Source organism: Podarcis cretensis (genome assembly GCF_951804945.1).
Source record: "Podarcis cretensis genome assembly, chromosome: 4".
Taxonomy (NCBI): Eukaryota; Metazoa; Chordata; class Lepidosauria; order Squamata; family Lacertidae; genus Podarcis; species Podarcis cretensis.
The window spans coordinates 22,529,862-22,674,040 of NC_137173.1; the positions used below are offsets into that span (position 1 = coordinate 22,529,862).

The following is a 144,179-nucleotide window of genomic DNA, read 5'->3' on the forward strand; positions in this document are numbered from 1 at the left end:
TGGAATGCCGGTTGATAAGGGGACGACTGCGAGAGTGCTGGAACCCAGCCAAAGTCAATCAGGCAGGATCAGAGAAGGAAGTAGTCTGTCAACCAGGAAGAGGTTAGAGCTGACCCAATCTCTCCTAAGGGGCAGGCTATTACATAGGAAACAAAACAAATGATGCAAGGTCCAAAGATTCAATATCTTCTGTAGAACCCAGAAACAGACTTCAGAAGGGTCATCTTGATTGATTATGCCAGAGGCTATGTTACAGGCTATCTGTTTGTTTTTGCAATAATTCCTCCTTTTTAATTAACGACACTTACTGTGCTATCAAGCCAGGAACTTGGACGCATAACAGTGGGTGTGACACGCAAATGCTCCCCATGCTCCTCCCAGGGCTGGAAAGGGGCTAGTTTGCTAGTAAAACGGAATTATTGTGTTGTGAAACAATGCATGTCTCAAAAGTTTGTCACCCACATGAAAAGTTTGGAAAGCTGTGCCCTAAACACTTAAAATATTTGAGTGCCCCCTGTGACGTTACCATATATGAGGGAGTTCTGGGAGTTAGTTCGTTGGGAGTTGTGGGTGGGTGGGTGGTTGGTTTGAGTGGGTTGGCTGGTTGGGAAAGGCAGTTGGTAATAGAGAGACAGTTAGGGCAGTTGGTCCTTGAGTGTGGGGTGGTAGCAGAGATAGAGAGAGGAACATCAGACTAAGAAAGTAAGGAGGAACACTGTTTGGAATGCTGTAATAGTTTTGTTTTAAGTCTGAAATAAAATACACTCTTCTTTATGAATTGAAAAGCTGACTGAGACTGAAGTGATTTTACCAGGGAGGACCTGGTTGGTGGCAGCAGATTAGTGGTGTACGGGTCAATAGTCTGTGAGATGACCGGGGGCTCCTTATGAATGCCACAAAATTGGTGGTGGTGCAGCGGTGGGATAACAACCGTACCTGCATTGTGATTCCCTGCTTGTCAGGGATTGGACTCAAGAGGGTGAGATGGAGGAGGAGTAGTGGTGGAGATCACACACGCACCTTTCTCCTGCAGCATCAGGAGAAGGGGAGGCAGCACTGAATTACAGCAGGGCTTTGAGGAGTCTGGGAAATCACAGCTCAGAGATAGACGAACAAAAGAGTTTTTTAAAAAAAAATATTTATTAAAAATTTTAAGGGTTACAAAAAACAAAAGCAAAAGTAATAACACCATATTAAACAAAAACAAAACAACACATCACAACAAGAAAAGAGAAAAAGAAAACAAACACAAAAACAAAAACAAAAAACACAACTAATCTTCCCAACTTATCTTTCATTTGCTTGTTTCCTTGACCTCCTCACACCTCCCTTTTTTGTATTCTAATTCGATTAACTATTTCAGCAAATCCTTTCCATCTTTTCCAATTTTTGTTCTGTATTTTATCTCAATATAATGTAACTTTACTTTCCCTCCTTTCACCAATTTTTTTAACCTTATTTTAACATTAATACTAAAATACTTATATATGCTTAACTCCTTATAACATTTCTGCTAAATCCATAAAATATCAATCCACCATTTTTCTATCACTCATTAATTTTGCGATATTTCTATATAAAAACTTTAAATTTTCCAATCTTCTTCCATCAACTCCTCTCCCTGGTTTCGGATTCTGCCAGTCCTTTCCGTCAATTCCATATAGTCCATCAACCTGGAGATCTTATGTCTGAGGCTCTTAACTCTTTTCCAAGTCCCTTCTGCAGATCTTCTTCATATTCTTTAATGCTAGAGAGTAAATCTCGAGAGAACTCCATCCTAACATTACTTTTATTCCTTCTGGACAGTTCAGCCAAATTTCCATAGTTGAAGCTAGAGTCTATACAGTGTTTCAGGACTTATTTCAAGATTCCTCCAAATCCAAAGGCCCCCAAAACTTCAATCTCCTTCAAATCCAAGTCCATGTCCCAAAAGTCAATTAATCCCTGGATAGAGAGATCTTTCCAACTTTCCTTCTTCAGTCCAAGCCGGGATCCAATCCTCAAAATCTGGCTTTTTCTAGATTCAATCATAAAAGGCCTCAATTTATAGTCCTCAATTTGCTTCTGTAGAACTAAGGATCCCGCTTGTGTTATTTTAGGTTCAAAAACAACGACTTTCTCCTTTTCCTCGACCATTTGTTCTGCCAAGGTAGGTTCCTGTGCCAGATCCTGAATTATTTCTGTGTTGGTGCTCGCTTTTTGTCTCATATTGGTCACTTTCTGTTCCAAATTATCAGTTTTAAAAGTCATGTCATCCATCTTTTTATGAATCTCTTCCAGCAAATAGTTTGTCTTACATAATGCAGTCAAAATAACTTCTCCTATCAACATTTTGAATAGTCCAAAGTCAATCTCTGGTTCTCAGAATCCTTATCTTGCAGCTGGAGACCTCCCAGTTACACTCCTATAACAATTTCAAAGGCTCCCTCTAGAGGGAAACAGTCTCTTTTTAAAAAAAAAATATTTATTATAGTTTCACAAATTATATAAAAACAAAACAATAATACAAACAATACACAATACACAAACAAAAAACAAGTATAATTTCAATCCCTTGTTTTCTTAAACTTACTTCCCCAACCTCCTCATGCCTCCCCTTTCTGTATCCCAATTTAATTATTAATTCAGCAAATCCTCTCCCTTAGTTTTCAATTAATTTCTAACCTTTCTTTTCTTTTTACATAACCATTTCAGCTGAAAACCGCTTAATTTCTAAACCAACGTCATTCTAACATTCATTAATTTTGCAATGTTTCCTAAGATAATCCTTAAATGTCTTTCAATCTTCTTCCGCCGTCTCTCTTCCCTGGTCTCGGATTCTGCCGGTCATTTCTGCCAGTCCCATATAGTCTATCACCTTCATCTACCATTCTTCCAAGGTGAGTAGATCTTGTGTCTTCCAATGCTTTGCGATGAGAATTCTTGCTGCTGTTGTAGCATACATAAAAAATGTTCTATCCTTCTTTGGCACCAATTGGCCGACCATGCCCAGGAGAAAGGCCTCTGGTTTCTTCAGGAAGGTATATTTAAATACCTTTTTCATTTCATTATATATCATTTCCCAGAAAGCCTTAATCCTTGGGCACGTCCACCAAAGGTGAAAGAATGTACCTTCATTTTCTTTACATTTCCAACATTTATTATCAGACAAGTGGTAAATTTTTGCAAGCTTGACTGGTGTCATGTACCACCTATAAATCATTTTCATGATATTCTCTCTTAGGGCATTACATGCCGTAAATTTCATACCGGTGGTCCACAACTGTTCCCAGTCAGCAAACATAATGTTATGACCAATATCTTGAGCCCACTTAATCATAGCTGATTTAACCGTTTCATCCTGCGTATTCCATTTCAACAGCAAGTTATACATTCTTGATAATATTTTAGCATTGGGTTCTAACAGTTCTGTTTCCAATTTTGATTTTTCCACCTGGAAGACAATTTTCCTGTCCAATTTGTAAGTCTCCATTATTTGGTGATAATGGAGCCAGTCTCGCACTTTATCTTTTAATTTCTCGAAACTCTGCAATTTCAATTTATCCCCTTCTTGTTCCAGTATTTCCCAATATTTCGGCCATTTGGACTCCATATTGAGTCTTTTCACTGCCTTCGCCTCCATTGGCGACAACCACCTTGGAGTTTTATTTTCCAGCAAATCTTTATATTTAATCCAGACATTATACAATGCTTTTCTGACAATATGATTTTTTAAAGCTTTGTGAGCTTTAACCTTGTCATACCATAAATATGCATGCCACCCAAAAATATTGTTAAAACCTTCTAAATCCAAAATGTCTGTGTTCTCAAGAAGCAGCCAATCTTTCAACCAGCAGAATGCTGCTGATTCATAGTAAAGTTTAAGGTCTGGCAGGGCAAATTCACCCCTTTCCTTTGCATCAGTTAATATCTTAAATTTTATTCTGGGCTTCTTGCCCTGCCAGACAAATTTAGAAATATCTTTCTGCCACTTCTTGAAACAGTCCATCTTGTCCACAATTTGCAATGTTTGAAACAAAAACAACATTCTAGGCAATACATTCATCTTTATAATAGAGGGGAACAGTCTCCACTTGTATCAGTTCTTTCAAGCACAACTCAAGCAATAAACATAGTTTCGATTTTCAGTTACTTTTTCCTCCATTTTAAATACAGAAGAGGACAATGGAAACAGTATCTTGCTCTTATTTTAGCTAGCTGTCAAATCCGTTCTGTCAATAAACTTTCCCCAAGCGACATCTGGCAGCCCTTTCCCAGGTTCAGAGCTGTGGTAATTTGATCTTCCCCTCACTCCTGCAGGCTTACTAAATTAAAAAAAAAATTCCCCTCTTCACCTGCTTCCAAGGGGGGTTTTGTATTTTTAACCGATGGAGATTTAATCCTTTATCAAAAGCTTTCAAAGACTTTAGCTTGTAACGTCTTTGCTTCAGTCTATTTACAAAAGCGGAAGGCGGACTTCCTGCTTATGACCTTCCCGCTTTCGGCGCCAAATTAAGGTACTTAAAGGTCCAATTTTCCGTTCTACTCACGGGTAGTTGTTTAAAATCCAATTGTCCACAGGAAAAAAGTCAGCGCTCTCCAGCAACGGCAATGCGGCTTCACTCCGTGAAAGAAGCAGTCGATTCAAAGCACCGCACCGCTCACCCCACGTCGCTCCGGATCCCCAAAACAGGGTTTCCCCGCGAGTAGGGGAGGCGCAAAAGGTGCCAGCCAAATCCAGGTTCACAGGCTTCTTCCGCCTGTGATTTCAGTGGGTCTCCGCCTTCGCCGTGGCGGTCAGACCCTATTTTCCACGGAGTAAGTTCCTCCCGATCGGAGGAGCTCAGCCATTGCCGGAGGCGCCAACCCAGAAGTCCGATAGATGAACAAAAGAGTTGGGCAGTGTTAGAAGAAGGGGTGGGGACTGTAGCAGGGCAGCCAGATGACATGCTGTCACTGGAGAGTATTTCTGATCCCCCTTCTCCCAGAACACAATGTTCGTTAAAAGTGCAGGAACAATGGAATCAGAGACATTTGACCACAAGTGGCCACAGTAAGGGAGGTGGGAGGAGGAGCCCAGTTTGGAGTAACTCCATATTGAGGCTTGTTGCTTTCTTTTGTCTCTTGCTATTAGGATTGACTAAAACTCATTTTAAAAGGACTCTACCTTCTTTCTTCTTTTTTTTTAAAAAAATAATTTTTATTAACTGGCCAATCACATCAAATTAAATCACATCATATAAATTCCGAATTACAAAGCCAAATTTTTAAATTTTGTTGGGGGAACCCATACTTCAAGATCCAAAGGGGAATTCAAATCATCTTCTTATTACTGCGTTAATGTCCAAATCAGTCCCAATCAGTCCAAACAAAGTTCATAATTCTATCCAGTCTTATCTTGGTGTTGCCACATCATATCTTGTTCGTATAATTTCTCTTTTTCCTTTACGATCTCTTCTGTTAGTCTCCTTAAGCCGATAGCAAGTATAATAATCCTGTGTGGATTTCCCGTTCCTCCACTAAGTCCAGATGGTTTCCATATATCTCCTTTGTAGATAACATCACTTTTTCCATCGTAAATTTTGGCATTTGTCGCTCTTAAGTCCCACCGAGGAGTTGATTCACGATATGTAAACAGCTCTATTTCTCTCTTTCTCCTCCCAGACCCAAGAGCTCCCACAATGCCTCACAAAATGGCGATGGTATTTTTTTCTAAGTGCGACACTCCAAAACTCTTAGCTTTCCAGCTTCATCTTGAAACATTGCTTTGGATCGAAAGTTTATCTCCACACAGCCTTAAATCCACAGCTTAAGTCCTTAATTTCTGACTCATTAGGGGAGGGGATTCTTGTTAAATCACATAAAAAGGTAGAGGCAGGTTTTCCCCCCCTCCCCCCTCAGTCATTTATCATACGGTATCTTCACGTTCTTCTCGTATTTTATTGTTGTCTTGTTATCAGAGATCTCTTCTGTCAGCAGTATTTACTCCCCATTTTCCTTGATGTATGTGCAATTAATCACGTCCGAATTGTTTCTTTTAAAGATCATTGCAACCAGCGGCGCGAATCGGGGACGGCGTCGAGGAGTGCCGAAAATCCCACAGGAGGGCTTTGTGCCTAGTGCCCCCACCCCCACAAATTCGGGGGTGGTATAGGGCACAGCAGGCAAGGGCCGCCCCCCCCCATAATCCTGGGGGGGGTTAAGGAGGCTAATTACCCCCATCATAGCCTCCAAATTACCTTGTGTGGGTCGGAGAGATGTTATTGTCAGCCATCTTCCGATGCGCCACCTAGTGGCCCCCCTACCTTCTTTCTTCTGCTCTTGTTGCAACCAGGGGAGGAATAGCTTTCCCGAAGTCTTGACAGAGCCATGACACTGCTTTCCACTCCCACAAAAAAACAAGCTCAGTTCTAGGCCCCCAAAAAAGAAACCCCAAAATGTCAATGTGGGGCTAAGGAACCCCTCTTGGTGCTAGACAAAAGCATTTTTATTTACCCAGGTTTTGGCTCTTGATTTGGAGGGTAACCAGTTATGCCTGTGGCCTCTTTTTGAGTCAAGTCTCGGGGCCAACAGAAAGGATTCAGACTGATTCAGCACACTTTGTTTGTTAATCAACACTTCCATAGTTGTGCCCCTTCTTGAATATTTTTCATTGCTTCTCATCCAGAAGTGATAGGTGTAGAATTCTGATCAAAAGAATCATGCACAATTCTGAAGACAATATTTAATTGTCGTTAACCTTCACGACTACCAAAAAGTAGCAGAGATACGCTATAAAGGGCGGAGGTACATTGGGTTCAATCACAGCAGAAGAACTTCACATCATTAAGTGCTGTGTCATCGCCCTTGCCTTGGAGACCCTCCACCTTTGTCTGGATCCCACAGATATAACCAGAGGAGCAGCGATTGCTCCATGGGCCAAAATTACCCCAGTTAAGTCCCTGGCCCATCAGCCCAGTTCCGTCTTGACAGGTGAACTGGATGTTGTTGGCGGCTGTATCGTCACCATTGCCCTGGTATCCTTCCACTCTCAGAGAGTAAGAGATCAGATTGCTTTGAGGGCAATACTGAATCCCTGTCCAGGTTCCCCACCTGCCAAAAAAGACACTGGTGTTAGTTAGTAACACATGGGGAGCCTTCTGCTTACACCTAAATGGATCAGCTCCATGTGAATATTCCAAGAGGATGCCCCCAATGTCTCAAGGGCTAGGGCTCTGCATTGTTGCATCCAAAGTTTCACAAAGCAATTGCCTCTGCCCCTCCTTTCTGCCCCAACACTCCCTTCTCCCAGTGAGGGCAGAAGCAGTTCTCCAGGAACCCAGAAGCAGGTATTGTTGCTGTCTGAGTCTGTGAAACAGTTAATTGTCACTTTAATGTATCATTTCCAATAAATACTGCTCAACACAGCCTAAGATCTTCTGGGCCGGAAATAGTCCAGAACAATTATTTGTTTACTGGAAAAGAGGAGAGAGTCTCAAAAAGCACACCATTATCCATTTATTGGGGCTCAACTTGTTTTGAGCTAGAGAGAACTCTTCTGAGGCATAGTGCCTTCCTGTTTTATTGGTTTTAGGTTTTGTTTTATGTTTTAAGGATATATTGTTTGGCGTTTTAGACTGTATACTGCTTAGAACTTTTTGAAATGTTGGGGATTGTAAATATTAAATAAACAAATATCTGGTCCCTCCCGACTGGAATATGGTGTTTTCTGAATAAAATACTTGTTTCTTTAACAGACTTGGAGTTTCCATTTATCTCTATTTGTTTCTTGGCTTCCATGAGGCAGAGACAGATCCAGGTTTAGTCTTGGGTAAAATGTTTGCCTTCTTAAGTCTCATCACTGCCCTCTCACTTAGCTGCTTCTCTGAGTCCAACACCTGTGGCAGACCAAGAGGGAGAGGGCAAGATAACCAGAGGATGCTGTTCCCTGTCCTTCCTCCTGTCCCTTGCTCAAAGAGATCCAGTGAACTTGTAAAGATAGCAAGAAGTACCGTATTTTTTGCACCATAACACTCACTCTTTTCCTCCTAGAAAGTAAAGGGAAATGTCTCTGTGTGTTATGGAGCAAATGCCTATGGATGGCAGGGGGATCTGCTGTAGTCGTGAGCAGAGGATCCATGGTTCCCCTTCCTTCCCTCCTCCATGGCTCACTTTGAAACAGCAAAATAGCAGAAGAGCCGCTGAGTGGGGAGGAGAGAGGGACTGAGAGCCCGCTTGCTTTAAAGGAGCAAAGCGGGAGAGGAGAGGAGCCGCTTACACGAGTGTAAGCAGCTCCTGTCCGGTTGGCTCCTTTAAAGCAAGCAGGCTCTCTGTCCCTCTCTCCTCCCCACTCAGCTCGCTACATAGCAGCAAAGTTTTTCAGTGACCCGGGGAGGAGGGAGAGAAGCAGAGCCTGCTTGCTTCTCCTCTTATACCCCTCTTCTGCATTATTAACAGCATCCTTCTCCACCCACCGCACGCGTGTTCCTTGTCCCTTGAGTGCTTTTCCTTCCCTCCTCACTTAAAACGTGGTTACAAAGCACGAATCCACATGGATCCTCAGGATTTTTGCACTAGGTCACCCCAAATTCACCATCAGATCACGTAGCATGTCCATGGCTACAGCTTGCACCAAAAACATCACGCACCCACTGTTTCGTTTAGAATATTTTTTTTCTTGTTTTCTTCCTCTAAAAACTATGTGCGTGTTATGGTCGGGTGCGTGTTATAGAGCAAAAAATACGGTAGTTGCAGCTAAATAAGAAAGCTTAAGGAATCTGTACTGGGTCCCCTATTGGGATACAGGGATTGGCAAGTGACCAACAGTGCCAACCTCTAAAACCAGGCCTGCTATCAATTTTGGGGTCCTGCAAAGTTGAGTTGGAAGCCAGCAAAAGGCTAGAGTTGGTGCCCTTTGAGAGGTCAGAAAAAGCAAGGCAAACCCTATGGTTTCTTTGTGCTGGTCTAACCTAGCAAAACAAATTTCAGTTCAGCCCCTCCCACCAACACCTTCCCAAAAATTGCAACCAAAAGGAAATGAAATCAAGAGAGATGCTCACGGCCCGCTTGCAGACTCAATTACTGAACTGTCAGTGCAGTGCAGACGAATTCCATTTAGGGCTGTATCATCATCCTTGACACCACCACCTTGGGGTGGCTCTACCTAGTGGGAAACGAGACGAAGAGGCTGAGTTAAATCTGAGGATAAACCAAGGATTGCAAAAATCAAAGTCAAAAGTAAATCATGAATTCAATGAGATCTAAGTTCAATTAACGTGACATGGATGCAACAGTTTTCAGCTAGAATTGTCCATTCTCTTAAGTCTCTTAAGACACAAGAGTCATCTAGTTCAACTGCCTGCAATGCAGCGATCATTTGCCCAACATGGGGCTTGAACCCACAACCCTGAGATTAAGAGCCTCATGCCCAACCAATTGAGCTATCACACCAGCCATACAGCCCCTGTGAAACTCAATTAAATTTCCTTGAAATTATCATCAACAAAAAAAAAATTAAGCATTCAGAATGTTGCAAGTTGCTGTCCTGAAGTATAAAACATACTTCAGGAAACTATGAAGACGTTTAAAAAAACCACACTGGAATTTAAATAGTTTAATTCATGTTTCATTCTCCTGGCAATTATGGGGATCACTTTCATGTGCAGATTTTTGCATTAACTCAATCAGCTTGGTTAAACCAAATTAGTTGATTCCAAGCACTGCCTTTCCCCCACAGCCAAAATTAGTTAAAGGTCCTGTGCTCTTCTTTACAACTTTTCCGCTGCTTGCCGGGGAACTCAGTCGGGATATCCTTCACCTTGAACAAGAATCATGCTAATAGATCTGAAAGATAAACGCACCATGCAAACCAAAACATGACATTGCTGCAAAACAATTGTTCTGTATGTGTGTGAGAGTATGTATTTCTTGTTGCTTATTTTTGAATTGCACAATGCAATTCTTTGTGGGTGGGCGATGAAACACACTGCATTCAGCCGTAATTATCAACCTTGAGTGATGTTTTTTTTGAAGACTGGCAATCACTTCCCATACTGCAGGCTTCCCAACTTTGATCCCTCTCAGATGTTTTGGATGATAACACCCATCATCCCAGACCATTTGTCATGCTGGCTGGGGTTGATGGGAGATGGAGTCCAACATATCTGGAGATATGTTGGACAACATCCTACATGTAAGCAGTCCCACCAAACAGAGCCGGCCCAGTCATTAGGCAGGGTGAGGCTGCTCCTTCAGGTGCCAGAAACCCCCCATGTAGCATGCCCAAGGGTGCCCCACCTCCCTTGCTGTCTCCACTATCAGCAGAGAAGCACCACAACCATTGGCACCAATTTTGAGCAAGACCACATACATTTGGGGCAAGATCTCACCCCAAATTGGCATAATCTTGCCCCCATAACACCAATGGCTGGGAGTACAGTGGCAGCAAAGCAGGCGGTGTTCGCTGGAGTAGTTAGGTCATGGTGGTAGTGACAGCAGAAGTTGGGCAAAGAGGATCTTCCCCTTTTGCCTCAAGCAGTGAAACAGGATGCACTGCCCTACCACCAAATAATCTGCCCGCATACCAGGGCTTTTTTTCAGCCAGAACGTGCCAGAACTCAGTTCCGGCAGCTCTCAAGTGGGCACTATTGCCATTCTAAGAGAAATAGACACCTTTTTCTAGAAAAACAGCACTGCTGCATAAGTTGCTAATATATTTCACTCGGCGGCCCAAATTACCATCTGGCTCCTCAACCTCTTATTGTCCATATTTTAGACAAGGCAGAGGACTATTGGACTTAAGAGTCTATCAGTTCCCTATTGTTTCCCCTTCTTCAGAAGGTGTTCAGAAAGAAGGGGAGGGAGGAACTTCAAAGTGAGCCGATGGTGACAGCAACCCTGGAGGAAACCTTACCTTCAGTGAGAAGCCATGAGCATATCCCTGAGGGCAAATCTGGATTACCCCCCAGGTCCCCCAAGATCCTCCATTTGTCACAGAAAGGACGGAATTAAAGTCTCGGGCTTCCACAAGCCCAAGGAGGCAGCAGAGGATCAAGAAGAACGCAGGTGAGGCAGTGAGATCCATGATATCTCTGCTCTGAAGCTAGTTGAAAGAAAGCAGCCTTGGGAATTTATAGCTCAGAGGTCTGAGCCGGATCATACCCTGAGACAATGAAATATTTTCAAAACTTGTAAAAGGTAAAAGAAGACCACCAGTAGGTGCATTTGCATTGAATGTGCATTACGTTTCAATAGTGACTACGGCATTAAGGAAGCAGTTTGATTCTGCTAAACCTCTTGGAGCTGCAAGGGTTTTTTTGGCTGGAACTGGTCTGAGGCAAAGTAAACCAGAAGAAAATGAATCATAGAATAGAATCATAGAATCATAGAGTTGGAAGAGACCACAAGGGCCATCGAGTCCAACCCCCTGCCAAGCAGGAAACACCATCAGAGCACTCCTGACATATGGTTGTCAAGCCGCTGCTTAAAGACCTCCAAAGAAGGAGACTCCACCACACTCCTTGGCAGCAAATTCCACTGTCAAACAGCTCTTACTGTCAGGAAGTTCTTCCTAATGTTTAGGTGGAATCTTTTTTCTTGTAGTTTGGAACCATTGCTCCGTGTCCGCTTCTCTGGAGCAGCAGAAAACAACCTTTCTCCCTCCTCTATGTGACATCCTTTTATATATTTGAACATGGCTATCATATCACCCCTTAACCTCCTCTTCTCCAGGCTAAACATGCCCAGCTCCCTTAGCCGTTCCTCATAAGGCATCGTTTCCAGGCCTTTGACCATTTTGGTTGCCCTCCTCTGGACACGTACCAGTTTGTCAGTGTCCTTCTTGAACTGTGGTGCCCAGAACTGGACACAGTACTCCAGGTGAGGTCTGACCAGAGCAGAATATAGTGGCACTATTACTTCCCTTGATCTAGATGCTATACTCCTATTGATGCAGCCCAGAATTGCATTAGCTTTTTTAGCTGCCGCGTCACACTGTTGGCTCATCTCAAGTTTGCGGTCAACCAAGACTCCTAGATCCTTTTCACATGTACTGCTCTCAAGCCAGGTGTCACCCATCTTGTATTTGTGCCTCTCATATATTTTTTTGCCCAAGTGCAATACTTTACATTTCTCCCTGTTAAAATTCATCTTGTTTGTTTTGGCCCAGTTCTCTAATCTGTCAAGGTCGTTTTGAAGTGTGATCCTGTCCTCTGGGGTGTTAGCCACCCCTCCCAGTTTGGTGTCATCTGCAAATTTGATCAGGATGCCCTTGAGTCCATCATCCAAGTCGTTGATAAAGATGTTGAATAAGACCGGGCCCAAGACAGAACCCTGTGGCACCCCACTAGTCACTCTTCTCCAGGATGAAGAGGAACCATTGATGAGCACCCTTTGGGTTCGGTCAGTCAGCCAGTTACAAATCCACTGAGTGGTAGCATAGTCAAGTCCACATTTTACCAGCTTCTTTACAAGAATATCATGGGGCACCTTGTCAAATGCCTTGCTGAAATCAAGGTAGACTACATCCACTGCGTTCCCTTCATCTACCAGGCTTGTAATTCTGTCAAAAAACGAGATCAGGTTAGTCTGACATGACTTATTTTTCAGAAATCCATGCTGACTATTGGTGATCACAGTATTCCTTTCTAGGTGCTCACAGACTGTTTGCTTAATGATCTGCTCCAGAATCTTCCCTGGTATTGATGTCAGACTGACTGGGCGGTAATTATTTGGGTCCTCTCTTTTCCCCTTTTTGAAAATAGGGACAACATTTGCCCTCCTCCAGTCTGCCGGGACTTCGCCTGTTCTCCAGGAATTCTCAAAGATGACTGCCAGTGGTTCTGAGATCACATCTGCCAGTTCTTTTAATACTCTTGGATGCAGTTCATCTGGCCCTGGAGACTTGAATACATCTAAACTAGCCAAGTATTCTTGTACTATCTCCTTAGTTATTCTGGGCTGTGTTTCCTCTGCTGAATCATTTGCTCCAAATTCTTCAGGTTGGGAATTGTTTTCTTTATCGGAGAAGACTGAGGCAAAGAAGGCATTGAGGAGTTCAGCCCTTTCTGTGTCCCCTGTTTGCATTTCACCATCTTCTCCTCTGAGTGACCCCACTGTTTCTTTGTTCTTCCTTTTGCTACGAACATACCCATAAAAGCCTTTTTTGTTGCTTTTAACCTCTCTAGCAAGCCTGAGTTCATTCTGTGCTTTAGCTTTTCTGACTTTGTGTCTACATGTGCTGGCTAATTGTTTGAATTCCTCTTTGGTGGTTTCCCCCCTTTTCCATTTTTTGTACACATCCTTTTTTAATCTTAACTCAGTTAAAAGTTCTTTAGATAGCCACCCTGGCTTCTTTAGGCACCTTCCATGTTTCCGTCTCATTGGTATTGCCTGAAGTTGTGCTTTTACTATCTCCCTCTTAACAAACTCCCAGCCATCATGAACTCCCTTTCCCTTTAGTATTACTGTCCATGGGATCTTACCCAGCACTTCCCTAAGTTTTATGAAGTTGGCTTTCTTAAAGTCAAGAAATTGAGTCCTAGTATGCTTGGCTGCTCCTTTCTGCTGTATAGTAAACTTCAGAAGAGCATGATCACTCGCACCTAATGATCCTTCCACTTCTACCCCACTAACCAGGTCATCAACATTGGTTAGGACCAGATCTAAAATGGCTGTTCCTCTTGTTGCTTCTCCCACTTTCTGGACAACAAAGTTGTCTGCAAGGCCAGTGAGGAATCTGTTTGACCTTATGCTCTTGGGTGAGTTTGACATCCAGCAAATATCCGGGTAATTGAAGTCCCCCATTACTACTATCTCCCTTCCTTTTGCATGCTTGGCCATCTGTTCCAGGAAGGCATCATCTATGTCCTCCGTTTGGCTTGGGGATCTATAGTAAACTCCCACAATGAGGTCCCTGTTATTCTTCTCTCCCTTAATTTTGACCCAAATGCTCTCACTTTGGCTTTGAGGTTCTAAATCTTGGATCTCTTCACAGGTATACACATCCCTGACATATAACGCCACTCCTCCTCCTTTCTTGTCTGGTCTGTTTCTCTGAAATAGATTGTATCCCTCCATTATTACATTCCAGTTGTGGGACTTATCCCACCAGGTTTCAGTGATGCCTATTATGTCATATTTAGTTTGCTGTACCAAGAGCTCAAGCTCATCTTGTTTATTTCCCATGCTTTGCGCATTAGTGTACAGACATTGAAGTCCATTAATCATTCCCCCGTGTCTCTTATTTAAGGATTTTTTCCTCCCACCACTAGGTCTGCGTGCTGTTTGCTCCATTTGGTCTATGACATTTGGATGATCATCTTCATCAATTGATAGACTCCTACCTTCAGGAGCACTGTCTCCCTCCCCCACATTAGTCGGTTTAAAGCCCTTCTGATGAGGTTTCTGAGATTTTTGGCAAAAACATTCCTCCCAACCGTTATGAGGTGCAGCCCATCGCTTGCCAGAAGTCCATGTTCAAGAAACTGCAGTCCGTGATCTAAGAATCCAAACCGTTCCTGTTTACACCATTTGCGAAGCCAGCTGTTCACTTCCACTATTTTTCCCTCTCTCCCTGGGCCACATCGTTCAACTGGGAGGACAGATGAGATGACAATTGTGCATTTAATTGCTTCAATTTCCTGCCCAGAGCCTCATAGTCTCTTTTGATCTTCTGGAGGCTATTGCTTGCAGTGTCATTGGTTCCCACATGAACCAAGAGGAAGGGGTATTTTTCTGTGGGTTTTATGATTCCTTGCAGTCGTTCAGTTACATCTTGGATCTTAGCCCCGGGGAGACAGCACACTTCCCAAGACATCTTGTCAGGCCCACATGACCTCTTGGTGGCATCGTGTTGCTCACTTGGGCATTATTATTCCGTAGAACTGCTATCAGAAGAATTTGGGGAAGTGAAAGGAGGAAGAAACTGTCACTAAAAGCTGAGGACAGGATGAGTGAAGCTCAAGCAGTGACTGCCGGACCTGGCCCTGTCGTAAACCATAGGTAAAAGGTAAAGGGACCCCTGACCATTAGGTCCAGTCGTGACTGACTCTGGGGTTGCGGCGCTCATCTCGCTTTATTGGCTGAGGGAGCTGGCGTACAGCTTCCAGGTCATGCAGCCAGCATGACTAAGCCGCTTCTGGAGAACCAGAGCAGCGCACGGAAACGCCGTTTACCTTCCCACCGGAGTGGTACCTATTTATCTACTTGCACTTTGACATGCTTTCGAACTGCTAGGCTGGCAGGAGCAGGGACCAAGCAACAGGAGCTCACCCCATCGCGGGGATTTGAACCGCGACCTTCTGATCGGCAAGTCCTAGGCTCTGGTTTAACCCACAGCGCCACCCGCGTCCCCTCATGAACCATACTGACCTACAATTCTTAGATGGAAGATGGTGAGGGTTAGGGTTAGGGTGAATCATGTGAATCATGTGCCACCCCACCCCACACCCCATCTGCTGCTCTCAAGGCCACCCTGTACCATCACCACTGCCATGGCCCTGACTGACTAAGCTGCTGTAGGACCACAAAGACTGTTGCTGGCCAGTGTGCCTCTGGAATCTGCTGTCTGCAATGTGGCCGCACAGCAGGCTCACTGACTCCAGTGGGCTGAGGTTTCTTTGCTTGAAGGGTGCCTGGCCCCCTCAGTGTCAGGAGACACTGCAGGTTTTGTGATGTCACACGCATCTCCCAATACCACGCAGGCTAGTGCAGTCTTCCAGTAGGCCACACCGGCATGCGCAATGTCGGGAGATGCTCCCCACTTTCTCCCTGATGCTTAGGTGTGTCATGTTTGTATGTGTAGGGATGTGTGTGTGTGTTTGCATGCATGCATGCACGTGCCTAAAGCTGGGATCTAACAAACAACAGAAATGTTTACACAATGTGAGTACACAAAGAGGGCATTGCTGCATACAATCAGCTACAAAAATGGAGTCCTGTTTATACTGAAAACAAAATACTTGCACCAAATGAAGGGAAATTGTGAATCTGACGTACGAAGCACTTTGTATTTACTCTTCCTTATAATTTTGAAGGAAAAATAACCAATCCACTTTAAATTATTTAATTGCAATGGTTCAGCAGCTGGTGGTTTTGTAGGGAACATGTGGAGTGTTTATTCCTTTGTTGTAAATTGTGCCTTATACATGTCTACTCAGAAGTAAGTCCCACCAAGTTCAATAGGGTAAGTTAGGATGAGCAGCTGTAATTTGCTCAAGTTGGCCATGCGAGCTTTATGGGAAAGCTGGGGTTCTTGGTTTAAGAGTTTCTTGGTATAAGAATTGGAAGGCTAAGAGCATGTAGAATTGCTTCCATATCATCACCTCCATCTCACTAAATTTCTTCCAACAGTTGGAGGCAGCCATGTTACCAAATACCAGTTGGTGGAAACCACAGAAGAGGAGTATGCTCTTGTGCTCATGTTTTGCTCCCTGGTTTCCCACAGGCATCTGGTTGGCCACTGTGAGAAGCAAATGCTGGACTAGATAGGCCATTGGCCTGATCCAACATACTATTCTTATATTTCTAAGTGGTGGCAGGGAATGGGGGATTCTGTAGCTCACCTCAAGTGCCAAAATGTATTAGTCTGGCCCTGAGAGGACAGTAAGGTGGCACAGTTGGGTTAGACCAGTAAGAGGTCCTTCTGAGTCACTGGGCCTTACAGCCATTGCCTGACCTAGTTGCCCTACCTGGAAGTATTTACAGTGTTAACTCGGGTTAAGAACTTAATTCGTTCCGGAGGTCCATTCTTAACCTGAAACTGTTCTTAACCTGAGGTACCGCTTTAGCTAATGGGGCCTCCCGCTGCCCCAGCACCGCTGCCGTGCGATTTCTGTTCTCATCCTGAAGCAAAGTTCTTAACCAGAGGTACTATTTCTGAGTTGGCGGAGTCTGTAACCTGAAGCATCTGTAACCTGAAGCATCTGTAACCTGAAGAACCTCTGTATATTTCGAAAGCTGGGTGATTAAAAAAAACTTGTAATAAATTGGTTATCAGGCTAGTTATACACTGCGTGTGGTTTTGCTCTCAGGATCCAGAGAAAAGGGGGTAAAGGTAGACAGCAAATAGTTTCTTAAGTAAATTTGGACTATTTGTAGTAGTTGTAGTAAAAGCAAACATAGCCTGTTTTTTTGTTAAGAAATTGCACATCCAACCGCTATAAATCTATCTATCTTTATTGAGTCCCCAAACCAGTTCCTGCCTTAGATGCCACAGTAAGCAGTAAACCATCCTCTGCAGGAGATCCAATAAGACCCTTCAGAGATATCATTGGAGCAAATAGCTCCTTGGGATCAGGTGTCTGATATAGGATATACAAAGTAAGTTGGATCTTCTGCAATAACAACTGTGAACACAACCACAGTTTTAAGAACCGTGTCGGTGGGGTGATATTGCCACCACCTTCTCATTAGTTACAATGGGAGGAAAATTCACTAGAGTTACATCTGCATCATACATTTAAAGCACACAGTGTTCTCTCAAAGACTACCAAATTTATTTTGGCATAAGTTTTCATGTACCAGAGTCTACTTTGTTCCGTTCATGAAGTGTTAGTCTCATTTATCAGATCTATAAACATGCAATAATAAAGGCTGCTGGTGTAATCATTGGGGTTAATGGCAATGAAATGGAAAAAGCACCATCTGTGACAATTCAAGTACACAGAATTATCACAGTAACCAGAAGCACCCTTCTCTTCTTGGTTTTATCTTTTCCTGGCACTGAAAATAAATTCAAGTTCTAAACGAGGGATAGGGAATGTGGCCTTCCAGATATTGCGGACTGCAACTCCCAACAGCCACAGCTGGCATGGTCAATGGTCAGAGGTGATAGGTACTGGAGACCAACAACATGTGGAGGGCTGCAGATTCTCCATCCCTGGTCTAGCCCTTCTCAGCTCTACTTCAGTGTGGAACCTTCCAAAGATGGAACCATACTCTGGAACCTTTTATCTAGCAGCAGTCTGTTTTGCAATGATTACATCCTTGAAATGGGTTTCAAAATGGATGCTATGTTGCACTTGCCAGGCCTATTCTAATTTTCTAATTCCTGATCTTCAGAAATCTCTCACCTTCTTTTTCTTGTATTTCAGTAGCGCATATATATATATATATATATATATATATATATATATATATCTTCATCTTGTTCTGTGTCACCATCACTCACTCATTCTCAGGTTGGCTGCACAGCACATAGATTTTGCTCTTAGCGTCTCTTCCCAATAACCTCAGTTCCATGATCCTTTCTGCTTCAGCGGGATCTCTGCTAGCACACCAAGTAGAAACCTGTAAATTCAGCCGGCATGACACATCTAATGACATCTGCTCTGCAGCTCCTGGCTGCCAGGGGGAAGGGTGTGGAGGAGAGAAAGTAGATGCTCTTTTTACAGAATCCACAGTACACCCAAATTGACTCCAGAATTGACCATTTTCATGCAATTTGTTCTTCTACTGCTAGAACTGCTGCCATGGCTGATGAAGGGCCAGTCTTCAATGTATCACTTTGGGAGAAGGCGTTCAACCTAGAGGTGAAGACTCAACTCCAGGGATTTCTGAATTATACTGGTTTTCAGTCCTGCAAACAGACTGAAATGGCCTTGGGGGATGATCTGCACCAGGAATGGTAGACAGTGCATGAGATCCCTGCCACTTCCACTGCACCACTCAGTGACCTTTAGATTTCATTAATTTTTTTGTGGGGAATAACACACACATTATAAAGAAGGGGAAAGAGTAGTCAAAAGGGCATTTGGCAGGGTTAGGAAGTGGAGTGAGCAAAGGCCAATTATTCGCACCTACTAGGTCATTCATCACGATATAACAAATTGGCTTAGCCAGCATCAATTCCTTTTGGTATCTGTACAGCTGACCACCTAAATTCCTCCAAGTATGCAAAACAAAACAAAAAATAGAAAGGGAAGTGTTTACCTGGTCCTGTTAATCTAGATTGTTTCTCACTAATATGTGTTTTGGAAGTCAGCCTTCTATGATAAGTGTCAGTTTTTCATCTTTTACTGGAAGTCACCAATTTCTTATGCGCGTGCTTTTTTATAATGCAATTTTTATTTTTTATTTTTTACGAATTGACTTCAAATTGAATAGTTACATTATTTCATATATTGACTTTCCACCCACAGTGTTTTTGCCCATACTGTTTTCTACTGCATTATATATTAAACTATTATCTATTACAGAAATCCATCTAATACTTGTCATTTTTCTACCACTACTCCTGTCTCGAATCCTGCCCGCGATTTCATTTGACTGTAGGGCTTTTTCAAATAGTCCAAAAAAAGTTCATTATTTTGATCTCTCATTATTTCTGTCAGTTTTGCCATTTCCACATAGTCCATAAGCCATTCCTCCTTCAATATCTTATTATGATAAGGCAGCTTTAGATGTACATACATATTTAAGAATTGTCTTGCTGAGCCAGAGATCAGGTTTGTCTAGCCTAGCAACCAATTTCTACCGGATTCCTGGTGTTTTATTGATGACCCTTAGCTGCGCAAGCTGCCTTGTAAATTCTCCATCAAAATTTTAAATCAAATAAATAAATCCTGAGAGTGACGGTGGTGGCAGCATAGGGAACTAGAGACCGGGAGAAAATCAATTCTGCTGACATTCAACAGGTGAACCTACCTGAATTGCATTTTCCAAAGCACTCCGAGAGCCACAATAGAACCATTCAAAATTCGCAGTTCTCAGAATTTTGCAATTAATGCAATGTGTCAAGGGATGTGCACGAAAATGCATATATCGGTGGAAATAGCATGCAGAAATGTCTTATATTTAGAGAAATAGCTGTATAAAAACATGCCTTTTAGGAGAAATTCACACTAAACTGCTGATGAATTTTCATGGGGACATTAAAAAAAAAATCTGAAATGTGGAGATCTGAACTTAACATTGGAAAAAGGAAAGGAAAGTAAAATGGACAGAATCACCTGCCTCTGTAGGGAACAGCTGAACACTTTCTGCACAACCTGGGGCTTCTCACATTACCTGAGCAGTGTGTAGGATGCCTGCACTGAAACATCTTCTGAATTGTAAAAGTAATGTGAGAAGGGGCCTGCGCTATCCAGTGCTGTCTGCCCTGCTATTTGCTAAAACTAACCTGACAGCAAATGATATCAGCGTTGCAATTAAATGTCACATTTAGCACTCCCTCTGCTATGCCATTAAGAATGTAAATGGTAATGGCATTAGAAACTCATGTATCGCATTGGAACACCAGCTGCCAGCTGTTTTGCTGCCACCTGCTTCCTCCTTTGTTTTCTGTGGTAAAGGGGCAGGGGGAGCTCTTATTTTACACGCAAATCACACCCTAGCAAAGTAAAAAACTGGACCTCTCTCTCCCATTTTGTTCCAGGAACTTAGAGAGACTGTGTCCAGTATGTAAGCTGAAAGACATCTCTTTTGAGGAATAAATAGGAGATTTAAATCTGATTCTGCAGCATCTTTGATAAGCCACATATTTTAACAAATGGCTGCTTTGAAAATAAAGATGTTAACTTAATTTCAGTGATATGCAAATTACACTGTGAAATGCTAGGTCTCTTCGGTGCTGCAGAAGCATCGCTTTCTGCAGTCAGCTGGAAGCAGAGCTAAATGCGGGCTCAACAAAAGATTTTGTATGGTGCTCTGTTAGCTTCATGACGAAGATCCTTTACTGAGATGCAAGTTCCCATTCAGCAAAGTTCCTCTGCAACTTTAATTAATTAATGTTCATAGGCATTCCATTATTGTCTCTGTTCACAATTTTGCACAATTTTGCAATTTTTCAAAATCCTGCAAACCCTCTTTGGCTAGACACCGTAAGCTTTGGCGATTTCACAAGGCTAGAGGTGAAATCTTTGCAACCTTGCTTGGAAAGACCCAAGACTCTTGAGATGCTGAATTCTGCATGCAGAAGAACATTCTGCACACTTTGTTGCTGTTCTGCCGCATAGTCCTCCATATGGGGGCTTCCACATAAGTCTTGGTGCATCGCTGAAAACATTGGTGCAATGTGTGATGAGATAAGGATGATACGAGGGAGGAGAATTTGAAACCTAGTAGCAGTGGGGAATCTGCGGCCCTCCAGATGTTGCTAGACACCAACTCCCATCAGCCCCAGCCAGCATGGTCAAGAGCATGGGAGCTGTAGTTCCACAATATATGAGGGGCAAAAGTTCTCAATCCCTGTGCTCATCTCATCCTCAGATATTCTAGAACAAACACAGAAACTATTAGGCTCTTCCTACCAGCTCCTGCCAACCTAGCAGTTTGAAGGCACATCAAAGTACAAGTAGATAAATAGGTACCGCTCCGGCGGGAAGGTAAACTGTGTTTCCGTGTGCTGCTCTGGTTCGCCAGAAGTGGCTTAGTCATGCTGGCCACATGACCTGGAAGCTGTACGCCGGCTCCCTCGGCCAATAAAGTGAGATGAGCGCCGCAACCCCAGAGTCGGCCACGACTGGACCTAATGGTCAGGGGTCCCTTTACCTTTACCTTACCAGCACATGAAACACTAATACATGGCACATCATAGGTTAAAAAAATTAAAAGCCAACTAGACAACGGTAATGGATAAAAATGTAAACTTTTCAAATCAGCATAAAATGCTGTCTTTAAAAAAAAATAATCATAAAAAATAACCACAGATTAAGGTTTAGTACATTTAACATTAGCAATTTCTATGTGAACCATGCCAGGGGAAAAAATAATAATATGCCAACTGAAACTGATAAATGTGCCAAAGAAATGCATTAGAAAATCGCTGGCGCTTGAAGGTTCTAATCTTGTCCATCTCCTTCAGCACAGCATGCTTAGATCTGGATTATGCAAAGCTCCTTCTTTTTTAAAAAAATACAAAAAACAGTTTTTCAGAAATGCATATGGAAAAGTCAAATTGCAGGATAACAGCAAAAATGTCTAGGTCTCACTACTCGCATTGGTTCCTCATAACAGAAACTTTAATAGTCGTTACTAGTGAGAGCAGTCCACAAATGCATATATAAAAACCTAAGTGGAATTAATATATTCGTCTAGTTCCGTCACTCAAGCCAAAATCAGGCATATTTCCATGTAGATTGCCTTGGAAATGAATATTAACGTGAAATATAGATGTTAATATTCATTTTCAAGGCAATCTAGATGGAAATACACCTGATTATAGTTTGAGTGACAACATGACTGAAATGTGAAAATTTTACTTTTATAATATTAAAGGCTTTCAAACTTATTCAGTCAAGGTGCTTGGGATTGGGCTGTGGCAATGCCCTGTGCAGAAGACCAGTCACTTCAGGAGGGTTAGGAGTAATCATTGCCAAAGAAGGTCCTAAGTGTGGCAGACTTAGGTGGGGGGGAGCGCAACTTTCTCATAGTATAAGGATTGCCAAGCTCCTTGAGCCCTGCAACCTATTCTATTGACTGCAAATTAATTTTTTAGTGTGGCAGCACTTAACAGACATTTTAGCTTATTGTTGATTTTAATTATTTTTGAATGCTTTATATATAAATTGTATATCCTCTATTTGACTGAGAAGTTGAGTAGCTTTGGCACACATAGACGGGTCCTTCACTTAACGTAGAATTAGATACAGTTAAAATCAGACATACTTAAATCATGACTAGCTCTCCACAGTTGTTCTTTAGTTAAAGGTTTGCCATTTTGAAAGAAATTTGCGATTCTAGGGAACTCTGTAAGCCTTCTCATGCGTGCCAATGCCCAATCCTAGCCCAGCAGTGTGACAAAGTGCCCCTGCTCCACAATCCAAACTGAGATCACACAAGGCACAAATAGCCAACATCAATGTAACTGTACCTAGGTGCTTCCATTTGCAAACAGTGTGTGTGTGTGTGTGTGTGTGAGAGAGAGAGAGAGAGAGAGAGAGAGAGAGAGAGAGAGTGTCTGTTGGGGGACTGTCTCGGATCATCCAGAGAATGGGATGTAGGCAAAGATTTCATTTGTGACCCCATACTCTCTCCTCCCATGGGACATTACCATAAAATGTAACTGTGCACTCAGTAACTGGGCAGTTTTTTCAGCTGAAGCAAGCAAATAGTGGTTGTTGCTGTTCTGGAGGGAATCTTCCTTTGCAAAGGAATCTGTGGTAAAGTAGGAGATTTTTAGTTCTTTCAGGAGCTGTTCGGCTCACTGCTAGCAGTTTAGAAATTGCCCCTGTGCTAGACACTATGTTTAAATGGGAACACCCAACAGTAGAGATCTCAACATCCTTCAAAGTCACTGTGTAGGGATGAAACACTTGTCTCTGCTTCAAGACCCCAATCAGATATCTTGGAAAACAACCACAGTTATCTCCTCATATTTGAGCTCCCTGAAATTGTGAAGTGTCCTAAACACTGAGTCCTTCAAGCAGTAACATTCAAAATAGATGATGGTACTTCAGGGGAGGTCATCAGAGTGAGATCGCTGGCCCAGGGCTCTATGTGCCCTTTCAAAATCGCCAAAGGAGAGAGAAATGTTCAGATCCAAGCCATTAAAACTCTAAAAAGATGGCCATGTCTACCCTTACTTTTCCTCTGGGACGCCCCCCCCCCCCCGTGCCATTCAAAAAATCTTCCTACGCTCATGGTTTGAATATTCCTCAAGCTTCAGTAACAGCGGTCACCGTTTTTAATAGCGCAAGCTCAGTCTGATTACCTATCACTAAGGTCTTACCCTCACTACCAGTTTTGTAATGCCTGCCAACTGAGTGATGAGTATCTGGAGTTCAGCCATCCAGTCACCCTGAAGAGCTTCCCTCATTTTTGCAACGTACTTGTTCTCAGTCAGAGCATTACTCAATTTCATGCCTCACAGTACCATAGAGGTGCCATGCACCATTTTGACAGCTTCCCCTCAACTGCCATCTTGGAGATATTGTTGTCAGTTTCGGGCTCTATATCGAGTCTTAGCAAACTTGCATGAGATTCTCAGGTCTGTTGAAGCATCACCTTAGTAAGCTTATATCATTATTTCTCAATTATTATTATTATTATTTATTAAATTTCTATACTGCCAGTCATCCGAGGATCACAGGGTGGTTTACAATATAGAAATAAAAAATACATAGCATAGAAAAGCACAGGATAGTTTCAGAAAGTCACTGCCCAGTGTGTTAAAGGCCCAGCGGCCTTCAGAAACCTAAAATCAGGCTGAATTCATGCATGAGCCATACCCCTAATCACAACTACCATTGCCTCACGCGCAACTTTTCATGAAAGCCTGTCACAAAATAACTCCTGTCTGGATGCCTGACGTGCTAACTTTTCTAAATGTTGCTTGTCTGCTTTGAACAGAATTGCCTAAATACGGTTCTGTCATTTGTAATGAGGTAATAGGCCTTAAAATTACTTGTGTGTCATCTCATTGCTTCTACATCTGATCCTCTACCAAAATTGCTGCCATTATCACAGCATTCTTTCTGTTAGAGCCTATTCTGTATAGAAATCAGTTTCCCAGAATATTTACAAGGTAATTCCTGAGGTGGCAGGTGGGAGTTTAAAATGAGTTTGGGATGGTTCCAGTCTTCAGCACTCAACTTCTGGTGGGGGTGGTGGACTCTTAGGGGTCAAATACGGCCTACAAGTTGTAGGTTAGCCTCCACTGCTATAGAGCCTTTGCTGATAAGATCACGAAGGTGCTGAGACTTAGTAATCTCACAATGTAGAAATATTCACCATCCTATTAACTATCCATGAGTACATACTCTCCAACATTTCTCTGATGAAAATGGGGACGTCCTATTCAACAACAACAATTTTATTGTTTATACTCCACTAATCTGACTTGGTTGCCCCAGCCACTCTGAGTGGCTTCCAACATATATAAAACCATAAAATAAAACATCAACAAACTTCCCTTATACATGGCTGCCTTCAGATGTCTTCTAGAGGTTGTATAGTTACTTATCTCCTTGGCTGAGGGGTTGCATAACTCCATGCCCTCTAATATTTCTCCGATGAAGATAGGGACATCCTAAGGAAAAGTGAGATATTCTAGGATGTGTGGGACACTTTACATCAGGTATTCCTGATGTGACGGGGATCAAGGACAAGCAATTATTTTGGCAGCATGACCAAGATGAAGTTAGACTCTGCACCGTCCAGCGCCTCCTCTGAAAATTACTTCTCAGTCAGATTATTTCCTTGGCGAAGCTTTTGCACTCAAGACAAAAGTAACCAGTAGGATGGAACTCCCGTTTGCTTTCCCTACAGACAGGGGGGACTTTTGAAGTAGCCAGTCCAACAATCTGTTTGTGGTTCTTCTATTTCTAGTCTAGCAACTTCCCAGCAAGACTAAAGAAGTCCCAGTGGTACCAACAGCGTATCCATGAAACAAGCCAGTTAAGGACCTTCCTAAGTCATATTTGGCCCCTTCATGGATCACTGCCTTGTCGTGGCGAAGGGGTTTGAATAACTCCAAGAAGCTCTTAGCTATGCCGTGCAGGGCCACCCACGACAGACAGGTCATAGCCGAGAGTTTAGACTAAATGTGATCCACCTGGAGAAGGAACTGGCAGACCATTCTAGTATTTTGCCAAGAAAACTCCATGGACATAAAAAAGGAGAAGCTTTGAGAAGAAAGTGAGAATTTCCAAGGCATGCTCTGGTTCATGGGGTCATGGAGAGTCTAAAGAAGAAGAAGAAGAAGAAGAAGAAGAAGAAGAAGAAGAAGAAGAAGAAGAAGAAGAAGTCATATTTGGGCACTCTGCTGAGATGGAGAAAAACTCCTTTGCTTTTTGTCTCCTATACTTTAACATGAGTATTTGAACATTTAGATTCATAAAACAATCCAGCCTGAAGACTGAGTGGATTATAGCAGATTAAGAAACTGATTTTTTAAAAAAAGACATAAAACCACAGTTAAAATAAGTATGACACAATGAGTGCTAACATTTTAAGTCCATTGGCAGAAGAAGAAAAAAACCTGAATCTATAAAGCCTGTCCAAATTAAAAGAACTTGCAAAGACTCAATAAGAAGCTCCTCTGATTTAAGTTTTGGTGTGAATGTTTTCCAGCAGCTAGAAAAATCAAATCAGGATTTTAGGATTATCAGCCAAAATGGAATTTAGCACTTATTCAAGCCATAACACATTTTCTTCCATGACCGGCAGCTGAGAGATATAACCAAGAATTGTATTCTCATGACTAAGTTCTCGTTGCTGCCATTTTCTGAAAAGAGGTTAATGGACCAGCCTCTTGCCATGCTTCTAAAAAAATACACTGTGTGATTATAGATACAGATTGTGGCGCTGTATGTCCTTCTGTGGAGCATTCTGGCGCTGCAAAGATGCATCTCAATATCTGTGTGCACAATCATGCTTTCTTTCATTTTGTTTATCATGCTTGGACATGGCCAAATCTCTGGTGTAGAGATGGGGAACCTCAGGGGACTAAATGTGGGGGGCCCAGCCATCTGTATTTGACCCTCAGGGCTCTCCCCACACCCACCCTGCAGGCCCCCATTCCTCACTGGCCCTGCCTTTTCTGCTCCATGAGTATTTTCACTTGCCTTGAATGTGCCTTTGAATACTGATCTTACTTCTTGTTTGCCTGGATAGAGGATTGAGAAGGATGTATGAGCATACGTACGACGCAGCTACATTAGGGGGAAAAAGCATTATAAATGTGTTATAACACTATGACACCAGATAGTGCTGTAGTGTTCGATTCTTCGGCAATGCGATTTTGCATTGAGCTTTACAAAGCGTTTTCCTAAAACATTTTTTTTTATGTGTCTAGATCCAGCCATAGACTCACCTATTACATAAACGTAAAATTCACACCAGTTGTTCCACCCACTTTTGCCCCTGGCCCCTGTCACTACTGGTATGTGGCCCCCTCAATGTAGTCCAACCTGAAAATGGGTCCCCAGCCCTTCTCTAGGGGAGGCCTTACTCCCTGGTTGACCTGACTTGGGGTAACAATTAAAATTAGAGGATAAGTCCTGCTGGTTCGGACCAAAGGTTTGTCTCAGGTGAGGGGAACCTTTGGCCCTCAATCTGTTGCTGAACGCCAACTCCCATCAACCCCAGCAAGCATGGCCAATGACTAGGGATGATGGGAGTGTGGGAACGTTTAGGGATGCGGGGGAGGATATATTGTCTAAGATATCCTATCCCAACTTGTCTTTACAAGTTCAACAAAATCAGCAGTTAACATTCCCCCCCCCCTTTTTTTAAACACACGCACAGCAGATAGCTTGCTCATACTCATTAGAGTCTCTGTAAATATTTCCTGGTATTTTCCCTGTTTAATCCCTCCTAAAATAAGACGCTACGCAGTCTTCTGTAAAGTATAAAACGTTTACTCACAAGTAATTATCTGTTCACACAAAGGTTCCCAGAAGGCAGACTTAAAAAGTTAGAACATCGTTTAAATGTGGTGACTATCTCATGGGAGAAAGCCCCTCTTTTCTTCTCTTGGCCTTGAGCCAAGAGTGCATTTTAGTAGTGCTGTTGTTAAGATGGCATTGATAGAGACAAGAGAGACAATATGGCCGCCAGCCTGTGGTTCTGGTTCTACTTCAGGAGAGGCTACGCCCATCTCAAGTTACACATAGGAAGTTTCGTCTCAATCCTGGAAAGCGGGAAGTTCCGGCTGGAGGACTGAGACAACCTTCATATCTTCTCTAGCAATGTTGTGTTTGACTGCACCTGATTCTTACATCCCACAGGGAGGTGTAGTTCAACAATAGCTGGAGGGCTGGAGGTTCTCCACACCTGGTTTATCTAGCCCATCATCCTGTTTCTATAGGGACCAACCAGGTGCCTATGGGAAGCCTTCAAACAGGAGATAAAGGCAATAGTCCTCTCCTGCTGCTGTCCCCCAGTATGTGATATTCAGAGGAATATTAGTAGCCATTGATAAGCCCCGTTTTAAAGCTGCTCAAGTTACCACATCTTTGAACAGCTAGCACCATGATTTAACTGTGTGCAGTGTGAAGAAGTATTTTATTTTGTCTGTCCCAAATCTTCCACCCTTCGGTTTGAGAGGAATTGGATTAGGAGGGCTGGGAGACACTTCAGGGGTGAAGTCAAACCGTTGGAGAGCTGCAGTGTCTGCTGTGGCTGTAGAGACCAATACGAGACATGTTTTGTTGCAGCTGGGGCAGATGAAGTCATCTGGTTGTGCTGTTGCAGATGCACCATGGCGTTTCTTCTTTTTTTCCTTTGGCATTATGAGAGGGGGAGGAAAACACCCCTCTTGCATCACTGGTGTTCTGACCACTTCGGGTTAAGAGGTAGAAATGAGCCATATGACCAGGTAGGAACAGCTGCTTGATTGAGAGTTAACGAAGATTTGGAAAGCTTCTGCCACAGCTTTTTCATGCATTACCATTATCAAAGTTCAGACAAAAGTAGGACTGAGAAGAGGGGGGGAAATCTCAGGCATAGAGTTTATAAGTGTTAATGTTCAACTGAAGGAAGAGGGAATTTACATGGCCTTCAGAATTGCAGGAGGAAAACATAGTTTGAAGCAGAGTGGGGAAATGCAAGAACAATGTAAGCTTTTTGCAATACCTGCCCTGTGACATTATTTGACCAGGAAGTCCTCAAGTACTTGGCTCAGTAAATAATCCCTTGTTTACATTTCTTAAAAAGGGAAAACACCACATCCTTCTCAGAACAAAGGAGGCATGGAGCAGCGGGAAGATAATTCAAGTCCAAACACCAGAACTCTCCAGACCAGTCTTTCCCAACTTTGCACCCTCCAATGTTTTGGACTACAACTCCCATCTGTGGCGTTCGTACGGAGCCCCCGGTCGTCTCACGGACTATTGACCCGTACACCACTAATCCGCTGCCACCAACCAGGTCCTCCCTGGTAAAATCACTTCAGTCTCAGTCAGCTTTTCAATTAATAAAGAAGAGTGTATTTTATTTCAGACATAAAACAAAACTTTTACAGCATTCCAAACGGTGTTGCTCTTTACTTTTAGTCTTATTTTCCTCTCTCCGTCTCTTCTACCTCCCCACACTCAAGAACCCACTGCCCTGTCTCTCTATTACCAACTGCCTTTCCCAACCAGCCAACCCACAAATCCAACCAACTACCCACCCACAACTCCCAACAAACTCCTCCCAGAACTAGTTTTATAGACCCACTTACTCCACCCCCTGGGTCCTGTCTGGGCAACCTATTTAACTATTTCCCCTCCAGCACTCTCTCATATATGTTAACGTCACACCATCATCTCTGCCCATTGGGCCATGCTAGCTGATGCTGATGGGAGTTGTAGTCCACAGCATTTGGCAGGCCACAGATTCCCCACCATTGATAGAGAAAAGTGATTTGAGTAAACGTGAGCAAGGCATGCTCATCACTTTAATACCTACAAAAATACTGGTGACTTATGTTGTAAGGGTTTAAACACACTCACTCGGTCACCCATAACCCCCCTAAGTATTAAAATCTACTTTTAGCTTTTCTTTTCTTTTCTTTTCTTTTCCTTTTTTGAAAGGGAGAACATTTGCTTTTCACACACAACTCAGCATCCAGTTGTATCCAGGGTCAAGATATATTTATTCATACAGGTGTCAGATGACAAGTTAAACAATCTGTTGCTTCTCTACTGTACAAAACATGGCTCCCTTGAGAAATAAAAGATACGAAGAAAAGATCAGAAAGCTCTTGAAAGAACAGTTGAGAAAACAGAAAGCTTCTTGAAGAAACAAAATAAAAAGTATAGCCAACATCTCATTATTTTATTCTTGTAAATCTCCCATGTTTCCTGGAAAAAACAGGAGGATTCCAATATTCCGAAAGAAGAATGCAGATTCTATTTTTACTGTTTAGTTTTACGTAAGAGTGGGTTTTCAAATTGTAGGTGTGTTTACCGCTAGGGACGCGGGTGGCGCTGTGGTGTAAACCACTGAGCCTTGGGCTTGCCAATCGGAAGGATGGGGTGAGCTCCCATTGCTCGGTCCCTGCTCCTGCCAACCTAGCAGTTCAAAAGCACATCAAAGTGCAAGTAGATAAATAGGTACCGCTCCAGCGGGAAGGTAAATGGCGTTTCCATGCACTGCTGTGGTTTCGCTAGAAGTGGCTTAGTCATGCTGGCCATATGACCCGGAAAAACTGTCTTGCGACAAAGGCCAGCTCCCTCGGCCTGTAAAGCGAGATGAGCAACCCCCGAGTCGTCCGCGACTGGACTTAACTGCCAGGGGTCCTTTACCTTTTTACTGCTACTCCCTGCCAACTTCAAGAAATCCAGAAATTCGCCTCTAGCTAGGGCTGCTTATATGCACACAGCAGCACATGAAAAAACTGGAGACGGTGGAGTGAGCAGAATGAAACGTCCTGAGCAGGTCAGTTTTCAGTGTGCATGTTTTACAGTGTAAGTTTCCAGTCCTCATGATGCAAATATACTGTGCAAGCTTGATGGAGCCTCAGAAACCAGGACCATAGGAAGCTGCCTTACACCAAGACAGACCATTGGTTTATCTAGCTCAGTATTGTTGACAGCGGCAACTTGCCAAAGTTTCAGGCGGAAGTCTTCCCTGGCCTCAACTGAGGACACTGGGGATTGAGCTTGCAACCTTCTGCAAGCACAGCATGTACCCATCACCTTCTCCCTCCCAGGAGCCATCATGGAGGGACTGGTCATGGAACAGCAGATGCAAAAAGAAGTTATGCAACTAGAAACTAGAAAGGAGAGCAACTAGGCTGCTCTGTCCCTAAAGTCTTTGGTGAAGCTGAGATTTTGCCTCAATCCCCATTCCATCCTATGACGTTAGCCCTGTGTTCAGAAGTGCCAGCCATATATTCAGGAAATAGGTATTTGACAAAGTTCTGAATTGCAGGTGCACTTGCTCCATTCAGACCTCCTGCCCAGTGTGTGGATACTTACATAGACACACACACACACACACTCAAAATTGAACCCAAGAAATCAGAAGTATTCGTAATTCTGAACTTTGAGCTCTTCAGACTGTCCCTTTCCTTCTTGTCAAACGTTCGCCTGCTCTAAAATCTACCTTTTCGCATATTGAGTCATTGACAGGTGTTTATAACCAGGTAAAAACATGTTTCAGCTGCCATTTTAGCTGCTGTATCTAAAGTTAGGATAGGATCATATTCACAGCATTGTGGGCTGTGGATTGGCATTTTGATTCACCGACAAACCTGCCAGCCAGAGTTCTCATCCCGTTTTCAAAGCTCTTCCTGTTTTAATCTAAAATTCTGGAAAGCTTTTTCAACTTCCCTCCTAGGATGACCGAAGCACAGAGGTGGGGAAAACAGGATCTCTCTCTGAAACACAAGGAATCCAAAGCTTCTGTCCCCAAGCTCCTATTGTTCTTCAGCTCCCAATTCTGATAAGTCCAAGTGATCATGGATTATCAGATTTTTGCAATCCAGCAACACGAGTTTAAGGATATATTGGAGTAACCCTTGTTCTTGTTTAGTCATTTAGTCGTGTCCGACTCTTCGTGACCCCATGGCCTTTGCCAAGCCGGCACCCTTCATATTATTTGGACTTCAATTTGCACATCAGCCATGTAGGTCAGGACTGATTGTAATTCACCCACCAATTAATTGAACCAGGACTGTAATGTGTTTATTTATTTGAGGCATCTGTAATACCTCCTTGACCCCACCCCACCCACCACCCACCCCCGGATAGCACAATAAACATTAAAAGGACGGTTAATGAAAATTTACAACAAAACAGGCAGGCAAAGCGAAAATAAAATATAATCATGCACTTCATTCTTCCCCATTCTTCTTTTGCTTGGGCAAAACGGCACATCTTTAACCTTTAACCAGGATGAAAACAATGTAGAGGATGATGCACTTTGGAAGGGAGACTATTCCAAAGCTCTGGGGTCACCACATAGAAAGCCCTTCTCCAGACCCCTGCATTGCAAATCTCGCTCCACAGGTGGCCACCAAGAGTGTTGTCTCTGCAGCTTGGTATGGGCGGTGGGCAACATTCTTTCAGATATTTGAGACCCAAGCTGTCTGAGGCACACACTCTGTGCTGTTATAGAAGTACCTTGAATTGGGCCTGAAGTATCACAGGCAGCCAATGAAACTTTTAAAGTTGGCATTATTTGCAAGTGACTAGGAGGAGCACCTGCCTTGGCTGCCACATCCTGCGCGAGTTGTAACCCCCAGGCAGTTTTCCAGAAATGCCCATTTACTCCTCAGTAATGCATTCTCTACTAGGTTGCCACTACAGACACTGAAGTCTCAATGCAGAAATTCAACGTGCTGCTGTCTGGGTCTGAAGAGAGAAATGCTACAAGAATCAGTATGTGCTGCGTATATGTACAGATCATGTGTGACAAGATGCAGTTATACGCCCCACAAAGGACTAATTTAATATAGAGTCAAAAGTCTGTGCAATTTCAGAATGAGAAGCCTATCCAAGTAAGACGCAAAGCCTCCGAAAGTGGAGGCCATAGCACAGTGGGAGAGCAGAGTTTGCAAGCAAGTGTAGGGTTCAAACATCAGCTTCTCCAGCTAAGGGGGGGGTGGGGTGCGAATCCAGCTGCAGGACTGGGAAAAGCATCTTTGCCAGAGAACTGCTGCTGGAGTATACAAGCATAGGTCTGCTTCAGGCAAGTCAGCTTAATGTGTTCTTTGAAAACCTTGAAATAAATTCCACGCCATCTCCCAAGGCACCAAGCATGCTATTTGCAGGAGCCTCTTACAAGCCCGATTGTGAAGGGAAGCGAGCTAACAATACTGCTTGCCTCCTTCAGTACTGCAAAAGGAGCCACAAAGACTATCATGGGAATAACGGCTGCAGTTCTTTTCCCTTGCATAGGACAACTAACACTGCAAATATCCAAGGAGCTGCCTCTTTTTGTCTGACCAGTTTCTGATACTTATCTTGGTCACTTAAAAAAGAAAAAAAAATCCCAGATTCTCTCCCTCAGGGGCAATGCTCTAGTTTCAGCTTTTCATTTCAGCTGGAAATTCCAGGGTTTTTAAATGACCGGGCCAAGCGACTCCCAGTATAGCATGACTTGGAAAGTTTATATTTGCTTTGGCTGGACTCTTGCCCCTTAACAGCAGCCAAGGCTCTCCTAGTCAAGTGCATACTTTAACATTCTCACCATATAAATGAAATGTATTTTGCATTGTCTAACAAAGCAAACAAAAGGAGATACCTTTCTCCTTTAACCTCTGGAGCCACCCAGTAAGCCAACGGGAAGACAGAAGTCAGATAGTTGGCAAACTTAATGCAAGTGGGTGTTGAACTGTATTTGAGCCCAGATGATCGTTTAATGCAGATACAGCCAAGGAGGGAGAATTTATAGTGTGCATGATGGAGTCCTGTGCTGAAAGTTTAGGCTTAGAATGGGGAGGAACCTCAAAGGTAATCTTGTACAACCCTGTTGATGCAAGAAATTCTGCACTATGACATCTCTGACAGGTGGTCACACAACTTCTCCTTATCCATTATGTTTTCCTCTTTCAATTTTTTTTATTGATTTTCCACATTTATAACAATTATAACATGTAAAAAACACAAAACAAATCATCTTACAATACTAAAAGGGAAAAAAAGTCATTACTTCTAGAATCCAAGTTAACTTTCATTGTAGTCAGACTTCCTTGATTCCCCCCTAACTGAATTTAATTGTAACACCTTTGTTACAGTTCTCCAAAATTCTCTTTCTAATACAACTCCAAAAACTTCAACATCTTCATCTGCCATTCTTCTACCGTTGGTATTTCTTGGGACTTCCAATTTTTTGCTAATAGCAGTCTTGCCGCTGTTAAGTGGCATACAAAAATAATCTAACATCTTTTTGGGGCAATTCCAAAACCACAGAGCCTAGAACGTGCCGATCAGAAGGTCGGGGGTTCGAATCCCCGCGACAGGGTGAGCTCCCGTTGCTCGGTCCCTGCTCCTGCCAACCTAGCAGTTCGAAAGCACTTCAAAGTGCAAGTAGATAAATAGGTCCCGCTCCAATGGGAAGGTAAACGGCGTTTCCGTGTGCTGCTCTGGTTCGCCAGAAGCAGCTAAGTCATGCTGGCCACATGACCGGAAGCTGTAAGCCGGCTCCCTCAGCCAATAAAGAGAGATGAGCGCCACAACCCCAGAGTCGGTCACGACTGGACCTAACAGTCAGGGGTCCCTTTACCTTTACCTAATCCTATTATTCCAAGTAAAAAGGCTTCTGGTTTCTTAACAAATGTATTTTTCAACATTTTTTTTGACTAATTATAAATCTTTTCCCAGAAGTCCTTAACCTTAGGACACGTCCACCACATATGATAAAAGGTGCCTTCTTTTTCTTTCTCCTTATCTATTATGGCAAACCCACCCCAGTATATTCCACTGTTGAGCACCTTGCACTATCAGGAAGTTTCTCCAAAGGCTGAAATCTCCTTTCTTGTCCTTTGAACCTCACTTTCCCCTGGCAGACCGAGAAGGAATGTCCAGTAATTAATCTGTTAGACCTGCAGGCATTGGTTATCTCTGCTTAAGACAGGAGAGGTTCAGATTCCTGAATAGGTATGTTGTCTGCTGGGTCTCCTGCTGCTTTAGCTTCCAAAGTAATGGGGACTTCCATACAATGCAGGGGTAGTCCACATGGTGCCCTCCTGGTGGACTAGAATTCCCATCAGCCTCAGCCACCATGGTCAGGGATGATGGATGTTGTAGCTCACAACATCTCAAAGGCATCATGTTGGCTAACGGCAAGTCATCAATTTAGAATACAGTACTTGGCTCCATGCACTATTTTCCATGAAAAAAGAAATCATCACATGGATGTGTCATTGTCAAAGAGCGAGCCAGAAGTAAATCACACCATTCAAAGTCTGAGTTAACTCTTTATTAGCAAAATCACCATCTTCACAGACTTGATGCAGTGTCAGGCCCAATGAGCATAGCAGCTCATCCCTGGTAGGTCTGGCCCCTTGAATCAGTTGCCAATACTGAAAGTCCCCACCTCCCCACAGCCGTCTAAGTTCCCCCCACTCCAGGGCTTTTTCCAAGCAGAGGAGACTTTGCCTGTGTGCAGCCAACCTCTCCCTTGGTGGTTTCCAAGCTGGTTCCTCCCACCATTCCTCTATGTCCAACCAGTCCATGGCACGAATTTGGAGACTGGGCACTTTCAAAGTAGCTGATCCAGTTTTCTGAGATCCCAAGAATCATGAAGTAGTAACTTGTGTGCAGTGCACATGTGAGCTATAGCTATAGTCTACCGTGGTTTGCAGCAGAATAACCAAGGTATTCTAAGCACAAGTGTAATTCAGTTTTTGGCAGTGTTGTGACTTCCCCAAGGAGTTTCCCCAACCCAGCTTAAATTCCTGTAAACTTTACAAGTACTTTCCTTTAACCACCCAAATCTGAACAAGCCATTCTACTCCACAGGAAAGGGAATGTGTTACAGCCAAAACCATAAACAAAATGGGTTCAGATCCTTGTTTTGACATGACCTGCGAATGCATTTCCATCATGAGAGCAGAGCTAATATACTGTGTGCCCATGTGACAAAAGTATCCTACACTGTTTACCTTTATGCCACAGCGGTACCTATTTATCTACTTGCACTGGTGTGCTTTCGAACTGTTAGGTTGGCAAAAGCTGGGACAGAGCAGTGGGAGCTCATCCCATTGCGCAAATTCGAACTGCTGACCTTCCGATTGGCAACCCCAAGAGGCTCAGTGCTTTAGACCACAGCGCAACCCACGTCCCCTATTCAATTTCCACTATCTGAATATTATCAAACACAGATTTCTGGACCATCTATGTACCTTTCCTGGGATTCCTCCACGCCACTGTGCCATTTGAAATATTAATCCAGTTGCAAGGCAGAAATTCCCTTCCTGCAGAAATGACCTAAGTCATGCTTTACCCTTTCCAGTTTACTTTGTTCCAAACCTTTATTTTGTTGCTTAACTGAAAAACTGTTAGTTGCTGGACTTCAACAGGAGAGTGAATCATCTTGTCTCAAGATTCCTGCCAAGCTCAATTCTCTACCTAGTCACTCTCTCTTTGGGAGAATACTGGCATTTCCATTTTCACAAGGCTGTTGAGAAAGGTATTTGCCTAAGTAGTCTTTAATACTGTTTAGCCAGTTTTAGAGATATTTTCTCTCTTTGACGTTTAAATGTCAATAAATCAATTTTCTTTTTAAGTGCACAGTGTGCATCTGACAGCACCTCCCAGAGGCCATGATTTAAACAAGGTATTATGAAAAGGGCTTTAAGAAAAAGAGCACACAGCAGAAAATATGAGGCATTAAATATAAATAAATGACATTGTGTTGAAATCAATTTGCCTTGTAAATAACTCAAATTAAATGTATGAACTGCGTTTTTTTAAAATATATTTCCCCCCCTAAAAGTGTTCACTAGGAATGTAGAAAACATCCTGTCATCCTTAACACATGCCTTTCTATAAAATGGATTGATTTTATGGATCTTGATGGTCTGTTGGCAGGTACTGCATCGTCAAAGCTTCATTCTTTGCTTTTGGTGAAATCGTACGGTTTCCACCTCTGAGCAAAATGCAACACCTTCTTCCTCTGGTCCTCAAAGTTTTCTCGCAGTCCCTTTCTCCACAGCCTGGGCTCCAAATCCAGCATGCCGCCAATTATTTCCTTTTAAAGCAGGACAAACAGAGAAGAATATTACTGCTCTTAATTAACCTTGGAAACTCACACCTGTTCAAAACAAGGACTACAAAGTACAATTGGATTGGTTGGGGGAGTCATTCCAGGTCTGCATTTTAACAAGTGACTCACCCACATGTGCTCTATGCAAACTACTTCCTTTAAGGACTACGGGGGTGGAGTGGGAACAGGAGATTTAAACTGACAGCCACATCCCCTGCAAATCTACCCACAGCATTAGGAATTCTGTTTGTGGGGGGAAAGAAGATTAAGTTATTCCCTAAATCCATTATTGAGTCTCTCTCTCTCAATCTCTCTCTCTCTCTCTCTCTCTCTCTCTCTCTCTCTCCACTCACAATATTGATCCTGCTAAAAAAAATTAGTCCTTTACCTCCAGGCAAACATTTATTACAACTCTCGCTTTGAATGGTAAGATCTCAACATCATATAGAATGGCTAATTACACAAACCCTGAGATAACAAACGTTCTTCATGTCCCTGGGATGTTCTAAAGCACACAGTAATAAAACTGCCATGTATATTCAACTTTGCTAATGTACGCAGTGAGCTTCTCAGAATGGAGCGTGCAGGAGGGTCTCCCACATCAGCCTCTTTGAACAGGTGACATAATAAATACCTTTCCAAAATAAAGGGGGAACTTGCGATGATCTTCAACGACGTGAGCAAAGCCCCCTTGTAGGCCGAAGTCTACGGAGAAATAAGGCAAACCTTTCGGAACCTAAAAAGACAGAGAGGCCATTCATTATTTCATGCAAAGGAAAGACAGTTCATGGGGCTGTCTTTTGAAGCTTAAAAACTGACAACCAGCTCATTTAGACATATCTTGGAGGGTGATGAAGCAAAAATCAACACATACACACACAATTCTTAAACCCTGAACTGCAAGGAACTGAACTATGAAGGGCAGAAACATGTCAATAAGATATCAGGGTCAGGAACTCATGGTTAAGTTCCCTCCTCACTAACTACAAACCTTGGCTACAGCTCGCGTTTGGAAAACACACCAAGGCACACTTTGGCTTAGGTCAGAGCCACAGAGCGTTGAAGTAAGAAGGAGCAAAACGGCTGCATGATCTTCCCCCAGGAGACAGCAAGTTTGTCTTGCTGTCCCAATAAGCCATAGTTTGGCTTACCACGACGTGCAAACTGGACACAAACACAATGTCCCTTTACTACTAATAATAATACAGTCAGACCTCTTCTTACGTCCACCTCCGCTTGCGTCCATTTTGCCCAATATCCGCAGCAAACCCGGAAGTAACTGATGGGTTTGCCACCGTTCACGCACGCATAGGAGTGGCGATCGCCGTTTGCACATGCGCAGAAGCGAGCAATCACCAACCACGCCTGCGCACAACGGCGCCTCTCCCAGCAACCCATTTCCACTTCCGGACGGACCTCCGGAATGGATTATGGTCGCAGGTAGAGGTTCCACTGTACTTTATTATTTATACCCCGCCCATTTGGCTGGGTTTCCCCAGCCACTCTGGGCAGCTTCCAACAAAATATTAAGGATAAAATAAAACATCAAACATTAAAAACTTCCCTGAACAGGAATAATAATAATTTACTAACAATTCCTCATGCTTTTTTATGGATTTTAAATATGCCGTCGTAGCGCACACAGTTTTCTTCTGCTGAGAAAAGGTCCAATTAAAAAAAGGATAAATGTAAACCAAAGAGTAGCAGTAAATAAAACTCTATACACTAGAATTCCCTCTGGGGAAGCATCAAGTGATTATGACCCTTCTACTAACCCTGAAATGTGAATATGGTCCACACTGTCACTGAAAAGGACACATGAAGACTAATATTGAGAGGCAATGAACCATCAGGTGCCCTGAATAAGGACCAGGAAATAGGCAGAAAACCGGGAGCAAGAGCAAGATAAACAGTACAATTCCCATCATCCCTGACCACTGGTCCTGTTAGCTAAGGATGATGGGAATTGTAGTCCCAAACATCTGGAGGGCCGGAGTTTGCCTATGCCTGAACTACAACTTCCAGCAGCCTTTCTGCACGACAAACTATATTCAGCAGCCGTCCTTGTGAAAAGAAGTCTATAGATTTCAGAACTTTGCCTCTTGCCCCAGCCCTTGAGAAGGATATAAACCATCTTGTTGATTGGAAAGGAGGCTGCATTGACGCCAAGCAAAGACAACCATTTCCGTAAGCCATTGTTACATAAGGGCAGGCTATGCAGTGTGATCCTATACACACTTATTCCAAAGTAATTCCTGCTGAGTCAGCGGGGCTTATACCCTAGCAAGTGTGTTTAGGATTGCAGCCCTAGACATTCTGATACTTGAGTTGAAACATTAATACGAAACCCTCAGCCATGACAGCTAGTGCCTTGAAAAACCAGGAGTAATATTTAAAAGGTTTGCGTTACTGGCGTCAATTTATCCATTTTAACTTTCAGAACTCCAGCAGAAGATCTTTGTATTAACACCACTGCAACGGTATTTGACTCGTGAACTAAAACCTCACGTCTTACATAAACTGTACTTTAACTGTTCTGTGTCTTTTAAAACCTGCATCTTTTAAAACCTTTTTTTGAAAATGAGAACAAAAAATAACAACTGGCCACATGTTATAAGGGACAAGCTTCAATACATACCGACTTGCGAACATCTTTTGAAGATAGATCAATCAGCTTTTTATTCATGGACCATTCTTCATCAGACTCCATTATGGCTTTCTGAAAAAATATTGCAACAACATATGAAACACTTTCAGAATGACACCATATGCCATAAAGTAGAACTTGATTTGTAATAAATAAATAAAAAGCAGTTAGAATACTGCATAATTTCAAGAACGAATATTAATTTTATAATGCCAGAAACTAACTTCGTGACATTTCTCCAATTTGTAGAATTCAATTTACATGCATTAATGCATAATGAAGACTGATTTTAGACTAATTTTATTCAGTGCCTTTCACTTTTTATAGCTTCACAACTGCGGTCTAACTTGGGCCTGGTACAATTACCTTGAAATGAGAATTTTCAGCTTGCCAAATTAAAAAGGCCACAGGAATTAATTAAGTTATATTGGCTCTTTTTTGTACATAAGAAAAACCAAAGGTAAAGGTCATGCTTTTGTTGCCAATGTTAATTAAAATCTAGCATACATATATTTTAAGTCGCTACTGCCACAAAACGCTATCTAAATAGTTCCAAGTCTAAACCATGTTCAGACACTCAGCAGAGCTTCTATGTTAAGAGTGCTGCCCTATACTCCTCTAGATGCAGTGAAATATGGAAGCTGCCTTGTATTGAGTCAGCTTATTGCTATATCCAGCTCAAAACGGTCTACACTGACTGGTATCAGCTGTCCAGGATTCCAGGCAGGATCAATTCCCAGGAGATGCCAAGATTGAACATGGGATCTTCTGGATGCAAAACTCCTGCTCTACCACTTGGACGTGGTCCTTCCCTCTTCTCTGCCTGCCTTGTTCTGCTGCAAGTGGAAGAGCAACGGAGATCACATGTTGATTGCTCACTTTAACTGTTGAGGGGAAAACCTATTACACTGAGGCCCAGCCCCGTTATATCCATATAGTGCTGTGAGCAGAAGCTGCATCCAAAACAGCCCTGTTGAAAACAATATTGTCAGATAAACAGCACAGCTCCTCAGCCAAAAAACAAAATAAGACAAACACACACACACAAAAGTAACTCCACATCCAGCACATACAGATCACTTACATTGGCAACTTCTATCCTTGCCTTTGGGGCAGCGGCGAATTAGACACATTTAGTGCCTGTGTTTATTAAGCACTTAAAATGGCAGACAGTGTCAAGAGACAGCATGTACACAGATGGTTATTATTATTTATTGAATATATAAACTACCCTTCACCTGAAGTTCACAAACGATTTAATGGCAGAATGTGCTCAGCCCCCGTTACTTAAAGCAAACTGCCCAAAACGTATGAAAATACCTTTGTCTTTTTGACCAGAACTTCTTTTCCTTCATCTTCATCTTTGGGCAGGAGATGCTTTATCGCATCCATATAAATACCCTCAAAAGTATGCCTGGTTTTGCACCTGTCAGTTAACTGAATTCAGGCAGATTCATGACTGAATTAGCTCCTGGCTCCCACGAAGGAACTGCCACTGAGAAAGGGCATAAGTAAGGAGCAAAGCATGCTTTGTGTTCGTACGGCTCCCTCAGCTCCATTATTTTTAGTGTGGGGTGTTCAGTAGGGAGTTTGTACAGTTGGAAAATCTGGTTTTTAAAAAACCCTGGCCTGTTCATGCTGCCAACTCAGGGGCCATAGTGAGCTATCCAATCTGCACATCAGGATTAATATGATACAACAATACCTGTTTCCTTCAGAAGCCTATTTTCTGTACTTCCAGTTTTGCTCAAACAAATAGTTTGGGAAACCTAAAGAAGTGAAATAAATTTCACTTGAAGAAGGGGAGTTAAGTTAATCTGATGTATTTTTTTAGGGAATCTATTTACTTTTTTGAGCTTCACACAGCCAACTTTAGTTCAGTTTAAAAAAACAAAACTGCCAATTTAGTTCAGTTTAAAAAACAAAAGTGGTATGATCAAAACGCAAAACTGAGGAAACTGGAAAGTTTGTAGATACCTTGAAGTAGATGGGAGCCATATCACCCACTTCCTTTGGGAGGGGGATGCATTCATATACCATGTGGTATCGCTTCTTTAAATTTAAGTTTGTCTCAAGGAAAACACAATCCAACTCTTGAGCTTCAAACATCTTCACCAAAGCTTTCCTGAATATCTGTAAAAAAAAAAAGAGAGGCAATGGAGAAAGAAGAGTCAAAATACGCATAATTTTCAATCACAGAAGTGTTAAGCAACAGCTGCGGTTAAGTATCTGGCATTACTGAGAAGTCAAACTTTCATAGGTTAATGTCACATTGCATTCAAAATAAAATGAGCTCAACACTGGAACATGATGAGTAATTTTAAATATTTATACTACATGCATAATGGCAACTGTAGGTGTTGTTTTCTGTCAAATGAAAGGCGCACTGAAGTTCAAAAAATTGGAGGGCATCATAAATGGAGGCAGAAACCACGGGAGGCCTCAGAGTTTCATTTCCTCAAAAGTTAATACCTTGACTTGCATAGACTCCAAATGCCACCATCCTTCCACTCTTCCTTCCAATTACACAATTTATCAAAAAGTGACATTTTCATCAGGCATGATTGACCTTTAAGCCAGATACTAATATTTCCTTAAAGAAAAGCAATCTTGGGTCTCTCATCTCCATTGTGCTGAAGTTTACCCAACCTGTTACTGTAACAGACTTGACCTGTGTGTATACTCACTCATTTTCCTCTATAGGATAGAATGTCACAACTGATCATGGAGTAGATCAGTTTCTATCTTGAGTGGTGCCTAGAAGGTGGCATGTTTTAAAACAAACAGATAAGGTAGAAATCACAGTCTAGATTTCCAATAAATGAGAGATGATTTTGGTACCCAAACCTGAAATGGTGTGACGGCATCCGGCAAGAGGAGGCAGGTGCCAAGAACTTGTTTCAAATTGAGCTCATATGAAATTATAACAAGTTGGAAACCACAAGCCTGACGTAACTTAAGCTGACTGAGCATTTGAAATGTGCCAGGGCCATAAATCACAGAATTCACATTTCATTTTACAAGCTCATTATCTTCATGGGCCACACTGGAAATAAACTCCCTTGTGCTACATTTCCAAACAAAACTGCATATTTGCTTTCGATGTTTTGTCGTTCTAAACAGTCGTGGAAAACATGTGAAAGCAATGGCATTCGTTTATCACAAGACCAAATGATGCACACCAATGCACACATCCATAAATCAAAAGAAATATGCTCTTCTTTCCTGGAGAAATCAAAGTTGTTGCCTAATTCACACATTTGACAATTGAAGATGGTTGCACAGCCCTCTCCCTAAAAACTATAATGAACACATTATGGTGCTTTATACTAAGTGACTCTGACTGGTAAGAGTCCTCCAGGGTCTCGAAGAAAAATCTTTCATATCACCTGCTTCAGTGGGGATGGGCAACCGGATGAGTTATCCAGCACATTCATGCAGTACCAGAAACCACCATGGCACATGGGAGAATGGGGTACTCAATGGCGCAGAAATATTAGTTTGTGGTCATCTTCTGGCATGCTAGGAATCCTGTGCTTCTGACCCTTGGTAGAATAGCATAGACATTTATTGTCAGGGTCGAGCTTTTACTTCATTTAAAGAATGAGACTTTTGAGTTACTAGGTCTTTCAGAGCCACAGGGTCAAGTTATGGAAACATTTCCCAAACTAGAATGGTATTTCCCAACTCTCTTGCCAAATAGCACTTGGTTCTGTTGTGCAGTGGTGCACGTTTAAAACAATAGCTGGGGTGGGGGCAAAAGTTTATAGCACTTGTGAGATCAAAGGAAGTTCTCTGCAAAATTTATTTAGAGAATATCTAAAGGAAGAGCACATGAAGTTTCCATCTCTGACTTTGCCTTACAGTTTACATTTCTCCCCGAAAAAGCACATCTGCCTCAAGATTGCTATGAAGCAGCCAAGCAAAGGCTGTGAAGGCAGGCTAACGGCTATCAAGCAAAAATATTGGCACCAGGATGTCCGAGAAGCCATGACATTTAAATGCAAATTAAATTGAAACAACCCCCTGGCCAGCATTTTCAAGAATCACACATCAGTAAGCGGAACTGTTCATTATCCTCTTCTAGTTGCGGAAACTAAGAATTAATTCAACAGCTGACACATTACTGCCTGTCACTTCCACTAGCACCCATTCTACCAATGATATTTTGGATTTTTCAAAGCAAATTAAATGGGGGAAATGCTCTTTTGCCGCTGCCACTACAGCTACTAAGGTAATTTAAAAAGCTTCAAGAAGGCAGTAAATCAGTGGTAGGGCACTTGCTTTGAATGCACAAGGCTCTAGATTCAATTCCTGGCATCTGAAGCTCTGGAGCACTGCCAGTCAGCACTGAACTAAATGGACCAACGGTCTTATTAAAAAAATAAGGCAACTTACTAGGTGGTTGTCTCTAAACTTGTAAGCTTTTGTTAAACAACCTAAATTTGCTTTTCAAATTCTAGTTGGTCTAAACAACATCTCCCCTTCCCTGTGCAATACATAATTAACTTGCTACATATATTCTTTTAAATAGAAGTGCCGTATCTTGACAAAATTTTATAGCTGGAAGATGCTGAGAGACAACTGTGCATTTTCACAACTAGGTAAGAGGGATTGGTGCTGCAATCTTCCATTTTCCTGTTTTCCTCCCATTTCCCTTGAGATCAGCACGCTTGTGCCAAGCATGGCCTATGGAGATACACTTGATCCTAAGCAAAACGGCCTCTCATTTTAAGCAATCAACTGAGCTTACGTCAAGATATTGACATGAGTTTTTATATCCCATAGTACAGGCATGTCCAAAGTCCATTTCGGGGGCCTAATCCGTTTCAAGCCTTGGCATTTCAAGGGAATCATTTCATTGAATACATGCACAGAGCAAGAAAGACTCATGTAAGAATGAGTTAATGGTGGGGAAACTGTGATGTTACTTTTCAATTAATAGGACAACAGAAAACAAAATATACAGACTTAAGAACGTAAGAACAGCCCTGCTGGACCAGACCAAAGGCCCACCTACTAGACCACTATTATGTTCATGCAGTCACCAACTAGATGCCCATGGAAAGCCAGCAAGGAGGACATGAGCCATCACTCTCCTGCTTATGACCAGCATTTGGCGTTCATATTGCCTTTAATACTGGATGCAATGGCTATCAACCACTGGTAGACTTATTCCCCATCAATTTATCTAACAACCTTTTAAAGCCATTTAAGATGTATGAGAGCTACGTGTGCTAGCCTGGGGGATTACAGGGCCCATGGCCTCAAGGTCTGCATCTGTCTGCCCCTAAACTCTGTTTGCTTTTTATAAAATCAATACTTAAGCAAAGAAGATCTATGTTACTGATCAGCATTTGGATGGCAGATTTGCCAGTGTTCCTTTTAAAAGCAGGTATTGCCCCTGTAATCACCTTCATATGTTATAACAAAATAAAAAAATTCCTTCCAGTAGCACCTTAAAGACCAACAAAGTTAGTTCTTGGTATGAGCTTTCGTGTGCATGCACACTTCTTCAGATACACTACTGCTACTGGAAGGAATTTTTTTATTTTGTTTTGACTATGGCAGACCAACACGGCTACCTATCTGTAACTTCATATGTTATTTTACCTTAAGTTGTTTTTTATCAGGTGGGTCAAATAATATATAAATCATCCTCTTATGAGACTGTTTCCAGGTTTGTCTTTAGAGAGCCTCTTTAGCATTTTTGGCAGAACAAACATCTTCACAGATGGTGAAAATTTGAAAACGTATCTTTAAGACTTCTTATGGTTGTCAATTCTTAGCATATCATTTTATTTTATTTTGACTGGTTTTTATTGAGGGTGCGATTCTGCATTTTGTATTTTTGGCTGGCTGGCTGTAAGAAATACACAAATTGTTCTATATAAGGTAAAAAAAATAAAAATCCCACGTACACTTCTGATGTAACCAGAGTAATTTAAATCTATTAGACAACATAATGGCTCCCTATAGTTCCTTAAAATGGGCATGGTAGATAACGTTCATGCAATTCAGAAACAAAACAAAACTTACTATGCTTGTTTTAAGAGGTCCCTGACAGACTAGGCTTGCTATCAACACTGTTAACTTGGTATTTACAGAGTATTACTGGAATATTGAGGGTGACTGAAACTTAGTGCATGATTTTGGGGTTTGCTTGTTTTTCATGCTTATTCCTATTCCTATACGTTTCTAGCCTGAACTGGAATAATTAAGCCATGCCAGTCTTAAGGATAGAGAGCAGAAAAAGATGTGATATGACAAATGCCTCAACATGTTGCAAGGGAAAGGGAGCATGAAAGAGATTTTGTTAACAGAAAACAAATTTAAAAGAGCTCTGAATCTTCTCAGTGATTATAAAAGCTCTGTTAAGACTTTTATTTATTTAGTGGGTCCATAATTAGCCAAGCTACTCTGGAGACATGCTCTTTGTGGAATAAAGGTATCTTCTAAGCATTTTTGCAGAATTTCCCAGGCATATTTAATTACACTTTCCCATTATATTGATATTCCAAGAGTTTATATTTAGCTCTTTGTTGAATTTCATTTGCCTCCTACATGAGACCAAATCCTAGAAACTTGAATGACCTCTTGCTCACTCAATTAATCCTCCCAAATAAACATTATCCTCAAATGTAAACTGTCCATGTGCTTTCAGTTTAATAACATTAATGTCTGGTTTGAGAATAAATTGTTACCAAGGAGCTCAGCTCACTCTTGTTTTAAGTATGCTTGACTCCAGAAATCTCCATGTAGTATATTAAGGAGACTCTTGATGCACCAAGGGCAAAGTTGTAGTCTGAATTTACTAACCTCAACTTTAGACTGATCAGTGTCAGAGACTCGCACCAGGTATGCGAACCAGCATGAGAACTCTGGAAAATGTAAACCTCTTTCTTTTTTGCTTGGTGTCTAACCTGACCAAACCATCACAGACACATCCCAGCTTGACCCACTTAGAGATTGTTCTATGTCTGAAGTACACAAGCTTGTTCGATATAAACTGGCCCCATATTCTTTTATGCCAATTTGTAGATTTATTAGCCATTTAATGCGGCCAATGCTTGGCAAAGATGTGCAAGTACTACACTCATTCAAACAAACAGTACAGTGGTACCTCGGGTTACATATGCTTCAGATTACATACGCTTCAGGTTACAGACTCCGCTAACCCAGAAATAGTGCTTGAGGTTAAGAATTTTGCTTCAGGATAAGAACAGAAATCGGGCTGCGGTAGCAGGAGGCCGCATTAGCTAAAGTGGTGCTTCAGGTTAAGAACGGACCTCCGGAACGAATTAAGTACTTAACCCGAGGTACCACTGTACTGAAGTTTCTCTACTTTCAAATCAGGTTATTTGGGCCGGATAAACTGACATGTTAAATGTTGCTAACCTTTATACACCCACTTTGTGTTATTTTTATACTTCACAACATTTATTCAGAATGCTTGATTTGTAGACTGAAAAAGTCTCAGTTGCAAAAAGTTAAGTGTTAGCTATGAACTTCCCATAACTCTCTTAATGATTTCAGGTTTTTTACCAAAAAAAACCCATCTATTCAAAGTCTTCAAACAAAGCACTCAGAAGCCCCTTGTGTATTGTTCCAACAGATGATGGAGAAGGCAACTCATCTCTGAATAAATCTACCATATCACAGCTGAAAGGAGCATGCTGCATATAACAGTCCCCTCTCCACCCACCCCCAAGCAGCAGCCTGCCCTTCTCACAGCAAAAGGGACAATCCCACCAAAAAGAAAACACTAATTCCTACCAATTACAATGAAGGAGCAAGCAGATGCTTACCGTATTTTTCGCCCTATAGGACGCACTTTTTCCCCTCCAAAAATGAAGGGGAAATGTGTGTGCGTCCTATGGGGCAAATGCAGACTTTCGCTGAAGCCTGGAGAGCGAGGGGGGTCAGTGCGCACCGACCCCTCTCGCTCTCCAGGCTTCAGGAAGCTATCCGCTAACCATGGGAGACGCAGCTCTCCCACAGCTAGCGGAGAGCTTGCCGGTAGCCAGAAGCTTTGGGCGCGCTGAGCTCAGCACGCCCCAAGCTTCGGGCTTCGCGCAGCGCTCCCACGGCTAGCGGATAGCAGGCTGTTCTGGGGGCTGGGGAAGCTCGGGCTTCCCCCGCCCCAGCCCCGCACCTGGGGGGGGGGGGATTTCTTTATTTCCCCCTGAAAAAACTAGGTGTGTCCTTTGGGCCAGTGCGTCCTATGGGGCGAAAAATACGGTACATGTTTCCCCTTGAAATTAAGAGGACTACAAGTGCCAGGTTTGGCTGGTTTATATCAACAGTGTTTAGATATGAATCCACACAACAAGTCACATCAAGCCTTAGATTTTGCTCACCTGGATTTCTTCCCAGATGTCTTCATCTAGAAGAGTGGCTGCAATGTGGTGCTGCATAGGAACTATCAAGCAATGGCCTTCAGTAAGAGATTGGTAGTTTGGCAATGACAGGTAGACCTAGAGAGAGGGGGGTGGAATACAAGATGGTTTAAGCTTCTATGTATTTATTTTATGTTCCATCCTTCCTTCTGAAGGAGCCCAGAGAGGCAAATGCGTGTAAGATACAACAAGCAAAACACCTGAAAATAATTCCAGTACAGATGCAGACTGGGAAAGATTTTTACTTTAAACCCCATTTTTTCCCCATGAAGCCTCTGGCGCAAATCCCCTAGTCCCACACCCTGCACTACCTAAGCCAGATCTGGGTTACAAGTTAGATTCTGTGCTCTTAAAAAACAGTAGCCATTTCTTCTTTATTGCAGAATCAGTGTGCAACCTGATACCTGTAACACCTAGTAGAGACTTATTCCTGCAACTTCCACTTTGGAACAGAGCCTACAACCTAACAAATTCATGGCTACAAATTCATCCTAATTTTTGTACTCTCCCTCCCTTGCCTCCCCAGCCCCACCCTTGTTTAACAATTTCCATGGTTAAAAACTCCAGAGAACTGAAGGGCATGCCACTTTTTGGTGACGTTTTGGTTGGGCCTCATAAATGTATTGCTCATGGTAGATTCTGGAACATTCTCTTATGGATCCAACAATGCTATTTATAAACCTCAGTATACGTAACTGAAATAATCACATTAATTACTCTCTTTTATGCTCCCTGCTGCTCTGGTCTCTTTACTGATTTACAGATCGCAAGCCCTCCAGAGCAAGCCTTTTATTCTCTGTAAGTTTGTTACTGAAAAATCATCATCATCAACGCAAGCCTCTCGAAATAATCATTCTCCAGCAGCATTTCATACAAGAGATTCAAGGCAACTCAATTTGTTAAGACAGCTCACTTCAATGCTTAAGCCTTTATCCTCACTGACAGTATTTGGTCTTAGTCTATTCTGCTGTACAAAAAAAATAAAAATCTTTTGTTATGGCAATTATATGCTAACACATACTGTAGAAACACTTTTATTCTATGATGCAGGGAATTTTAAAAAAGTGAATGCTATGTCAGATATTATCAAAGAGATGCCACCTAAGACGTTATACCACATACAGAAAATCGCAAACACAATTTCATGCAACCCTGAGTCAGTGTATGCTTCTCCTATGAGTGGTTATACTTGTATTTTTCCTCATTTGGACAAAGCAATAAACCACATCTTAGGAAGGAGTGCAATGAGCCTTGCCTCTGCATGATCCTCCCTTCCCTTGTCCTCTGGCATAGCAGAGGACAAACTGCAGCCAAGTATTATATCTGAACCAGGACAAACTTTTGTTTTAGACAAACTGCAGCCAAGTATTATATCTGAACCAGGACAAACTGTGTTTAGTCTTAACTATAGTTGATTTGGGGGGAAAGTCAACTTCAAAGCAAAGTTTATGAAGCAGGATTGGTTCAACTAACCCATAGTTCATCAGGCATAGGCAAACTCCAGCCCTCCAGATGTTTGGGACTACAATTCCCATCATCCTTAGCTAACAGGACCAGTGGTCAGGGATGATGGGAATTGTAGTCCCAAGCATCTGGAGGGCCGGAGTTTGCCTATGCCTGGTTAAGATTAACCCAGTTTATAACTGTGGTTTATTGAAATATTTAAGGTTCTTATCTCCTCCACACAACTGTATTAGAGAAGTAGAGAATTGGGGGAGGGGGGAGAGAGCATGAGGCCATTATGTAACTATATACTCTGAACCAGGGCAAAGTATATAGTTACTGTAGGTAGTTCCAAGCACATAAAATTAATAAGCATAGGGAAATTTCCTATGTTGTTTTCTGAGCATGACATGCACCCGTCAGAGGTTGTGGCAATGCAATGTGGCCCTTGGAGCCAAAAAGGTTAATCATCCTCATCTTAAGACACTGGGAGAATGCCCAGATCTCTTTGCTGAACAGAGATATGCCTGTGAAGACGAATCTCTTTCTGACATACACTGCACAGAGCAATGCAGAACACTAATCGTATTTTACACATTTCAGTTCCTCCGCTGAGTCTACCAACTCCAAAATCTTGCCCTTCTAGACCATGCACTGCATCCCAAAGTTCCTTGCCTGTCTGCTTGCCTGTCTCTGCATATTTGTTTCCATGAAAAAGACCTATGGAACAATCCAAACTCCCTTTGTGGGGAAGGGAGAACAGGGTTGGATTGGGCAGCCCTGCTGACCTCCACCTGCAGAATGAGTCCAGTATCACTCCACATGCAGAGCTCTCCCTTCAACCCACCGAATGTGCAGGTTCCTTGCTGACAGAAGCCACCAGAAAGCCCCCAGACAGGAGCAGGTGGGGCTGAGTCAGCCCAGTTCAGTCCCAGTCACTATGATGGCCCCAGGCTGGTGCAGAAATCTGCCTGCCCCCTTCCACCCAGCCAACTTGCTCAGCAAGATTGCAGATGTGATGGCGGCCCTACCACCGCAGGAAGCCTTGCAGAGCAGTGGCCAGGAATGCACCTTTAGTCAGCCACATATATCCCAACATTGGGTACAGATTAGTTCCCCATTACTCTTTAAAACCCTGAGTCAGAAACCAGGCACAAGAACAACAGCCAGTACACCTAACAAATAAAGGGGTTTCTGTACAAGATGCGTCTTCTCTCATATATTCCCCACTAGGTTGTGAGATACTCAAGGCTCTAAAACCTCTGCATTTAGAGGTAAGGCTGACGGCTGTTCCTGCTGAAATAAACTCGGTCTAAAGAGATCATATGGCCATCTGCTTAAGGAGGCATTTGGCTGACTTAAAAAAAAAACAGTTTTACAACATTAGGAAACATGGACATCAAATTATGTAACCTATTTAAAAACTGAAGTGATGGGGAGAGGAAGATGAGTAAGGGAATATTGTGGGATACATGGTGAATGATAATGGGTATATGTGAATATCTGAGAGGAAGCTAAAGAGCCCGAATTAGCAGAATATACTGTTCCTTTTCTTGTGTTTTAAGTTTTAGCCCAGTCATTACTGAGGTCAGAGCTAAGCATTCATCCTGTGGTCTGTTTCTGGTTATTTTTATCTACATTTTGTTGAATTGTGCATGTATTTTAGCTTAATGTTTGGTCATCCAGAGAGTCTAGATGGGTCAAAGTCAGAATACTTTTTGGGGGCAATAAACTTGAGGAAATATGATTCTTGTTGAACTATGACAATGTTGAAGTAAACACATACTTCTAGCACGTTTTTTGAGGTGGGTGGGGCAAAGTCTAAAACAAGAAGAAGAAGAAGAAGAAGAAGAAGAAGAAGAAGAAGAGTAGTAGTAGTAGTAGTAGTTTGGATTTGATATCCCACTTTTTCACTACCTGAAGGAGTCTCAAAGCGGCTAACATTCTCCTTTCCCTTCCTCCCCCACAACAAACACTCTATGAGGTGAGTGGGGCTGAGAGACTTCAGACAAGTGTGACTAGCCCAAGGTCACCCAGCAGCTGCATGTGGAGGAGCAGAGACTCGAACCCAGTTCCCCAGATTATGAATCTACCGCTCTTTACCACTACACCTACAGAATGTCCTCCTAACGTTTTAGGGCTACAACTCCCATCAGCCTCAGTCAACACGGCCAATTGTCATGATGATGGGAGCTATAGTTCAATGTCATCAGGACTGCAGCAAGTTGGTCTCAAGTAAAAACTTCCATATGCTCTTTGCAACTAACCCAAAATTTATTTTAAAAGGCAGTGACTGCTGTCTGTAGTGCTACTGAAATCTGGATGACTTTGCTTTGCCTTTGTGGACCTTATTATGTTTTCTGGCTTCTAATTTCAACATCCCCTCTATGACCCTTTTTCTCTTACCATGACTTGGCCTCCAAATTATTTACCCACCTTATGCAACCTAAATATTCAGCTCTTGCATATCATTGCAGCAAGGTCACCTGCAAATCTGAAGTCCTGAAGAAGATTAACTTGATCATTCAAGACAAGAGTCATATCATTTTAGTCGCACCCTTGAGGAAGTGGCTCTTTCCTCCTAATTGGAAGGGCCGGGAACATTCAAAGGCAATAATTCATGTCACAAGAAGCAATCTCACTTTTAATCTCATAAAACCATGGAATGGAAAACAGCCCTCTTTTATTTCTTCCTATTTGCATCGCAGAACAGGCTGTGCTGCTTCCTTACCTTGTTACCAATTGCAATAATCAAGTGTTTTGGAAGTTCGGGGCTACCAAAGCAGTAAGGGCACTTCTCCATGCGTGCAGCAAGATGTTGATGCTCACGGATTGCTTGTTTCCTTTGCCTTCCCTCTTCCTCGCCGCTTCGCTCGCCTGTTGCCGCTTTGGAAACAAACATATCATCCAGAGTGTAGTACTCTCTATCTGTTTTCTCTGAAAACTGAAGGAAAAGGAAGATTTAGTCAGTGTGGACAAAGATGGACTTTGATCAGGGATTCCTCCTTGGCTATGAAGCTTCCTCGATGACCTTGAGCAAATCACCAACTCTCAGCCCAATCTCTCAGGGTTGTTGTGGGTGATCACAAGTAACACTGCCTTGCTGGGTGGAAGGGCAGGGTACACATATGGAAAAACGTTGACAAGAACAAAAAATGCATAAAGATGAGGCACATTACAGCCTTACCTTGGTTTTCAAACGCCTTGGTAGTCGAACGCTTTGGCTCCAAAAACCGGAAGTGAGTGTTCTGGTTTGCGAACGTTCTTTGGAACCCGAATGTCCAATGCGACTTCCACAGCTTCCAGAAGAAGAGGAGGAGTTTGGATTTGATATCCCGCTTTATCACTCCCCTTAAGGAGTCTCAAAGTGGCTAACATTCTCCTTTCCCCTCCACCCCCACAACAAACCCTCTGTGAGGTGAGTGGGGCTGAGAGACTTCAAAGAAGTGTGACTGGCCCAAGGTCACCCAGCAGCTGCATGTGGAGGAGCGGAGACGCAAACCCGGTTCCCCAGATTACGAATCTACCACTCTTAACCACTATACCACACTGCCTCCAATTGGCTGCAGGAGCTTCCCGCAGCCAATCAGAAGCTGCACATTGGTTCCCAAAAGTTTTGGAAATCGAACAGACTTCTGGAACGGACTTCGTTTGACTTCCAAGGTACCACTATATTCTTATTATGTTATCATGCTGTTTGATTATTTAGGGAACATCCGTATTGAATATGATATATACGTGGCAAGGTCCATACGCAACTGGAGTACTTCAATTCTGCATTAAATTGGCTGGAGTGGGGGTTGCAAGAGAATGTTCTGAACAGCAAATGAGGAGGGATAGGGTAGTTGGTTCTAACAGTGTGACATTGAATTCCTCCCATAATTTTTGACATACTGACTACAGAAGTGTGGCCATATAGTCTCCCACAATCCAGTATCACTTCCTCATTCCAATTCATTATAACAAGTGATTATTAATATATATGCTCTACTATTCTGAATTTTGAAATAAAATTCAAAAATAAAGGGTATTGTTACCACCCACAGTTCTGCACTCTCTTGCAGTACACCACTATAGGAGAGCTCATCTAATCTTGTTTAAAATCAAAAGGCAAGTGAGAAAGTGAACAAAAGCAAAATGATCCTGCCCCAGAAATGTGCCATTTTTTAGCAACTTATTATGAAACTGGTAAAACTGATCCATAACACTGTGAGGACCCATTAAAACGTAATGGTGAAGATGACCACAGGCAAGGACCTTACATAAGCTTCCCATGGAAGTGTAACCATACATGCCAGTCAGATATTCCTGGCATCCAAACTACCCTGGTCTGACATATATGATTAATTGAAGCCATTTTTATTAATCAAGATGGCAGCCGCATAGAGCACTTAAGTGTAACATACCCTACAACCACAGGCCAAAGGGGGTCTTTTAAGAAAGGCATGTTATTTGAACGATGTGATCCCCATCTACAATGCTGAAGCAGAAATCTCTGACTCTTAAGAAGCAGGACTGCTATCTCTCAGCTATCTTTTGATTATCAGAATTCTGCCCCTTTTGGGTTTCCTTGCTTGCTGGACTCAACGCTCTCTTGGACATCCAGAACGACACCAGCTTTGGGACGTCCTTCTCTGTTTTTCCTACAGAGTTTATATCCAGAGATAACTACGGTATGTTCCATTGGTTCTCTCTGTTCCACCAAGTATCCATCATCTCTATTCTATCAATGCCAGCCTCTAATACCAAGCAGTCCAGTTCATCACCCCGCCTCAGAGGCATTAGCATATAAACACTTGAAGACCATCCTCTCTCTTCAAGTGCGGTGCTTTGGCCTCTGTGAATTGCTATGCTGTGCTCCTGCACTCACAAGCCTAGTTCTATGCCACCCGCATTTAAAATTCATCTCCGGGGGTGAGATTCATTCCGAATGGAGCCTCCTCAGCTCTTGCCAGTTTTACCCCCTCCCTTCAGTTTAACAGCTGCTCTGCCACCTTTTCTGTTTTCAGCGCCAACAGTGGGTTACCATCCCGGTTCAAGTGGAGTCCTTCCCTTCAGTACAGGCTTGGCTTGCCCCAGAATGTGCACTGCTTGCTAGGATGCTGAGGCACAAAGCTGACTACAACTTTTCTCTCTTTCTTCAGTTTCCACAGTTATGGGGGTGGCTTTTAGGAAAATGGCAGCAGGGCCACACACAAAAACCGATGTAAAAACGTATACTTTGCCTAAGAATGCCATCTCAAAGTATAGTGAAGAAAAGCAAAAAATAATAATTAATAAATAAATAATCCCACCTTCTGTTATATAAAGCCCTGTTAACACATGCTTGCGTATTTGGGCTCTATTTATTACTACGGTTGTGCAACTAGGTTTTCCATTCACCGTCTTTCGTAAGCTGATGCGCTTCTCCCTTGCCTTCACCCACTGAACATTCGTTTCTCCCATAATAACACTAACGCAATCGCAATTCAAGATACACCTTCTACATGAATGCAAGAAGTGTTACTGCTGCTCTGAAAATCTGCCAGAAAGGAAAAAGGTATATAGATTGTATAAATTGGATCCGTGCGATTTTCAATTGCCATGGTAACACTGACATCACCCATTTTAAATGGAAGCATTTAGATTTCAGGAATGTTATACTCCAAATACATGACAGGAAGCTGGAAAAAAACCAGAATCCTGCTGGTGTTAGGAAAAACAATAGGTTTCAGCCGAAAGGATTGTGAATTATATATATATATATATATATATATATATATATATATATATATATACACACACACACACACACACACACACACACACACACAGTAAATGTAGTTACAGATAGGTAGCCGTGTTGGTCTGCCATAGTCAAAACAAAAAAAAAATTCCTTCCAGTAGCACCTTAAAGACCAACTAAGTTAGTTCTTGGTATGAGCTTTCGTGTGCATGCACACTTCTTCAGATACACTGTAAATGTAAATGTAAATGTACATTTACAGAGTAAATGTATTTAGGGCTCAGCTCTAACGCATTAAAACGAAGGGAGCTTTTATCCAGGTGTTAATTAAATATTGCATTGATGAGGATTCATTATGCAAATTTTCCTTATTACTAGGTTTAAGTCCTACTATGACTGTTGGAGCATAGGTTTGCCAACTAATCCGAACATTACTAGAATGTCTGCCAACAGCTTCTTCCTACTGAAACAAAACAATGATACTTGTCTTGCACAATGGTGTATCAACTACACAGGGCTGGCTCCCAATAAACAATAGTGGAAAACAGCCACTACTTGTTTCACAAGCGTTAGTGCAATAGTTGACATGATACTATGATTAGGTGAGTTCCATAGAACTTAAGATGTCTTCTCTTACACAAGCAGATCAACACCTGCAAAATTATTTTTACTTTTCTTGCACAAGGCTGGCTGGTGCTTACAGCAAGCCCCACGGAGAGGCATGTCCTTTCCCCACAAAGTTGGAAATCAAAACATGCAGGAAAGCAAGTGCGTTATCCTGCATCTTGGTGATGTCAGATGCCTGGCAGGTGGGCAGCCCCAGCAACCTAAGTGGCCTGTGGGGTTCATGGGATATCTGGACCCTGCCTGCTGGATAGATCCAATTTCCTACCCCTGCTCCAGACAATGTCCCACTGTGTCTGGATTTCCCTTGTCTACAATCCAAAGCAGCTTTCCGGAGGAAAGAGGTGGTATGGGCAGGTGAGAGATATATTCAGTAGTTGGAAGAATAAGGGAGAGGAGCTAATAGTGGTAGGACTCTGTACTTCCCCTCTCACACTCAAGGCAGACGTCTATTTCCCTGTCCAGCTTGTGAAACTTGTAAGTCCTTACATTTGGAACCTAGGAATCTGCCTTATGTTTATGTTTTCTGATTGCAGCATTTCTCCATGACCTCAAACAGAGGGGTATCTTTTCCATTACGTGCTTCCTGGCCTTTTTAGCTAGAGATGCCAGGAACTGACACCGGGGACCTTCTACTTGTAAAGCATGTAGTCAGCCACTGAGCTACTTGCATGAAATTTTAAATTCATCAACTCCATCCCCTTCAGTAACTCTTCCCAACAGTATCTGGTTCTTAATTTTCAAAGGTGTTGAAAAATGTCTCTTCCCTAAAATTTAACACTTCTTCTTTTGCTCCTCTTACTCTTTCCGTTTCTTGGAATCGATTATTTTATTTACTCCAAGGTGCCTTCCTCCTTCACAAATCTCTATTTCTACCAGTAATTTCTGCTGAACATAATGCTGCTTTAAAACCATCTAGTTCGACAGCTTTACACACAAGTGAAATCTAGTTGACTTTCATGTTGACAGCAAAGGCACTGAGACTGATCTCAATGTGATTTTACCATCAAGTTTTCAAGTTCAAAAAGTTTGTTTAAAGGATATATCAAGGCAAACTGAAAAACAGAAGATACCCTTGCTTCCTTACTGCACATTAGAAATCACATTTCGTTATTTTGCTGGTTGCAACAGAACTGAGGAACAGCCGTTGATTTAAAATAATGCAGACACACCAAAGCCAATATCTCAGTCAAAAAGATGAATGAAAATCCTCTGCAGTATTGAAGGGCCACTTTCTCACACACATTTTTAGACTTTCAGCAATATCAAGAAGACGACATCCATTTCAACTGTATTTCCCCTCCTCCCGTTTTCCTTACAAATGAAAGCATGAAAGAGAAAGTCATTATATGGGTGTCAATTCTGTGCAGTTCATTAATACAGATGACAAAAATGGCTTCAGATGGTGCTTTTACAGCAAAAAATTAAATTGCTACCTTTCAATTTAAGTTTATCTACAGAGTTCATATACTTGAGATTTTTATATGATGTTTTGCACCTAAGTATTATGATTCTATATACAATGAAAATCAGTATGGTAGCGAACATGGTGTACTGGGGTCAGTCCAGGAAAATCTGGGCTCAAACGTAAGTTGGAGGGCAGCCCAAATGCTGCTGCCTGTGAAGCAGTTGCAAATGCTTCCTTGTTTCTCTCTTCTCCTGCCCCAGAACCCCAGTTATCTTTATTTATTTATTATTTGCAAAAATGTCTAAGCCACCAACATTAAGAAAATGATACCGTGATCTTATGAACAGCATACAAACAGTAAAATTATATTCATAAAACAAATATAAAGTACTGGAACAAATCACATTGTTTTCTCATACTTGAAACACTCACATGAAGATCTTGATACATCTTAAGAGTATGTTATTCCAAACAGAATTTTTTTTTTTTAAAAAAAGAAAAGTTGAAAGTAAGGGTTTTTAATACATTGGAAGCGCCCATTAGGTTTCAATATAAATTCAGACACATTGGGCCTTACCTTTGATGCCATTCTCATGAAGAGCTTATTCTGATCCTCTGCTGTCCTCATCTTTTCATTTCTGACCAAATCATTCAGGCTCAGATTATCATCATCCTGAAAATAGCGGACCCTTTCCTTCTCCACGTGAGTAGTGACCTGAAAACGAATTACAAGTACACGGATATTCATTTGGTGCCACTGTCTGGTTATGCTAAAACAAATCCAATCTAAAAAGAACTTTATAAAAGTAAGTGAATGCAATTCAGCACTTGAATTTTACAAAGCATACCTAATTTCAGCAAAGTAGCCCCAAACAGATACAACAGGGAATTTGTGGAATTTCTCATTAGACACTGTCAACACAACAGTCTTTGGAAAAGGGCTATTCAAATTATTGGAAAATGTACATCAAAGGCAGGTGCTCTTACGCTTGTGGGGAAAGCACTGATACGCATTTATTACAAACAGGACTACATAAGATTTATTACTGCCACTCCAGAAGGGAGGAAAACAGATACCAACTTCATGTCTGTGGCTTCATGTCTTTCACAGTGCCCATGAGAGAAGAATGTGGAGATGGGGAAGTTATTGACTTTTGACTATTTCATGGCAACATCGTCATGGTTTTATGCTAGTTTTCTGTGTTGATCTGCTTTTGCACTAACCATTCTAGTTTTGGACTGTACTTGTATTTTATTGTTGTGAACAGCCCAGAGGACAGTGTTGACTGGGCAGGATACAAATTTATACAAGTAAATTCTGAAAATAGTCTGGTAGCTTTCTTATATAGTACTTGGAGTTTCCTCACATCCTCCTGCCCAAACCCTTGTCCTATACTCTACATTTAAGAAAATAATAATAGTAGTAATAATAATATTTATTATAACAAAAGATGTGAAATAAGCATCTTTATTACACATACCTTCTGCTTCCTTTTTCTGCCACTTGGCTCCAGCAGTTCTCCTGGAGTGTTAACAGGCCATGCTCTACCAGACTGATCCGTTCTGACAAGGACCACTTCATTTTCTTCTTTGAAGCCTGCCGTCTGTACAAAGGTGTAAAAATAGAGGACATAAATTGAAATGGGGGTCATTTAAAACAGTTGTCATATCATGTCTAGAAATGGCACTTATGACAAAACCAAAGAAAACAAGCTACCCAAAATGCAATTTTTCAGTGTAAGAACCTTATAACTGAGAGTGTTTCATTAAACATGATTTAGCCATTATCAGATGTATATAAACAGTTTGCTTGGAATTATCCACTTCAGAACAACCTGAGCTGTAAACAGACCTGAAAAACTTTCAGTTGGAGGTATGAAATATTTTAAATAATTACATGCATAATACACAGCTATCCTATACATAAAGCATCCTTTAGGATGCCTGCTTTGGTCTTTCATGAAAGCAACAAAGGAAGCAAAGTGATACTGTGACCTCCACATACAAGAGAACTTGTAACCCTGGTTTCAAGTGGTTGGCAAACACAGATAAAAGGAACCTTGACAAGCACACTATACTCTAAACCAGAGTTTCCCAAACTTGGGTCTCCAGCTGTTTTTGGACTACAACTCCCAAGGCCAGTGGTCAGAGATAGTGGGAATTGTAGTCTAAAACAGCTGGAGGCCCAATGGGAAACCCTGCTCTAAACCATCATTAATACCAACAAGGGAAGGCAAGAACAAATTTGATCTAGAGAAGGTAAGAGGCATAGTTCTCGAGACTGGATTCTGGATTTGCAAACCATGATTTGCAAGTATCTAGCATTATATCTGTATCAGATTAGTCTGGTGTCAAAGAGTTGGGAAAGTATTTTTAAATTTAAAGAGGGGAAAATTAGAGGACGGTGTATAAGCTTCTCACTCAGTAATTAGAAAGCAGCAGCTCATTGTATGTTAATTGATTAAATAAGCTCTAATAAGGGGGATGTCATCAAAATTGGGCTCATTAAAATCCAGCTTTGTCAAGTTTAATAAATGCCTATATAAATCTCTATCCAAGTCATTTTCAGACAAATCAACTATGTGTCTACCTCACATCTGTTCTCCTTACCAATAATGACAGCTTATCCCTGACAGCTCTGTCAGAGTAAGAAAGTTCTGTGGTTATGAAAGCACCAGGGCTCTAAGGGCTTAATTATAGACTTCAGGTGAACCTACACAGAAATACTGGATAAAGGCCGCAAAAAAAGTGAGAAAGAGAAACACAACTGCCCTTTACTACATTTTCATCAGCAAATGATCTTGCTCCTTCTTTATTCAGAAAAATAAGCATAGATTTTAACTTAATAAGATTTATTTATACATTAAACCTCTGCTCACAAGTGTCCAAAGCAATACTCTGGGCTATTCCCAGCTACTGGGCAACCTCCAGTTACTAAACAACCTCAAATAAAAATTCTGCAAATTGTTTAACACAGAAGAAGAAATAATAAGTCATGTCAAGACCGTGCATGTATCTGTCTGGAGAAAGGTCAGTATTTCTCATCAGTCACACATTGGCATGTAACAGAATTCACTGGAACATTTGAGGAGTGCAATGCAACAGGCCTCTCATGCTCACCAGATGTTTTATATGTCATATACTGTAGCTGTTTTGATTTATTTCCCGGTGTTTTAAAAAAAATACAGATCCAAGCCCCTATGCATACAGGTTCTGAAGACATGCTTCCTATAGCCCTGTTAAACTTTTTCTCCACAAAGACCCACTGTAAGTCACCCATACCTTATTCAGCTGGATACATATCCTGAAATTCTATAAAATATCCTAGGGTGGCTTACAATTAGAGTACAAATACAGGAAGTATAATCAAAACTATAAGAAAAAAGCATTATTGATACCAAAAGAGGCAAGGGTATAGAAGCGATTTTAAGAACGGAATTCCATAAAAAGCTCTCCAAAATTGTCTTACACTTATCAAGACTCCACTACCATAGCTAGTGAAGAGCAGTGAAATCCTATGCAAGCTTACTCAGGAAGTAAGTCACATTGTGTTCTAAGGGGCTCGCCCCAGTTAAGTGTGCATAGTATTGCACCTTGGAGTCTTACAGTGAATCCCACACAAGCCTTTCCAGAAGTACTATTCGGTTGGATGGGGGCTTACTCCCAGGAAAGTGTGCACAGGATTTCAGCCTTAACAATGACACAAGAAGCCCTGGCTTCTTTTGAAGTCAAGACCTGCCTTCCACAAGCACACTCAGACTTTTCTCTGAAATGCAGGGTTGATACTGACCTGTCTACGGTACAATGATTGAATAATGTATGCCAAGTAAACTGGTTTTAAATCAAAACTATTTAGACCAGAATAAATGTCACAAAACCTTTCTACACTAATGACTGATTGTTAAGAGTGGTACTAACTATCCTTAAAGCAATTATAAGGAAAGTAATCATGAAGCATATTATTATTATTATTATTATTATTATTATTACTACTACTACTACTACTTCCATCCTGCCCATCTGGCTGGGTTTCCCCAGCCACTCTGGGCAGCTTTCAACTGAACATTAAAAACAGAATAAAACTTCAAACATTAAAAACTTCCCTAAACTATGGTTTGTAAATTGTAAATTGGAAGCTAGCAATTTTTCTGCTTTCCTAGTGTTAACAGGGTTTGAAAGTGGCTGCCAAGTGTTGTTGGGCTGCAACCACTAGTCATAGAGGAAGTTGGAGTTCAACAACATTTGGAAAGCACCACCATCAGGGTATGGGATGCAGGTGGCACTGTGGTCTAAACCACAGAGCCTTGGGCTTGCCGATCAGAAGTTCGGCGGTTCGAATCCCCGCAACGGGGTGAGCTCCCATTGCTCAGTCCCTACTCCTGCCAACCTAGAAGTTCGAAAGCACATCAAAGTGCAAGTAGATAAATAGGTCCTGCTCCAGCGGGAAGGTAAATGGCGTTTCTGTGTGCTGCTCTGGTTCGCCAGAAGCGGCTTAGTCATGCTGGCCACATGACCCAGAAGCTGTACACCGGCTCCCTCGGCCAATATAGCGAGATGAGCGCCACAACCCCAGAGTCATTCACAACTGGACCGAACAGTCAGGGGTCCCTTTGCCTTTCCCATTAGAGTACCCGTGATTTAGACCAGGAAGAAAGCTATTAAAAAGGAAGTTTGTCTGAACAAGAATTCATACTAAAAAGAGCCATGAAAACATTTGGTTTTCAATGAGATAGAGCCGTTAGAAAACCTAGAAGCATAATCTACCTGCCATGCTACCCACACCACCTACAGAATTATAGTTGGGGTATAATTACAATTAGCTGCCCTGGGGGCTGCAGAAGTAAGGAGAACAACACCCTGGCCTCTGCCTTTGCCAACCTTTGCTCCCCATTATCCATAGCCAGAAGGAGGAGCAGTCAGGAATGATGGGGGTTCAACAACATCTGGGAATCCAAGGTTAGGAAAGGCTGAGCTAGAGAAACGAAGACCACTAGGAGGATGTACTTCATGGCAAAGACATCCAGTGGCAAAGAGAAGCATATTCTGGTCGTAGTCAATGGCCAGAAAATTGACAAATACAGGGAGACTGCTTCCAGTCTACATACCAGAAAGAATACCCGAGACCTGAACACAATGAAGATCTCAGGAAACAGGAGGGACTAAAAGAGGAATGGCCCATATGGCCATAAGCGATCTCAAGATTTGGCCTGAAACAGAAGTGAGCGGGTGTGAGGGAGCATGAATAAATGTGACAAAACCTTTCTACACTAATGACTGATTGTTAAGAGTGGTACTAACTATCCTTAAAGCAATTATAAGGAAAGTAATCATGAAGCATATTATTATTATTATTATTATTATTATTATTATTACTACTACTACTACTACTTCCATCCCGCCCATGTGGCTGGGTTTCCCCAGCCACTCTGGGCAGCTTTCAACAGAACATTAAAAACAGAATAAAACTTCAAACATTAAAAACTTCCCTAAACCATGGTTTGTAAATTGTAAATTGGAAGCTAGCAATTTTTCTGCTTTCCTAGTGTTAAAAGGGTTTCATGTCACATGTGCACCAATGCAAATGAGTTTCCCTCATAAAATGGGGACTGAATTTATGTATCTTGGTTTGGATTGCACTGTAGTTTGCAATGGTATACACTGAATATGGAACTATAATTAGCACCAGGAATGGAAGCTAGCAAGGCAAGAATTGTATGGAAGAACAGAACTCATTCCCTAAGGACAGCTTCTGATTTGTAAATCATGACCTACAGAGATCTAGCATTCAGTCTAAACTTGTCCAAAGAAAATGATCCATAATAGTGGACAGTTTTAAATATATTTACATTTCTAAATAAGGATTGCAAGGATTCAAAACAGTAATTTCTGATCTAGTCCTGCTTTCTGGGGCACTAGAATAAATTATTTAAGTTTAGGTTATCTACATTCAAGTTTAGGTTATCTACATTCATTGAGTGTTGCCCACATCAATGTAAACTTATGTAAATAGAGTATTTGATTACTCAGATAGCTGTTTATTCAAGTGTTATGCATATCCCCCCCAGGTCAGTTGAATTATTGAGACTGTGTGGAAGAGACTCTCACCAATTAATGCATTACAATCCAGGAAGGCCAAAACAAAAAACTCAAAGGATGGCGTCTTAAGTGAAATACAATCTTAGGGACTTATTTGTGTTACCTCTTGAGAGGGAGACTGTTCCATAATTTAACAGCAGAAAATGAAAAAGGCTCACAATGCACACAGTTTAATTTGCAGAACAGCCAGTTGACTCTGAGCAGCTGAGCAAAGGAAGTTGACAGAGGACTGATAACTTGAAGTCACCAACTATTAAACTGGAACTGCTTCTCAATGTTTAGCAGCTAAAGAAAATGATAAAAATTTCAGGAGTCCCTATATCACAGGGACAGGAAGGAAAAGACCGCTGCTCAAAAAGAAAGGAGTATGTGTGTGTTAATGAGCAGATGCATATTGCATGATCTCAAGATGATGAAAGGATAACTGCGGTTCTACACCAAGTGTTAAACAAAATTAATCCAGGCATGATATCACGAAGGCATTATAGATGATATATAATGTTTAAAAAGGTAAAGGGACCCCTGACTATTAGGTCCAGTCGTGGCCAACTCTGGGGTTGCGGCACTCATCTCGCTTTATTGGCCGAGGGAGCTGGCGTACAGCTTCCAGGTCATGTGGCCAGCATGACTAAGCCGCTTCTGGTGAACCAGAGCAGCGCATGGAAACGCCATTTACCTTCCCATCGGAGTGGTACCTATTTATCTTCTTGCACTTTGATGTGCTTTCGAACTGCTAGGTTGGCAGGAGCAGGGACCGAGCAACGGGAGCTCACCCTGTCGCGGGGATTTGAACTGCCAACCTTCTGATTGGAAAGTCCTAGGCTCTGTGGTTTAACCCACAGCGCCACCCACATCCCATATAACGTTTAGATAGAGACTAAATCTTAAAACAAAATGCACAACTTCTGTTCAAAGATTTAGCTAAACGACTCCCATTAATATCTAACTTGAGTAATTCCGTGCCTCTCAATTTGTAAGCAAAACAGGGTACCAGGAAGATCTATGGTCACTTACTTCCAGAAAATATGAATGTCGACCGTTTGCTGGAAAAAGAGGGGGCCTGCTCTGAGCCCCCTGCAACTCATTGTGTCCTGGAAATAGGGATGAGATTCACCGAGGTGTGAGAGGAATATGTGCCACTGAGAGTTGTTTTTATTTAAAAAAAGTCTTCCCCTACCTGTACTTTAAGTGGAAGGTATATAATGGAGGAGAATACTCCCTGCAAAGCTATACAGAAATAAAGCATTTCTGAGAGGAGCTAAATATAAACACATACACTTTTGCACTATGTAGAATACTTGTGGAATATTGCAGGGAGGTGAAAAGGTAGTTTGTTTTCTCTTCCCTCCCTCCTGAAAAGTCTCTCCCCTCTACGATCCCTACAAAGAGCCTGATCCTGACTAGCCAAACCATTCCTGCCAGGAGCTGCGACTACAGGGGAACTTTTATTGAACAGCAGGCGCCTTCTGTGCCAACATCTAAATGCCTATTCAAAACCTTTTTTGTTCTGCCAGGCCTCTGCAGACCTACAGTTATCATTTTAGTGTTGTGAGCCACTTCAAAATGTTTTGTGATTTTGCATTTATAAATACGTTTATTATTAGATACTTATTTATATATCCCACCTTTTTAACCAGACAGGGACTCATGGCGGCTTACAGATAAAATTTATAAATAAATAAATTAGACAGTTTCATGCCTGCAAATGGGTAACATATCATTTATCAATGATATCTGCAGTCAGTCAGGTTGTGACAAAAATAGTCTAGGATCTCAGTACTAGCTTTACAACCTCTGATTGGCATTGCAGCTACAGCAATTCCACTAACTTTAGCTACTTTTCACTTTTGTTGGTTTAGTTTAAACCCTTCTCTCTTAAGCAAATCTATGGTATCTGAACCGCTTGACCAAAACTCTGCATCCTACTTCAAAAGCAGCCTTAGAAATAGTTGCTGGTCTGGGTTCCTTTGGTGAGTAGGAATTACCACTAGGCTCTGAAGTCTTTCCTTAGGCCAGACATTTTGTAGAAAAGATTTCTACAGCCTTTGGGAAACTTACAAAATCTGAAACAGCACAATTAACAATCTAGCCGTCAGTTAAAGAAGTAGAGGGGAAGTCAATAGTAATCGCCATACGAAAGAACATAAAACATTAATGGCCAAAGATGTAAACCCACCAGTTCAGTAATAATAGTAATATCAACAGCATCAAGACCAAATGTCTGAATGATGAAAGAGAACAGGAGCAGTTGCTACCCAGATAGGCAACCTCAGCTGTCAGGCTCCCATCAGCTAAATGTACTTAAATATGCACATATTACAAACTGTGCAGTTAATTGAAAGAACTTCCACACACCCCAGATGCATTGGCTAAAAGCCAAACATCTTCATCTAAGGAATATAGCTTAATTACTCATCTTAAACTGTGTAATTAGTTTCATGAAAGTGTTTTCCTTACGTTTTGGAGACTATTGACTAATGAACCTTAGAACACCAATTACACATACTGTTATACTGATGAGCTTCCTTCTTAATGGATTTTCAAAACTCAAGCATCTCTAATTTTATCAACACAGAAACAGGGATGTACCAAATTAATGTTTAGTTAACATATAGTTTAGATTTTGAAAATGGGCCGCACATGGTTTTGTAGCCTTCAAATATTTGCGCTCTCTGAAATAAGGGAAACAAGCAGTGAAAAACTGATGCCTTTTATGAAATAATCTAATTTTGGGTTATGAGCGTTCAACCTGCCAAATTTAATGCTGCTCATTTAGACAGGGTGAACACACTAAAGTTTTGCTCAGACCTTCTGTACAAAACCAAAAAGTAATACTGTGGAAATCATCTACTTTAATAACTTTTTAAGACTTTACAATGATTTTCAAGAGTAGTATGATATTATTGTCTAGGAACCACACTCTTAAACAAGCCCTTCCTGTGGTTCATAAGATGTAATAGAGTTCTACGACATTTTGCTTTTGTTCACTGAAACACAGCCAACCTGTCATATGGTTAAATAAGGCTGTAAGCCTGTAAAACTGAAGAACCACACACCCAGAGAAGATTGCCTACTACATCCCTGCATGACTCACTGCCCTGGCCTTGCCTTCTTTCCAATCAACCTCCACTGGGATCAGATAATTCAGCAGCCTCTGTGCATCAAGTAAGATTTAAATGGCAGAATCATTCCCACTACAGATTTGCAGGACACAAGGGCAGATGCTGCTCTTTGCTTTTCTACATGAACTCTGAACTTAACACCTTCCACTTAGGAAGCATGCTCAAAACAGTGACTCATGCAGTAACTGTGAAATATATATACTCTGAAGGTAGGCAGTTCTTAGGTCTAAAGCTGGCGTGATATTTGACATGTGATTTAATTTAATGTGTCTAGTTCTGTCCTTCTAAGTAACAGCCAAGAGGTGTTTAGGACTGTGACGAATGGGAGTACAGTGGTACCTCGGGTTAAGTACTTAATTCGTTCCGGAGGTCCATTCTTAACCTGAAACTGTTCTTAACCTGAAGCACCACTTTAGCTAATGGGGGCCTCCTGCTGCCGCCGCGCCGCCGGAGCACAATTTCTGTCCTTATCCTGAAGCAAAGTTCTTAACCTGAAGCACTATTTCTGGGTTAGCGGAGTGTGTAACCTGAAGTGTATGTAACCTGAAGCGTATGTAACCCGAGGTACCACTGTATTAAGTCTTTTGTTGCATTTAATATACAGTGGTGGCGCTGTGGGTAAAAGCCTCAGCGCCTAGGGCTTGCCGATCGAAAGGTCGGCGGTTCGAATCCCCGCGGCGGGGTGCGCTCCCGCTGCTCGGTCCCAGCGCCTGCCAACCTAGCAGTTCGAAAGCACCCCCGGGTGCAAGTAGATAAATAGGGACTGCTTACTGGCGGGAAGGTAAACGGCGTTTCCGTGTGCTGCGCTGGCTCGCCAGATGCAGCTTTGTCACGCTGACCACGTGACCCGGAAGCGTCTCCGGACAGCGCTGGCCCCCGGCCTCTTGAGTGAGATGGGCGCACCAACCCCAGAGTCTGTCAAGACTGGCCCGTACGGGCAGGGGTACCTTTACCTTTACCTAATGTCTAGGGCAGCCCTTAATCTTTTTAGGAGCTCCAGAAGAGAAAGGCAGAGTGGGATGGACTTACTATTGTAGTCAAGCTCAGTTTTGAGAATGATTAGCGAAGCAACCCATTTCTAGATACCAGCAGCTGACTTATTCCATAGCTTAAGTTGCAACTCTATGGAGGGAACTGCTGAGCTACAGAAAACTAAAACCTTAAAGGGCACCTAACAGTGAGTTTCTAGTTCCATCACTCTATAATATTCATGAACTGTGTGTTGTCGGTAATTTTTTATTTCATACTTAGCCTGCTCTCACTTTTTGAAAGATAGCAGGCTTATAATCTAACTGATCAAGTCCATGTATATGTTTACTCCTACATAAGCGTTACTGAGCTGAGCGGGGCTTACTCACAGGTAAGTGAGCTTTTTAAATAAATTGTTGTATTGGCCTCAGCCAATGCTAGGCAAATTGGGCTGCCTGCAGATCAGAGGGAAGCAAAGCCCCCGACGCAGAGAGGTGCCAAATAAACAAAAAATACAGCTATCAGAAGCCAAACATTACAAGCCATCTGCTTCTAATAGTGGCAGCATAAGACAGAAACTGATGCTGTGTCTACTCCCCCTCTCTTCTCATTTTCTAAAAGAAAAGTATTGTTCTTAATACTGCCCTTAAAAAAACCCAAATAAACGTTAGTGAAAAATCTGCATGTGCACAAACACAGTGGTAATTCACCAAATGTGTTGCTTAACTAAGAAACAAGACTGTTCTTGTTGAATGGCTGGCTGATGTATTTTCCAGAGGCTAGTTTTATCTGTCTTATCTTGTCCTTGGTACAGATCACTTAGCTGAGCAACTCGCGTTGTAGCTGACAATTATTTCTGGTTTTCGTAAACGCACATTCTTTAAGCTCACTCTGCATAAATAAGAGAACCAAATAGCAGTGTGGAAAGCAAATGTAATCTAAAAAGGACTTTGGGGGAGAAATGCATTTTTCAGTTGAAAAATTCAAGCAAAAGAACTGGCAGGTATTAAAAATTATGATGAGTTGGAAAACATTTGCAACTGGGTATTCAGGCCACAACCCATCTGTTACTAAATGCATGCTATCATCCAAGTTTCTGTAGGAGGCTGCCTGCATTACATGCACTTATCTCATTACTAAACCCTAAGGATGCAAAATCTCATTAGTTCTGACAAACAATACTATTTTCCTGGGTATAATATTTAGAAATGTTTCCAATTTATCTTTGATTAAAGTGGTTAAAAAACCTAGGGGGGAATCGAACTTTGCGCTTCAATGAATGTTCTGTCTTCACAAGCCTTGCAGCCTGACAGAGGCAGGAGAGCAGGGGCAGGAGAGCAACAAATGCCCACTGCCCATGTAAAAGTCTTTGCAAAGGCCTTCTACTGATGGGGTTATTGGGCGAATGCCGCTCCTACTTCTCAAGAAATGTTGAGGGCAGAGTGTCATGGCTTAGCACATCATGCTGTTATATTTCAAGTGTAGTCAGGATCCAAAGAACCCTGTTCTTTGTTTCACATGCCCAAGGAAACTTTGGGCTATTATTCTCCCAGCAATGTCCCATGGTGTATATCAAACCTCTTTTAAAGGTAAAGGGACCCCTGACCATTAGGTCCAGTCGTGGCCGACTCTGGGGTTGTGGCGCTCATCTCGCTTTATTGGCTGAGGGAGCCGGCATACAGCTTCCGGGTCATGTGGCCAGCATGACTATGCTGCTTCTGGCAAACCAGAGCAGTGCACGGAAACGCCATTTACCTTTCCGCCGGAGCAGTACCTATTTATTTACTTGCACTTTGACATGCTTTCAAACTGCTAGGTTGGCAGGAGCAGGGACTGAGCAACAGGAGCTCACCCCATTGCAGGGATTCGAACCGCCGACCTTCTGATCGGCAAGCCCTAGGCTCTGTGGTTTAGACCTCAGTAAAAAAAACCTCTTTTAGGATAGTCTTAAAAGGAGCATGCCATACAACAGGGGCAGGGCAGAGGGAAGAGATCTACCAGGAAAAATACAATACAATACTGTACAATACAATACAACACAATAATAAAAATTCCACTGGATATACTTAAGCTCTTGAGCACATCCAAACTATCTTTATTTTAAACCCCTTATGTCTTACGTTCATGTTCAAAACAAATATCCAAAACAGCTAGGAAAAAAATAAAATATGGTGTTAAAAAATGGCTAAAACAGCAGAGAGGCAAACAATAGCAGGAAAAACGACAGCAGCAAAACAAGCAAAACAAACAAAATCCATTTGAGACAAATAAAAATAGAAGTTTACACACAGCACTGGAAGGCCAGGAGGGCTGAGAACAACCTCAAAGGGAAGAGACTTTCACTAATGGAACAGAACTTTTCCCTCCTCTCCTCTCCATTGCAGTCTCTCGCATGCCCTTAAGATCAGATGGGGGGATGGGGAACCCACTGGAGAAAGTTTGGGGGGCAAGCAGGGGGAGAAGAGGAAACATAAGTGCTGCTGCACCAGGGGAACTCCACCGACATTATTTTGCGTACAACCCATAGTTTCAACAAGTGCCTCCAGAGAGGAGTAAAAATGGCATTATAATAATCTCTCCTTTCAACCATTATACCTGTATAAAATATTGGCATCCTGCCTCTTGGCTTCAAAGATTCCCAACATAAAAAACACAAATATGAAAATGCAACAAAATTAAGCAGATTAAACTCAACCAACATGTCAACGAAACAGCTGCAGCAAGCCCCATTAAAACGAACAATGTTATTGGTTGTCTATGCCAACTGAGTCTAGTAATCTGGCAGAAAGTTCCATGATGGTGCTTTATGTCCTGAAAGGCCCTGTCTTGTCTCTATCCATCTCACCTGTGAGGTTCGGACAATAATCTAGACTGGGTAAGTTCATAAAAGATCTGGTTGGCAGTCCATTTGGCACAGAACCTGCAATTCTAGAGGCTCTCCTCCTCCTAGCCCAGGACTCTTCAATGAATATTAGGGACTGACTGAAAGCAGGGACAACTACAAGAAGGGATTGTCTAAAAGCAACCCAAAATTTAGAGACATGGAAAGAAAGAGAATCTGACCAATTTTGCCTCTGCCATTAACTACCAGTACTACTGACAAACTGTTCACAATGTCGTTTCTTATACTTGTGGTGCAATTTCTGAAAAACATTCAAGATTTAATCACCTGTAATAAAATCTCTGGCATAAATTTTTCTTGTTAATGTCTGCAATAAGAACACATTGTTGCTATGAAGATCCTGAACAGCGTATTCTCTGCCGCGGTACAAATATATATGATGTATTTTATCTTTTCCTAAGATGGCTTAGTCCCCAGAAGTCTCTGGCAGATTCATAAAACGAACTGTATTCTTACTAGTATATCTCTGACATGTCACTTGTCAAATTTCAGAGTTTGCCTGCCTTATTATGCATTTTGTCATGCTTGCAGGCACAGCTCACCTGCTTTTGCTTCTTCCATTTTAAGCAAGCTTTCTTCCCCTCTGCCTCTACTTGACAGCTTGACTTTTTCAGTTTGTGGTGTGTATTTAACCCGAGCCTCTATTACAGTGCCTGTATCAACTTTGTGCACCTTCTAGGATGTTTAATTTGTAATTGCTCCTGTCATTTCCTCCCAACGTCAACAGGATATTGAATATAAAACCACACTAATTACAGCATTATTTGTATCAGAACCTGTGCCCCATTTAGCTATAATAGTTGCGTCTCCTGTTGTTGGTTCCGGCCTTAGCCTGGAGGAAGTCATTTATTGTGTCTTGAAATTAAATGTCCATGTTTCACAAGGTGACATTGTCCTTGACAACATGAGCACGAATTGGGGGGGGCGGGGGGGGACATGCTCATTATTATTTTTGCTGCATTAGTAGCTTCTAAAAGTAGAAGAGGCAGAAGTTTAACTGCTCAGGGAGGCACAAAGGACATTTAGGGCTGTTGCAGACATAAGAAGGAAGGATCTTATCAGCATATTTAAGAAATGTGGGACGCAGGTGGCGCTGTGGGTTAAAGCCTCAAGCGCCTAGGGCTTGCCGATCGAAAGGTCGGCGGTTCGAATCCCTGCGGCGGGGTGCGCTCCCGCTGCTCGGTCCCAGCGCCTGCCAACCTAGCAGTTCGAAAGCACCTCCGGGTGCAAGTAGATAAATAGGGACCGCTTACCAGCGGGAAGGTAAACGGCGTTTCCGTGTGCGGCTCTGGCTCTGGCTCTGGCCAGAGCAGCTTTGTCACGCTGGCCACGTGACCCGGAAGTGTCTCCGGACAGCGCTGACCCCCGGCCTCTTAAGTGAGATGGGCGCACCAACCCCAGAGTCTGGCAAGACTGGCCCGTACGGGCAGGGGTACCTTTACCTTTACCTTTAAGAAATTAGGAGTGTGCTGAAGGACTGCATGCTCCCTCCCCAAATTCCCTCCTCCCGACCCCACCCAGTTAGGCAATGCAAGGGTTACATTAACCAGTGTTAAATCCAGGGCTTTTTTCAGAAGGAACTCACAGGAACTCAGTTCCAGCACCTCTCAGGTAGACACCATTGCCATTCTAAGAGAACAAGGGAGGTGTTCATGGTGAGTTCCAGCACCTCTTTTTCTAGAAAAATAGCACTGGTTAAATCTAAGCAAGTCCCCCAAATTGACCGGCATTTGAAGCTGGTTAACTAGTCAAGTCTATGCATATTTACAAAGTAAGCCCAACTGGATTCAATAAGAACTATTATTAAAAGCGTGCATAGAACTGCATTTTAATTAACTGTGATTAATGTGTGTGGCAGCCTGTTCCTTAGATTCTCTTAACATGGGAGGAAGTGAATTCATTCCAGGGAGGTAATGCTCAAATCATTATATCTACAGTGGTCCCTAAAGATGAGGAGAACTACACAGATTCATCAGGAAAAAGAGAACAATCAACAGAAATTTTGAAACTGTAAATCAGCCTTGGAACACCACAAATCTACATTAAGTTGATTTTTCAATTTGGTACCATGCTCAAGGGGCAGCAGATGATTTCAGTCTTGAAGGTAAATTTCAGTTAATTCTTGTGTACAATCAACTTTCAAAACATACCCAGAATTTTACAAAACTGTCAACGCCATAGTCAAATTACTAATCCTATTAAGATATCAGAGCAAATATACTCTGAAGCAGCTACTGTTCTTACTTGCAAATAAGCATATATTTTTAAACAAAAATGGGAAAAACAAATAAATATTCTCTTAAGGATTCCAAGGAAACTTTACCGGAAATTCTGTTTTTGGCTTGCATTCAATTAATTTCCTTCTTATGCCTCATGCATCATTATTAAAGAACTATCTGAAACAATCACATTGGAGTGAAGAGATTTGTTTTTGTTATTTGAATGCCAAAAATAAAAGGAAAGACTGGCTGTTTAAACTATACGTCACTGAAGTAGCCAGCTTTAAAAAAAACTACAGAAGAATTGTCACAGGAATTTCTGTATTATAACTGGGTAGACTTGGGAGGTCAAAAGCTACTTTTGGACTTTTATTTAACTAATTTGATTTTTTTGCATGTGTGCATTTATGTGTTATCCTAAGGAGAACTTTTGCATAATAAATGAATTCCAGTCGATCCAGCAGTCTTGAAAGCAAAATTAGTATTTCTTGCCTTAAAGCTCTTGAGCTAACAACACTGAAACCAGGATGTTGATTTATGATTACAGGTCTACAATGTGAAGTTTTGGTTGATGTCAAATACTGACATACTTTAGAGGTGTGAATGCAGGAAATTTGATCAAGGTGTCCTAGATTGCCAATTAGTTTTTCCTTCTAGCTTACGCATGGACATTTATTTAGTTCAGCTTGCTAATGCTTCTTTGAAGATTCAACAATTTTAAAATGCTTACTTTTGACAGGGAACATCGTAACAAGGAAAAGCTTAGGCACCTTACCAATACAGAGAAGTATTTAAAAGCTTAATCTACCATAAAACTAACTGAAATCTTTGGAGGTGGGAAGGTTAAAACTCCTTTGAAAAAAATTATGTCAACCAAATAGTGCACTTCTAAGAAGCATGTTGTCTTTGTCCATGGAATTTTCTTGGCAGGGATACTGGAGTGGCTTGCCGGTTCCTGCTCCAGGTGGATCATGTTTGGAACCTAGACAGCATCTTAAAAAGCAGAGACACCACCTTGCCAACAAAGGTCTGTATAGTTAAAGCTATGGTTTTCCCAATAGTGATGTATGGAAGTGAGAGCTGGACCATAAAGAAGGCTGGTCGCTGAAGAATTGATGCTTTTGAATTATGGTGCTGGAGGAGACTCTTGAGAGTCCCATGGACTGCAAGAAGATCAAACCGATCCATTCTTAAGGAAATCAGCCCTGAGTGCTCACTGGAAGGACAGATCCTGAAGCTGAGGCTCCAATACTTTGGCCACCTCATGAGAAGAGAAGACTCCCTGGAAAAGACCCTGGTGTTGGGAAAGATGGAGGGCACAAGGAGAAGGGGACAACAGAGGACAAGATGGTTGGACAGTGTTCTCAAAGCTACCAGCATGAGTCTGACCAAACTGCGGGAGGCAGTGGAAGACAGGAGTGCCTCTATCAAGTATCTTTATCCTCTATCAAGTATCTTTATTAAAACAAACATATCATAGCTGAGGATATAAACAAATTAATCAAGCCTGATACAATCACTCCTCTCCAACGCAAGACTTGATCCATCTCTATGACTACTGAAATAATGGAAGCAAAGGCACTGTAGAATATTATTAATTCCACTACATGTATCATCAGCCTACAGCTCTTCCTAGCCAAAGACCACAATATGCCACAATCGAAAAAAATCAAGATAGCGGTGGTTTTAAATGGGACGTGGGATGAATGTTTGCTATTAAACAGAGAGCCAGTAGGCCAGGGCTGTTGTAGAATATCACCATTCCCTGGGGATGCATCCAGGAGTCATCAGATTGAGCTCTGGATACTGAGATAAGCAACCTGCCAGCCAGATGCAATCTCCAGGCCTTAATGTTTACAGAAGGAGGAGAAAAATGCATTTTCCCTAAGATTGTCCCTAATTTACTTAACACTGGCGTTAGTTAAGCATTCGTGTAACAGAACTGGGACAAAGAAAGATTTTTGCTCATTATAAATGCCCAAGTTTGTGAACTGTTCATTACGAATCACAATGTTGCACAAATATCCAGTGATACCAAAGAGGTTGAATTACACTCCCTGGCTTAACATTTGAATCCTCAAATTAACTGCAAATAGTCACAAATCTTGTTCTAAAGAAAATTTGACACACAGCAATTATAGAAGACAAAAGCAAATTTTTAAAAATGAGGCTGCAAAGCAAGGCATCAGAGAGTGGAGGAGTCAACGACTGTGTTACTAGTGTAGCTCTTTGTATCCAAGCCGTAAGCCACAAATCTCCCAGATTCTCAGAGAGAAATTGGTCTCTTGATCTTTTAGAAGACTCCATCCAATCTTCTTGCAGCTAGATATTCCCAAACATTGAACTCATAATACTAAGGTGGTGCTACCTCTCTATCTCTCCTCCTTCAGACTTCAGCATAAAAGCCACTTATTTAGCTAAGGCCTTTTGGCTTAACCTCTTTAGTCCTCCTCATCAGCTGGCATGAAGCCTAAGTACTGTATGTGAAACGGTAATTCCTTCGCTTCATTACCCTACCTCTTCCTTCCCACCACTGCCTACATTTAGACTGTAAGCTCCTCAGACAGGAACTTGTCTTTGGCTTATGCTACTCTGTGGAGCTCCATATACACTAATGACATAGTAGCAGCAGCAACATTTATCCCCCAATGTACAAGATATGCAAACACTCATGCAGATTAGGAGTATAGTATACCAATTCAGATTCTTGGGTCCATCTCAGAGTTGTCTACACTGACTGGCAGTGGCTCCCCAGGGTTTCAGAGAGGAAGCCTTTCCCAGCCCTACCTGGAGACGCCAGGGATTGAACCTGGGACCTTTGGTATGCAAAGCAGAGGCTCTACCGCTGAGCCACATCCCTTCTCCACTGAATGTATAAACTTAGTTGAACATGGAATTTGCTGTGCTCAACTCTGTCTTAAGAAAGATTTTCACAGCTTCCCTCCAGAAGATAATATTTTAGCATATAGCATTGGTTCCTGATTGTTTTGTAGGTACTCTCTGCCAATGCTAACAAACCATATTTGACGACACCACAGCTCTAGGTGCTGCAATTCTGTCACTGCTGCTTTTGTTCCAGACTCCAAAACACATACAGGACATGGTTTCCTTACCTCCTTCTCAAACTTTCTAGCTTGAGTCTGTGCTCCGCTTTCTTTCAACCTGCGTGCATTGTCAAGCTGGGTCTGAAGTTTTACTGCTAAATCCTTTAAAGAGAACAAATATTGTTGAATTTTGTTTCACTAGCAATACCAAATGCACCATATACAGATTTTCATTTTTATATATGCCACTTTTCAAGAAACACCTTACAGCAGTCAACAATCCTTACTACAAGCATCAAGAGCTTTCACTTCTGGCTGCTATGTGTACCAAAGGCAAATCAGTGAAACCCACTGAAGGAATTAAATGTACATTTTGGTAAATGGGCTTAATTATCTGAAGGCTTCAGGGCTCCCAGATGCTTTGAACAAAGATCTCTCTTTATTAGTATATGTTTCAACTCTCAGTGCTTCAGTCTGAACATACGTTAAGCAATACATTAAGCACACTCAATACTTTTGTTCTACATACCTTGTTTCCCATCAATTCTGCTTTTACAATCTTGGCTCCCAATTTGTTCATCTCCTCATCACTAAGAATTTGGGGCTTTTCATCCTCTGAAACAGACCTGGTCAAACACACATAAGCCATTCAGCATACAGAAGAGGAGAAATAGAGAAAACATAATCAACACATGCACCCCCATTCCCTAAGGCCGATGCAAGTTGAGAATGTTGTTATAGACAAAGTAACTTTGCTTTTCTTCTATTACTATACCTACATTGTTGATCTGTATTTGTTTACAATGCTATCGTAAAACTCTGTAAATTAATTGATAAGAAAGTATCTGCTAAATATCTGTTTGACCCATGACAGCAGTGAAGAATCACAAATAAATGAGTCATCCCCTAGTAAAGCAATTCTGACTTGGTATTTTATTCAAGTTTAGAAAGAACTGCTTCTCCAGATGTAAAACATTATTTAGAAAAGAAGTGGGTTTTATAAGCCCTTAACAATGTAAGCCACCCCCTTATCACAATTCATTAATAAAGTAATCATTGTGCGATGTGTTACTGTATCAGATTTTAATACTCTTGCAGTATTACAGAAACAAGTGTGGTTGATATCTGCACACATCAGAGCACCAAGCTCATGACTTTTTCTTCCCATTCCCCCCACGCCACTCCCCTTTTGGTTTTTGGCTGCAGGACTTCATAAAGATGAAAGCAGCTTTAAGGAGAAAATTAATGGGGAGCTAATTAAGGCTTCTAAATATTTAATTGAAACTTAAAGACAACTGAATCAATATTTGTCTCTCCTCCTCGTTATAAAGAGAGGCTACTTTGTTCAAAGATGAACTTAATGAGCACATTAAATGCACATTTTAGTAGCTCCAAGTCATGGGAGAAACATCTTTAGGGGTTCTCTTCCAAATCCGACCCCTTCAATTACAATTCCACAGCTATTTGAGACTAAAGAAATTCTTTCTTTAGAAGAATTGCTAACCGGCTCTAGTTAATGGCTCTACAGTGGCTTGATATTTTTTAAACCATGCCTTTTATTTTCACTGTATTATAACCTTCTCCTTGCCCTAGCCTCAAAATAGCACATGAAAAAGTCTACTGAGTAGCACCTTAAACTTAATTCTGTAATTAAATTTAAGCAAGGACACATCATTTTTCCAACGCCTCGAGGCCAAATCCAATGCATTTCTAGTGGGCTACCCAATACATTGCAAGTTGTACTCCTAACTCCCAGGCTAAGGGAGGAGTTAGCAACCAGCAACAAACTTTGCTCAGTGCAGATCCTGGGAGCTCGCAAACAGACCTCGCAATCTGGGGTGTTTGCAAGGGCGTTTAGCGGGGGAAGCCCAGGGTTCTGTCTCTTGGTGTGCATAGGACCAGAGACACGGAGGGCGAGGGAGCTGCTTCAGTGACCTATAACACTTGTGCCATATTTGTCCTTCCGCCAGAGAAAAAGCAACAGTACAATTGTAGCAAGTGCAAGCTGGCTGTCTTGCTGGAAGTGAAGGTGCAGCAACTTGAGTCCTGCCTAGCCACACCTCAAGCACCAGGACAACATGCAGAGTTACTTGATACAGCTGAGTTGGCTGAGACTGAGCACCAAGATAGTTTGGGTGCCCACCCAGGGTGGATAAAGATTGCCCATTGGAAGAATCTAACCCCTGGAGGAATGTGATGCACAGAAGTAGGACGGTCACAAAACACACTTTGTCATTAGAGTTGCAAAATTGCTTCCATGCTCTCAACCTTGGACACTGATTTTGGGAGGAGGAAGAGAGCAGAGGAGCTAGGACAGAAGAATACAGTGGTGCCTCGCAAGACGAAAAGAATCCGTTCCGCGAGTCTCTTCGTCTAGGGGTTTTTTCGTCTTGCGAAGCAAGCCCATTAGCGGCTTAGTGGATTAGCGCTATTAGGGCTTAGCGGCTTATAGCGGCTTTTAGCGGCTTAGCGGATAAGCGGATATGCGGCTTAGAAAAAGGGGGGGAAAGGGGGGGAAAGTCGGAAAAACTCGCAAGACATTTTCGTCTTGCTAAGCAAGCCCATAGGGAAATTCGTCTTGCGAAGGACCTCCAAAACAGAAAACACTTTCGTCTAGCGGGTTTTTCATCTTGCGAGGCATTCGTCTTGCGGGGCACCACTGTAAATGATGTAAGGAGGGAGCTGCAGCCCAAGATAGGAAAAGAGATAGTAAGGGAACATCTAGCTACTTTAAATGAATTGAAATCTCCAGGGCCTGATGAGCTGCATCCAAGCGTAATAAAGGAGCTTGCAGATGTAATTTCAGAGCCTTTGTCTATTATCTTTGAGAATTCTTGGAGAACAGGTGAAGTCCCTACAGACTGGAGGCAGGCAAATGTTGTCCCCATCTTCAACAATGGGGGAAAGGAAAACCCAGGTAACTAGCGACCGGTGAGCTTGACATTGATTCCAGGGAAGGTCCTAGAACAGATAATCCAACAATTGGTCTGTGAGCATTTAGAAAAGGATGCTGTGATTACTAAGACCCAGCATGAGTCTCTCAAAAATAACTCATGCCAGACCAATCTGATTTATTTTTTTTATGGATTTACAAACTTGGTGGATCAGGGAAATGCTGTGGCCATAGTATATCTTGATTTCAGTAAGGTTTTTGACAAAGTCCCCCATGATATTCTCGCGAGGAAGCTGATAAAATGTGGGCTGAATAAGGTAACTGTTAGGTGGATTTGTAGCTGGTTGACTGACCAAACCCAAAGAGTAGTCATAAATGGTCCCTTGTCATCCTGGAAAAAAGTGACAAGTGGGGTACCGCAGTGTTCTGTCCTCGGCCAGTTGTTGTTCAATGTCTTTATAAATGACTTGGATGAAGGAATTGAGGGGATGCTCATCAAATTTGCAGATGACACCAAACTGGGAGGGGTAGCTAATGCTGTAGAAGACAGAATCAGAATTCAAAATGACCTTAACAGACTGGAGAACTGGGCACCTGGCTTACTAGCAGTACATGTGAAAAGGATCTAGGGGTTTTGGTGGACCACAAGCTTAAGATGAGTCAACCGTGTGATGCAGCAGCAATTCTAAGCTGCATCAACAGAAGTATAGTCTCCAGATCAAGGGAAGTAATAGTACCACTCTATTCTGCTCTGGTCAGACCACACTTGGAATACTGTGTCCAATGCTGGGCACCACAATTTAAGAAGGATGTTGACAAGCTGGAACATGTGCAGAGGAAGACAACCAAGATGATCAAGGGTCTGGAAACTAAGCCTTATGAGGAGCGCTTGAAGGAGCTGTGTATGTTTAGTCTGTCAAAAAGGAGAATGAGAGGAGATATGATAGCCATCTTCAAATATCTTAAGGGCTGTCACATGGAGGAGGGAGCATGCTTGTTTTCTCCTGCTCTGGAGGGTAGGACTGGAACCAATGGCTTCAAGTTGCAAAACTTTCTGACAGTAAGAGCTGTTCAGCAGTGGAACAGACTCCCATAAGAAGTGGTGGACTCTTCTTCCTTGGAGGTTTTTAAGCAGAGGTTGGGTGGCCATCTGTAATGGATGCTTTAGCTGAGATACCTGCATTGCAGGGGGTTGGACTAGATGACCCTCGGGGTCCCTTCCAACTCTAAGATTCTATGATTCTATGAAGTTTGTGTTTCTCGAGACTTAAAAGTTCTTTGTACAGGAAATGCAAATGCTTGGGAGAGAGAGGTTAGAAAGTGAATCCACTCAACTCAGGTTTGTCTAAATGTGCATCGTAAATGTAGCACAAAGTGTTTCAGTCTTCCAAGTATTTCAAGTAAGTGGTATCATCAACTTCGCATCTAGGTAGTGCCATTCACCCTGAAGAATCAGAAACACTTTGCTCCACATCCCTTCTCTTGGGCAGAATACTAAAAAAACAAAAAACTATTTCGCAGTGTACAGACACACTCAATTGCCATCCAAGTTGAAAAGAAAAGCATGTTGTCTGCATACAAATGAAATCAACATACTAACAAGAGATAAAGTTTATACCAAGGCTAATAGCTTTTTAACTTAAAAGGTTCTGTGGATTTTTCCCAAAGAAAAGGTTCAGAGCTGAACAGCACCCACTAGCATCATACCCTCGATATTTGCTTTGTGCCTCCTAAAACTTTTTACATCTCTTATGTTTTATCCAAGGACCAGGGGGCAGGAGACAGAAAAGACCTCCAAAGAGCACTGAACAGGATTTAGTCCCATGTGTTTCAAGCCTTGGAACATGTCTTAAGAGGCTAGTGGTTTAAATTCATTCAGATTAAGTCAAGTGATTCTTCAGGGGCATGTTGGACTAAATGAATTATTTCCGGTGCCCCCTTCAACATTTCCTCTCCCCCATCCTTTCTATTCAAGTAACCTGGCACCTTTATGAGTTTAGACTTTATACTGTAAGATACCCTGTGATCATCGGATGAAGGGTGGTATATAATAGTGATAGTCCCTGCAACAAATATTGCCCTGTGTGTGGATGGTAGGCGGGCCAAGAGGGAAGCCTAATCCCACCAGGCACACAGAGCGTAATTTCAGGCACCCTTTTGTTTAACTGAAAGGCTTCATTTGCTTTCGAGGCCAGCTCTCATCTTACAGAATTTGAAAAATAGATTAAAGTTCCCCTGAGCAAATGCCGTACGTGTTTTGCTTGCCACTGAGTAACTACAGAGCTCCATGAATTAGGGGAAGGACTTCCAGATAAACGGGAAGTTGTTTCCAGGCTGATTTGGAGCACCAGCTTTTTAAAAAAATGTTTATTTTCTTTAAAATTACACAAGCCTCGTGACATGTACTTAACCAGGATGTAGGCAGAAAAATGATGATCAACAGCAATGAAAAGGTTGCAATCCTAAAAAGTAAACCTCAAGCAAAAATAGTCAATACCTTCCCACAAAATAAAATTAAATTAAATACCCGATAGACAATTTGCTGTCCAGTGGCTCCTTTTTTTGTACAGCACCTCTGGGGATCCCCTCCTGTTTCTCTCTTGAATCTTTCTCCCTACTGGTAACAGCCATTTCAGTATTTAACAAGTTTTCATCAAGGGTGGGTCTTGCTTCTACTTCCTTGGGTTGTGCTTTGCGCCATCTTGGAAGTGCACCTTTTGGTATCTCTTCTTGTTTATTTCTTGAATCTTTCTCTCCATGGGTAACAGCCATTTCAGTTTTTAGTGGGTTTTCATCCAGGGTGGCTCTTGCATCCTCTTCCTTGGGCTGTGCTTTGCGCCATCTTGGGGTAGAATCATCGCTATAGCCAGGCTTTCTGAAACCATGACTCATCAAACTAGGAGTAAGTAACTGGGATGCAGGACTCTGCAGCCTGCTGCCTTGGTCCCCATCATCATTAGGTTTCAAAAATGCAGCTTTGAAAGGGCTTGAAAAAGGTTTATCATAATTTCTTAACTGATAAGACTCCTTTGCAGTTCTATAGGCTTTATTGCTATGCCTTGGTTCTCTATCTTCTGTTGGTCTGTCTCTCTTGTAACTTCTCTGTTCTGGAGAATATTCTTTATTAAATCTCTCCTCCAGTCGTTCTTTCACTGCACGTTTTTCTGTACTGCCTTCTTCTTGCTCCCCTTTTTCCTCCTCCTGTTTCGTACTACATTTGTTTCCTGAATATTTACATTTCTGCCAGCCTCTTCTATAATAAGCTTTCTGGGGGGCTACTGCTTTTTCAGCTTCTTCAAGTCTTGACTGAAATTGCTCCATTGACTGCAAGAAAGAAGGGAAAGCATATGACATTTTAGCATAAAGCAGCAATTGAGAACGTAACTGCATGACGAAAACAACATGGTCCCTTCTTAAACGAACTATGTTTGAAACGGACACACAAGCTATATAAGTCTGCTAACATCCCAAGAACATCACAGTGGTACCTCGAGTTACATATGCTTCAGGTTACATACGCTTCAGGTTACAGACTCCGCTAACCCAGAAATAGTGCTTCAGGTTAAGAACTTTGCTTCAGGATGAAGACAGAAATCATGCTCTGGCGGCGCGGCGGCAGCAGGAGGCCCCATTAGCTAAAGTGGTGCTTCAGGTTAAGAACAGTTTCAAGTTAAGTACGGACCTCCGGAACGAATTAAGTACTTAACCCGAGGTACCACTGTAATATCATTCACTAGTTCGTTATTCTATGCTTTCCTGAAGCAGCTCATAGATTCCCTCCCTCCATTCACAACAATCCCATGCAAATTGGACAGGTAGGTCACCCAGTGAGCTTCATAGCTGAGCAGGCATTTTAACCCAAGTCATAAGAACATAAGAGCCTGTAGAATCAGACCAGTGGCTCATCTCAAGATGCCTCTGAGAAACCGCTCCTGCAGTTTCCAGTGGCTGGTATTCAGAAGAATTACAGTCTCCAAACATGGAGTCTTGAGAGTCTAGGCTACACTACATCAGTTATACCAGCCTTTCCCAAATTTGTGCCCTCCACGTGTCTGGAATTAGCACTCCCATCAGCCCCAGATGGAACAGCTGTGCTGGCTAGCCCTTCTGGGAGTTGTAGTCCAAAACATCTGGAGGGCAGCAGGTTGGGGAAGGCTGTGTTATACAGTACCAGAAAAAAACTCTATTTTATTGGCCAATTTACATTTTCTCTAATCCCAAACTCAAAAGCCCCACTGGTTGTAACAGGAGATATTCCAAAGCTAACTCCATGGGGCTGAATCCAGACTCTGTTATGCGTACAAAAAACCCAGCTGAAATCAATAGGACTAGGTCATAACTAACTTACATCCCGTCAATTTCAATGGGTCCATTCTAAGACTGGATTCAAGTGACAGAATTACAGCCTTAGTCTCTCTATCACTCCTATCCATATCTGTGAGCTGCCTCTACAATGCTAAGACTTGCAACCAAGGCAGCACTAAGTAATTGTCCCATCACTGAAAGGATGTACACTTGCACAATAGGACTTCCACTCCCTCTATTCCACCCACCAGCACCAGATATGGTTGTTTCTCTAATATGAGCATTTGCCTAATCCTCAGAAGCAGATTTGGGCAGACACAGGGATGGTTACTTAGTGCTGCACTGGATTCAATCCTAAATGCTGGTTTTCAATGTACTTATCTGGATACACTGGAAACCATTTAGAGATACTGGAGGAAATGTGTGGCCCGATACAGATAGGCTACTCTGTGCACAGGACTACACTTGCAGAGCTCTGACTAATGCACACACTGCTGGACAGCAGCCACGAAGTGAACACTACCAAACATAAACTATATGTTATCACAAACCAAGTGTTTACTTACTTTTATAGAACTGGACCTATACCTGTGAGTCCAATTATAAATTATAATTTTATATCTACATCAATATCTACTGAAACCATATGAATTAAGATTGGATTGCATTGGTCCTTTCTATCTTTCCTTCTTTTTTGCTTGAGACAAGGTAGATTTACTAATTGATGCTTTACGAGGGAACTACCTTTTTCCACTGTACTAATATTTTATGGTAGGGAGAAATAGTACTCTTCCAGAACTTACACCATATCTTTCAGCCACAATTTCTTCCAAATCCCGTTTCTCTCTCTCAGACTGCTCCTTCATTCTTTGGTAGGATTTCTTCAGCCAACTTAACCCACCATCTTCGACTGCTGTCACTACAAATGAAAGCAATTAATTGGGATATTTGCATACTACAAGTTAACATCATAACCTTATCACTAACTACATATGTCGTGCGTCACAGACGTAACATATGCTAGCTCTGCCAGAAATATACTTCACACTGGCACGGCTCTCCATTCTGAGCTCATGTTCTTACACTTATTTGGAAACACAGCCCAACTCGCTTTAATATTAGTCCTATTTCAAATGTGTTGAGAGCAGAATTAACAGGCTCCCCATCTTCTTGCCAATCATTATTCTAGCAAATTCAGAGAACAGGCTCCGAAAGAAGATTGTTATTCAGTTTCTGCTTGAGAAACTGGGAACGTGGAAAGGGGATCTATAGAAAGCAAACTCATTATCACAAATAAGGCAGCGTTCATAAAGGAAGCATGAGGGTTATTTCATACATTCCTCTTTTTATAGATGTACATCTAAACCATTTAAACTTGAATTGCCCAAATATGCCCCTTGCTGACTTACTTTCCCAAATGTAGTTCTTAGTCTGAAGTATTTGGCTCTATCACAGCCTTTGCCAATCTGGTGCCCTCCAAATGTTTTGGACTACACAAACGGGGAGCCACCACAGGAAAGGCCCCCACTTGTGTTTCCACCCTCCGGACCCCTTATAGAGTAGGCACGCAAGGAACGATCTCAGATGATGATTGCAGAGTCCAGATCAGTTCACATGGAGAGAGGTGGCCCTTGAGGTACTTCGGTCCTGAACTGCGTAAGGCTTTATAGGTCAAAACCAGCACTTTGAATTCAGACCAGAATCTGATTGTCAGATACTGCAGCCACCAAATTATGCACCAGTTGAAATTTCTGAACCACCTTCAGAGGAAAGCCCTACGTATAATAAGTTGTGGTAACCTAACCTAGAGGTTACCAGAGCATTCAGAACATAAGTTCAGCTATCCCTGTCCAGACAGGGGCACTGCTGGGCCACCAGCCAAAGCTGATGGAAGGCACTCTGCATTACTGAGACCACCTGAGCCTCAAGCAACAGCCAAGGATCCAGAAGCACCTCCAAATTACGGACCCACTCCTTCAGAGGGAGTGTAACCCCATCAAAAGCAGGTAACCTCCCATCAATAGTGCCTCAATCTTATCTAGATTGAGCTTGAGTTTAGTGCCTCTCATCTAGTCCATTACCAAGGCAAGACAACGGTCCAGCACAGCCACTGCCTCACCTGCAGATGTAAAGGAGAAGTAGAGCTGTGTGTCATCAGCATATTGCTGACAATGCAATCCAAAACTCCAGGTTACTGCACCCGGCGGTTTCATGTAGATGTTAAACAGCATGGGGGATAAAATCAAACCTGGAGGAACTCCACATTCAAGATTCCATGAGGTCGAAGAGGACTCCCCAAGCATCACCCTGTTGAAACGACTATCCAAGTAGGACTGGAACCACCCTCCCCTAACTTAGACTGCCACTCCAGAAGGATACCTTGGTAGTTTATTCTACCTCTCTTCACCTCCAAGCAAAGAAGGCTCTTTAACAGGACACACACAGAACTGAAATATCGAAACATTTCTCTGGATGGTATAATAGGTAGATGGGATTTGTTCCTCTTTAAGTCTTTCTAAAAGGGCAGAGGAATAACTTTCATATGACAATCTCTACCATTCAAAACACAACTGTTTGTACAATTTTATAAAGTGGATACAATGTGTTGAAAAGTACATTTTTTTCCCTCATCTGCTCTTACCACAAACAGACAAAATAACCCTTGAGGAAGAAGTGAAGTGGGGGGGAAAGGTTACATAAATAATATTCTTCACCAACTGCATCCCAATTTCACTTCACTGAAAATGGGACTCACAGAGTTCAGCGGCTGAATATTTTAAAGCTACAATGTGTGTAATGGAATGAAAGAGACAAAATGAGATGACAACAGTTCATCATGTCCTAACGCAATCAGGTTTTCTGTTTTAATTAGTTCACAAGGAAAAATTCTGCTGTACAAACTGAAGGTCAAGCTACTCAAGGTTTTAAAAATACATTCTGCAAGGCTATGTGCTAAGATTTTAATTCAGAGATCGTAGTAGAATCTGCATGCAAATATTTAGTTTTCTTTTAGTGTGAATAAGGGGTTGCAGAGAAGAGAAACAGAGCTGCCCTATAACTTGTATAAAAAGATGTTACCTTTTGCTGATGTGCTCTCCTGCGTTGGCAAGCCTGTGCCTCCATCTTTCCAGTAGGGGTTGAGCTCTCTTTCAGAAAGAATGGCCTGTTTACAAAACAGAAACAAAATCAACGGCAGCTTTGTGGAAGCCCCCTTCACCCCCATACCAAGCACACTTCAACACTAGCTGCATGGAGCATCAGTTTTTCTGTATGGAGCATCAGTTTTTTTATAAATGTTGTGCTTTGGCTTTTGAAAATATGTGGCTGCAAAAATATGAAGTCTAGCGAGGTTGAGGATATCTCCCATTACTTACTAAGCAGCAGCTACCAGTTGCCTTCCCGGCTTCTCAACACCACGCATCACTGATGCTTACCAGGAGGGAGAGGAGGAGAAGTTAGGGGGTGCATGTGTGGTAAGAAGGAACTGAAGGTAGGCTCCATTGCCATACCCACACTGTGTCAAGCTTCCTGGTCGATACGATACGATACGATATCTTTATTGTCATTGTCCCTTGCGGAACAATGAAATTGAAAAACTACATAAAACTACATAAAAACTACATAAAACTACCACAAAACTACATAAAACTACATAAAACTACATAAAACTACATAAAACATTCAAAAACCCCTACAAAACTCTAAAACCCCATTTTAAAATACACTATACTACAGAGACCCCTTATGCTGCGTTTAGAACCAGAATTGCATTAGCGTAGAAACTGTTTTTCAGGCGGCGAGTCCTGGTCTCTTGCCCCTCACTCTCCCAGTGAGCAGAAACCATGTTTGGAAGTTGTGAGACCACACCCCACCCCCACCGCCCTGCCAGCCACTACTGCTACTAAGTGGTCTTTTATATGAGCACCATAGGTACAAATTCCTTAATTGTGTCCATTGGTGCCTGTCAAATTGAGGCCTCCTGGACCAGATATGTATTTTGCTTGCAGGCACATATGTGTTCACTACCACCCAAAAAAACCAAAATTTGCTAAGAAAATATGAGCCAGGATTCAAAAACCCTGGAAGTGGGTAGCTGGGGTGTCCTTTTGTAAGATGGCACTTTTAAATACCTATAGACCTTACTCTACATATGATCTGTATTGGAGAGATTACTATTTTTCTGTTTTATATTTTTCCTTTGTGTGTGTGTGTGTGTGTGTGTGTGTTTTGTTTCCTTTATTTCTTTTTTTAATGAGTCGAAATGATTGTTTGCTGTACTTATATTGTGATAGCCTGTGACTTTAAACAATAAAGATTCTTAATTTATTCAAAAATATCAATAGCATTTAAAAAATATAAAATTCCCTAACTGAACTGAAAATGGAGAGTGCTTTAGCTTCATCAAACTTGTAATGCATTAAATAAGGGTGGGGGTGGTCCAATCACTTCTTTGCAGTATCGAAGATTCAAATAAAAGGTAAATGAAGAATTGGTTTACTTAAACTATCTTGATATAAATGATAGAGTGCTTTGCTAATATTCTTACCACATGACTGATATGTTTTAGACACCAAAATGGAAACCCAATATAGAACAAATCAGGATTGTTGGACAAGTTTGTTTAGGGCCCGTGGGGAGCTGTTTTAAACATATTAAGAAGTAAAAAGGTTGCCTACCAAAATTGTCTACTGAACGTTAATCAAAGAACCAATGACTTATTTTGGAGAGCAATGCCTCATGCTGATGTTCAATAAAAAAAAGCTAAAGTCCCAAAACAGAAGACTGCTACTTGAAGAAATCCAATTTTTGTTTAAGGCAGCTAATAAGTACCGTAAGCTTACTACAATTACTAGTTTCTCAAAGCACTACACTAGTTAAGAACCTAACATACCTGTTGATCTTCTTGTGCTTTCTGTTTCTCCAGTAATTTTTCCATTTGCTTTTCAGCCTTCAATGCTGCTGAAGACAATGTTTTCACAGACATAAAATCCAAGGACATCCACTCATCCCTCTGTAAATAAAACAAGATAATTTCTTGCACATTATGACCAACTCAATTTCAGTAATGACCTAGTCTGAGACTTTTTTGGGGGAGTCAGAGCCAAACTTAGTGATGTTGAAATCAGAATGCTCAGTCGATACTTTGAATCCTTTTTTTTTTTTGGTACACATAAAATAGGAATTTCATTAAAAGGTCTTATGAGAATTCATAGACAAGATTCCTCTAATATTCTTTGTTTTCATACTTTTTAACATATTGTGTGTGTGTGTGTTTCTGTGTGGTGGTACATGTGGGAGTGAGAACATATGCAAATTCATATCAAGATTAATAATATGGATTTTTCATTTCCTCCATTTGGGTCTTATATTTTGTGACTCATTCCTCCAGGAGAATTTGCATACCCCTAAACCCAAGAGTGCTGAAAAATAAATGGCTCTCTTTGCACACAGCTTCAGTATGTGTCCAGGCCAATTTGGCAGATGCATCATCCATCATGGGTCACAGGTGCACTACAGAGCTTTCATGACACGTAGCTACTCAAAACTGTGCCCAGACATCAGATGGACCATTAAGTGGTTCCAATTAGTGTACATATTTATCCGTGCCTTCATTTGGAAGCACAAAATTGTATCTATAGTGTCAAGGGCCGGGTTGAAGGCCTTTCAAGAAAAGCAATTTCAGAAGCCTAGGACAAAAATAAAATGAATGGGATGATACTGGCAGCTGTACAGTAGCACCTGCCGCACCAGACAGACAAGATGATGCACTCCTGACACAGAGGGCGGCAGCAAGTAGGCAGAACAGGGAAGGTGCAGCAAGAATGCATTTGGATTTACAATAAAATGTAAATCCACATTACGGCAATACCTCTATTAGGAAAATCTTCTTGTCACAAAATTGTGTGCAAGCTTTTTGGACTCTCGGAAGATGTTGTGAGAGGGAAGAGGAGAAAAGCTGGCTGATGTTGAAACCATGGAGGGCGCATTTAGTGGTCACCTTAAGATGGAATGTGAGAGGAGGCAGGAGACATTCAAATTACAGTCTACTAGATACTATGAAGTGTGGTGTTTCACCTTGAACTGCCCCAAAGATTGCTGGCAACAAATCTGAATTAGTTACTGGAATTTACAGGACTTCCGGGTTGGCGCCTCCGGCAATGGCTGAGCTCCTCCGATCGGGAGGAACTTACTCCGTGAAAAACAGGGTCTGACCGCCACGGCGAAGGCGCAGACCCACTGAAATCACAGGTGGAAGAAACCTGTGAACCTGGGATTTGGCTGGCACCTTTTGCGCCTCCCCTGCTCGCGGGGAAACCCTGTTTAGGGGATCCGGAGCAACGTGGGGGGAGCGACGCGGTGCCTTGAATCGACCGCTTCTTGCACGGAGTGAAGCCGCATTGCTGTTGCTGGAGAGCGCTGACTTTTTCCTGTGGACAATTGGATTTTAAACAACTACCCGTGAGTAGAACGGAAAATTGGATTTCAAAGTATTTTAATTCGGCGCCGAAGCGGGAAGGTCATAAATAGGAAGTTCGTCTTCCACTTTTGTAAATAGTCTGAAGCAAAGACGTTACAAGCTAAAGTCTTTGAAAGCTTTTGATAAAGGATTAAATTTCCATCGGATAAAAATACAAAAAACCCCTTGGAAGCAGGTGAAGAGGGGGGAAATTTTGAACCTAGTAAGCCTGCAGGAGTGAGGGGAAGATCAAATTACCTCAGCTCTGAACCTGGGAACGGCTGCCAGATGACACTTGGGAAAGTTTACTGACAGAACGGATTTGACAGCTAGCTAAAATAAGAGCAAGATACTGTTTCCAATGTCCTCTTCTGCATTTAAAATGGAGAAAAAGTAACTGAAAATTGAAACTATGATTATTGCCTGAGCTGTGTTTGAAAGAACTGAAGTTGAGACTGTTTCCTTCTAGAGGGAGCCTTTGGAATTGTTACAGGAGTGTAACTGGGAGGTCTCCAGCTGCAAGATAAAGATTCTGAGAACCAGAGATTGACCTTGGACCATTCAAAATGTTGATAGGAGAAGTTCCCTTGATCTGGACACTAGACTTCTGTCAATGCAACCTAGAACAGCATTAGCTTCTTTTGCTGCTGCATCACACTGTTAACTCATGTTAAGCTTGGGGTCTACTAAGACCCCTAGATCCTAGACCAACTGATTAATTATGAACTCTTGAGGATGCACTGCAAAATTTAATTGCAGAGAATCAGCTTGGTGTGAATTTGCAGACCAACAAGTCCTTGGGTGAACCCCCGGACTGAAGATTTTTGCTTAGTTGTCAAAACTCAACCTTTACAGCCTGTCCAGATCAGTGAAGCCAGAAAGAGCATTTGAAATTATAGAAAGAGAATTCATCAACCACTAGCCACAAGTGCCTAGAGGAATAACAATTCATATAAATTAGCAAACTTTGCGTGAAAACTTCACATGATAAAGCAGCAGAGAAACCTAGAGAGCAATTATGTCCCCCAAAAGACCCTGGAGCAAGAATGGACAGCAGCTAGTTGTTGTTGGTTGTTTATGTTACGATATGGATGCAATGCAGCTGCAAAGTGCTAGCTTGAAAAGTAAACATGATGAGAATGTTGGGACTGCCCCCGTGGGAATCAGAGGGACAGTCATTTCACAGTGCGAAGCACCGGAATTAGCTCAGAGTGTAATATGAGCTCTTCCGTTTATTCCTATCAAGTAAGTGTTTGTCTCTTCACTGCTGGAGCTTGAAGAGAGCAGTCATGTTTTTTGTAACGCTGCAAAGACAGAAATAAAGGCATGTAAATACGTTTCTGTCTATCTCTTTCCCCTGCCCGGGGGGGCAGGAAAGAGGGGTGTGTTCTTCTCACGTTTGAGAAGAATCACCGATCGAGACCTTGCCTGCGCCTGCTGGGGAATGCAGCCAGGGAGGTCAACAGGGAATCAAGCCGGGTGCCTACGATTGTTGCCAGTTCCTCTGATAAAGGGCTTGATATCCCAACAGTTTAGTCGTTTAGTCGTATCCGACTCTTCATGACCCCATGGACCAGAGCATGCCAGGCACTTCTGTCTTCCACTGCCTCCCACAGCTTGGTCAAACTCATGCTGGTAGCTTCGACAACACTGTCCAACTATCTTGTCCTCTGTCGTCCCCGTCTCCTTGTGCCCTCCATCTTTCCCAACATCAGGGTCTTTTCCAGGGAGTCTTCTCTTCTCATGAGGTGGCCAAAGTATTGGAGCCTCAGCTCCAGGATCTATCTTTACAATGAACACTCAGGGCTGATTTCCTTATTGTTTTTGTCCATGGAGTTTTCTTGGCAGGGATACCGGAGTGGCTTGCCGGTTCCTGCTCCAGGTGATTCACGTATAGTCAAAACTCTCCAATATGACCCGTCCGTCTTGGGTGGCCCTGCACAGCACAGCTCAGAGCTTCTCTTGAGTTATTCAAGCCCCTTCACCACGACAAGGCAGTGATCCATGAAGGATTGCATGTAATCCATGTCACATGCAAAGGCATGTGACATGAAAGAAAACCAAGACAGCATGTGGACATTTAACCACAGTGCATTCACAGTCCTAATCGCTGGAGAAATGCTGCCACACTTGTGTTGAATCAACCAGAAATAAAGCGTCTGAAAATAGATCCACCTCTTTCTAAACTTTGGTGAAGCACATGGCTGCCTGAGAAGAATGTTGTATTGCCTCGGGTGCTATCACGATCCCAATGCATAAGTGAATAAGGCCCACTTGTTTCTCCCCAACATCTTTTTCCTCTCGCCATGAAGTAATAAATAAACTGACTTCTTTAAAACATGTTCTAATTATTATTTTGTGGACAAATAGATGATCAAGCAACCTAAAAAACTGTAATACAGGTTTAGGAAAACAGAACGTTCCCTTCTTAAAACTAAAGCTTTTGTGTGTATATGAATTCCAGAAAGCACATATTAGCATTCAACTAGCTTTATAACCAGCCAAATTCTTTTTTAAATTAGACCAGCACGCAGAATTTTTCAGCTGTTCTCTTCCTGTCTCACTGATTTCTTGACATATCTCATATTCAATTCCTCCAGGGTACGTCAGCAAAATGGAATAGCTAATTCGTAGTATGATTAGGAGGGCTAGAATAGGAGTCAACTGTTAGGAAACCCACACAGGCTCAAATATAGTAGATTTGAAGCAATTTTGCCCTCCTCTTCACCCTAAATGCACCCAGATTAATTACAGATTAATAATATTACAGATTAATAATAAAGCATTATCATAGAGACCACAACACTTCCATGCAATCAGTATTAGTCTATAAACAAGAACACTTGCACAGGATACACATTTTTGTTTCAGAAATATTAAATTTGTTTGAGTCATTTTGTTGTTGTTGTTGTTGTTTAGTCATTTAGTCGTGTCCAACTCTTCGTGACACCGTGGACCAGAGCACGCCAAGCACTTCTGTCTTCCACTGCCTCCCACAGTTTGGTCAAACTCATGCTGGTAGCTTCGACAACATTGTCCAACCATCTCGTCCTCTGTCGTCCCCTTCTCCTTGTGCCCTCTATCTTTTCCAACATCAGGGTCTTTTCCAGGGAGTCTTCTCTTCTCATGAGGTGGCCAAAGTATTGGAGCCTCAGCTTCAGGATCTGTCCTTCCAGTGAGTACTCAGGGCTGATTTCCTTCAGAATGGAGAGGTTTGATCTTCTTGCAGTCCAGCACCAGAATTCAAAAGCATCAATTCTTCAGCCTTCTTTATGGGCCAGCTCTCACTTCCATACATTACTACTGGGAAAACCATATCTTTAACTATACGGACCTTTGTTGGCATCGAGTCAATTAGGCTACTAAATATTTTTCTACTACATAGAAATAACTCTAATAATTATATAACTGGTCAGAAAATAATTCAGCTAAGAAAAGGCTTACACTTCCATGGCAGTCCCCCCCCCCCCTTTGTGGAGCACCCACCCTGGTAAGGTACACCTGTCCCCCACATTATTAATTCAGAAGAAGTTTAAAAAACAGCACCTGGATAGCTCAGCTGGCTACAGCGTGGTGCTGATAACAGGAAGGTTGCAGGTTTGATCCCTGTATGGGCAGCTGCATATTCCTGGACTGCAGGAGGTTGGACTAGGTGATCCTCAGGATCCCTTCCAATCAACAATTCTATGATTCCTGTTCAACCAGGCATTTGGTTTGAAATTACTAGCTAGCTGAGAGAATGTGAAACTGTTCTTAAATGCTTTAAACACGTCTGTATTTTTTTTAATTATACTGACCATAGACTCCTTTGAGAGAAAGGGCAGGGTAGAAATTTAATTAATAAATAAAGAAACTCAGGGATAGTCCAAAGGGAGGGACTGCTCTTCCGTGACGTTTTCTTGATTTAAGCCATCACCATTAATACAACCCTAAACCATCACCCATCACCTTTCTAACCTGCTCATAGCTGCAGAGAAAAGTATGTGGGTTCCCTGCCTTATTCCTTGAGTGCTGCTCCTGGGTGGATAATATAAGCTGGATGAGTGCCATGAAGAAAAGCATTAAAATCCCTACTCTCCAATCCAAAATAACTCTCCACTTCCCTGAAAGTTTCCTGAAAGTTAAGAAAACCACCACCTGTTTCAGCCTCAAGTCTTAAAAAAGAAATCCTAAATACTTCAGAACAGTTAACCACAGGTGCTTACCTGAACTGCCTTGGGACTTCCTGAATCATCTGATTCTTTCTTGCTCACGTTCCAGGCCTTTTCTGTGTTCGAAGACTGGGAAACTGAAGCCTCCACCCATTCCTCTGATGAATCCTAAAGACAAATTGGGGAGGCGGGGTGTAAATCGAAAATTTGTAGAGGACTGAAAGGTCTTTATGCCTTTAAAATCAGTCCAGTTTAAAAAAAAAAATAGTGACAGACTTTCAGAGGGCTACCTTATGTCATGAAGAAAAAGGGAAGTAGAAATAAATTTCAAATTAATAGAATTGGGGTGGCATTACATGCATTGTATGCATTCACGAGCAGGAGACATGCAGATAAAAAGTGTCTGTCAGGAATGGCTGAGATGCATTAAAGCATTTTTTTTCAAAAAGAAAAGCAGGACCAATTTATTAGCTTGGATGCCATCACCATTAATACAACGCTAAATAAGATTGCAGACTACTGAACTGTTTCAAAGAATAATGATGTATGTATATTTTTCCTGTATTAAAATGACCTCTTAAAAATGAGGCAGGTTTTCCCAGTATCATTTGATTCTTACAAAACTGGGTTTATAGCACTATAGAATGGGGGTGAGGAGAGAACAGGCAACATTAATACTGCATTTCAATTCTTTTCTTTTAAATGAGATGGGGGCAGAATTAAGAAGGCATTCAGGAGAGAAACCTAATCAAACTGTTTGGGGCCAAGTCACTTGAAGACTCATATTTCCATTTATGCCTGCAGACCGTAAGACCATCGTCTGAGGCCCTCATCTATGTGTCCCTGCCAAAAGAGGCAAGATGGGAGGAAATAATGTTTTCAAGGGCAGCACAATTATTGAATAGCCTCCCTAGAGAGACTCACCTGGTGCCTCAATTGCAGTCTTTTTGCTATCATGTGAAGCCCTTTTAATTTTCCCAGTCTTTCGAGTTTTAAGAATGTTTTTGTGCTTTGCATATCTTTGATGCTACAGTTTTATTTTGATGTTTTTTAAAACGTCAAAATACATTAAAAAAAATTTTTTTAATTGTCCAGTAGCACCTTAGAGACCAGCTAAGTTTGTTCTTGGTGTAAGCTTTTGTGTGCATGCACACTTCTTCAGATACACTGAAACAGAAGTCACCAGACCCTTAGATATAGTGGGAGGGTGGGGTGGATTTTTTCTCAGGAGGGTAGTAGGAGATGGGTGATTGACTCAATGGGTATGGTCAACCTGCTGATGACTGTTAATGACTGCAATTAGTCCTACAGAAAAAAAGCAAGGGATAGTATGCAGATGATTAGCATATGTAATGAGACAGGAATCCAATATCTCAATTAAGACCAGGTCTCTCCATAGTTCCTGATTTATGTTACATTTTATATTTAATGGGCTTTTTAAAAAATCTGTGAAAATTTACATAGTGAACAGTGCTGAATTAAAACACTACAAATATAACAGCATTGTTGATTCAACTCCTGATTTTATATGAGAAGAACCTAAACACTGAAATAAGACCAGGTGAAAGTAAATTCACAGACTAAGAGAAAACATCCTGGCCATCAGATATAAGGAGTTGCCTTACACAAAGTCAAACCAGTGGTGAAACTAGCCAAGTATAATGGAGTCTGACTGGCAGTAGTTCTTCAATGGTCTTCTGCTTACTTGAGGTCTATTAACTAGAGATACCAAGAACTGAACCTAGAACCTTGCACATGCAAAACACGTGCTCTAATTTTGTATGATGTTTCCCCTGAGCAGCACTATGGTACAGATCACAGCCACTGAAAATGCGTCAGTAGAAGCAATAAATTTGAAAAAATATTTTCCTTCCCCAAGCATCCCACTAAAAGCCCCACCATCATCATTCTGCCTGGCAGGTAAGGTAAAGGTAAAGGTACCCCTGCCCGTACGGGCCAGTCTTGACAGACTCTGGGGTTGTGCGCCCATCTCACTTAAGAGGCCAGGGGCCAGCGCTGTCCGGAGACACTTCCGGGTCACGTGGCCAGCGTGACATCGCTGCTCTGGCCAGAGCCAGAGCCGCACACGGAAACGCCGTTTACCTTCCCGCTGGTAAGCGGTCCCTATTTATCTACTTGCACCTGGAGGTGCTTTCGAACTGCTAGGTTGGCAGGCGCTGGGACCGAGCAGCGGGAGCGCACCCCGCCGCAGGGATTCGAACCGCCGACCTTTCGATCGGCAAGTCCTAGGCGCTGAGGCTTTAACCCACAGCGCCACCTGCGTCCCTTACTGCCTGGCAGGACAACATATCTAATGGCTAACTGACATCTGTGCTGAGGCTACTACAGAGATGTGATGAGAGACACAGTGAGGAATTTGCCTCTTAGTTCTGCTTCTTCCAGAAACACCCACAAATGTGAGCAGGAATGAGTGCTAACTTGATGATGTACTGCTGTGAACTCAACTTTCTGTCAATTTGCTGAACAAATTGTATCGGCCACTGGTGTTGAGTTTGAGAGGATTTATAATGACAACAGAGAAAGCGCTCTCTTGGTGTACATTAAGATCGTATTAAAACTTTCTTACAAAATAAAAAATTGCAGCCAACGTTAAGCCCAAACAGATATGCTTATTGCACCCAGTTGGTATCAATGCCCAGCAAAGGCCCAAGAGATTAAGATTTTTAAGAGACACCAAAATGCTACCAGTACTGGCACTTGCCTTAATTCAGAGTTACAGTGGAGACTGAATCCACACTCTTTGTTTTAAAAGGGATTTATGTTGTATTGTACTGGCAATAGTACTTTAAACATACAACATATTTGTCCTTTAGAAGTACATAAAAAATATATGAGCGACAATGTCAAATATTGGTGGCAATAGTTTTCGACCTACTGGTGACTCCGATTATTAAAACTTACAGAGGTGCTATCCGATGAATCATTGTTTTTTTCAACTTTATGCTTCTTGCTCTTCTTTTCTTTTTTATGTTTTTTTGAACGCTTCTCCTTTTTCTTCTTTTTGGTAACAGAATGTTCCTAAAGAAACACCAATATCAACACATCAGGCTACAAGACTTGAAGTAATAAGGCACACCTTATTTTATGAAATAGCAATATGAATCTACACGTGAAATAAACATACACAGTGGTACCCTGGTTCTCAAATGCCTTGGTACTCAAATAACTTGGAACCCAAACGCTGCAAACCTGGAAGTGTTCCGGTTTGCGAACTTTTTTCAGAAACCAAATGTGCTCCATTTTGAGTTACACACTTCCGTTTTGTGTGTTACACTGATATCTGTTATTGCTATTTATTTTGCGTTTTTGCGTTTTTGTTTTTGCGGCTCTTTTTGTTTTTGTGACTGTGTGGAACCCAGTTCAGATAATGATTGACTGACTGTGTGACTGCAGTACATTCTTTACTGCTTTCATTTTATGGATCAATGGTCTCATTAGATAGCAAAATTCATGTTAAATTGCTGTTTTAGGGGTTGTTCTTAAAAGTCTGGAATGGATTAATCCATTTTGCATTACTTTCTATGGGAAAGCACGCCTTGAGTTTTGGAACGCTTTGGTTTTGGAACAGACTTCCGGAACAGAGTAAGTTTGAGAACCAAGGTACCATTGTATGTTGATATAAGCTGTAGCCAGTGCTGTGCAACCATTTTTCCAGAAACTTCAAATTGTTATGATGAGATTTCCTGAATCGTATCCCAGATTAGATTAGCAGAGATTAACACAGTTTTGAAAAGTTAAACGAGAAGCTCGGTCCAGTATACCTGAAGGAGCGTCTCCACCCCCATCATTCTGCCCGGACGCTGAGGGCTAGCGCCGAGGGCCTTCTGGCGGTTCCCTCATTGCGAGAAGTAAAGCTACAGGGAACCAGGCAGAGGGCCTTCTCGGTAGTGGCGCCCGCCCTGTGGAACACCCTTCCAGCAGATGTCAAAGCGATTAACAACTACCTGACATTCAGAAGACATCTGAAGGCAGCCCTGTTCAGGGAAGTTTTTAGCGTGTGATATTTTATTGTGTTTTTGCTTTCTATGGAAGCCGCCCAGAGTGGCTGGGGAGGCCCAGCCAGATGGGCGGGGTATAAATAATAAATTATTATTATTATTATTATTATAAGAGGGTCCACAGCTGCCTTCTGTGAGAAATTATACACATGTTCCGATGAAGCGGGAAACTTCAATCCAGGAGATCTCGGGGGTTCAGGTGTCAGTCTTAAAGCTCATGCAGGTATATACAAGCAACCCATTTAAAAACAGTTAAAAACAGTTACATACATCCTGTAAATGGAAATACCCAAAGATGGGGCCATCACAGAAAAGGATCTTGCAGAAGATTTGTTTAAAATATTAATCTACTGTTTAAAGAAGCCTCCATCTTCTCCTATATGAATCACATGGTCCTTAATATCTTCTTCAGAGGGTCTTTCCCAGATGCCTCTGGCTTCAGAGATATAATAGACAATAGTGAATAGAGAGCCTCTTATGTAAGTGACGCTTGTTTTGGAATTAGCCAAGAACTTTTTAATCCACTGTTTTTACTATTATTATACTGTTGATTTTTAATTTGAAATCTAATGAAACTTTCTTTTTCATCCTGAAGTCATTGAGAATTTCAGCAGGTGGTATATTTTAGTTTTAGTTGGTTACCTATCAGGAAACAGACAGTTAAGCACGTTTGATATTTGCCTTTAAACCATTGTTACCTAGCTGCATACCTTTGCAACAGGGACAAGTGAAAGCCTTTTTACAGAACAAATGAATACAACCACAATGCCAAAAACAGCATCATTTTATATGATGCTGATTTAGCATAGTCATTACACATTAATCACAAATATTTATTAGTTGGTGTGACAAATATCACCTTTCCCAATTCCTCTAAACGTTCATTCACGTCAGACAGCATCCATGTATCCTCCCCTCGCAGTCGCTTCAGTTCTTTGCGTCGCTCTTCTTTTTCATAATCTACTTTTGCCTTAATTAAGAGAAAAGGAGAAAAATCAACTTCACTTTGGTGAAATACAGTACTCTAATTCTGGGCAAGTATGCAACTTTGTTACTTTAATCTGTCAGACCACTGGTGCATTAGAATAGCGATAACGGCTTTTTAAAAATAGAAGAATTACAATCATTGCTTCTTCACTGAAAGCTGGACTAAGATCTGAAAAGTAACGTTGTATCTGACCACACAAGCAAAAACTGAATTCCCAATCTAGTCTATTATAACAAAAACATAATTAAGTCATCCTGCAACACTTTAAAGATTCAGGGCCCATATTAAAAGCAGAGTTTGAGCATGAGTGCAAAATATGTATAAATTTCCCCATTTTCTTTTTTTGCAACATAAGCAAAGTGTTAGAGAGTGGATGCAGTGGAACAAGCTGAGCACCTGGCGGCCTTATCAGCCAAAGCACAATGATTTATTGGGTCATCACTTCACTCACTCAACCAAGGAATGATAAAATGGCACTAACTTCCACCACGTTACCTCCTCACTCATTTTACAAAAGCTTTCACAAAAGTTCGCTATCTGGTCCTGTGAGCTACTGCACTGAAAAATAAATGCCTACAATAGAGTACAGACACTGCTATAGTACCTCTGGGGTACTATAGGTACAGTGGTACCTCTGGTTATGAACTTAATTCGTTCCGGAGGTCCGTTCTTAACTTGAAACCATTCTTAACCTGAAGCACCACTTTAGCTAATGGGGCCTCCCGCTGCCGCTGTGCCGCCACCGCACGATTTCTGTTCTCATCTTGGGACAAAGTTCTTAACCCAAGGTACTACTTCCAGGTTAGCGGAGTCTGTAACCCAAAGTGTTTGTAACCCGAGGTGTTTGTAAACCAAGGTACCACTGTACCAGTGCAACATTACAACCTGCAGTGCTGCACTAGGGCTGTAGGCTGATCTAGGTCTTTCTAACTAGTAAAAAAGGTAAAGGTAAAGGTACCCCTGCCCGTACGGGCCAGTCTTGACAGACTCTGGGGTTGTGCGCCCATCTCACTTAAGAGGCCAGGGGCCAGCGCTGTCCGGAGACACTTCCGGGTCACGTGGCCAGCGTGACATCGCTGCTCTGGCCAGAGCCAGAGCCGCACACGGAAACGCCGTTTACCTTCCCGCTGGTAAGCGGTCCCTATTTATCTACTTGCACCCGGAGGTGCTTTCGAACTGCTAGGTTGGCAGGCGCTGGGACCGAGCAGCGGGAGCGCACCCCGCCGCAGGGATTCGAACCGCCGACCTTTCGATTGGCAAGCCCTAGGCGCTGAGGCTTTAACCCACAGCGCCACCTGCGTCCCTTTCTAACTAGTACAGCAATGTAAATCAGCACTATTGCTATCTACAAAACCTTTACCAAATGGATAACAGGGGTTATACATGACACAATACAAGTGCCCTCTTTAGAGATTCAGTCTGAACGCACATGGGCTAGGCGTGTGTTGGGGGCTCAGGGCAGGCTAAACCTACATCTCAGTGTATGCTACCCCCAACACACCCAACCTTCACATGTTTAGCACAAAGGTTGGAAGGCGACTTCTAGGTATGAACAGTAGGATGCATTTAGAAGCGCTCCCCATACTTTCCCACCCAAAGCAGAAAGGTAAGGTTAGAAGCAGACACGCCCAAGGAGGACGGACGCATGCCCTGCCCAATTTTTGTCCTCACGTCTTCAGGCTGACTTCCTGAAGAAGGGTAAGGAAAGGCAGTGGTGAGACAATGGCAACAAGGAAATCACATCAGGCATCCTGATCGGTCATCAAATCGGGTGCCATCCTTGAAGCTACCATCTAATATTGTACCTCAAGTAACTCTGTGCCCGTCAAAAATACACACACCCTTAGGATTCAGGAGGATTTGCTAGCAAAGATTTGGTCACCAGGTTTCAGGCCAGACTAGAAGATACTGGTGATGTATAGCTCCTCTACCAACAAACAGCCCTATGCTGCGGTCTCCTCTCCCCACCCCATAAAAGATATCCAGTAATGCAAAGTATGTGATGCGACATCACTGTACTACAAATCTCCCTGCCTCATTAAATTAGCTGGAAAAAGCAATTGTGTGACCAAGTGGTTTATATTACTAGAAGTAACCGGGATGGGGGGGGGGAGGGATATGTGGGAACTACTCTTTGATGTCCAACGACAAGCTTGGTCACTCAGGGATATTTCATTGAAATTAATGCCAGGCCAAAAACATAGTTCAGGTGTTAATCGCAGAACTGTGTACTACAGCGCTTTCTCTACCTACTCTTCTTTATTCTTCTTTGGCGATCACTCGTAGCCAAGTAAGATTGTCTTCCATGAACACGGTCTTAACAGTGAGTCCATAAGTGAGTGTGGGTGTAGTTGATGGATGTTGATGTTGTCTACCTAGTGCCCTCTAGATGATATTAGGCTCCTACTCTCATCAGCCCAGTCGAGAAGGTCAGTGGTCAAGGAGGATGACAGCTGTAGTCCAACAACATTTGGAGGCCACTATGGCTGCACTGTGGGTTAAACCACAGAGCCTAGGACTTGCCGATCAGAAGGTTGGCAGTTCGAATCCCCGTGATGGGGTGAGCTGCCATTGCTTGGTCCCAGCTCCTGCCCACCTAGCAGTTCAAAATCACATCAAAGTGTAGATAAATAGGTATTGCTCCGGCGGGAAGGTAAACGGCGTTTCCATGCGCTGCTCTGGTTCGCCAGAAGTGGCTTAGTCCTGCTGGCCACATGACCGGCCAGTAAAGCGAGATGAGCGCCGCAACCACAGAGTCGGTCATGACTGGACCTAATGGTCAGGGGTCCCTTTACCTTTTATGGCTGCATTACACATGTTTCATTCCTAAATTACAGTATTCCATCATTCCCACATCCAGGTCTGTTACACTTTCATTTAAACTAGCCCCTTGAAAACTTTTTTCGTCCAGACTAAAGCAGAAACAAAAAATCAGACAGTGACCTCTTGTTCCACTAGCCTAATACAATCACACATAGCTTACTGACATCAATCTCTTTCTTCCCTTCTGTATTTTATAATTAAATCCCCCTGCTAGTTGCTGGTTTCTTTCCTGTGGTACAAAAGCCAAGCCTAATTACTTCACATTTTTCAACTCTCACCCGGTGCAAGCTTTTCATTCTAAGCCAGAGCTCATTAGTGCTGTCCAATACCGCAGAAATACCTGCCAATTCTCCTTTTGCTCTTACAGATTAATTTATACCTTCCAGTAATTTTGCCTCATGTCATGAGCCTGGCTGCATTTAACTTCTATTGTTCCAGGCACATTAGGAAATCTAAAGCTTTAAATGCACCTAACAGATGTGCGCACACAAATGCACAAATGTATCAACAGGAACTTCTAGTAGCTAGGTTTGCTGTTGCATAAGTGGAATGGCCTCTAGGGATTCTTAAACACTTTCTGAGAGGACATACCAAGATAACAGAAGGTCATGTTTGGAATGTGTCAATGAATTCCAGCTCCTGACTCACTATTTTCACAACATAATCTTCAAAGTTCATGACAATACAACCTCACATTGCAAGAACCATGATCGACTATATATCCTTTGGCATAAACTAACCATATTTCATGCTTTGGCTACGAAAGTGTATATTTCAGTACCTATCCAGTCACTTATGCTGATAAAAGATCAACTACTAGCTTTTAAAGAAATGTGTTTCAATAATGCTGAATGCCACTCCATGAGAAACCGAACAGGTATAGATCACAGGAAGCCAGCAATTTACGTAGGGGTTACATTCCAAGGATTGTGCCTAAAGTCAAAATCATGTATAGTCAAAACACACTGGGTTCAATGATGGATGGGACTGCCAAAGCCATTTTCCTCAGAACATCCCATTTTCCACCCCCTTTTTAATTTTATCTTTTACCATGCACGTAAAGCTGAATGTACACAAGTTAAATGTGAGTAAATTGTGGGCTTTCTGTGCAGTCCTATCTGGGTGAGAGGTGGAAAGAGAGTGGTTATGTTGCTGCTTGTTGTTGGAAAATGCCCTGGGGGTGCCTGCGCATGCCAGAGGATGCAAACTCTGAGCATCCTCCGGTATGTGCAGCTCTGGAAATGGCATCTCCCTTCTCTTCCAGTGCGCTTCTAGCAACACACATCAGAATGATATATGCACACTAAGCTTCTGGCACTTCCTCAGCAAGAAGAGTGAGACATCGTAGAGCTAATTTACTATTTATTTACACTATGTACAGACAAAAGCATAATGGCGTCCGTTCTCTCCAGCTCCGAGAGAACAAACAGAACAAATAAAAGTGAAAGTACATTACAGAGGAAGACATAAGGCTGTCTTCTGTTTCCCACTGGTAAGCGGTCCCTATTTATCTACTTGCACCCGGAGGTGCTTTCGAACTGCTAGGTTGGCAGGCGCTGGGACCGAGCAGCGGGAGCGCACCCCGCCGCAGGGATTCGGACCGCCGACCTTTCGATCGGCAAGTCCTAGGCGCTGAGGCTTTAACCCACAGCGCCACCTGCGTCCGTGAAATTGCTAACACTTGTTTAATACTAAATTGCCCTAGGTGGAAGTGGATGAATAGGCTGCCTATGAATTATGCTTAATTGCTGCCATGAGCGAGATTCACCTAACCAGCCACATCGGTGGAAGCTCTGTGCAAGGACTTCCACTTGCGCAATGGGGCTTTCCTCCCCATACACACCAAAATTGGCTTGTGGGGGCTTGGAGAAACCCTAGAAATAGCACGTAAGCAGAAGGAGAGAGAGGACTCATTCCATCTGGCAAGCTGCAGTGCTTGCGCAGATAAAACAGTGTTGTATTCCACCCTATGCGTTTTTGTACACCAAAAGTTTGCTTTGTAATAATTGGTGGGTTGGGGATTTGATGTCTTCTCGGTATAGTGAGTGGTAACTGCAGAGCAGTTGCTGCAACAATGGGACCACACCACACTCCCCTCCAACTTCTGCACTCTCATCTGGCGGGATGCATGCAAGCAACCTGAGACTTCTCCTAAATGGAAGCCCTCGCTGCTCTTCCCTCTTCAGGCCCCTCTTGGCTCTAGGAGACAGAGAGGTGAGGGATGGCGGGGATTTGACTAGCCTGTCACTCACCTGAAAAGCCTCTTCCTCCGACATGTCCTGTGTGCTCATCTCCATCTCTGATGGCTCTGACCATTCTTTTTTCCCCTCCCTGCCTTGCAGGCAGTGGCAAAGCCCATAAATCACTGTCCTCCTCTCCTGCTGGAAGAAGAGACTCTAGAAACCCCACTGTGCAGGTGGAAAAACTAGTACATTTTAAAAGCAAAAAACCCCAGAAAACTGAACACCATTATATTCCATTATTTGGAGGACAAAATGTTAACTATTTGAGTATGTTCACCTTTGCAAATGAATATAGAAGCCACTCTAGAAAGTTCTTGCGTAAACAGAACGAATGTAACAAAGATGGAGACAAAAGGACACTTTTAAAAATGCTTTCAAAACCCCTTCTCTATGAAATTTCAGTGAAAATCACCATTTTACCACCATTTGGCAGAGGAATATTATGGTCTATTAAATCCTGCACAAAAGCTCCAATATCTCTATGGAGTGAGAGGCATTTTTCATAAAATTATAGCTATATTCCTGAGAGAGTTGACATAGTTTCCAGGAGGCCCTCTTCAATGTTCTCAGAAGCACTGCTAAATCTCACATTTTTCACAAGCAGGATAGAAAAAGAATTTCTAATGCACTTGAAGGAACAGTAAAATACACTACAATTTCTATCTGCTGCAACACTGGCTGAGATACAAAGGGCTCCGAGAGGACCAGTAGCATTTAAAAACAATTATTAAAAGGGTTATTGTGATGCCACACCATATCAAACAAACTGCTTTTAAAACTCCTCTCACTTTTAAAAATGGTATATCCTGTAAGGCCATGGCAGGTGGGGGGAAATGCTTAAGCCAAAACAGAAGCTAAATCCCTCTCAGCCACAAGTAACTAATAGATCTTGAGATCTAAGCTATTTCCTGCTCACACCATAGTTCAATTACAATATAAATAAAAATTAAGTGCAAATACATCACATCTTCTCAAACACGGATCACATATTGAATTCATAAGCAAATCTACAAAGGATAGGCAGAAGGAGAAAACATAGTGACTTGAACTGTCAAACAGGAAGCTTTTAATTACTGGATGATTGGAATTCAGTTCTAAGAAATAAACTGTTGTGGGTGAACCTATCAGACAACACAGCGATTCGTCAACAGCTCTTGTTTATTCAGAGGCCAGAACAGAACTGAACTGAAGGGCTCAGTCAGCCTGCTTATATAGAGCTCCAGTACGTTACTGTAGCAACTTTCTAAAACTATCCAATCACTGAACGTTACTTTTGATCCTTCATTTGCATAACTATCTACAGTATCCCCCTGCTGGCCCAGGGTGAGAACTTTAGTACATAACATAAACCCCAGGTGCTTTAAGTCTATTTTGTTACGTTTATCTTTTATACTACTAATAATTTAATTATTTGTTGAATTCTACAATATTATGCACAATACATGAGAGTCAGGTTGACTGAGCTCTATGGAGATTACCTCCAAGAAACTACACACAAGTACTAGATTAATCTCACGATTTCCTATCTAACAGGCTAAAGCAGATCCTACACAGCTATTTTTTATTTTTGTATGAAATGTCAATTCAAAATGAAACCTGGTCATTGCATTTGTTTCCACAGTAATCAGATACCTTCAGAAATACTAGTACAGGTGCTGAAAGTATCTGAGAGCATCAGCTGATGCACCCATGATGACATCCCCTCAGGCACCACAACTGTTTTCAAAAATACTCTGGTAACTGCAATTCTACTAAACCAGTCTCTATTTTGATGCCCCAATCCAAACCAATGAGCTAAACACAACCAAGCATTGTCACTTTCTCTTTCACACATTCTGAACTTCTCCAGGGTAGAAACTCTGTTCTAAATAGCCTTTCCCCAACGTAGAAAGGCAATCTGCACTAAAAGATTTTTTAATCTGCCATGTTCCAACATCCCTAGCAAACTTCCTCAGTATTCAGCCCCATGCCACCTTGCATTTATCAGGCCATTTGTTCAAAGCTGCTTGGATCATGTGTTTTGCATACTGCCATCATTTAAACAAGAAAAAACAAACCAAGAAAACTCTTGCTTTTAAGAGCACAACTATGGGTTACAGCAGTCAGGGGACCTTTTCTGAAGACAACATCCTTACATCGTGTTTTCCCACTAACATGTAGCATCACTTATCCCAAATCATGATATTCTGTTTCCCTTCACACCATGGGCTGCCAATAGCACGAATGGGGAAAACATGAGCTATCACAACATGGAGTAAATAATCCAATATGTTGTGGAAGCAAAGGAGAACTCAACTTGGGAGTGCCTTTTCTACCACTGTAATCCTATACACTCCACTGCTTTGCGGCTATACTCGATTCATGAGAAAGGCTTCGGGAGCAAACCCTGAGGAAAAATCTGTAGCTGCTGCCTTTCAGGACATCTTCAGAAGAAAAAGCTAAGGAGTAAACCCTACACAGTTCCAAAGTGGAGTCCCTAAGATGGTTGGATGGTGCCTTGTATGCCTCCTTCCATCAATTCCTGCAGTCAAGCTAGAGCCAAATGTATTGCTCTGCTTTCCTTTGCACCACATCACCAAGGCCGAAAGGGTGGAGACTTGTCATCTGGGCAGCCCAGGCTTGTGCCCCAGAGAGATCATCTGCAACTGTCATCTGAGGCCCCTCACCATGTACCCCATCAACGAGATGGGGTAGCTAAAAAACGCGGCAGCTAAAAAAGCCAATGCAATTCTGGGCTGCATCAATAGGAGTATTGCGTCTAGATCAAGGGAAGTAATAGTGCCACTGTATTCTGCTCTGGTCAGACCTCACCTGGAGTACTGTGTCCAGTTCTGGGCACCACAGTTCAAGAAGGACACTGACAAACTGGAACGTGTCCAGAGGAGGGCAACCAAAATGGTCAAAGGCCTGGAAACGATGCCTTATGAAGAACGGCTAAGGGAGCTGGGCATGTTTAGCCTGGAGAAGAGGAGGTTAAGGGGTGATATGATAGCCATGTTCAAATATATAAAAGGATGTCACATAGAGGAGGGAGAAAGGTTGTTTTCTGCTGCTCCAGATAAGCGGACACGGAGCAATGGTTCCAAACTACAAGAAAAAAGATTCCACCTAAACATTAGGAAGAACTTCCTGACAGTAAGAGCTGTTCGACAGTAGAATTTGCTGCCAAGGAGTGTGGTGGAGTCTCCTTCTTTGGAGGTCTTTAAGCAAAGGCTTGACAACCATATGTCAGGAGTGCTCTGGTGGTGTTTCCTGCTTGGCAGGGGGTTGGACTCGATGGCCCTTGTGGTCTCTTCCAACTCTATGATTCTATGATTCTATAAGAGGTCAGAAGCTGGCAACACAAGAATGGGCCTTTTCAGTGGCAGCTCCCCACTTACGAAATGCTCCACCCAGGGAGGCTCACCTAGCACCATCTTGATTAATTTTTAGGCAACTGGCAAACCTTTTCTTTTTACCTGGGCTTTTCACCCTTATTTGAAGGGTTTCCGGAACTTGTGACCTCTTTTAATGGGGCAGGTTCCATAAGAACTCTCTCTTATTGGAATAGATTTTTTTTTAAGCTTTTTCATTGGCTTGCTTCTTTTAAATGGTTCTACCAGTAATACTATGCTGTAAGTCAATTTGTGTCACTTTTATGAGTAAAGCAAGTAATAAATATAAATAGTTATAATAAAGTTGGGTGTCATCACCCCCAAATTCGCTGATGACAGCTCTCAACAGCTTCATATAGATGTGAAACAGAATGTATGACAAGATCAATCTCTACTGAATATCTCCCCCAAAGGATAAATCCCACAGAACCAACCGACAATCAACCAAAGCTATCCTTATATTGCTTGTGCTTTTCTGAACATTTTCCAGCCCTCCAGCATCCATTCTGAGGTGTGGAAACTAGTACTGTACACAGCACTTCAAGTTCAGTCACAACACAGATGTGCATGGTGGCATTATGACATCGGTGAGTTTGTTTTTAATCCCTTTCCTAACAATCCTTAACACACAATTCATCTATTTGGTGCACGTGCATTCACCACATTGGACAAAATTATGAAGGGGGGATTTACAAACAATCTCTTTCACACAAGTAACTTTTGTGTAGGAAAGCTGTGTGGTGTACAAAGCAACACTTAGGACCAGTTGAACCCTAGGTGGAAATGCATACACAGAAACCACAGAAGTTCAGCCGATAAATGCGCAGGCGATAAACATATAACCTGGCCCTGTGATCTTTGGATGAAGGGTGCTTCCTGAATTCAACTTTAAAAAATGTAAGACCTAAGGATTCATAGATGGAGACAAACATCCTCATGAAGATGTCCTAAATATAAGAGGGCAGCCCACAAAAAACCCAACCCGCACTGGTTTTAACTGCAATTGCTCCTCTCCCACCTCCTCACCCAAAGACTCCTGCGGTTTGGGAAGGGTACTCAGAACTACCACAAAGGGGTCCTTAGCCCCACTCCGAAAACTACATTTCCCAGAGTTCTCGGGGATACTTCCTGTAATTACAGAGGAATTTAAACATGTCTTGCCGTTGCAGAGAGCTGCTGTTCCGAAACAGGGAAATGGCCCTATTACCGGGGGGGGGGGGGAGGATTCAAAACAAGGGCTGAAGGGGGGTGGGGGAGCGAGAACCTCATGTTATTTACACAATAAAGACAAAAAAGGGGTGAAAAGCGTCCCGTCGACGCTTGAATGGGGGCGGAGGGAAGTGAGAAAGAGAGGAGGAGGAGGGTTCCTTCGGAAGGGGGGGGTGAGAACGGGCCCCAGCAAAAGGGTGACAAGCCGAGCCGGTCCGTCACCTGCTGTAGCAGCGCCTCGCGGTGGCGGCGCCTCTCTTCCTTGCGCGCCGCCAGAGTCCTCTCGCTTTCAAACCCGGACGCCATGCTTGTTAAGGGAAAACGCCGAGCGCCGCCGTAAAGCAAACCGGCCCCTCTTTCCGGGCCCCGCCCCCCGCGCTAGTACGCGTGCGCAACCATGTAAAGAAGCGACGTAAAAAAAAAAGCGAGGGACGGAGGGAGGAGCGAAAGGTTACGTCAATGGTCTCCGCCTCCGCCTCCTCGCGCGTGCTCAGTGTTCCTAGGCGTTGCCATGGAGTCCCTTTTCCTGTTTGCCTCAAGGGCAGCGTTCGAACTGGTGACGCCCTGCAGCTGGCTGCAGAGGCGCCACCAGCCTTGGTCAAATGAAAGAAACAGCCCAAGGCTTCATTTTGTTGTTGTTTAGTCGTTTAGTCGTGTCCGACTCTTCGTGACCCCATGGACCAGAGAACGCCAGGCACTCCTGTCCTCCACTGCCCCCCGCAGCTTGGTCAGACTCATGCTGGTAACCTCGAAAACACTATCCAACCATCTCGTCCTCTGTCGCCCCCTTCTCCTTGTGCCCTCCATCTTTCCCAACATCAGGGTCTTCTCCAGGGAGTCTTCTCTTCTCATGAGGTGGCCAAAGTATTGGAGCCTCAGCTTCACAATCTGTCCTTCCAGTGAGCACTCAGGGCTGATTTCCTTCAGAATGGAGAGGTTTGATCTTCTTGCAGTCCATGGGACTCTCAAGAGTCTCCTCCAGCACCATAATTCAAAAGCATCAATTCTTCGGCGATCAGCCTTCTTTATGGTCCAGCTCTCACTTCCATACATCACTACTGGGAAAACCATAGCTTTAACTATACGGACCTTTGTTGGCAAGGTGATGTCTCTACTTCTCAAGATGCTGTCTAGGCCTGTCATTGCCCTTCTCCCAAGAAGCAGGCGTCTTTTAATTTCGTGGCTGCTGTCACCATCTGCAGTGATCATGGAGCCCAAGAAAGTAAAATCTCTCACTGCCTCCATTTCTTCCCCTTCTATTTGCCAGGAGGTGATGGGACCAGTAGCCATGATCTTCGTTTTTTTGATGTTGAGCTTCAGACCATATTTTGCACTCTCCTCTTTCACCCTCAATAAAAGGTTCTTTAATTCCTCCTCACTTTCTGCCATCAAGGTTGTGTCATCTGCATATCTGAGGTTGTTGATATTTCTTCCGGCAATCTTAATTCCGGCTAGGGATTCATCCAGCCCAGCCTTTCGCATGATGAATTCTGCATATAAGTTAAATAAGCAGGGAGACAAAATGCAGCCTTGTCGTACTCCTTTCCCAATTTTGAACCAGTCAGTTGTTCCATATCCAGTTCTAACTGTAGCTTCTTGTCCCACATAGAGATTTCTCAGGAGACAGATGAGGTGATCAGGCACTCCCATTTCTTTAAGAACTTGCCATAGTTTGCCATGGTCGACACAGTAAAGCTTCATTAGGGAGTTACTATTTTCCTTTCTCTTTAAAAAGAAAGAGGGAGATAATCTCAGCGGCATTATTTATTCATTAATATTTGTTACATTTGTTAGTCGCTTTTTTTTTTTTTTTTCTTGCGCAAGGCAAAACCCAAAGCGACTTGCAACCAAACCAAAAAAACCCTCACAAAGAAACCCTCACATGGCGGCTAATGGATTGAGGTTGAATCCTGACAAGACAGAAGTACTGTTTTGGGGGGACAGGGGGCAGGCTGGTGTGGAGGACTCCCTGGTCCTGAATGGGGTAACTGTGCCCCTGAAGGACCAGGTGCGCAGCCTGGGAGTCATTTTGGACTGACAGCTGTCCATGGAGGCACAGGTCAAATCTGTGTCCAGGGCAGCTGTTTACCAGCTCCATCTGGTACGCAGGCTGAGACCCTATCTGCCTGTGGACTGCCTCGCCAGAGTGGTGCATGCTCTGGTTATCTCCCGCTTGGACTACTGCAATGTGCTCTACGTGGAGCTACCTTTGAAGGTGACTCGGAAACTACAATTAATCCAGAATGCGGCAGCTAGACTGGTGACTGGGGGCGGCCGCCGAGACCACATAACACCGGTCTTGAAAGACCTACATTGGCTCCCCTAAATGGCCTCGGCCCAGTATACCTGAAGGAGCGTCTCCACCCCCATCGTTCTGCCCGGACGCTGAGGTCCAGCGGCAAGGGCCTTCTGGCGGTTCCCTCATTGCGAGAAGCAAAGCTACAGGGAACCAGGCAGAGGGCCTTCTCGGTAGTGGCGCCTGCCCTGCGGAACGCCCTCCCATCAGATGTCAAAGCGATAAATAACTACCTGACATTCAGAAGACATCTTAAGGCAGCCCTGTTCAGGGAAGTTTTTAATCTGTGATATTTTAGTGTATTTTTGGTTTCTATGGAAGCCGCCCAGAGTGGCTGGGGAAACCCAGCCAGATGGGCGGGGTACAAATAATAAATTATTATTATTATTATTATAAATACATTGAGGCCAAGGAGAAGTGAAATGCATTGAAAACATCCCACCTAATGTTGGACCAAGACTGAAGCGATGTAGAGTCAAAACCCCACTTCAACCATGAAGCTCACTAGGGGATATTGGACCTGTTACTCCTTCTTCACCTAACTTGCAGGGCTGTTATTAACATAAGGATGTTGGAAGAGAAGACAAGCATCACAAGAAAATGTCAGCGGGGGGGGGGGGGGGGGGAATTTAGCTTAAATATTTTGAAAGTTTTTCTAGAAAAATAGGTGCCGGTACTCACCATGAAGTTGTTGCAGTAAGTGCCAAACTTTTTAACAACAACAAAAGAGGTGTTGGTACTGTGTGCCCTTGAGTAACCCCTGAAAGGGTAGCAGTTTCTACAGTGTGTGTCCTTAAAGGTTAACTTTCAAGATATTGAAGCTAGATTTCCCCCTTGACATTTTCTTGTGATGCTTGTCTTCTCTTCAAACACCCTTAGACACGTAACATTACACGTTGAAGTTGCTTCCCACTGCATATTTTAAAAATGATTTCCTCTTAGACACCTAATCACAAGGGGGTGGGCACAGAAGTTGGATTAGGCATCTGAGGCCCAGATAATGTAACAGGGCTAATTATATACCATTCAATCGCAGCCACACAAACTTTACTTTCAAGTCCAAGTTGTTCCTGGTTCTGAGTTGGCCAGGTTTTCTTTCTCTCACCCTCCACTGATTCAGGTAACTTATTGCAAGCATTGATCATGGAATCAATGAATTGTAGAGTTGGAAGGGACCTCAACATCTTGCAATGCTAGGAATCTCAAATAGATCATACATGACAGATGGCTGCTCAACCTCTGCTTAAAAATGTCCAATGAAGGAAAGTCCACAACCTCCCGAGGGAGACCAGTCCAGTGTCGAACAGCTCTTATTACTAGAAAGTTCTTCCTCATGTTTAGTCGGAATCTCCTTTCTTGTAACTTTAAGACATTGGTTTGAGTCCTACCCTCCAGAGCAGGAGAAAACAAACTTGTTCCATCTTCCTTGTGACAGCCCTTCAGATATTTGAAGATGGCTATCATATCTCCCCTCAGTCTCTTCTTTTCTAGGCTTAACATACCCAGCTCCTTTAGCCTTTCCTCATAAGGCTTGGATACATTCCAGCTTGTCAACATCCTTCATAAATTGTGGTGCCCAGAACTGGACACAGTATAACAGTGTCATCTGCAGATTTGACGACCATCCCCTCAATTCCTTCATCCAAGTCATTTATGAAGATCTTGAACAACAATGGGCCCAGGACAGAACCCTGTAGCACCCCACTTGTCAGTTTTTTCCAGGATAATGCTTTATTTCCAACATGGAGGAAATCCTAAAGGGAAGGGGTAGCCCCCCCCCAAAAAAAATAGCTCAATGAGGATTGAGCATGCTCAGTGTCATGGAATGCCAGCTAACTGTTGGAGTGGAGGACAAAAAAAAAATGGAGGCAGGGAATAGAAAAGAAAAAAAACATGAAAGGCTGCAGAGCTGGCTGGTTGGAGCCCAAAACAGAAGCATATTTTGTTGCAGTGCCCTCTTGTAATTACAAATACTGTAGTTGCTTCAATAATCAGCAACATGATGAAGGTTTAAGAGGAGCTGGCCCAGGCTTGTAATAGGATTGCTCTCACTCAAATATTTATCCCACCTATTGCATTTCTAAAATAATATAAAGGGCATTGTCAAAGTGTGAGATGGTTAATCATACTTATGTCATTTTTGAAGGGGAAAAACGTCCTGCAAGTCTTCCCTCAGGCTCTCTAATAACCATAGGAAAAGCATTTTTAATAATAAAAAAGATAAAGGGGAGGGAGAGGGCATTATTTCAACTGCCTGTTTTAAAAATCTTGCCTAAGTATAGATTCATGTTTACAAGAGGGTGACGTTTTGCTCACCTTTGCTCTATAATCCTTCCTACTGGGAGGAACAGCTATGTTAATAAAAAACAATGGTCTCCGGTGACATTGCTCCCCATAACTGAACTCCAACAGGGAGGCATTAACCTTTGCAGTGTGAGTCACCATTTCCCATTTAGCTGAGAGTTTTATGTGCTCTCAGCATGAACCACTGGCGATTTCCACAATGAGTGATTGCACATGCCTCCTTCAGTGCCATGCACAACGTTATTCACAGAAAAGGCAATCACTCTCTTTTTTAAAAAAATAAAAGGCCAGGAGGAAGAAATATTATTCAGTGTCTGTGAGCGGGGGCATTGTGGGGAGCAGCTCCTGCAAAAAGGAAGGTTTCACCAGGGTGTCAAAGGCGGGAGGGAAATGCTTCTCCCTCTTTTTGCTCGGGGAGCTTGTGCTTTGTTTGAGACAATGACGACGAAAGCTGAAATTTAATGGGTAAAGCCTGGATGTTGCTGTATGAGCTCTCAATCTGAACTCCAGACATAATTCAGTATTCAGAGAGCAAAAACGCCATAACCCATGAGACAGAAAGTGGTAGGACAGGGTGTTATGGGAAATGGCAGCTCTGGAGACCAAAAATGGGCTCCATCTAATTCTGTTTGTTTCTGAGAATGCTCTATTTCTCAGATCAGTCTCGTTGCTTTCGAAAATGATCCCTTGGATTCAACTGGGGCTATTTTATGTCTTGACCAAAATAAAAAATAAAAATAGAATTAGTCTATTGAGAAATCATGGGACGGGGGTAGCGCTGTGGGTTAAACTACTGAGCCTAGGGCTTGCCGATCAGAAGGTTGGTGATTCGAATCCCTGCGATGGGGTGAGCTCCTGTTGCTCGGTCCCTGCTCCTGCCAACCTAGCAGTTCACAGAAGCATGTAGATAAATAGGTACTGTTCCAGCGAGAAGGTAAACTGCATTTCCGGGCGCTGCTCTGGTTTGCTGGCCACATGACCCGGAAGCTGTACCTCAGCCAATAAAGTGAGATGAGCGCCGCAACCCCAGGCCACGACTGGACCTAATGGTCAGGGGTCCCTTTACCTTTACTGAGAAATCATACGAACAACCAAAAAGCACCCAGCTCCCCTGCTTTGCACATTGCTGGACACGTGAGCTCTAGTTCCATGGTAAAGCAACAGCATTGCATGCAGAAAGCACCAGGCTCAGTTCTCAGCATCTCCAGGTAGGGCAGGGAGAGATCCCTGCCTGAAACCCTAGAGAGCCGCTGTCAGTCAGTGTAGACAATACTTAGCTGGGCAGCCCAATGATCTAACTTGCATAAGGCAGCTCCCTATGTTCCTATGAGTGGGGAATCTGTGCTAGCAAGCCCCAAAAAATGAACAGAACTGGTGGCTGGCCCTCTCCCATTTTTTTCTGTGTTAGTGCATGTGTTGAAGATGAACAAAGCAGGAGGAGGAGGAGGTGAAGTGGTGCACACTTTTTTATTACCATTGGGTGATAGTCAACTAAATTGTTGTCCTAGTGAAAGGATTGGCACTAGTGCAATGGGATTTTTTCCCCCCCTTCCCTTCCCCCTTGTGCATTCCCCTCAACCCAGCCACAAAATTTCCTTTTGTGGCTGGGAGGCGTGGGCAAACCCAGAATAGGTTTAGGAAGTGTATACAGCGGAGGAAAGAGGGAGATCATTCCATTGCACAAGGAAAATCCTTGCACCGATAGAACAATCTGCTTAATGCTATGTTGAATACAACCCATTATCCTTGCAATCATTGCTCCCTTTCTTTCTTTCTTTCTTTCTTTCTTTCTTTCTTTCCTGCCTCCCTATAAATACCTAACCCTCCATTTTGTCCACTGTGAAGCAAGTGAAGCACGTTTGAGGCATTTGCTTTGGCAGAAGTTTGTTATTGCACAATTCCAGTGGCAAAACATTTTTTTTTTAATTTTTTAAGGTGTGGATGCACAGGTAAGTAGATACCTGCCTACATCCCCACAATGGAGTTCGGGTTTCTAGAACTGCTGGATACTCATTTTTAAATGAATGAATGAAGGTGTGCAGAAAATGAATTGGAAGGTGGGGAAGTGATAATTGATGGGACAGGACAAGATTATACCATGTGAATACATCCCATCAAGCCCTATCCCCTAGCATAGACACGAAACATCAAGATGGATATAGAATTGAATGTTAACGTGGGTGGACAAAAGTGCAGAAGAGTCTACAGGAAAACATGGATCTGTGTACATACATATTAGTGCCCCATTATGATCCCAACTAGACAGACCTTCTGTACCAGTAAGAGTTGAATCAAAGGGGGAGAAACCTGCCTAATATAGCTTATCCTGTCATTGCAAATGCTACACCTGGTGAAATTTTTCCTTTCTGTGCAAAATGTAGACACACAAATCATCTTTGGGTCCAGAGCAAGGAACCTCACATGTTGACACCCAGACACTATTGTGCCAGGAGCTTTAAGAAAAGCAAGTTCAGGTCCTTCAACTTTGTAATTTTTAGGCTGTTTATGGTCAGCTGCAGGGAAACGCACTATTGCGGGAGAGACCATAGATTGAAGTGGCTGAATTGTTTAAAGCCTTCAGCAACAAAAACATTTTTGAAATACACACAGCTTCATTTTATGCGTCACTGATTGTGAGAAATGTGTGTGAGTCTCAGGCGCGGCTATGCACACAAGAGTGCGAGGCCAACATCTTCACAATCTAGAGGGCAGGACCTCATACGTAAATGCCTCTACTGTAACATTTAAACAGATGGATTAAAATTTCACACACCAGATGGTTTCAGATAGTCATTGTTAGGGAATAATGCTAACAGCCCTGTATCAGGTTTTTAACATAATCTCTGTGCTAGGATAGATATTTAGCCATAAAGAAATCTACAAAGTTCACACCAGAAAAAAATATACCCTAGAACATTTACCCAGCAAGCAGAATTTCCTCTTATTTAATTGGTTTTTGTTTTTCTCTAATCATCCCTTAAGGATCCACTTACCTGGGAGTAACTCCCATTGAACTTAAGGGAGCTTACTTTTGAACAGATGTGTGTTAGATTCAGCAATGCAGTTCCAACTTCAGTTCTTGTAGTTTTCTATGTGAGGATACAAGAATATGAGGAATAGCTATTAATTTCTGTATCTCTTGTTGAAAGGCAACCCTATACATGGGTACCCCATCTTCTTTTGTTTATTGGGATCAGCAGCCTATCTAAAAAGAAACTTACCTGTGTAGGGTTACCTGTTAAATGGGTGTCATGTCCTAGTTCCTACACATGCCGCATTAAATATAATGCCTTAATATGATGCATTACACATTAATTATACCAGCAGAGGATGCACCCTGAGTATGGGTTCATAGTGTTCTAATCACAATTTTTTATTTATTTTTTATTTTTTGCAAACCATACTCGCCTATCAATCAGATGGCATTACTACAATGGGCTAGTGACAGCTGGTGTGCAGGACTTGGGGACTTCAAAGCATCATATCAGCTGGTGTCATTGAGCTGCCAGGTGATTGACAGGTGAGCAGCCCTGCCCACCTCTCAAATTTGGTCCACAAGGCCAATTCTGATAAGGTTCTGGCCCATGTAGTCATCCCTGCTGTATGCACAGGGACCAATTTAAGTAGGATCATCTAACATTTTAATTCATGGAGTGTAAAATGTGTCTCCTGTAAAGGCTAGAACTACCAGGAATGGTATTCATGCAAACCAAGTCAAGGTGCAGTCAGACAGCTGAGTGTCAGGACCATCAGGACCATGGAAAGCTCCCTTGCAGAATAAGGTTCTGAATTAGGCTGAATGTAGATTCTTCAGAGGGGACGCAGGTGGCACAGGGGACGCAGGTGGCGCTGTGGGTTAAAGCCTCAGCGCCTAGGACTTGCCGATCGAAAGGTCGGCGGTTCGAATCCCTGCGGCGGGGTGCGCTCCCGCTGCTCGGTCCCAGCGCCTGCCAACCTAGCAGTTCGAAAGCACCTCTGGGTGCAAGTAGATAAATAGGGACCGCTTACCAGCGGGAAGGTAAACGGCGTTTCCATGTGCGGCTCTGGCTCTGGCCAGAGCAGCGATGTCACGCTGGCCACGTGACCCGGAAGTGTCTCCGGACAGCGCTGGCCCCTGGCCTCTTAAGTGAGATGGGCGCACAACCCCAGAGTCTGTCAAGACTGGCCCGTACGGGCAGGGGTACCTTTACCTTTACCTTTAGATTCTTCAGATGGTAACTAGGAATGTTGCTCCAGCACTAGTCAGGAGCTGACCAACTTCATGAAGTCCTGCAGACCTTGATTGATGTAAATTATAACCCGCTCTTATTGTTCACATAATCCCAGAGCAAGAAACAACATAAAAAATAAAACAAAACAAAATGTAATGTAATGCAACTTCATATAAAATCAAACAATGTGCTAACAATATAAGCCATGTGAGTGACACCCCTTAGGCCAAATACTTGGGTGAACAGCCATGTTTTTTACCTGGCATCAGAACCCTATTAGTGTTGGTGCTGGTCACAGCTGAGATAGGAGTTGAGGGGCCACTGCTGAGAATGCCCTCTGGCTAGTCACTACATGATACATCTCAGAGAACTGCAGAACTGTGGGAATGGCATCCCCCAATGACCTCAAAGCCTGGGCAGGCATATAAGGAAGAAGGCACTCTTTCAGCTACATGGGTTCCAAGCACTATTTCCCTAGAGAGAGCCTGATTATAGGTGTGAAGGCCTGGGATTCGGACTCGGAGGCTGAACCTGAGGAATCCCAGCCTGCACAGGATTCCCTGCCTCCAGAACCAGCTGAGCCGCGGCTGGGGCTTGAACCTGAATAATAATAATAATAATAATAATAAATTTTATTTATATCCCGCCCTCCCCAGCCGAAGCCGGGCTCAGGTCGGCTAACAACATTAAAACAGTGTGACATTATAAAACATTATAAAAATGAATTAAAATCAAAATTGATGGCAACCATAAACTAAAGCTTTGTAAAGATTGCCAGAGGAGGGGGTCAGGCTGCGCCCTGACCAAATGCCAGGTGGAACAGCTCTGTCTTGCAGGCCCTGCGGAAAGATGTCAAGTCCTGCAGGGCCCTTGTCTCTTGTGACAGAGCGTTCCACCAGGTTGGAGCCGCAGCCCTGGCTCTAGTTGAGGCCAGCCTAACCTCTCTGAGGCCTGGGACCCTCAAGGTGTTTTTATTTGAAGATCGTAAGTTCCTCTGTGGGGCATACCAGGAGAGGCGGTCCCGTAGGTACGAGGGCCCTAGGCCGTATAGGGCTTTGAAGGTTAAAACCAGCACCTTAAACCTGATCCTGTACTCCACCGGGAGCCAGTGCAGCTGGTATAGCACCGGATGAATGTGATCTCTAAGCGAGGACCCCGTAAGGAGTCTCGCTGCGGCATTCTGCACCCGCTGGAGTTTCTGGGTCAGTCTCAAGGGCAGCCCCACGTAGAGCGAGTTACAATAATCCAGTCTGGAGGTGACCGTCGCGTGGATCACAGTGGCTAGGTCAGGGCGAGAGAGGTAAGGAGCCAACTGCTTAGCTTGGCGGAGATGAAAAAATGCCGCCTTTGTTGTAGCTGCAATCTGCGCCTCCATGGAGAGGGAGGTATCGAAGATTACACCCAAACTCTTAACGGACGGTGCTGGCACTAATTGCACCCCCGCAAGAGATGGGAGTTGCCCCCTCAGTCCCATATCGTCCCGTCCCAGCCAGAGGACCTCTGTCTTCGAAGGATTTAACTTCAGCCGGCTCCCACGTAACCATCCAGCCACAGCCTCCAAGCATCTGATCAGTGTGTCTGGGGCCGAGTCCGGGTGGCCGTCCATCAACAAATAGAGTTGGGTGTCATCAGCATACTGATGGCAGCCCAGCCCAAAACTCCGGACAAGCTGGGCGAGGGGGCGCATAAAGATGTTAAAAAGCATCGGGGAGAGTATTGCACCCTGAGGCACACCACACACCAAGGAGTGGCGGGATGACAATTCCCCCCCAAGCGCCACCCTCTGTCCCCGACCAGAGAGAAACGAGCGCAGCCATTGAAGGACTGTGCCCTGGATTCCCACGTCGGCAAGGCGGTGGTCCAGGAGTTCGTGATCGACCATGTCGAAGGCTGCTGACAGGTCTAGAAGAATCAGCAGCCCCGACCCGCCTCGATCCAGCTGCCTGCGGAGATCATCTGTTAGGGCGACCAGAGCCGTCTCGGTCCCATGACCAGCGCGGAAGCCGGACTGGAATGGATCCAGAGCTGATGTTTCATCCAGAAACCTACCAAGCTGTTCAGCAACCGCTCTCTCAATCACCTTACCCAGGAATGGAAGATTCGAAACCGGGCGGTAATTGGATAGATCTAAGGGATCTAATTATGTTTTCTTTAAGAGCGGGCGCACCACTGCCTCCTTCAGTTCCCCTGGGAATGTCCCGGTGCCAAGGGACAGATTGATGATATCCCCCAGGGGGGCCCGCACCTCTTCTGGACCTGTGCTGGATCCTCAGGTGCAGGCACCAGCTGAGTCTGCTCTGGCTCCTGAGGTGATGGAGGACCCATTGCCTGCAGGTGCTCCACTCTCAGCCCTGTCAGGGGAAGCTGAGGTTGCCTCCGGGTCTGGTAACCCTCCAGCCTCTCCTGAGCTGCAGAGGCTCAGGGCAGAGAGGTGGAGGGAACTAAGTTCCCGCAGGAGGAGTGCTCGCCTCCAGGCCAGGAGAGGCGAATCACCTGAGGATCGGGGCCACCCTGTGCCTAGGGACAGATAAAAGCCAGCCAGCCCCAGTCCCAGGTTGTGGGAGCAACATTGTTGGTAGCCAGTTCCTGCCTGCACCTTGTCCTGCTTTTCTGCCGGTGCTCCTGACCTCACTCGACTCCCTGCCCTGCACCCAGCTCCAGCTTTTATGGACAGCCTCCATACCACACCCTCGACCTTGGACTGGACTCGGACCTTGCCTCACGGTTAACCCAGCACAATAGGTGAGTACTCTGACGGTGCTGAAGTGCCTCCTGCAGCTTGTACATGGCAAGGTAAAGGAGGAAGCCATTCTGCTGTAGAAGGTGGTTCTGGGTGCAAGGACAGAGTTACATTATTGGGAGCCAGGGAAGATCTTCCCAACTGCTAGGCCTTTACCTCCACTGAAGCCTCTATTGGGGTCATAATTTTGGAGCCTCCCTACTGGAGAGTTTCAGGGATCCAATCAAGTCCACCTAGGGAGTCTTTGGAGCTCTCCTTTGACCAAGAGTAGTCAGGGTCTTACACCATGAAACTATGGATCTGGCTTCTACTGCCAGCTATGACAGATGGAGTTCCACACATAGAATAATAAGAGTTGGAATGGTTCTTGGAGGCCACCTAAGTCAACCTGAGATCTTGCAAGAAGCTCTTCCCACCACCCCTTTGAAAGTCAGCAATTGGGGGGGGGCGTTCCTTGCTTGGATTTCCTTGCTTGCTTGCTTGGGGTTCCTTGCTTGGATGATAATATATTTAAAGCTTTTCCTTTTTTAAAAAAGATACAGTGCAATAAATGAGAAGCTGTATATGCAGAACTAGGCCTAGAAGCTGTATATTAATTAACAGTGCAATTTGATTATCTGTGCAACAGAATGAAATTATGGCTCTTGTTAATGACATAAGGCTCTTGCTAATGGGATAATTCCAGATAAGTGAATCAGTATGCTCATCAAATTAACGCAGTGATGGACGACCTGTCCTTTCCTACAGCATGTTGTGAAACATAGCACTGGCCTACAAACAAAGTGGCAAGGAAAAGAATGAATTATTATTATTATTATTATTATTATTATTATTATTGAATTTACATACCGCCCTATACCCGGGGGTCTCAGGGCAGTTCACAGAATAAAATCAAGATATAAAACTACAAAATACATAATAAAAACAAAAACAACCCAATACCCCCCTACCCCATATAATGTCATTCACTTGCAACACCAGTTAACAACAATACCTGCTCACCTCAGTTCCCCTAGCGGTGAGAGGTTCCAGGGCAACCCTGCAAGGTTTGTTGATTGATTGATTGATTGATTCTACATATTAATTTTTCTTTTACAAAAAAGTAATCTCACAGCAACTTGCAATAGAACACATTCAAAACCAATACTGTACCACTGTACCACTGACTGCTATTCAAGCAAGAACACCAGCAAGGGAAAAGATAGACCTAGCCTAAAACTGGGGATAAATGCCCACTTTATAGGTGACTGCAGCATAAGAGCATCCTGCTGGTCAATGGTCCATCTAGTCCAGCACCCTGTTCTAAAATTGGCCAACCAGATGCCTGTGAGAAGCTCTCAAGCAGGATCTGAACCCAACAGTACACTTTCGCCTCCTGGGGTTTCCAGCAGTGAAGATGTCTTTGTCTTTGTCCTGAATGTTCCAAAATCTAGCTTCACTGGATGGTCCCAGGTTCTAGTATTACATAAGAGGGAGCAAAATGTATTTCTGTTCATTTTCTCCAAACCATGCATTGCTTTACACCCTTCTATTGCATGTCCTTCCCCTTCCCCACCTTGCCTTTCTTCTAAACTAAAATGTCACAAATGTTGCACAAATGTTCTGTTCATTTTGGCTGCTCCTTTCTGCAACTTTCTCAGTTTCGGAAGATTTCCAGGAGGTGTGTTTGACAATATATAGGCCCTCCCCTCCTCACAGAAGCTGGCTGGATACTTCTGGAACCTACCACCAATAGGGGTCTTGATGTTCTCCAGATCCTCCCCACCAATCCTGCCTGGCTGTGAAGGAGACTTTACCACTGTAGTCTGCAGGTGGATAGGACTGTCTTTCTGAATGCTCCTCTTTGTTAATAATATTAAAAGAGGAGAAGGAGGAGGAGACAAGAAAGAAAATGAGCACAGCAGGGTGTGCCAGCTCTCTTGTTGAAGGAAGCTTTAGCTTATACAGAAGAATTACCGTACATGTGTGGTTTCCCCCCTGCAGCCTGAAGTGTCTCTCCACCACCTCATTTCGCTGCATGTGTGACAATGAACTTTGCAAGCAATACTGTCGTAATGAACCATCACTATCATTTTGCTTTCGTTACGTTAGAAAGGTCATCCCAGAATTCATAAACAAGCTGCACCATTTATCTGAATTTCAGCTAATCCAAATGTTGTCCTTCTTACTTCATATTTCAGAGTTTGCTTGGCAGAGTACTTTATCTAAATTTTTGAGTGCTTAGGCCTTGTTCATGCCAACCTGAGCCTTTTAATGGGATCTGCAGTCAGAGGCAGCAATGCTCCTGAATACTAGTTGCTGGAAACCACAGGAGGGCAGAGTGCTCTTGTCTTCGGGTTCTGCATGAGCGTTTTCCATAGGCCACTGTGATAACAGGATGTCGGACAAGATGGGCCATTGGCCTGATCCAGCAGGTAGTTCTTAGGTTCTTATGCTTTATTTTTTACTTCTGTTATCTTGTCTGGCTGTTATATGGGGCTGACTACTTCTCAGCTGGTGGAACGTGGGTGGCGCTGAGGGTTAAACCACAGAGCCTAGGGCTTGCCGATCAGAAGGTCGGCGGTTCGAATCCCCTCAATGGGGTGAGCTCCCTTTGCTTGGTCCCTAGCAGCTTGGTCCCTAGCAGTTCGAAAGCACGTCAAAGTGCAAGTAGATAAATAGGTACCGCTCTGGTGGGAAGGTAAACGGCGTTTCCGTGTGCTGCTCTGGTTCACCAGAAATGGCTTAGTCATGCTGGCCACATGACCCGGAAGCTGTAAGCCAGCGCCCTCGGCCAATAAAGTGAGATGAGTGCCGCAACCCCAGAGTCGGTCACGACTGGACCTAACAGTCAGGAGTCCATTTACCTTTATCTCTCTCTAACATTTTTGTTTTTAAGTTGCACCTGCTGACTTCTGCATATCAAGCTTCTGTTTGAAGCACAAAATCAGATAGCATGAGGATTTTTTAAATGGTTGGAGAATGCAGATGTACGTAATCTAAAACCCAGTTTACCCATAGACTTCCAATTGCCATCACAAACTACTGGGCAATTCTGCATCTTTCCCAGGCAGGGCCATACTAAATCGTTGATTTTCATAGTGACACTGGGTTTTGCACAAAAGTGTGCAAGGGTTTTCAGAATCAGCCCCCAATGTCCCTTTTCAGCCTCTAGCTAGAACTTCCATGGACATTTGCAACTGTCTGCTTCTAACCTACTTGAGCAGCCTCTCGGTTTCCCACTGCCATGCAGAGTGATGGCTGTGCTTCTGTGCTATATTTAATATCTACCATGGTCATTTATTTTAATTGCTCCCATCTCTGTTCCCATTCCACTGGGCTGACTCCATTTAATTGGCTGCCATTTGTCTCAGCTTCCCACTGTCATGCTCATTTATCTGGTGCCATTAACCCACAGCGGCTGCAGCGGCTGCATTAACCCAGTTCTCTCTTTGCACCTTCTCCTGGCCTCCCTGTTCTTCTGCTGGCTAGTGCCTCACCTTATAATGTGCAGCTCTCTCTTTCACCTTCAACAAAGGTCTAGCCATCTTCCCCACTTCCCCTTTCTCCACCAGGTAGTGAATTTTCCCATTCTCCTCCATTGGCAACTGTTTATTCTCATAAATTTATACACACCACTCAGTCTAAGAGGGCAGTGCAGGGCCTTTCCCTGGGGGAAAAAAGGAAAGGCTATTCAGAGGGAATGTTCTATGTATTTATTTCATTTATTGATTTATTAAGGGGCACCCCGGGATACAGGTGGTGCTGTGGGTTAAACCACAGAGCCTAGGGCTTGCTGATCAGAAGGTTGGTGGTTCGAATCCCTGTGACGGGATGAGCTCCCGTTGTTTGGTGCCTGCTCCTGCCAACCTAGCAGTTCGAAAGCATGTCAAAGTGCAAGTAGATAAATAGGTACCGCTCTGGCAGGAAGGTAAACGGCGTTTCCGTGCGCTGCTCTGGTTCGCCACATGACCTGGAAGCTGTATCCTGGCTCCCTCGGCGAATAAAGCGAGATGAGCGCCGCAACCCAAGAGTCGGCCACGACTGGACCTAATGGTCAGGGGTCCCTTTACCTATTCAGAGGGAATGTTCTATCTATTTCATTTATTGATTTATTAAGAGGTACCCCAATAACTCAGACATGGCAGCAATATATGAATGATCTTGTACCCTTTCCCTGGTCATCAAAAGCCAGCTATGTCCCTGTTAAAAGCAAGAATGGTGACCCATGACTTAAGACCATCAACCTAGTTTCTTCTGAGCTAAGTCAGGGAGCCGGAGACGTCTACTCCAATGAGGTGCTGCGCAGGCATCACTGAACTCCCAACTCCCATCACCCCTGAGCGTTGGCTATGCTAGCTGGGGCTGCTGGGACTTGTAGTCCAAAATTTCTGGAGGACACCAGGTTGGGAGAAGCTGGCCTAAAAGCTTGGAGGAATCTGGCATATGACTCATATTTAGCATCTAGGTGTAGAAGTTTCATTTTCAGCCAAGTGAAATAAGCTTATACGGTTTGCAAATAAGAGCTCGCAGCCTCCACTCCCGAACTCTTCAGGTTCTCTTCGAGTGCTTAAGAAAAGCTGAAGATAATCAAGCAAACAGTTTGGTTAATTCACATTAGCCCATCGTTTGCTTCACATCAGGGGAAAGCTGCCCAATGGAAATCAATGTCTGCATTTTAAAAACTGTTATTTCAAAGCTTTGTAAATACTATAAATTACAATAGTCACTATCCTCTGCCTGAACTCCTTAAATGATGTGCAACTATCAAGGAACATATTTCATGCATTACTTTTATTTTCATTTCTTGTCTGTTTAAAAACACACATATAGTTTGTTCAAAAAGCTAAAAAAAAATGCAATTAAAGAGAAGCCACAGAAAAAATATTATAAATAACGCAGCATTATTGCTGTTATCATTGCTTTCTTCCTGGAGGTACCTAACTGGTCTATCTCTTCCCCTTCATTCCTCCTTAGTTATCAACTGCACTTTTCTTGGGAGACCCCCCCCCCCCCCACAACTTAAGTCCACTGACATTGCAGGGTAGGAAATACTTTTCAGCCCTAGGGCATCTTACCTTTTGGGGCAATCTTCCAGGGTCCCATGTCAGTGACGGGCGGGGCGAGGGGCAGAGTGATGATGGTAAATCTTACCTTTTCACAGCTGCTTAGTTCCTGCACACCCTTACGCAACGCTCTTATTTCCCAATGCAGACAAGCAAGTGGCATTATCAGAGTTCAAGGACAATTTTCACCTAGTCAGAAACTAATACTCTACAATTCAAACTCGCCATGAACGTCTCCTTTGTTCTTAGAATGGCAATGGCTCCCACCTGGGAGGTGGCAAAACTGAGTTTCGGCAAGCTCCAGCTGGAAAAAAGCCCTATGTTTACATGTGTTTTTCCTTATATTTTTATCCTGGGAACTGCCCTGAGATCTTGGGATGCAAGGCGGTTTATAAAGCTAATAACAACAACCAACCACAACACTAAATTAGGGCAGGCAAGAGGGTTGATTGGATGCATCTGGCCTGCAGAGCCCCCCAAGGGCCTGATGGAAAGACCTGGGAGGCCGCATTTGGGCCTCAAACTTGAGGTTCCCCACTTCCGCCTGATTGCTAAGATATGACAATAGCAAGGAGCAACAGCAGTGGGGCCAGGAGATTGTGGGGGGTGAGCTGTGGGCCTTAACAGATGCCTCATAAAGCTGACCTCTGATGGCAAGTCCTGAGGCTGTTCAGCCTCGTGGATGAAATCAATACTTCCTGAGATAAGGCAATACCTCACAATTCTAGGCCATTTGTGTTTGTTTGTTTGTTTGTTTGTTTGTTTGTTTGACTGACTGGATGTATCCCTTCCCCCCCCCACATGCCTCCTTGAATTCTTTCATTTTTGGTGGCTCACGAGAGTGGAAAGTTTCAAGGTGCCGAGAAGGCCGAAAGGTATTTTATTAGTCCCATTTGATAAAAGGTCAGAGAGGAATATAGACTTGCACACAGCTGCATCTGAGTGGAACAGCTCACATTTTACATGCAAGGAATCTGAGGTTTGATTCCAGGGTAGGACACTATTTGTTTAGAAATATGATTGCAGGGTACAACCTCATTTATATATATGATTTATTTTTTTTTGTGTGTGTGTGTATCTACACAATTCCACATTACAGGCAAACTTAATGAGGATTCTGTGTGGCTACATTTGAAATTCAAACTATGTGATGTCGGCAGCAGGGCCCTAATTTATTTCTGTTTTCTCAGAGAGACAAAACATGCAAGCATAATCTGTAGATAATTAGGGGAAAAGCATTATAGGAATTCTAGCAGGAGACATATATTTCTGAAATGCTTGGTTGGTGCCGCCAGTTTCACCCTTTCTCCCTTCCCCTTTCATACTGCCTATAAAGCCATTGTTTCGGCACCTGCAACCAAAAAAAACCACATAGATTATGATCCTTCGACCAGTGAAATCACGTCTTCTGGTTTAAGTTTTCACAGCATCCAAAAAACATATTTTTAAGACCGCTCGCTGAAGAAATTTGCAAAAATTAAGTTTCACCCCCTAAAATGACACACCATATTATGTATTGGGATCTTGTTATCCATTGATACAAGTTCGTTGGCTGCTTGGGGGGGGGGCACCCTGTGGGTGTCACCACCCACATGGCACCTGATTGGTGGACTTTGGTGGTGTTTCTGTGGAAGTTCCCCCGCTGTTTAAGGATTTTCCAGTTGTGTGTTTTTCCCCTCCCCTCCCAGAGTGGATATTGGATAGGCAGGCCGTTCCACTGGTGTAGCAGCTGAGTATCTCCAGTGTGACTATAGTATTGCTTGACCAGTGTGCTTTATATTGCCATTTGCATTGTGTTGTGGCTGAGTTGTCTGCTATTTCATTCTGGCAGTCTCGCTGGGCCTTGCAAATGCATTTGCAATAATGAAAGCAAATGCAAAGGAAAGTAATTGGTTATTGATTTACCCTCAGGGCTATAAGCACGCAGTCTTAAAGCCAATGAGAATTCCTATCCACCCACATTCTCAGGGTTAGGAGAGAGAAAAATATTCTCCTCACACCAACATGAGACAGCATCAAAGAGACGAGCTGAGGATTCTCAAGGTAGTTCAAGCTATCACATATTTCCTGCCCAGCGCTGGACATCTCCAAGACATCAGTTTCTCTTACTTTGGCGCACAGATGTGTTTACACCTACACTTGCAAACCTCAGCAGTTTATTCCCGTGTTAATGTCAGCAATAAAGCACCTGTTTGTCCACTTTAATTGGCAAGAGCCTGTGAGAATCATGGCAAAGAGATACCCCGAGAGCACCACACATACCTCAGCTGAACCAAGTAGTCTAAGAAGCTGTTAGGTGTTGACCTACTTTTGAGATGGGCTGCAGCTGGGGGTCCAGTTAGCTCCATGTAAAGGAAGACTAGAAAGCCAGTAGCTGGGGTAGAGGTCAGGCAGACGTGAGGAGCAAAGGGATCAGAGACAAGAGATGTGTTTGTAGAACAGCTAGAGGTCAGGTGCCAGAAAAGGTAGACCAAGACTGAAGGGTCAGAGTCAAGGACAGAGACATGCAAAAGGCTGAGTTTCAAGGAAGGATGACAGCACTAAAGGGACCAGAAGTGGATGTGAGGCCTCAGGCAGGCATTCGTCACAGTCTCAGCAAACTGTCAGGAAGAGGAAGCGGCAACATCTTTACAGTCAAGATGCTTAGGCTGATGAGCTGGCTTGGCCAAAAAGGGCTTTATAGCAACAGATGTGTCTAAGTGGACTTGGGAGGATCAGCTGACAGCATTTGGGTTAACACTGCAGCCTAGATGGTGCGCGCGCGCACACACACACACACACACACACACACAGCCTACTCTGCCTGGCCTCAGGAGGACTGGTGGTGCAAGAAGTAAGGAGCTGGAGAGCAGGGGCTGGATATCATGGTTCGAGACCTGATTGGTGCCTTACAGAAACCTTAGACCCCTGCCTCTTTTAACTCAGCCCTCAATCCATTGCATTCCATCTAAAGAATGAAATGTCAGGCTTACAAAGATTGTGGAAGGTAATGGGAACATTGCTGAGAACCAGACCAGAGATGAAAATTAAATCACTGCAAAGAGTTGGGGAACATTTGTACATAAGGAAACTGGGGAAATGAGCCAATAACTGTGCTGAACATTATGGTCTCTTGTGATTCTGGATTAGTTTAAAGTTTATAAGTCTCTGCTTATATTGCCTTTTTTAATGGGTTCTTCTGTTCGTTTCTTTCTACTTGCCAACGCTACTTAACTTTATATAATAAACTTTTACATTCAGGACAAACATTTGCTCTTACGCTCTTTCCATGTAACTTCACAATCCATTCTCCTCAACCTCCTCTGATTTCTTGAGCACCCATTCATTTATTTATACAGTTCCAAAACCACCATTTTATTTTATTTTTATTTTCTTTACTGTCCTAGACAATCCTTCACTTTAGGCCCATTTTCTGTTATTCAGCATCTTGTCTTACTCTGCTGGTTGACTCAAGTTACAGATGCTGCATTTAGTGACAAGTCCTGATTCAACTGTGTGTTCATGCAGCCGCTGGGGCTGTGCTTGTTAAGGGGTGTAAACTGCCTTGAGTACCTCAGTGTAGAAAGGCAGAATACCAAATTTAACAAGAGAAATGAAATATACTTGGTTGGTAAAGCCAGAGCAAGATACAAGTTCCTAATCCCAGCAATACTGTAAAAAACAATATTTATTTTATAAACATAAAGCCACGGCTAAAAGCCAGATGCCGCCCAGATACCCCTTTGCAACCAAATATTTATGTCAAATACATTCCACTTTGGCAACCTGCAAGGTTTTGTTGAAAAGTTACTGCTTTTCAAGAACTACACACCAGTTCCCTTGGTCATAGTAACTCTCTTGCACCTCTATGCAATCTAGCCTCTTGCAGAGCGCTTCCAGTTCTCCTTTGGAGAAGACATGGTAATAACGGTGAAATATGGGACTAAGTTCCTGCGAGTCTGCAGAGCATCGCACAGGTTGGTGAGACTGGACATGCCTGGATTTCTTCTTCACACCATCTTTCAGGTGCCAAGGGACCAGCAAGTCTTGGGAGCCAAAGGATGTTCTGTTGGTATGAACGGGCAGTTTGGCATGAACAGCCTGGTTTGCATTGCAGCACCTGCTCTTGATATGACCAGTGCCCCGGGTGGGTTGCACTGAACTTTGAGAGTCACTGTCACCTGTTTCCTCTACTGTGTCACCGCCGAGCTCTTCCAACACACCACCGCTAGTTCTTTTTTCTTTCAGGTATTTAGACTTCTGGTTCTTGTATTCCTGTTCCATAGCCCAGACATAAATGAGGGCTCTTCCACCCGGCCTCAGCAGCCGGACTAATTCACAGAGAGCAGCCAGCCTTCTCTCCTGGTCAAGGGGAAAGCAGATCAAGTCAGTCCGAAGGTTAACAGCAGCAGGACTGCAAGTGAGAGCAACGCCTCAAGTACAGCAAAGGAAAACTGATGTGCTCTAGTGGTTTATATAATCAGGAACACCTGCACTGCTCTTTATCTGTTTATTTGGTAAAATAATTTTTTTCCTGCTCTGTAATACCCAAGGCAATTATCAACCTCCATTTAAACGCTGTTGTTTTGCTCTTAAAAGACTGCTTATGCTTGCCATTTTTATGATTGCTTGCTCAAATGAAAAAGGAGCAGCCAACGTCAAATGTAAGGACATTGTTGTAAGGTGTGCCTAAGTAAGAAAAAAAGGATAACAACTGGTGCCTAAATCTGGATGTTTCATAATAAGACAATCCATAATCTGGGCCCTGGCTCTTCTATGCAAGAAGGGTTTGTTCCTCCCACCTACCAATGGCATCTCAGATGGTGGTAGGATACAGAACAGGACTCCTCCTCACCTAAGAACTGAAGTGTGTGCACAGGTTCATATGGGCAGAAGTAGCCCTTCAGGTATCCAGCGCCAAGCCTTGGGCACCATAGCTTTCCGTACGCTGAAACGTGTGTTTGTTGCATATAGGAGCAACCCTAGACACAAGACGCTGGAGTAAAGCAAGCTGGCATAAATTAAGCAGCTGTGAAGTATACCAGATTCAAACTCCTGCTTAGGAGTGGGACTACTGCTGACTGAGCCAACCTAAGCCTGGCAGAGGGAAAACAAGCACTTAAGACAGTGTTTGAGTCACACCACCTTTTCTGCTGGTTTAATTTATGCTAGGTGGCCGGGTCTCATGACCATTTTGAACAGGCTTAGGGGTTAGGTAAAGGTAAAAGGACCCCTGACTATTAGGTCCAGTCGCGGACGACTCTGGGGCTGCGGTGCTCATCTCACTTTATTGGCCGAGGGAGCCGGCGTACAGCTTCCGGGTCACGTGGCCAGCATGACTAAGCCGCTTCTGGCGAACCAGAGCAGAGCACGGAAACGCCGTTTACCTTCCCGCCAGAGCGGCACCTATTTATCTACTTGCACTCTGACGTGCTTTCAAACTGCTAGGTTGGCAGGAGCAGGGCCCGAGCAACGGGAGCTCACCCCGTCATGGGGATTCAAACTGCTGACCTTCTGATCAGCAAGCCCTGGGCTCTATGGTTAGGGCTGGGCAATATATCATCCAAAACCGGTTTGAAGTCCACATCAGCTTCATAGTTTTTGACCTGGCAATATATCGCAAATTATGATGTGTGTGTGTGTGCGCTATGCAAAAATCACAATGTGGGAAAAACCATGAAGCCAGATAATGCCTCTACATAGTTTCATCCTTATTTCAGACGTTGTAATATATCAGTATATCACAATGTTTAGCTGGTGATATATTGTGATGTTGAAAATCAGATATCGCCCAGCCCTACTTAAGATCCAGCCTGAGTCGCCCCCTCCACACATCCTTTTTAGGGCTTACGATGGCTTAAGATCCACCAGGCTCAACTCAGCCAGCTGGGCCCAAGCTAAGCCTGGATGGGGAAGGTACCTCTGGCTGAGCCAAGAATGGGGTGTTATGCCAATGTAGCCTGGCTGCACCAGAAACCTCCCAGCTCAGCCAGAGACCCATTGGATGGATCCTAACCCTGACCACCCTGGTTCATCTGGCTATAGGGTGGCTCTTTTAGTCAGCTAATGGCTGAGAAGTTAAACATGGGTGTCCTGATAGCCTAGCCCCACCCATCATCGGAAAAGAAAGTGCAACGGAAACCAGCTCATATTGGCTGAAAGCCAAAGTGGATGATGGGTCTTGGCCCAAGACCCCTGGGAAGCAGCTGTCCTTCAGAAGAGACAATGCTGGGATAGATGGACAAGCAATCTGACCCAGTACAGTCGTAACTTGATTCTCGAACGTAATCCGTTCCGGAAGTCCATTCGGCTTCCAAAAATGTTCGAAAACCAAGGCACGGCTTCCGATTGGCTGCAGGAGCCTCCAACACCCAATCAGAAGCCATGTCAGGCATTTGGTTTCCCAAAAAGGTTCGCAAACCGGAACACACACTTCCAGGTTTTCGGCATTCGGGAGCCAAAATGTACGAGTACCAAGGGGTTCAAGAACCAAGTTACGACTGTATAGGACATCCAGTGTTGCTGTGTAAAGGAAATGGCAACAAATCTTAGGGAAGAGTTTTAACTTACCACTGTTGAAAAATGGTGGATGACGGCAATGGAGATACAGGCATCACATGAGCCACTTCGTACTGGTGCTCTGAGCGCATCGCACACGAAGGCTTGAAATCCCTTCTCTCCACAAATGTCCACAAGAGTCACGCTTCGATCACAGCCAAACTGCAAGAGAAAATGGGAAGGATTGCAATCTTAACAAGATACATACAAAAGTTTCATGCGATTTTGCAAAAATCACCTACGGGCAGGAGATCTACTTTCCTTCAGACATTCCGCCCCCTTCCCCCCAACAAAGCCTGCAAGTATTTTGAATTTCTAGCACATTTTTTCCTTTGCAGAAGAAATAACTGAGTATCTCAAGGTTGGATCTCACTTCTTCAAAATTTTAACTGCATACTTGTGTAGAAATTTGAAGAAAGGAGGAATAAAAGAGGACTGTCGAGATGTGACACGCTCAAATGGCACCTCTGGATTCTCCAGCATGTGTGGTAGAAATGCCATCTCCTTTGAAATGCTGCACTGCGATGGCTGTCTTGTCTTCTGAGCCTCCTCTGTCCCACAATGTCCCAGTAAAGTAGTTCATTATCATTTGGATTTTGCAGAGGGTGTCAAAAACAAAGTGCTCCTTACTCCCAGAATAAAATAATTTGGTTTCCTTTCCTCAAAATGTTGTTGGGCTTTGCTAGAAGCTAACACCTATTTTTTTTATTTTTAAAAATGCAATTAAATAAAAAGAATTTAAAAAGCATTGCAAACAAGGCAATTTTTGACCAGCAGCCATTTCTACCAGGAAGCTGCCTTATATAGTCTATTTAGTTCAGAACTGTCTGTGTTGATTGCCAGCTGCTCTCCAGGATTTCAGACAGGGATATTCCATCACAGGCCCAACTGGAGTTGCTGTGGATTGAAGCTCGTACCTTCTGCATGGACGCTAGATGCTCTACCAGTGAGCTAGGACTCCCTCCCTGAAATCTTGAGAAAGATGAAAGAAATTTAAGGCACCACTCAACTTCAAACAGGGATTTTAGCCAATGAAGCCGCAGCACTTAAGAGTCCAATGAGGTTCAAAGGTTTAAGTAGCCTTATAGCTCAGCTGGTTAAAGCATGGTGCTGATAACACCAAGGCTGCAGGTTTGATCGCTGTATGGGACAGCTGCCTATTCCTGCATTGCAAGGGCTTGGACTAGATGATGTTCAGGGTCCCTTCCACATCTAGAAGTCTATGAAAGGGTTCCATGTACAAACAAGCAGCTGAAAAGAGGAGAAAGTGAGTGCTTCATTGACTGCATCTGTGGCCACCTTCCATGTTTAAAAAAAGAGGCACAATTCTTCTGGTTTCAATCACACTCTGTCCCAGATATGTACAGTATAAATTGACTGGGAAGCAGGAATTCAATCAAAAAGACAATACTGGAGTGACCTTGAAAAGAGGCAACACTGTACTCTGATGAAATGTAATGAGCTGCAGCTAAGCTAACCAAGAGGAAGAAAGCCTACGACCGGCAGAATATGAGGTTCCTAATTTGCATCTAAATTATATCAAATAATTGTGAAGTCGGGCTTACTTGTAACGTCCTATGTATTAAAGCGAATCCACTACTGCCCAAAACAAAAGATTAGATCTTGCACTGGGAGGGGGGGAGGGGGGAAGACCCGGGAGCATTGCCTACCTCAATTGAGATGCAGAGAAGAAACTGCAAAGGCTACACAGGCTTCAGATTAAATTTGCATTTGATATAAATAATACGATGGGAGCTGCAGGCATGCCCCTAATGACTGGACACAGATAATTACGAGTTGCTAAGAAGGTGTAATGATCTTACTGGATTATCAGAGGCGCTTTCATATTATTTTAATGAACTCATTCTCTCTTTCCCCCCATGCTTATGTGAACTTAGCCTTGCAGCGGGTGAAGTAGCAAAGATGAACACTCCTGAGCATCTGCAGAGTGCCCTTGCCACACATCCATAACCATACATTTGAAGCAGTATTTTGTTGTTGTTTTGTCGTTTAGTTGTGTCCGACTCTTCGTGACCCCATGGACCAGAGCACACCAGGCACTCCTGTCTTCCACTGCCTCCCGCGGCTTGGTCAAACTCATGCTGGTAGCTTTGAGAACACTGTCCAACCATCTTGTCCTCTGTCGTCCCCTTCTCCTTGTGCCCTCCATCTTTCCCAGCATCAGGGTCTTTTCCAGGGAGTCTTCTCTTCTCATGAGGTGGCCAAAGTATTGGAGCCTCAGCTTCAGGATCTGTCCTTCCAGTGAGCACTCAGGGCTGACTTCCTTCAGAATGGAAAGGTTTGATCTTCTTGCAGTCCATGGGACTCTCAAGAGTCTCCTCCAGCACCATAATTCAAAAGCATCAATTCTTCGGCGACCAGCCTTCTTTATGGTCCAGCTCTCACTTCCATACATCACTACTGGGAAAACCATAGCTTTTACTATACAGACCTTTGTTGGCAAGGTGATGTCTCTACTTTTTAAGATGCTGAAGCAGTATTATACCACCTTAAACAGTCATAGAATCATAGAGTTGGAAGGGATCCAGAGGATCATCTAGTCCAGACATGTCCAACCGATTGACCATGATCGATAGGTAGATCCCCTGGTGATCCTGATCGCGGGCTTAAGTAAACTGCAATCCTCTCCCACAAAAGCTCAACAACTCTGGTCAATCCTCAGTGACAATGGGTAGATCGCTGCCAGTTTATTCGTTTATTCATACTGGGAGTAGATCACAGTCTCTTGGGAGTTGGACGGGTCTGATCTAGTCCAACCCCCTGAAATGCAGGAATCTCAACACATGGTCCCCCATGGCTTTCCCCAAAGAATCTTAGGAGCGTTTCTGTTTTTCCTGTCCACATTTCCTGAGGCTGTGAAGGAAAGAAACCAAAGGGCCATGGTTTCACCCTAGAACAGAGCCATATTTTTTGCAGTGGCCACATTTATTTCTATTACCAGGTTAGCGACGGAGATAGGAAGATGCAAAATATAATAATTATTAGGGAGCCTGCCATCCACAAGATGCTGATTATCTCCCCAAGCTCAGGGAATAAAAAGAACCACAGGATACTGTGGTCATTTTAGCTTTACCTCACAATAACTAACTCCTCCTGGTGGAATTAGATCATTTAAGTCCATTTGAAACCTGATTGATGCGACTCATCAGAAAGCTGATGGAGAGAGAACTACATCTAATTTTGAAATCCAGCCACCAAATGAAATTATGTGGCTCCCTAGAGAAACATCTCAGCTATAACTAATAGCATGAGAGTCTCGAGGAAGCAAATTAAATTCGGGCAAATTCATACAAACACAGCAAGAAAGATGACAGCATGCAGCCACAGTGCGAGACAGAGAAAGGAGAGAGAAATTCCCTTGCTTCACTTGTTCTGAGTCAGACCTTTAACATTTCTTTCACGTAGTGTTTTGTTTTCCCTCACAGAGAGCTGCCGCGTCACCTTTCAGAGAGAAGCGGCTGCGTCTAAAAACGAGAAGGCCATCTCTCGTCGCCACGAAAAGGAGAATTGTGTCATATACCCAGTGGGCTCCCTATTTTTATTTTTGGCTTTCTTTTCACCTGTCTGCTGTTTTGAGTCCTTCACCTGCAAGATATGTTCCCTTTTCATTGGCTAATAAAGCAATACTTTGATTGAAAGGATGTGTGAGGTTCCCATCATCCCAAATCCATATTTGCCTTTTGGCCAGTGTAGCAAATCTATCACTCGCTTCCAATCCCCAAGAGTCTCTCTCAAAAATCTCTTGGTAATTTCAAAACTCCTTTGGCCATTTCTCACACACTCTATCAAACAATTCAGACCCAAGCTAAACCACACCAAATTTATGAAGTGAGCCGTTGTGATGTTGCCGGGCACGCTGCAATAATACTGGAGCAACCTGATGTATGTTTATTATTATCATCGTTATAACCGGCAGGCATGTTTATCTCCCTTCTTTCTGCTCAATGATAAAATAAAAGTCCCTATTATAATTCCCTGTCTGGAATTATAATGCATCTGCTTCAGGCAATTTATTTTTAACCAGAAGGAATCTACTGATTTATAAGTGGGCGTGTTTATGCCTGAATGTTGTAGCCTGAAAATAATTATTAGTTGATTTGGGATATTAACTACATTGCAGACGCCAGTTCTTGAATGAGAGAGCTTGCCGGAGAGACAAATCTTAATGACGGAGTGCTGCCAAGAGGGAGAAAGTTAAGCAACAATAAAGCTTCCCTTGGCCTCTTCAGGAGCAAGTCAGCTTGGGGTTTGCTTACTGTCTAAAAATGGCTTTTGAATTGTGTGCCAGTTAACATTTTTTTACTCGTAGGGAGCAATCTTAAGACTAGGGTATACCAGCTGAGATGTCAAAGGATTTGGTAGAAGACCAGCTACACTGGCAGAAGCAAAATATACCACCATCATGAGAGGTAGGCCAGTGGAAGATTTCAGATATGTCGATTGAACATCAAAAGAGCCTGATGGATCAGGCCAATGGCCTGTCCAGTCCAAAACTGTATTCTGATAGTGGCTGACCAGATACCTATGAGAAACTCAAAAGCAGGATTCAAGCACAATATCTTCAAACACTCTCTACTCTCTATTCCTGTGGTTTCCAGCAAGAAGCATTCAGAAGCATTGCTGCCTCTAAACGTGGAGGCAGAACACAGTCAAAATGGAAAGTAGCCCATTGATTACCCTTCCCTTCATGCATCTGTCCTTTAAAGCCATCTAGGTTAGTGGTCATCACTGTTTCCTATGGGAGCAAGTTCCATAGCTTCACTATGCGCTGAGCTGATTAAAGTTCTTGGAATATTCCAAACTAAGGATACCCGAAAGAAGACTAGAGAAACATGTAGGCTTTGTGCTCTAAAGCAGGGCTGGCCAACTCATAATCCACGGGGCCATATCTGCCCTACAAAGCAATTTTACCTGGCCCCTGGCAATCTACCTACTTTTAATCAGTGTGGGGTTAACATTTCACCCCCGGTGCGGTAATGAAAGTGAGGGATTTTCTTCCACAATGTCATGTTTCACATCTTTGAACTGTGTATGTAATTCCTTGGCATTGTCTAAGCTCCTTTTTATTAGAGCTATGAAGCTCTTATGTGACGCGGGTGGCGCTGTGGGTTAAACCACAGAGCCTAGGACTTGCCGATCAGAAGGTCAACGGTTCGAATCCCCGCAATGGGGTGGGCTCCTGTTGCTCGGTCCCTGCTCCTGCCAACCTCAAGGTCGAAAGCACGTCAGTTCAAAGTGCAAGTAGATAAATAGGTACCGCTCCGGTGGGAAGGTAAACCGTGTTTCCATGCGCTGTTCTGGTTCGCCAGAAGCGGCTTAGTCATGCTCGCCACATGACTCGGAAGCTGTACGCCGGCTTCCTTGGCCAATAAAGCGAGATGAGCGCCGCACCCCAGAGTCGGCCATGACTGGACCTAATGGTCAGGGGTCCCCTTTACCCCCCCACCCCACTTTACGAAGCTCTTACCGCTAGGTGCCATTGACTAGACAATGGTTTGGAAGGCAATGTGGTTCCTGAGAAAACAGAAATTGGTCACCTTTGCTCTGGGAGCAGAGGCAGGGAACCTGTGCCCTTCCGGGGACCTCAACCAGCGGCCAGGGATTATGGGGGTCGAAGTCCATCAAAATGTGAAAGGCCACAGATTGCCCACCCTTGCTCTACTTTGTATTTTCCCCCCTCTGGCTTTGTACTTTGAACAGCAGCTGTGAAATGTACTCTACAGCTGAAGCAGCTCTCCTGGGGTTTTAATCTTCAAGCACTGCCTGAAAGTGTGTGGGGGGGGGTGGAACTTTGCTCTCTGTGTTATCACATTTTCTTGACTTTTCTTGGGATTATTACATATAACCTCAGGTATCATTATATGGTAATATAGCATGAATCCAGGCACAGTCGGCCAAACCGGTTAGGCTTGTAATGGCAAAATTTAGTTGTCAAAATACAGACGCAGCAGTTTCAGGACACACTGGAGAGGAAAAACTTCAAGGCAGTGGGAAAAGTCAAGATGGGACTGGGTGGCACAATTTCAGGGGGATCCCCAGCTGGAACCAAGAGCTGCAGAAGTCTAGGTCTATGGCCAAGCCTAAGAGCTACAATTGTTTCTGCACAGGCTTGATGGGCTTCTACGGAGAGCAGCGATGTGAAACACTGGTGGTAACAGCAGGCAGTATAAGTGTCCTGATCCATATCTTGCCACCAGGAGGCAAGATGCTACAGCTGCCCCTGCTGGCTTTGTGCTGGTGGACCCTGGACAAGAAAGAGAAGCCAAGAGTTTCAGAACCATGGAAAGCAGCCCTGCGATTGAAAGGAGGAGGAGGGAACGAGTTCACTCAAAGATAAAGGGATACTGTTCATTTTTATTCATCTCAAAAGAGAGTGCCAATCTGCCTCTCTACATCCATAATTTGCAGCCGAGTGCATTACAGCCAGTGCCAGCAACTGACAGCCAGGATCCCACCATGATGGCAAGCACATGCTCCAGGTTCCAGATTCGGCCACTCACAACCCTGGCTTGGTTCTGACACATGCCACAATTGTTACGACAGCTTTATTGGGCTTTAGGGACTCTTTATGATTTTGAATGGCCTGTTTGAATATTGGCTCAACTCAGGTGACCTTCCAAAGCCAAATAAAAGTCAGAATCGCCATCTGAGGGATTGGAAAATATTAGTCACAGGCTCCTCCCCCTGATTCCAGCCTATGTATTTGAAACTGGACTACTGTGTTGTAAGTCACTTTGTGGGACCTTTTTGGAGGGAAGGGAAAGGAGGAGAAAGAAAAAGGAAAAAGGAAAAAGGAGGGAAAGCTTTCCATGTAGGAAAAATGTCATAGGAGATGCAATCCTGATAGGTTAACTATCCCCTTCAAAGCAAGGCAGACTGAAACCACATAGTTCCTTACCATATGTAAGTCTTTGCGGAGTCCTAAATACTTTCCGTTGCCACAGCCGACATCAGCCACAACAGCCCCACACGGCAAAGTCCTCAGGAATTCAACCACACGCGGCCATGGGCTGTGTCTCGTGCTACTGAAGTGCGTGGCAATCCCTTCATACACCTTGTGGACATACTTTTCTTCTAGCTTTGAGGCTTCACTCTCATTATCCGGGAAGGAGGGCTCTGTGTCCTTACGCTGACTGTCACACACAGAAGGATAAGCTACAGGGTAGGAAAGGATAAGGATTTCTTTGTCCGTAAACAGAACACAGTGCTCCAAACCAGAGCGGTCCATTTTGGATTGCGCTCACTTAAAAGAGAATTCTGAAAACCGCACACCAAATTGCACATTTTAAGTTTCAGTTTTAAAATTGAATTGAATTGAATTTAAAATGGCACATCTATTACCTAGTTAGTGATCTACACTAATCTATACATTTGATGAACTAAATCAGTGTTTCTCAAACTTGGGTCTCCAGCTCTTTTTGGACTACAATGCCCATCATCCACTGGTCTTGCTAGCTAGCTGGAGACTCAAGTTTGGGAAACACTGAACTAAATGGTATATCTCGGTTTAAACTGAGATACTCTAAAAGGATCAGGGTGCAAGAGTATGGTATGGGCAGAGTAGTTACTAGACCTAGGTTTACATCCTAGGAACTGTATCTGAAACACTATGGCCAGGATCCCAAACACTAGAAGTATTCTACCCATGCATAGGGGCTTTCCAGATCCTACCCCTTGTACTTTGAGCTCCCTGTGCACCCTACAAAATTCTGGGGATCTTTTGGAGTGCCATCTCTCAAGGCGCAAGGGGCTTCTACTAGAAGGGAAGATTAGCAACCCTATAAGCCTGATTACAAAGACTCACTTTGCATGTCGGCATGTAACTGACAACATTATAACCATGGTTTAGAGTTACATTAAACCGAAGTTAATGGTTCATGTGAAACCATAATACCAAATTCTGGCTCAAAAGAGAACCATGGTTAGAATAAACTGTTGCATAGTTAGCACCAGTGCACAAATAACTCTTCAATACTTTTAATATTGAGATGGGAAGGGAGGGAAGACTTCTCTTTGGGGAGGGGAGCAGGGGAGGAGAGTGAGTGTGTGCCCCTAGGCTCGATCTCAATTTGCAAACCATGGTTTCCATGCTATATCTGCGCCACGTTGCATGCAAAAATGGTACAACTGCATCGTACAAGTTTAAATAAGGGCGAAGACAGGATGCTTCAGGGCATGGTGTGGAACCAGCAACAAAAAGCCCAAACTTATATTGGGTGACTACATAGAACCACCCTCCCTAGGTGTGCCGATGTGGCAACAAACCTTAACAGCAATTCCCAAAGTTTACACTATAAGAAGCAAATCAAAAGTCTTTTTTTTTTCTTGGAACACATCGATCAGATGGTTTTTGCAAAACTGTCTGAACTACTAGAGCTATGCTCGACTCAAAAGTCTTACTTTGATTAAGGTGCTCGTTCTGTGCTAAAGGGTGTTCTTTGGCCACAAGACTGCTTTCTAGAGGCTAAAAGATGGGAAATATTGCTTACTCCGGCTGCACTTTCAAAGACAAATTTGTTGCCAGTCGAGAAGAAGGGGTAGTGGTTTGTTTTTAAAAGGAGACAACAAAGAAAAAAGGTTATTTCCAGGTGAAATCAATATTGTGTAGCAGCAGACCAACCAAGGAATAAAAGCCCTGTAGTGAAACAGACCCAGTCAAAAGGGCAGGAATCTAACCGCTCAGCTGCTGCTGCTCCACCCAACCAATCAGAGGTGGCAAAGCTGGAGAGAGGGTGGGGTTTGGAAGGGACAGCATTAAGTGTTGCAGAGGAAATGGGTCAGCCCTGAGTGAACCATGGCCATAGCTGTCAACTTACAGATTTGACAATAAGGGACCAGCAGCCTCAAAAATAAGGGATCAGCAGCCAAAATAAGGGATTTTCCAAGCACAGCTATGTTCAACTTCTGAGCCCCTCCGAGCCAAAGGTAGAAAGCCCAGCCAGCAGCCAAACGAAGCCTCAAGCGCAGCAACCCGGCAAAGGGGATGCAGCAAGGAAACCCACCGTCACCTCTCCGCTGGGAAGCGCTGAGCAAAGGCGATTCCCCAGGCAACGCAGCCGATTTGATCGGCACAAGGCATGCAAGCTCCACCCCCCAGTCGTTCTTAGACTCCTTATTGGGTAAGCAACGCAGCCAAGCAACACAATTGGAGCCTCCCTCCTCCCTGGCCAGCAGTGAGGGAGGGAGAGGAGCTGCTTCCTTTGAAACCCGGGAAATTTAAGGGACATCATCAATAAGGGACAGCAGCGGGACACGGCGCTGGGATAAGGGACTTTCCCGCCAAATAAGGGACGGTTGACAGCTATGACCATGACAAGTTGAGAGTCCTGGGAGTGGGAAGAGAAATGGGACCAGTAAGAATGTAGTGGTCACCAGAGGTCACGTCCTAGGGCACGGTTGGCAAGAATATCCAGAGAGGAGGGAAGAAGTGCCCCTACTGCAGGCTGTTAGCTCTCATAGGCCTTCCACTCAGCCCTAGTTTATTCCTTTGCCCAAAGTGGGGCTCCCATATTGCCAAGACAGCTTGTTCCACAACTGGAGGCCAGGAGAGCTCAGAGACGAGTGCCTGACGCTCCTGATGCAGGAGGGATAGACTATATGGTGCCCTCCAGATGTTGCTGTACTACAACACCCATCAGCCTGGCCAGCAGCATGGTCAATGGTGAGGAAGGCCAGAGTTGCAGTCTACATCATCTGCAGGATACCACGTAGGCTACTGCTGCGATACTTGGTAAGCATCCCAAGATGCTGTAGCCTCAGCAAGACATGCTGAAGCTTGCTTTTTAAAAATGCATTTCTTTTACAGAATTTGCATGCTGCTTAACTGGAAAAATGGTTTGCATAAAATATACATTAATATTATTGATAAAAGTCAGAAGTTGAAAACGAATTTACCCAAAATAATTTAAAATTATAAATAAGATCTGCAGTTAAAATACTCATTCTAAAGTAAAGCACTCATTAAAATATATGTTGACTTTACATAGCTGGCCAGACTTGCCTAAAGAAAAAGAAATTGTTTAGCAGGTGCCAAAAACAGTATGGTTAAGGTCTGGTATCAATGGGCAGGGAGTTCCACAGAGTCAGAACTGCCATGAGCGTTTGATTCCGTACAAGTGTAGAATGAACATGGCACAAGGTTTAATGAGGAGCAGTTAATCCAGCCATGCATTTAAGAGCTGAGGGCTAAGTGGGGGGAGCATAGCCTTAAAGGAGAGGGACCCAACAAGCTCCACTGTTTGGATCTGAACAACTGGAACTTACAGCAATTGCAAGGGCTTCTCCTCACTTTTCTGAAAGTGAAAGATGTCCTTTCTCCCCTCTTGTTCAAGGTTAAATCTCCAATGTCAGCAGTGACAGCTCCAATTTTCTGTCCTTCAGATGCTTGAACAATGTCAAACTTCCTAGGTATGATGCTTTAAAACAAAACAGAAGCTAGGATTATTATTATTATTATTATTATTATTATTATTATTATCTAACACGAGGAGGAAGAATAAGAATAAGAGATTGGATTTGATATCCCGCTTTATCACTACCCAAATGAGTCTCAAAGCGGCCAACAATCTCCTTTCCCTTCCACCCCCACAACAAACACCCTGTGAGGTGAGTGAGGCTGAGAGACTTCAGAGAAGTGTGACTGGCCCAAGGTCACCCAGCAGCTGCATGTGGAGGAGCGGAGACGCGAACCCGGTTCCCCAGATTACGAGACTACCGCTCTTAACCACTACACCACACTGGCTCACCACATGACAAACATATTAGATGAAATGGTTCATGGAAACCTATGAAATAATGAGGCAAGTGTCTAAACGTCTGTGTACCTGGGGGGACGGACCCATCTCAGGCTCTGCAGGTTTCGGGCCACCAGCTGTTGAAACACCAGCATTAGAAGTTTGGCCTGATTCCCCAGTTGGGGGTACAACAGCCCCCCAGAGACAGCTGGTTCCTCCTGCCCTTCAGAGTTTGAGACTATGACTGCCGGGCTAAAACCAATTGCTCTGCGCTACAACATATTGCTGCAGGTCCCTCTTGGATCTGCATACCTCATTTGCTGACATTACGGAGCTAGGACCCTCGTACCTATGGGACCACCTCTCCTGGTATGTCCCACGGAGGACCTTACAGTCTTCAAATAAAAACATCTTGTTTTTCTCCCCCTAATGTCTCAACAAATGAAACGGATTTGTAAAAATGTTACATGGAAAAAATATGAGAGACGTTACATTTACTTCTGTAAAACAAGAAAATTTTTAATAAAAAAACCCCCTAAAAATAAAAACATGTTGGAGATCCCAGGCCACAGGGAGATTAGGCTGGCCTCAACCAGAGCCAGGGCTTTTTCGGCTGTGGCCCCGATCTGGTGGAACGCTCTGGCACAAGAGACTAGGGCCCTGCGGGACTTGACATCTTCCCACAGGGCCTAGAAGACAGAGCTGTTCCACCAGGCCTTTGGCCAAGGCACAGTCTGACCTCCTCTCTCCTTCTGTAATCCTCATAGAACTCTAGCCCAATGGTTGCCATTAATTTGATTCTGAATTGATTTTAGAATGTATTTCAATTAATTGACTGTGATTTTATGTAAATTGTGCTATTTTTACTGTTGTTAGCCGCTCTGAGCCGGGCTTTGGCTGGGGAGGGTGGGATATAAATAAAATTTTTATTTTTATTTATTTATTTATTTGCAGACCTTGATATTGACAAGGGAAATGCCCACAATGCAGACCTTTCAGAGCAAGGGCAATGCCCTGGATAGTGCCTCAAAGGAGCCTGGGTTCAAATCGCTGATCAGCCATGATGTTCTCTTTGGACAAGACGCTGCCTCTCCATTTAATCTACCTCACACGGTTGCTGAGAGAATGAAAGTGGCAGTAAAGACCCCCTAAATACCATTTTTGAGCACCCTGGAGGATTGGTGGGATCATAACATAATGAAGAAATCTGTCTGGTACAGGAAAAGGAATCTTGGGAACTATGTTGCCCAAGTATCCCTCTGTGCAGTCTGTTTGAGCTTCCTCAGGGAAATCCTGCAAAACTCCAAATCTTCCTCACGTCCAGCCTTTTCGCCCTCAACTTGATAAACGAGCTCCATTAATGCAGAATTTGCCATGGAGGGGCGGTATATCTGTCCAGGGGACTAGTTGAAAGCCCCTCAGAATTGCTGACTTGAAAAGTCGTCAGCACTTGACTCCCAGCAAGACAAGCGCTCAGCCTGTTATTGACTTCTATGCTGCTGAGCCGAGTTCAGCCGTGGCAGAATAAACTGCAGCAAATCATATTATTGCTTTGCGAGTTTGAACAAAGCAGATCTGAAAACCACATACCCATGCACGCTACCTCACCATTTTTAGTTATCCTAAAATATCTAGCCTGGTTTCTAAAGCCGGCATATCTTCAAAGGGCCCACGTCCCCGCCTATCACCTCTATTCCTCTAGCTCATGAGTGGAGAACCTGTGGTATTCCAGCTGTTGTTGGACTCCCCCATCAGCCCCTGCCAGCATGGCCAATGATCAGGGAGGGTGGGAGTTGGAGTCCAGGATCATTTGGAGGACCACAGACTCCCTAGCCCTGCTGTAAATAAACAAAAAACAGCAAATGGATGATCATCATTAACTGGTGACTGCTAAAGAAACAAGAAGGGAAGTCTGCTGCCAGTCTGCTCTGCCATTTTTATGCATGTAATATCATTAACTTGTGACTGTCAACACCTACCCATGGGTCCAGAGGTATCTAGATTCTCCAGACATTACCAGCAAGCTACGCCGAGGCAGCATAACCGCTGCGGCATGTCCATCCGGATGTTTGAAATCCATAACAATCTGTGGAAAAGAGGGGGAAATCATCTGTTATTTCTGAGAATTAACTGTAAGTAGGCAAGATTTGTAGTGATGTATGGAAGCGAGAGCTGGACCATAAAGAAGGCTGATCACCGAAGAATTGATGCTTTTGAATTATTGTGCCGGAGGAGACTCTTGAGAGTCCCATGGACTGCAAGAAGATCAAACCAATCCATTCTTAAGGAAAGCAGCCCTGAGTGCTCAGTGGAAGGACAGATCCTGAAGCTGAGGCTCCAATACTTTGGCCACCTCATGAGAAGAGAAGACTCCCTGGAAAAGACCCTGATGCTGGGAAAGATGGAGGGCACAAGGAGAAGGGGACGACAGAGGACGAGATGGTTGGATAGTGTTCTCAAAGATACCAGCATGAGTTTGACCAAACTGTGGGAGGCTGTGGAAGACAGGAGGGCCTGGCGTGCTCTGGTCCATGGGGTCACGAAGAGTCGGACACAACTAAACGACTAAACAACAACAACAACAGGCAAGATTTGCCACAGAAGTCAGCATTTTGATTGTGTGTGTATGGACACAGCAGGCATTTGCACTTAGAATCACAGAGTCTTTGGGAACACAGAAGCTGCCTTGTACGGA

The 144,179-nt window shown here is 43.2% G+C and overlaps 3 protein-coding genes across 7 annotated transcripts in view; all 3 read right to left on the reverse strand.

The window, feature by feature from the left end:
• Positions 1-6,583: 6,583 nt before the first annotated feature.
• On the reverse strand, positions 6,584-11,041 carry LOC307215063 (vitelline membrane outer layer protein 1-like; the record flags this gene model as incomplete). Its single annotated transcript, XM_079974226.1, has 3 exons — positions 6,584-7,071; positions 9,018-9,121; positions 10,871-11,041. 3 exons carry the CDS (start codon positions 11,039-11,041, stop codon positions 6,777-6,779), a joined length of 570 nt encoding a protein of 189 aa, XP_079830352.1. The 3' UTR covers positions 6,584-6,776.
• Positions 11,042-34,736: 23,695 nt separating this feature from the next.
• Positions 34,737-108,023, reverse strand: CWF19L2 (CWF19 like cell cycle control factor 2). The gene is made up of 18 exons (XM_079973525.1): positions 107,820-108,023; positions 97,820-97,930; positions 95,864-95,980; positions 92,996-93,109; positions 87,225-87,344; positions 85,412-85,496; positions 83,137-83,252; positions 80,556-81,352; positions 75,665-75,761; positions 75,205-75,297; positions 58,265-58,387; positions 57,361-57,498; positions 51,758-51,970; positions 47,545-47,661; positions 41,162-41,317; positions 39,176-39,256; positions 37,172-37,273; positions 34,737-36,522 (listed from the first exon to the last, which is right to left on the reverse strand). Exons 1-18 carry the CDS (start codon positions 107,901-107,903, stop codon positions 36,382-36,384), a joined length of 2,805 nt encoding a protein of 934 aa, XP_079829651.1. The 5' UTR covers positions 107,904-108,023; the 3' UTR covers positions 34,737-36,381.
• Positions 108,024-127,842: 19,819 nt separating this feature from the next.
• The window catches only part of ALKBH8 (alkB homolog 8, tRNA methyltransferase), a gene marked incomplete at its 5' end in the record, with an annotated part of 258,458 nt that continues 242,121 nt past the window's right edge, over positions 127,843-144,179 (reverse strand). For all 5 annotated transcript variants that reach the window (XM_079973657.1, XM_079973654.1, XM_079973653.1 and 2 more), the window contains 5 exons: positions 127,843-128,534; positions 130,743-130,892; positions 137,650-137,906; positions 141,015-141,166; positions 143,464-143,570. In XM_079973657.1, coding sequence (XP_079829783.1) covers positions 127,980-128,534; positions 130,743-130,892; positions 137,650-137,906; positions 141,015-141,166; positions 143,464-143,570 — 1,221 coding nt within the window. In that variant the 3' untranslated portion in view covers positions 127,843-127,979. The remainder of the gene's footprint in view (positions 128,535-130,742; positions 130,893-137,649; positions 137,907-141,014; positions 141,167-143,463; positions 143,571-144,179) is intronic.

Coding starts and splice junctions, on each gene's coding strand:
- CWF19L2 (XM_079973525.1), bottom strand. CDS start 107,903: ATGGCGTCCGGGTTTGAAAGCGAGAGGACTCTGGCGGCGCGCAAGGAA. Junction 81,353..83,136: donor TTGTGGCTGAAAGATATGGT/GTAAGTTCTGGA, acceptor TCTTTCTTGCAG/TCAATGGAGCAATTTCAGTC. Junction 58,388..75,204: donor CTAGAAAGTTTGAGAAGGAG/GTAAGGAAACCA, acceptor ACCTTTGTACAG/ACGGCAGGCTTCAAAGAAGA.